This window comes from Liolophura sinensis, chromosome 1 (genome assembly GCF_032854445.1).
Source record: "Liolophura sinensis isolate JHLJ2023 chromosome 1, CUHK_Ljap_v2, whole genome shotgun sequence".
NCBI lineage: Eukaryota > Metazoa > Mollusca > Polyplacophora > Chitonida > Chitonidae > Liolophura > Liolophura sinensis.
The window spans coordinates 55,444,081-55,588,259 of NC_088295.1; the positions used below are offsets into that span (position 1 = coordinate 55,444,081).

At 38.6% G+C, this 144,179-nt stretch overlaps 7 protein-coding genes across 9 annotated transcripts in view; 3 read left to right on the plus strand and 4 right to left on the minus strand.

Annotated features, from left to right (window-relative positions):
• LOC135471549 (nucleolar and coiled-body phosphoprotein 1-like) overlaps positions 1–9,580 on the plus strand; it is a 15,692-nt gene extending 6,112 nt beyond the window's left edge. Inside the window, exons 4-6 of the mRNA XM_064750824.1 lie at positions 269–2,885; positions 5,699–5,779; positions 9,356–9,580. Coding sequence (XP_064606894.1) covers positions 269–2,885; positions 5,699–5,779; positions 9,356–9,517 — 2,860 coding nt within the window. The 3' untranslated portion in view covers positions 9,518–9,580. The remainder of the gene's footprint in view (positions 1–268; positions 2,886–5,698; positions 5,780–9,355) is intronic.
• Positions 9,581–12,856: 3,276 nt separating this feature from the next.
• On the minus strand, positions 12,857–64,164 carry LOC135481722 (cilia- and flagella-associated protein 47-like). The gene is given in 61 exon segments (XM_064761386.1): positions 12,857–13,996; positions 14,577–14,745; positions 15,425–15,586; positions 16,646–16,817; positions 17,260–17,534; positions 17,798–18,029; positions 18,820–18,976; positions 19,421–19,637; positions 20,325–20,432; positions 21,025–21,200; positions 22,007–22,151; positions 22,588–22,736; positions 23,430–23,484; positions 24,045–24,163; positions 24,592–24,735; positions 25,431–25,636; positions 27,241–27,373; positions 27,917–28,033; positions 28,663–28,802; positions 29,317–29,568; positions 29,972–30,254; positions 31,973–32,236; positions 32,924–33,058; positions 33,477–33,593; positions 34,290–34,387; positions 35,163–35,358; positions 35,923–36,133; positions 38,477–38,701; positions 38,834–39,071; positions 40,140–40,317; positions 40,717–40,816; positions 41,292–41,421; positions 42,064–42,155; positions 44,155–44,353; positions 44,838–45,027; positions 47,047–47,325; positions 47,854–47,951; positions 48,428–48,509; positions 48,764–48,832; positions 49,239–49,448; positions 50,098–50,220; positions 51,648–51,778; positions 52,428–52,538; positions 53,255–53,388; positions 53,852–53,919; positions 53,921–53,965; positions 54,679–54,782; positions 55,214–55,310; positions 55,756–55,838; positions 56,264–56,367; positions 57,416–57,568; positions 58,233–58,452; positions 59,030–59,188; positions 59,680–59,940; positions 60,365–60,510; positions 61,187–61,356; positions 61,786–62,017; positions 62,362–62,408; positions 62,709–62,916; positions 63,318–63,472; positions 63,904–64,164. Coding segments are annotated over 61 exon segments (9,642 nt in total). The 5' UTR covers positions 64,054–64,164; the 3' UTR covers positions 12,857–13,777.
• Positions 64,165–64,433: 269 nt separating this feature from the next.
• LOC135471557 (dnaJ homolog subfamily B member 13-like) lies at positions 64,434–68,903 on the plus strand. The gene is made up of 7 exons (XM_064750837.1): positions 64,434–64,577; positions 64,931–65,037; positions 65,284–65,445; positions 66,810–66,967; positions 67,212–67,344; positions 67,739–67,910; positions 68,474–68,903. The coding sequence occupies exons 1-7, from the start codon at positions 64,510–64,512 to the stop codon at positions 68,625–68,627; spliced, it is 954 nt and encodes a 317-aa protein (XP_064606907.1). The 5' UTR covers positions 64,434–64,509; the 3' UTR covers positions 68,628–68,903.
• Positions 68,904–70,913: 2,010 nt separating this feature from the next.
• Positions 70,914–73,877, minus strand: LOC135471565 (cytochrome c oxidase copper chaperone-like). The gene is made up of 3 exons (XM_064750849.1): positions 73,700–73,877; positions 72,216–72,325; positions 70,914–70,978 (listed from the first exon to the last, which is right to left on the minus strand). The coding sequence occupies exons 1-2, from the start codon at positions 73,780–73,782 to the stop codon at positions 72,241–72,243; spliced, it is 168 nt and encodes a 55-aa protein (XP_064606919.1). The 5' UTR covers positions 73,783–73,877; the 3' UTR covers positions 70,914–70,978; positions 72,216–72,240.
• A 47-nt stretch (positions 73,878–73,924) lies between these two features.
• On the plus strand, positions 73,925–80,342 carry LOC135468437 (transcription initiation factor TFIID subunit 13-like). Its single transcript, XM_064746702.1, has 4 exons — positions 73,925–73,971; positions 74,230–74,296; positions 75,734–75,831; positions 78,903–80,342. Exons 1-4 carry the CDS (start codon positions 73,948–73,950, stop codon positions 79,077–79,079), a joined length of 366 nt encoding a protein of 121 aa, XP_064602772.1. The 5' UTR covers positions 73,925–73,947; the 3' UTR covers positions 79,080–80,342.
• A 61-nt stretch (positions 80,343–80,403) lies between these two features.
• On the minus strand, positions 80,404–94,134 carry LOC135468428 (uncharacterized protein C6orf118-like). The gene is made up of 9 exons (XM_064746690.1): positions 94,009–94,134; positions 92,164–92,231; positions 90,301–91,008; positions 89,555–89,680; positions 85,945–86,129; positions 85,292–85,350; positions 83,969–84,159; positions 82,765–82,880; positions 80,404–82,172 (listed from the first exon to the last, which is right to left on the minus strand). Exons 3-9 carry the CDS (start codon positions 90,988–90,990, stop codon positions 82,022–82,024), a joined length of 1,518 nt encoding a protein of 505 aa, XP_064602760.1. The 5' UTR covers positions 90,991–91,008; positions 92,164–92,231; positions 94,009–94,134; the 3' UTR covers positions 80,404–82,021.
• A 7,970-nt stretch (positions 94,135–102,104) lies between these two features.
• Positions 102,105–123,785, minus strand: LOC135471344 (beta-1,4-N-acetylgalactosaminyltransferase bre-4-like). Of its 3 annotated transcripts, none has more exons than XM_064750550.1 (7): positions 123,537–123,785; positions 114,076–114,649; positions 110,402–110,643; positions 108,875–109,062; positions 107,972–108,094; positions 107,105–107,206; positions 102,105–106,667 (listed from the first exon to the last, which is right to left on the minus strand). In XM_064750550.1, exons 2-7 carry the CDS (start codon positions 114,425–114,427, stop codon positions 106,382–106,384), a joined length of 1,293 nt encoding a protein of 430 aa, XP_064606620.1. In that variant the 5' UTR covers positions 114,428–114,649; positions 123,537–123,785; the 3' UTR covers positions 102,105–106,381. The 3 variants fall into 3 exon arrangements, with proteins under 3 accessions (XP_064606620.1, XP_064606628.1, XP_064606636.1); XM_064750558.1 differs by lacking the exon at positions 123,537–123,785 and adding an exon at positions 121,409–121,449; XM_064750566.1 differs by lacking the exon at positions 123,537–123,785 and adding an exon at positions 120,489–120,570.
• Positions 123,786–144,179: the final 20,394 nt, after the last annotated feature.

A 144,179-nucleotide genomic window follows, 5' to 3' on the forward strand; every position in this document is an offset into this window, starting at 1 on the left:
ACGTCTGGAAATCTGTTTTGCAGGTTTTGAGTGAAAATTCTGTCACTTTTATTGGTAATGATAATACTTATACCAAGTACTAGTAACCCAGGTTTCAGTATAATGTTACTGGGTGGGGTATTTTGTCTGGTGTCATTGGCATGGTGATCCATTGAGGCAGCACTGTAATATGTCAGTGTTGAGTCCAACCTGCTGTTGAAAGCGATGTTAAACCCTGATCAAACATTTAAACAAATTCTGTTTTAATTGGTCTATGCTTTTATTCCAGTGAATCGGAAGAAGAAGGTCCAAAATCTTCCTCTAACATTCAACAAACGCCAACAGGCCGCCCAGCTACTAAACGCCAGCATTCATCAAGCAGTTCTGACTCTGACAGCTCAGACTCCAACACTGACAAGAAGGCATCTGCAAAGAAGCCACCTGCTAAAAAAAGTACTCCAGCACCTGTCACCAAACAACCCGCCAAGAAAGAGGACTCAAGCAGCTCAGATGACTCAGATTCTGAGTCGGAAGAAGATAAATCAAATGTGAAACTCAAGGCTAAAGTATTGTCAAAGAAACCTCAGACTCCAGCAACCAAAACAAAAGGTAAACCGGCAGAATCCAGTTCAGAATCAGACTCTGATTCAGATGATGACGATGCAAAGAAGCCGAACATAAAAACTAAAGTAAATGAAGGCAAGTCAACAGCAGTCAAATCATCGGCAGAAAAGTCATCTAAAGCTGCACAGAAGGCAGCCAGCTCTAGTTCGTCTGAATCCAGCTCTGAGGAAGATGAGAAAGTTAAGAAACTTCAATCGCCTGCAAAGAAGACCCCTGCAACATCTGCAAAGAAGTCCCCTGCAACAGCTACAAAGAAGTCCCCTGCAACAGCTACAAAGAAGTCCCCAGCGGTGAAGACTCCAGCCAAGAAGGCTGAAAGCTCCAGCTCTTCAGATTCCAGCTCCGAGGAAGATGATAAAGTCAAAAAACCAGCTACTTCACAGCAGATTAAGCCAGCTGCAGAGACGCCCAATAAAAAGGCTGAAAGCTCCAGTTCTTCAGAATCTAGCTCAGAAGATGAAACTGTAAAAAAATCAGCAACCCCAGCTCAGAAGAAACTAACAACACCAACTGGAGCAAAAGTAGCATCAAAGGCATCAAATAAGAAAGCGGAAAGCTCTAGTTCCGATTCTAGCTCTGAAGATGAAAAAAATGCGAAGAAATCTGGATCCTCAGCTCAGAAGAAACCAGCAGCAGCATCTGTGTCCAAACCAGGAACAAAGGCTACAGCAAAGAAAGCAGAAAGTTCTAGTTCTGAAGAATCCAGTTCTGAAGATGAAAAAGCCAAGAAACCAGCTACAACTCCTCAGAAGAAACTGACCACAAAGACTCCAGCAAAGAATGCTGAAGACTCCAGTTCCTCCGACTCTAGTTCAGATGATGATGATGATGCAGCAAAGAAGCCAGCAGTTGCTGTTCCAAAGAAAACAGCTACTCCAGCAAAACCACCAGCAAAGGGGCAAGCGAAAAAGGCTGAAAGTTCCAGTTCATCAGATTCCAGCTCAGAAGAAGATGAAAGTTCAAAGAAAACAAAAACTTCTGTTGTGCAGAAACCAGCAGTTAAGGTGGCAACAGCTAAAAAAGACAGCTCTAGTTCTTCAGATTCTAGCTCTGAAGATGAAGCTGAAACTAAAGCGAAGACAGTTGCTCAGAAGAAACCAGCAACTCCAGTGACAAAGCCAGTTGCAAATGCAACAGGAAAGAAAGCTGATAGCTCTAGTTCTTCAGATTCTAGCTCTGAAGATGAAGCTGAAACTAAAGCGAAGACAGTTGCTCAGAAGAAACCAGCAGCTCCAGTGACTAAACCAGTTGCAAATGCGACAGGAAAGAAAGCTGATAGTTCAAGTTCCTCAGATTCTAGCTCTGAAGATGAAGCTGAAAGTAAAGCAAAGGCAGTTGCTCAGAAAAAAACAGTAATTCCAGCATCTAAACCAGTGACAAAAGCGACGGGAAAGAAGGCTGATAGCTCTAGTTCTTCAGATTCTAGCTCTGAAGAGGAGGAAACTGCAAAGAAACCACAAACCGCTGCTCAGAAGAAACAAGCCTCCCAGGGTAAACCAGCAGCTGGAACTCCCGCAAAGAAAGTAGAGAGTTCAAGCTCTTCAGATTCTAGTTCTAAAGAAGAAACTGCCAAGAAAGTGGTAACACTTAATCAAAAGAAATCAGCGGCTCCTACACCGAAGAAAACACCGACAAATGTGACTTTAAAGAAAGATAAAACTTGTACTTCTCCTGCTGCCAAGAAAACTGAAAGCTCTAGTTCTTCTGAATCTAGTTCTGAAGAAGAGGAAAGCTCCAAGAAACCAGCCACACCTGTCCAGAAAAAAATGGCTACTCCTAGCAAGACAAAATCTGGACAAGGCTCTGATACGTCAGACTCGGACTCGGACTCTGATTCTTCCAGTGACGAGAAGACCAAAGCAGTAAGTCCAAAGAAGGGTGTTAAAGCTCAAACCCATGTGTCAAATAAAAACCCCAGTGCTGGCAAAACAACTCCAAACTCCAGTAAGATAAATTCAAAAGACAGTTCTAGTTCGGATTCAGATTCCAGTTCTGACGAGCCGTCTAAAGGTAGCAAGAAAAAGGTGGCCAATGGAACTCCAAAGACCACGCCAAAGTCAGCATTGTCTGCTAAGAGTGGTAGTAAAGACTCAGGCTCTTCTGATTCTGACTCTATCGCAGACGATGTGATAAAGACTGCTTTAGTGAATGGCACTGTGGGTGCATTGACGTCTACACCGTTAACGGGACCCAGTGGTAAATGTGATAGTGACTCTGGGTTACCAACGTCTTCTGAGGAAGAGAAAAACGGAAAGTCAAAGAAAAAGCTGAATCAGTCAAAGGTAAGCTTGCTGAGTAGGCCATATAAAAGAACATGTAACATTGATAGTAATCTAGTGTTGATCAGTTGCTAGCATGTGATGAGAACTGATGGCGTTATGAGTGTATTCCTCTCAAGGGATGGTTGAGAGGAAGGGACAGGGATGATGTCAGAAGTGGTGAAGGTACGGGGAGTGATTATCACAAAATTAATTTCGGTTTCACAAAGCATATCATTAAAATTCATAAACTTAACCGCACATAAGAAATGTTGAATAATATTCAGTTCTAGAAGTTCTGTATGAACTGTGCTGAACAAGTGGGCTCCTACCAGTATGTGGAGGCGAAAACTAATCCACACATTCTCAGGCAACAAGTCATAGTCCATCTGCTGTAGACTTGTGTTCAATATTGTGGTATAGAAATTATCCTCCTGGTTCTATCTTGTGTGAAGGCTCTTGTCTTCATGTGCAGAACTTGTTGGATACATTTGTGGTTACTGTTTGAGTGAGTGAAAGAAAAGTGTGTTATCAGAAGGTGCAAGAAGGAAGTGAGAAGGTGTGAGTGTTTGTGTCTGGTGATTAGACTTGTTAAGTTTCAGTTTCGGTACTGTTTTTCACAGGAAAAAGGGTTGAGTACTTGAAAAAAAAAAGTGTTCTGTTGTACAGTGTACTTGGAAAGTCGGAGCATAAGTCCATTATCTAGAAGTATGCAACTTCCCTATAGCCAGTCTCTACGTATCAGTACAGCCATGTATTTGGTTTTCTCTCTATTGCGCAGCAAACAAGTGAGAAATGGCGGGTGCAAGGTGGCTAAAAATGTTTCATTTGCTGTTGTGTTGAAATAGAAATAGAAAAAATTATGACAATGGAGAGTTTTGTAAAAGGACAGCAATGTTATTGATAATAGCTGTCTTCAGACTTTTATAGAATGCTCACAGCAAAAATAAATGAGTACCAGATCACTCCAGGGAAGTGAAATCTGATTCGTCCTCATTACAAAGCCAGTTAAGAGTTTTTTGTGAAGTTCGATGAATTTATTATTAAAAACAAACTTAGTGTTGGCATCAATGGTATTGTTGCAAAGCCATTTTGTGGTTCTAAGAGTGCAGTTTTACACGTTTTTCTTTACGTGAAATAATGTATATAGTATGTCTTATTGGGTTGCAGGGAGTGTAGAGCCAGGGGTAAAACACCAACCTTTTGTTAGTGACATTCCCACATTTGACATGTCTGTACAGACATGTACACAACAAGGGTGAATCATATGTGGTCAACAGGGCATGTTAGACTGCAGAAATGGCGGCACTAGCATCACCAACTGCTGATTGTGATGTTATTTGTAGTTTGTTGGGTGCAAGGTCAGAAGTACACGTATATGTTGAGAAGTGTACATTTTTGTATATTAACTTGTAAGCTGGTCATGTAAGCTTTTTATTTAGCGAATACTCGTATCCGTTCCGACAACTCAGGGTTTCAGGGAAAAAAAAAACCCACTTATGTGTTTATGTTGGGCATCTAGGAGACCAAAGTGTAAAGAACACCGATCAATCAATGTACAAAGTGACAATTATTGTCATGAATGAGGGAAAATCTGCACGAGTTTTATTTATTTCATTGGTATTTAATGCCATACTCTGAAAGAATATCACACTTATACATGTACCACGGTGGCCAGGAACCTAGTTGAAGAAGCATGTGGGTATACTGCCAGACTCTTGGGAAATCTAGAAAATGGCACACTCCACATGTTCTCAGGCAACAAATTCAGTCCATCTACTGGAGTCTTGTGTTCAGTGTTGTGGTACAGAAACATCCTTCTGGTTCCATTCTGTGTGGAGGCACTTTTCTTCCTGTGCAGAACTTGTTGGATACATTTGTGTTCACGTTTCCGTCCTAAAAGTGGAATTTCAGGGAAGGAAATTTTGAGGTGCATATTTTTTAATCTCATTCAGTCTTAAATTTTAACTTGAATAGACTGCATCTAAAATGAGGTAGCATTCTTTTGAGTACACTTCTTCGTTCGTTATATCACCAAGTCAAAGGTTTCAGTCATATGAGACATTTGCGTAAATATAGAGATCTGGATCCCTAACCTCCTCCGTTACCTAAATTTTAACTCATTTTCCTGGAAATTATTTAGTAATTTAGATATTATGATGAGGAAAAGATAAAACTTTTGAACGTCGTCTTCTCAGGAATGATCTATTGCTCATTTGTTTTTTGTGGTGACCATTCTTTAAAAGCCTGTAGGCAAATTGACCATTGTCTTAGAGATGTAAGGTGTCAGAATCAGTATTTTATCTTCCGTTTTTCAGGATAGACACATTAGAGATACCCATGAATATGATTTCATAAATGTGAAAATGAAAGTATTTTTGCTCGCATGTTTTCGGTGTTGTATGTTTCCTCACAATCTCTCAGTAATTAAATACACTGATTAATGAAATACGCTATGGAGGTTCTCGTTTTCATGTGCGGAACGTGATGGATACATTTGTGTATCAGTATGTCTGTTTTGTGTAGCTTGATATTGTTTAAGCTTTTGTATCAACTGGTTGAATAACTATTTGCTAGTTGACCATTTGCCAGTTGTTCCACTGTCCTTGGTTCTCTGGATTTAAACTTCATGCTATAGTCCTTTATTTTTGTTTTATGTATGTTTACCCAATATCCTTGTCAGTGTTTACTTTCCCTTCAAAGTTGGTAAAGACTAAAGGTATGTCTTAAGTATAAAAAAAAAGTGACGTAATATTCCCAGTATTTTGGCTGTATGGTTCACTTTGTAGCTTTTGTGTGATAGATGATGAAATGCTCTGCCTTTCTTTACCTTCCAGAATAGTACTCCATTCCGGAGAGTGAAAACTGAGGACATACCGGTTGACCCAAGGCTGAAGGACAACTCATTTGAAGCTAAGGTAAGTTAGTACATGTACTGTACAGTTGAGCAGAATCCAGTGAAATGCTATTATAAAATGCTAGGGTCATATACCGGCCTTTCTGGAGACCAGTAACAGGCCCTGAAATCAGAAGCTGAAAAAAATGAGAAATTAGAGAAAGATATACATGTATATGCAAAGAACAGGCAAAAATTGGATCGCAATATTTCCAATAGCATTTTGACATTTTGGCCCAGGTTATGAACCCAGATTGGCCTCAGAATGCAGAAGTTGTATATGGCCCTATAAACTATGTTTGTCGTCATCAAATTGCTGGTTACATGTACCTTGTATCAACAAATTTTGGTTACATGCACCGTGTGTCATCAAATTTTTGGTTACATGTACCTTGTGTCATCAAATTTTTGGTTACATGTGCCTTGTATTAACAAATTTTGGTCACATGTACCGTGTGTCATCAAATTTTTGGTTATATGTACCTTGTCATCAAATTTTTGTTTACACGTACCTTGTGTCAACAAATTTTTGGTTATATGTACCTTGTCATCAAATTTTTGTTTACACGTACCTTGTGTCAACAAATTTTTGGTTACATGTACCTTGTCATCAAATCTTTGGTTACATGTACCTTGTGTCAAGAAATCTCTGGTTACTTTTTCCTGAGTAATGTCGCCATAAAATAGATGACTTAGGCCACTTATAAAAAGTTATAGAAATTTGTTTGCAAGTTTTTTTTGAAAGGTGATCAGTGTATGTTGAATTACTATTAGCATATATTTAATTTTTTTTTTTGTATGAATGCATTTATGAAATGATAGAAATCTGGTTGTTATTATCCACATGTTCTCAGGCAACAAGTCACAGTCCATCTGCTGTAGACTTGTGTTCAATATTGTGGTACAGGAACGCTCTGGGAGTTCTGTGCAATCAAGTGGCATTGTCCCTTGTGTAAGGAGCTCCTTGTGCAACATGACACCTGAAAATAGCTTTTTCAGACATCTTGAAAACACCTGTGGAGAAAGTGGTAATACCCATATTGGCCTTGTTATATAATATTGGACAAGCAACATTGGTCCACTGTTATATACTGTGGAGACATGGATCATCCCACTTTCTGCAAAGGGGTGTTGAATTGACATATTTACATGTAGCTCCAAATCCTTAAAAAACAAATTGGTTTTCCTGACCCTCTCTTGTAGGAACTTTTTTATCATGAAGTTGATGGTCCTGGCTGGAAACTTAGTACAGTGAAGTTGATTGTCTTGACTGCAAATTATGTACAGTGAAGTTTGGGGGTTTTATGGCTGGAAAAAATGTATAGTCATGTAGTTGTCTTGTCTGGAAACTTAATACAATGAAGTTTTTTGTTTTGGCTGCAAACTTCTAACAATGAAGATGATTGTCTTGATTGGGAAACTTCAAACAGTGAAGATGAGTGTCTCGGCTGGGCAATTTCTAATAATGAAGATGATTGTCTTGATTGGGAAACTTCGAACAATGAAGATGATTGTTGTGGCTTAAAAATTTGTACAGTGAAGTTGATTGTGGTGGCTTGAAACATAAAAGAAAGTTGACTGTCTTCACTGGAATCCTTATGCATTGAAGTTGATTGTCTGGCTGGAAACTTTGTACAATGAAGTTGATTGATTTGGCTGGTATGGGATAAGAAAATTGTCTTGGCTGGAAATTGTTATGCATTGAAGTTGATTTTTCTTGGCTGGAAACCTTGTACAGTGAAGATGATTGTCTTGGCTGGAAACATAAAAAGTTGATTGTCTTGGCTGGAAACCTTATGAAATGATAGAAATCTGGTTGTTATTATCCACATGTTCTCAGGCAACAAGTCACAGTCCATCTGCTGTAGACTTGTGTTCAATATTGTGGTACAGGAACACTCTGGGAGTTCTGTGCAATCAAGTGGCATTGTGTAAGGTACTCCCAGTGGACACGGAAATACAGGTGTAGATGATCAACATCACACCTGAGAATAGTTGTTTCTGACAGTTTGAAAACACCTCTGTGGAGAAAGTGGTAATACCCATATTGGCCCATGTTATATAATATTGAACAAGCAACCTTGGTCCACTGTTATATAGCGTGGAGACAACATGGGTCATGTCACTTTCTGCAAAGGGGTGTTTTAGAAAATGTACATCAGCGGTTAAGAAACTAAAGTGTCAGCACTCGACAGTCCGAGATTTAAGAAACCATTTGCTACAAGTAGAACAGTACTGTGGCCTCCTGAGCGAAAACCTCTTGCATGAACTGGTCTCCTCCCGAGTGAGAACTTCTTACATGCTGTTGTCTCCTCCTGAGTGAGAACTTCTTACATGCTGTGGCCTCATTCTGAGTGAGAACTTCTTACGTGCAATGGTATCTTGAGTGAGGACTTCTTACATGTGTTCTCGTTCTGAGTGAGAACTTCTTACATACTGTGGTCTCATTCTGAGTGAGAACTTCTTACGTGCAGTGGTATCCTAAGTGAGAACTTCTTACATGCTGTGGTCTCCTCCTGAGTGAGAACTTTACATGCTGTGGTCTCCTCCCGAGTGAGAACTTTACATGCTGTGGTCTCCTCCCGAGTGAGAACTTTACATGCTGTGGTCTCCTCCTGAGTGAGAATTTTACATGCTGTGGTCTCCTCCCGAGTGAGAACTTTTTACATGCTGTGGTCTCCTCCCGAGTGAGAACTTTACATGCTGTGGTCTCCTCCCGAGTGAGAACTTTACATGCTGTGGTCTCCTCCTGAGTGAGAATTTTACATGCTGTGGTCTCCTCCCGAGTGAGAGCTTTACATGCTGTGGTCTCCTCCCGAGTGAGAACTTTTTACATGCTGTGGCCTCCTCCCAAGTGAGAACTTTACATGCTGTGGTCTCCTCCTGAGTGAGAACTTTACATGCTGTGGTCTCCTCCCGGGTGAGAACTTTACATGCTGTGGTCTCCTCCCGAGTGAGAACTTTACATGCTGTGGTCTCCTCCCGAGTGAGAATTTTACATGCTGTGGTCTCCTCCCGAGTGAGAGCTTTACATGCTGTGGTCTCCTCCCGAGTGAGAACTTTTTACATGCTGTGGTCTCCTGAGTGAGAACTTCTTAAATGCTGTGGTCTCCTCCCGAGTGAGAACATTTTACATGCTGTGGTCTCCTTCTGCCAGTTGGACTCACTGCTTGGTTATTGGAAATAAGGAACTTATTCTCTGAATTGTCAGTACAGGGTTTTCCAGTGGCTTCAGCAGAGTGGCGATCCTTTGAAGCATGATGTTGTAGCATTACGGTAGGGTTGTGTGTTAAACTGCCAAAATACCCAAACTTTTACTGCAGTTTCACTGAGATGCACCGATCATCATATTTTATGTAAACTTGATAGGTTCATGTAGCTCTATCTTTCCATATATACAGTGAGGTCACAGCACAAAGGGATTTCACAGTGTTGTTGTAACTTCACTACCCCGAAACCACTTCAGATTTCTCATTTTTCCAAACTAACGGTAAGTGATGCCACAGTGTGGCTGTTACAGTCTCAGTGTGACGTTAAAGCTGAATTATTTGTTAAAAATTAACCCAGTTGTTTGTTTCGTTCTGCCTGCTCTTTGCAGAAGGGTGCTAAAGGATCCTGGGGAGAGAAGGCCAACAAAGATCTGAAATTCACAAAAGGGAAGTCATTCCGACACGAAAAAACGAAGAAAAAGCGAGGGAGTTACAAGGGTGGCCCGATTGACTCAAACAGTGTACACTCGATCAGATTTGACAGTGACTAACGACTCAAGTGGGAATGGCACTCGAAGACTGAACAGTTCTGTGTCCAAGAGGTTCCCATGGTGAAGGAGAACAGTATTATGGATATATGTCGACAAAGTTGAATGTAATGGGTGTTGAGCATAAGGGGCATGATTATTCAACATTTCCCGCCTACACGAGTTGGTTTATAGCTGTGTAAAAACGCATCGTTCTCTGCTGCAAGACTGGTGAACTAATGCTTTGTTTATGTCACCACAATATGGCTGAAATACTGCCAATGTGGGGGCTCTAAGACTTCATTCGTTCTTTGCTTTACAAGAACAGTTATTCAGAAATGATGACTTAGAACCAAACAGAAAAGAACAAGAGCACATGGTTTGGAGCAACTTGCGTTCGGTGGACAACAATCCCCATTGATCTGCTCTAATTATGATATAATGAAAGTTGCACATGGTGTGATGCTCTGTTACACTACTGTAATTACCACCAGACTTAATTCTCAAAGTCTTACATCACCTGTCGTGATAAATTGTTGAAGTTAATAATCTGCTTTGCCTGATTTATTTAGGAAAATGTAAGAAAACCTAGTTTCATAGTAGAAGTATACAATGGCATTGAAGCATCATTGACTATAAAGCATCAATGACTATAAAACATCTTTGCAATATTTTGCTTTTATTCTCGGATGTTGGGAAGATAATTGCTGCTGGTGAAATGAGTGGGTTTCCCCCCTGACCTATATGGTTTCCCACTGACCTATATGGTTTCCTCCACCCATAAACCTGACCCATGTTTATACAAATGGAAAAGTACAGCCTATACACCAATCAAGTCAATTTTTGCTGTATGCTGGTTTGGCCATGATTGCATCTGGATAAGACATAATAGCAGAGGAGTCAGAGATGAGTATAAGCTTAGAAAACATGTAATAATAAATTTCAGAGATTGATTGATTTGTACATGGTTCATGACCTAACTTATTGTTTTGTATCATGTCAGAATTTTTGCATACATGCCAGTTTTTTTTTTTTTTTAATATGTTCAATACATTGACAAGACTTTTGTTTTGTTTTTTTTTTTCCACGTACTGATTTGTGAACAGGTTGAACTGGAAAATCCAGAATATTTAAGATTTTGATACACGAGTTTTCAATGTATCATTCAATAATGTTACGGTACCTGACCATTTAGTTCAGGACATTGTTTCTGGTAGAATTCACGGGTAAGTTAGATATTTTGTGCATCAATGATTCAATGTATTGTAAAGTAATCATGAAATGTTCACACTGATACTAGGCTTGATCCATGGATGGAAAGAAATTTTCCGAGTGTCCAAGAAATATGTATTTTTGGGCGAGTCGGGTATGGAATTGAAAAGGAATGAAATAAATATTTACAGGAACATGGTCAGGTGATTCTGAATTATTTGTCACGCTGTTTTTTTTTTTTGTTTCCCGTTTTGTCTTGTTTTTTACACATTATCATTAAGTCTCTCCTAATTTAAAACATTTGTGTTCAGTTTGGTATTTTTTGTCTTTTTAGTAGACATAATGTGTATGTATGGAGTAATTATTTTGTGCATTCATCTCCAAGTTTATACATTTCATTTTTCTGCCATTATGGTAGATGTACACAATATCGCGAGTTGTCCTAGACATTCCTGGGAAAAGAAATAATTCTTTTGTGAAAAATAATGAAATAAAATATATATCTATACAGTAAATCTAAGCTGATTTGTTGTTGGTTCAATTCTCAGTACTTTAAATGTAATGGCCACTGAATGTTAATCGTTGTTGAAGAGTTTTCTCAGTTGATGCATGTAGAAAGAGTAAAATAACTTGGATATGCCACAACCCCAAGCAAACTAGAAAGCATAAGAGCCTAAATTTCCACCACAGCACATGTGTTGCTCTCTACCTTTCGCTTAACATCACTGCCACCACTAGACAAACTTGACCTTTGAAGCCTGTGAGACGCACATAGGCTTTTTAGGCTTGGTCTCATCATGTGTGTCCTGCCATGGAACTATTTAATCTGCATTGATGACTGAAATTCTGCATTGATGACTGAGATTGTTTTAGGTTTTGGTTAGAATCACAGTGTACATACTCAAGATTAAGAGAATGCGCATGCATAATACATCGTTAAGTGACGGGGGTCTAAAGGGATTATTTGGACTTTCTGACATCACTTCCTGCCTCGTCACTGTGACCTCGGTGTTCAAGATTTCTGTACAAATTTACCAGTGGTGGCAGGGATGTGAAGCAAAAGATAGTGATACATGCGCTGTGAGGAGTATGGCACAATACCGCGCTACAGACCAAGGGACAGTACTCTGCATTTGTGCTTAGCTGGCTGTGGTGGAGAATCAAATCCTGAATCAACACCAAAATGTGATGTATTGCCACTTGTGCCAAGGCCAATCTGTGCACAAAATCTCGGCATAGCTGATATTTGATAACGAATCGTTAAAAAAATAACTACCTTTGCTGCAGAAAATAAGAAATATTTTGATGTTGCCGCTCTCATTATCAGACACGTTTCTTGATTTTAATGTTGTATGATTATCATGATTGCGATTGGCATGATGGTATCTCCAGGTTTGGTTGACTTGTCATGAAAGGAGTACAATTCACACTGGTATTGCGATATAATCGTCCACAACTACGATTCCACATTGCCTTCTGACTTAGGGGAAAAATTTTGACTTAGATGCTTTTTGTGGATTTAAGGAGTCAAAAATAGGAACATGAAGACTAATAGTGGCATGTTACAGCAAATCTTCCAGCATCAGGTTCTGAGCACTGTAATAAAGTTTTAAAGAACACAAGGAAATGACCTTGAGGAATTGCACTAAGGACAAGAACTAGAACGAAGGTATTTAACTAAATTAGTCGGACATTGTTTTGCATGCATGCGAGCATTTGAATGTAATACATTGTACATATTTCAAATGCAAGAAATCCAGTATGTAATAATTCCAGTTTGCTTGTTGGCACCACAGGATTAAAATGTAATAAATGCAGCTTGTAGAGCCATAGTAATGAAATCTGACAGGCCATTGTGTTGTTGTGTGAATTCTCATGGAAATATAAATTATTATTTTATTGATCATATTTTGATTTTTGATTGGTGTTTTATGTCATACTCAAGAATATTTTACTTATATGATGGCAGCTAGCATTATGGTGGAAGGAAACCAAGCAGTGTCCAGGGGACTGTTCCTAGTAAATCACCAAAGAAGCCAGCATGAACTGGACTTGAACTGAGAGGCTACTGATTATTATTCTGTGCTAACATGCAAACCACTCTGCCCCTCATCATACAATAAACAATGTCTCAAACTTTCAGTTGTTTGTGGAAAGTCATTTAATAGCTGACTGTGTACACACTCTGTAACACAAAATATAAACTTAACATATATATTCATTAAAAATTTTAAAATCCAAAAATCACTGCAGGATGTTGAATACTTGCATGAAAAGAGTTCTTAAAACCCTTGTAGGTAAACACTATCACAGTTGCATTATCACAACAGTTGGACGGTCACAGTCAGCACAAAGGCAAATAACAATATACTCAAATAGGACCTACCTATGTTTATATACAGTCTTATTTTACACCCTGGAATTTACGCTAAACATGGGCTGAAGTAAAATATTTAAATTTCATGAACATATTTTACAACAAAATATATTAACACTTGGGGGGGCACTATGAATACTTTAACGGTGAATACTGTTAATAGTGAGGATTTATGTTAATAATAATTTCATAAAATATAATTATATATATACGTAAATATAGCTGTACCATCGATCAGTCACACACGTACATGTTTTAATTATATACCCAGTAATTCAAATCTTCTGGATGTTATTTTCGGTACCTTTTGATATCATTTTCTTTTGTAACTTGCAAAGCTAGGCATGTGGGAAGCACTAATATTTGCCAATATTTTTTGGAAAGTGCTATTTATACAAAATACTCTTTGATTTGCTCAAGATAAAGGAATACTGTTACAAAATGGCATGGTTTTGGTACTTGTACTTCATCAGGTATTTTACATGTTCACATTTAGGCGCGATCCAAGTCAACTTATATGCAGACTGCACAGAAACTAACTTGTTCTATAGCTTTATACTTGTTGATGCAGCCAACATTTAATATAGAGACTTATGGTTTAGACAATTAAACTGTATACAAATCTTACATTACTTGAATAATTAGGAATCAAACTGTAATTAGGGGACAAAGGGACTTTGTGTCACAGAGCTGTTTCACATGATCTTCACCCTCTGAACGATTGGTGCACCTTTGATAGGGGAGGACACAGCTGTTGTGGTCAACTTCAAGTTACTACGGATATAGTTGACACGATTCTTCCTGGCCCGGGGGTCGGGATGTGGCCCTGCCATGGGGGCAGATGATCGTCCCTGGGGTGGGGAGTAGTCAGGTAACACGCCACGCACGTCATAGCTCCACTGCATCTCTGATGTCTGGAAAGGAAGGAAAATTGAAATGTACAGTTAGTATCGGCCACTAAACTTAACAAAACCTAGATCCGCACACGGGCCTCCACAGTCAATCATTTTGTAAGACTTTCTGAAATTCAGCTTTATTCTCTGTTAAAACACATTCTGATTGATGAAAGATTGATGTTGTATATCAGGCATTGAAGAAGTCTTACTTTTTTCACTGGCACCCTTTAAAAGTAGGGGCAACATTTAATGCTAAATGGTAAGTTTGTAAGAGAACACCCCAGATGTCTCAAGCAACTCTGTGCAAGTCAGGTAACCAAGAAACTGGCAACTAAAAGCTACATCAAGGGTATGCAGTTCTTCAGAATATTTCACTTGAAAGCAGTGTTCCATGTACTTCATGGAACATGACACAAAAATCCTCTTATGATACCCTTCTGCTAAAGCCGTAACAGGTGAAGAAGAACCCTGACTGCCAATTTTAATGACTTAGCCCTGATGCTGACTTGGGAATTAATTAATTAACATATTAATTCTTCAAAACGAATGCAGACATTGTTAACGACTTGTATGCCTATACTTTTGCTATAACCCCTACCTGTATGATCAGCTTTCCCTGGTACAGTTTCCCATAGACAGTGGGTAAGAAGTCAACCTGTATGAGAGAACCATTTGTCTCCCTTGGGAGGAGCTCTCCAGCCTGGGGAGTTACACAAAACTCTGGGTCGCTGTTAGCCAGGAAGTAGGCCTTGTATGGCTCAGGGTGGCTGAAAAGAAACAGTAAAATGCTTGTGATACATGTTCAGGTCATACATAAAACAATCTTTGCCAAAACCTGACCCCATCAGAACTAATTTTTCCCCCTGTAATTCTGGCCAATAAAAAAAGATTTAAGAAACAAACATTGAAAGTTCATTTCTTAAAAAAAAATCAGAGTAGGGCCCATTTTTGGAGGGTTGATTTTTTTATGCCATACAGACATATTTTTCAAGACAGCTGCGAAGTGCAAGACACGTGAAGTTTTGTACATATTACATCTGGTATTTCATGAATCAGATAAAATCAAAAACATGTACAATGCCACGCATAGAAATACCTGGTTAGAAAATGAGTGTAGCAACATGAGCAAACATACAAACTAAAAGAAAACAAGCATCTTCATAACCTTAGATAATGTTGGAAAATTTAACATTAAGAATTTAAAATAATTGCAAGTTGCTAGGCTTGAGTAACATCTACGAGATATCCCCATAAAGATACCAGGAAAATCATAGAGATGAATATTAAATCTAATTTAGTGATCTCGGGGCCAGAAACTTTTGTACTTCACATATGTCAGTCTGTTTTGGATTTATCACAATGGACAGACTGACATGACCAAGCTTATATGAGTCAATGGTTTCATAAGACTATGCTGGGTGCAGTCAAATACTCTTCAAATCTCACCTGGATTGACTGTACAACCTGAACGACACGCTCGACTGTCTGTTCAGACCGGTGGCCTCTATAGAGATGGTGTCATCCACTTCAGGCTCAGCAGCCACGAATCTCAGCGGGAACTTCCAAACTCCTCCTGTGGCTGCTCTCACATGCAGATGGACATTGTGACTGTGGAGAACAATGCAGTGATATGCCATTAGACAATTCATATGCACTATATTTTAGTTAAGCTCAGTATACACCAACCTGTGAGGACCAGATGTCTGCATCACTGGTTCATTTTAAGGCAAAATACAGCAAGACATACCATAAATCCTTCACACACTCAACCATGCAGTCAAATATAACTTTCAATGCATTTTGAAAACATAATTTGTAAAATTTTTATTTACTGATGATTTGATCTGTGTTCAATGCCATCATTCAAGATATAAGATTTTGAAGACATTATATTGTTCAGCAGCTAGGCCAGGGGCAATGAACTTCACCCCAAACATAACTGTCCAGTTCAAACAATATCCCGCTAATATGCCAATGTTTTATGTTTGTGGTTGAATCTGTGGATGACTTAAGGTATTTACTATCGATATCATACCGAAAGGCAAGACATATTTATCATCAATACCATGCATACAAGAAGATAAGATGTATTTATCATCAATACCATGCATACAAGAAGGCAAGACATATTTATCATCAATACCATGCATACAAGAAGATAAGATGTATTTATCATCAATACCATGCATACAAGAAGGCAAGATGTATTTATCATCAATACCATGCATACAAGAAGGCAAGACATATTTACCATCAATACCATGCATAAAAGAAGGCAAGACATATTTATCATCAATGCCATGCATACAAGAAGGCAAGACGTATTTATCATCAATACCATGCATACAAGAGGGCAAGACATATTTACCATCAACACCATGCATACAAGAAGGTAAAACGTATTTACCATCAATACCATGCATACAAGAAGGCAAGACGTATTTACCATCAATACCATGCATACAAGAAGCCAAAACACATTTATCATCAATACCATGCATACAAAAAGGTAAGACAAAGACCAACAGCAGGAAACTAGAAGTAATTAATGTCACAGCAACACATTTTTTTCTATGCTTAGAGGCAAAACAGACCAGGTCAAGTAAAGATAATACAATTTAAACCATACAAATACTACGGCAGGTTTTGGAATAAAGCTCCACTTACTTCATAGCCTTGAGGGGAGCATAGACGATGTTGAAAACCAGAGCCACCAGTCCTGACTGTTTGTCGCGGTGCTGGCGCACCAAGGAAATAGCCACAGAATTTTTCATGCTTTCTTCTGATTCTTTGGAATCAAACACAAGATGGTGTGTGAACTCCTCTGCCACTATGGGCGCTGCAAGTGAAGAGTTCGACAGTTAGTCTTAATACGAGATTTCTAAACAAATTAACAAAGCTGACCATTAGCAAAAGAAAGAAAGCTTGAGGTTTGCTCATCGAAAGTGTAAACAAACTTCCAATCACACTCCCATAACAAGGTAATAATTATCATGACATGGCTGAAAGAGTGCTGACTCTGCATTAAGCCATGATCATTCTTTCATTCACATAGGATTAAGACTATGAGGCTGTCTTGATTACTTGATGTACCACATACAGGTACCAGGAGATCAGATATTCTGTGATCTAATTTATATTTCTGGCAAATGATTCGAGAATAATGTTACCTCAATTCGAAAACATTTTGAACTGTTTTTGATAAAAGTCACATTCTTTCAGTTATTTGTCAGATAATGCAAATTGCTAACACCAATTTAAGACTTAAACTTCACCCCTACCTTCTGCCACAACGATACCCTCTGGGGGTTTGGGTGACTGGTTACTAGGGGTGACAGCACGTGTCCTCATAGCCTTGTGGGGGTACTGGCCAGATGCGGAGGCTGCCACGCCCGTCAAGACAACCTCCAGTCTCTCCTCAACACGCTCCCGGGCCCGACACTCCAGCACTGATGCATTTGAGTCCTTCACAGTCTGTGACTCAGGAATACCATGGATGGGGAAGCGCCAGCAGATTTCGGTCAGCCCGCTGGTGCCATTGCTTGACAACGGTTGTCTGTTGGAAAAAGTAAGATTTACTTTTCATGATATTTTCCTTGTTTCTGAGTACACTCCATTAAACTTGAAACTTTTCTAATGAAAGTTCATTGTAGAGCAAATAAGGTATTTATTTATTTATTTTGTTTATTTGATTAGTGTTTAAAGCCCCACTCAAGAATCCTTCCCTTATATGAAGGCAGTTAGGTTTATTGGCAGGAAAATAAGCATCAGGATCAGGACTGTTACAGGTGGACACCCAGTTGTCTCCTCTTGTCTCACCCTTTGTCATCTGTGGGCATGTAAGGCCAAGCCTGTTTGTCTTCCTTCCTCATCACCACAGTGCACAGGGCTTCAAACAGCACCATGCTAGGTGGGGCAAATGAGATGGGGATGTCCAGGGTGGACTTGGGGCCCACACGAATCTGGCTCCTATGTTTTAGCAGCAGGCAGAACGGAGACTCTTCCGTCGGCTCAGGGAAACACTTCTTATTCTCCAATGCCTTGTCCTTGTCTGCAAATTAGAGATTTATAGTCTATACCCCAATAACATGTATTTATAAACTGGTTTAAAAAAACATCCTGGGGAAACATTGCACACACTGAAGAAACCTCTTAACTAAAAAAACCAAGGCTGAACCATCCATGGGGTGTGACTTTCTAAATTTCTTTCCCCTTTTTTAAATTATTTTTCTATATATTTTTTTGATTTTTGTTTGACGTCATATTCTAAAGATTTTTCCATTATACAATAGCAGTTGCCATTATAAGTGGAGAACACCAGAGTGCCAGAGGTAAACCTTTGGTAAGTTACTGTTGAATTTTCCAATGTGTGACATACATGTGAGTATATATGGACACCATACTGTTGGAAGGTAAGTGGTACTCGAAGAACGTTAGACGATATAAAAAGGCAGCATGGATACAGCTGATTACTTACAGCAGTCATCAAAAACCCATGAACAGTGAAAACAGAGGAATGCACAAATTCCCTACCCAAGGGCTGGGACTAATGGGATTCTGACAGAATGTATTTGCCCCTTGGCCAGTCAGAATTGAAGGATTGACGGGATTATCCAAACTTTCACCCATGACAGTGTTGTACATTTTGACTAGTTCTGAGACTTGAGGTTTGTTAGGCAAGTGCATGTAGGGTGATATCTTCCTAGAAAAATGGATGTTTCAGGATCATAAGTAGGATTTTTTGTGACATTTATTTGCCTCCAAAAGAGCACTTTTTGGGCGAAATTTTGGGTCGTTTACTGTTTGTGCCATTGCTAACGCTGAAAACTCAGGATGCTTACCTCTGAGAAGAATATCAACGAACACGATGTGATCTGTGGGGTTTCTGAAGGGGATGATGAGGGTGGTGTTAGAGCCCACGGAGGTGTACACACACGAGGGAGGCTGAGGCTGAGGCAACAGGCCTGACCCACTCAATGTGAACACCCACTCTCCTAGCTGTGGGTGAGAAACACATAATGTTCAGTAATGATTCAAGCTGGTAAGGATCAACTTAATGAATTTATGTTCATCTACTAATACTATCTAATAATAACTTGTACAAGGCTGGTAAAATTGTACCATATGTGTTTGCATGTGTTCAAGTCTGTCTATATCCATTTATTCTTTTAATTATTTAAATTATTTGATTGGTGTTTTATCACCTACTCAAAAGTCTTTCACTTATACAATGGCTGCCACCATTATGGTGGGAGGAAACTGGGCACAGACGGGGGAAACCTGTGACCATTCGCAGGTTGCTTACAGACCTTGCATGACCAGTGTGGAGGCCAGAATTGGCTGGACATGAACTCACAGTGACTGCAGAGCTAAGCCGCTCCCAGAACCATTGTGGTGCACTGGCACACAAACCAGTGAGTATATTACAAGTTGCTGACTGACCTGATGAGTGAAGAAGGAGATCTTGGCCGTGTGATCGCCTGTTCCCAAAGTGGAGGGCATGAAGGTGACAGGAATCTCCAGCTGTGAATGTGCGGGCAACTCAATTGGCCTTTCGTTATCTCTCTCCAGGTCAAAGTTGTTCGTGTTACTGATGGAGGTGATCAACTGAAGGTTTTCATTGGTTGGATTCTTCAATACGATGTTTTGAGACGTCCACCTAAAAACAGGAAAGATTTACTAACTGACAGACAGACAGACAGACTGACTGGGACGTCTGAGGCCACGGACATCAACCTCCCAAACATGCATAGTGATTCTAGAAAATTGCACTAAATGACACAGCTCGTAATCAAGAATATTTCACGATGGTGGCCAGCATTATGGTGGATGGAAACCCGACAAAGCCTGGGGGAAACACACAAATATCCACAGGTTGCTGGCAGACCTTTCCTCATACGGCCCATAATATAACTAGGAAAATTAAGCAGTTGTAAACATTTTTTTTTCAGTATTGCCGTGATTAAACGCACGAAAATTAATTCCCACGAACCCACTTTAATAGGCCAGCTAGACTTGAGTTGGTCATCTATGACGTCACCAGCTGAGTTTTACCAGGTGGCTGGCCGGAGATTGGCTAGGGCAGTAAATCTACTGTTTTTTTGGTGCATTTAGAGTCATAATTATCTTTCTCAGAGGCCTGCATGGTAACATACTGTTAAACACATTATAATCTTTATAACCTAATGACAAGCAGCTAAATCTGGACACTAATCCTTTAATAATATCTTTATTTATCGAACGTAGCTTGAAACTGTTCTTCCCCAAGGTCATGTTTTAAATGTTTCATAAATCATACAAATATTACATTAATTATAAAAGTTGAGAACACAAACCAAACACCTACCTCCCCAATTCACATTCCATGTGAGGCAATACTGTAGGGGCTGGGGATTCCCCTATCAGAACAAGGTCGTACCAAAACTCACCCACAGCATCATTATAAAATATCAAGCTGAAAAATACACAGTTCATATTAAAGATATTTATTTTTATCATGAACAGAGTCCACTTCAAGCCTAAATTTTGGAACAATTGGTCTGCTCATTTTAGACACTACATATGTAATTCTAGCAGGAATATTGAGCTTCTTTCTTTCTCCTGGTTAGACCATCTAATGAACAACACTACTAATATCGGTCCCAAATTTTAGAAGAATTATGGTACTCCAATACACATAATCCATAATTTTTTGTCAGGCAGTTTATTGGTCCTTATTCTTCATGTGCCAATAATTAACTTGTGAATTCTTGTTTCACACTTAGAAATGGTTCAAAACAATTGATACCACACTGCTCAAGTTTGAATGACCACCAGGGATATATACAGCATTTAGAAGGTCCTATTATCATTCTTCAGAATTGTCTGACCATAATACATGTAAGAGTTACTATCTGAAGCAGTTCATAACCATGTATGCCAGCTAGGATTTTTACCTTATATGACAGCAGTCAGGTATATAGTTGGAGGAATTTCAATTCCAAAATTTTAGTAAGTCAGCGGTGATCAGGACTACACTAGCCCTCTTCCATATAACATGCACATACCTTCCTGAAAACTTGCCAATGATGGAGGGAAAATAAGTGAGGAGATAGACATCCTTAGTTCCTGCGGCCAAGGTTATGGAGGCAGGGCCAAAGAGGTCACGACCTTCTATATCCACGTCTAGCGTGATCTCTTCCGTGGTGGGATTCCTCACTAACACCTCCACTACCATACGTTTCTATAGTAACGAGAAAAAAGGTTTACAATTTAGCAAGAAAACATGACTTGTGCTCAGTCACAAGCTACAATGCATCTACATCTAGAGAATACAGTCACAATCAAAAACAAGAAGTGCACCAACAAGAACGAAAACAACAACGACAAAAAATGAGTGTGAATCCTCAAGGGTGCTGCTAGCATAAACTTGGTCCAGTTTCATAAAATGCATAATCTGCTTGGAAATATTGTTTATAATGAAAGTAGCTAGTGCAGATTTATTCTAATATGCCAGAACGTCATTCAACTTAGATACATACAACTTCCTCCAAACTTGTAATTTACAAACAAAGCAGATGATCACAGTTTGAAAATGGGGGTAAATGTGAAGTTCAATACAGTATGCTGTCCATACGTAATAAATGTTTAGAGATACAACATTATGACAACAGAGTGACTTCCCTTTGGGACATAACTTGATTTGATTGGTTTCCAGGGGAAAGCCACAACCATCTGCAACTTGATGACAGAAATTCCCACGTATGGCCAGCATGAGCTGGACTTGAACTCACAGCAACTGCATTGGTCAGAGGGCTCCTGGGTCGCAATGGCATTGGTCAGAGGCCCCCCTTTGGCGACATGAAGTTCGAGCTTTTTTCGTTAATACTGAAATTTTATCTGAACATAAATACTCCCATGTTAAAAGACAGGTGCCCCTACTGATCTAAAGTGAAAAAGACATTTTGCAATAGGTGTGTCTCTCTGTTGTCATGATTTCAAAACTGCATATTGCCCCAGCATTCTGGGAACAGGTATGTCAGTACTTACGTGACAGGCTGATCTGACCTCCAGTGACCTCTGAGGTGGGGGAGGGCTGACCTTGACAGTCAGGGAGTACCAGACCTGGTAACCATAGTAATCTGAGCCCTCACTGTCAGAGCCGGGCACTTCATCACCATCACTGTCCACTTCACTGTAACACACCAGAACACAAACCTATATACTAGCACTCATTCAGGCTCGCTCATTCCAACGCAATTTTTTTTCATTTCACACTTGGTAAAAATAGAGCAGTTCACCTTTAAGCCATTCTGAAGAGCTTTTCAGACAAAATGAGGCACACTGAAACCTTATCGCCAAAACTTCCCCTTCTCCCTTTCCTTCCACAATCCTCGTGAAGTAGATGACAAAGCAGTTTGAATTTGTATGGTCTTGGTGATTTCTTTTCTACTCTACAGTTTATTGTCTTGTTAATGCAAGCTAGATTCCAACTCAAATACTCACTGCTGCAAGGCTACAATGGCTGCAGGTACATATTCCTTGATCTTTAATAATCTAGCCAGCCAATCAAGACCTGACTGAATTGGAATAAATCCTCATCTGTATGGAATAACAAACTTCAGACTCACACAACTGGGTTTTTGCCGGCTGTGAAGGAGATGATACCCTTCTGTACTCCCCTCCTGGAGGGCATCACCTCCATGTTGTATATCCCGGATTTTCCTGGTAACACACTGATTGACACGTTCCCGCCCACACACTGCAGATCTGACTCGACCTGCAATAATGGAACAGAGAGGAAGTCAGGATTTTCAAAAAAACATCGCCTTCCTTCTTCTTTATACTGAGATGTTAGCTGTTGACTGTGATGTCATAATCTAACATCAGTGAATGAAATAAATTTGAGATGCAGCTAGTGATCAGATGTCATAGATGATGCGAACACAATGGAGCAATGACAAAGGGTGTAATCAATCAGATTACTCAGATATGTATTTTTATACATATACCCAGGTGTGTGATTGACAGAGTTGTGTATTTTCTGAATGATAAGGCCACATACAGGAATATCCTTTAAGTACACTAGAACAGCTTGAAAGATGTAATTTTCCAAATATTTTTCTAATCTAATCTAATTTTCTAATGAGAAGGTGTTGAAAATTTGACAAAAATCCCTCCTGCTCAAACCGTTCCACTACGATTCACACAGCAGAATTTATTACTATGATCTGTCATTACATAGACTAGCCAAATAAAAATTCTTCAAGTATTCCACAATTGTTCCCCAGAGTCACCCACACATAAGCCACTGTCAGGCTTGTGACTTGCTACTGGATTGCCAGTACTGAACTTTCCCCCTGGCTTTTACCATATTTAACCTCCAGACACAAGAGAGCTACTGATGACCATGGAACCTGTAGAACATTCCTGTAACTGACACAGACCTGTGGTAATTATAATCAAGACTTACAGTGAAGGTCAGTTTCTTCCTTGTATGGTTTGGAATCATCAAGGGCACAAGGACACTGAAACATACAAATAGCAAATTTACAAGATTAGCATAATCGGCACAAAAAGCACTACCACACTTTTAACTCACATATATAAATATTGATCAATTTCACGGCAAAATGGTGAATTTTTTCATTTTATTTAGTATTGACTGTTCCATAACATAAGATTGTTTCCTCTATATGCTTGCAAGCACCATGAGCAATTACAACAACACAAATCTGTCATGGATCTAGATCATGGAAACTGAAGATCATATCAGTGTCAACTCCACAGTAGATGCTCTGGCCCCTGTATCATGAAGCAATCTTAGACTTATGGCAAAATCTCAAAGTGCTTTAAAATTGTTATTTTTGATATAACAGGGTCAAAATATTATTCAACAACGTAAATTCTGTGTAAGTTATTGTACAACAAATTTTGGCTAAAATAATTGGGTTATTTTGGAACATACCAAAATTACTGATTAAAACTGAAGTCCAATATGGCTTTATGATTCAAGGGCCGGACATTTAGTACTGAATAGTTTTACTATAGTTCACAGCATCTGTGAATGGGTCCATTCTTCCCTTACCTCTTCTTGGCTTCACATTGTACAGTGATGTTGTCCAGGGCCAGTGGCTTCTCCGCCTGCCCGTGTAGCATGAAGACATGATCTGTCATGTCATCTGTGTTTGTCAGTATGGCCTTACCCTATATAAACAACCATGAAAGTCATGAATTATGCTGTGATTGGACGCTAATGGGTGCAGCATTTTATTCACTATATTCATGTGTTCTACACTATATTCAAGAATTTCTCATTTGTATAAGGGGGGCACAAATGGTGTCTCAAGTAAACCACTGACTATTGCCATGTATCTGACAACCCTTCTGATTTAAAGCCGCAGCCGGAACGACTAGAGCTGGATTTGAACACACAAGCTCACTGGCCAAGGGCCTGACACTTGCAGTGAACCAGTGCTTAGTATTAAACTTTAAAACTTTTTCCACTATGAAAAAACATATGCTAACATGTGACTGAATGTGTTGAGGTTTTAAGATATGTGCAGATTTATCTCATTCAAAGTTGCTTTAGTTTTCCTAAGGCTTTACAAATAAAGCAATCCACTTTTGCTTACAGTAATTTCTGCCTCGTAGGATGGTTTAAAGACGAGAGGGTAGTTGGTGGTCTGCCCTGCCTTAGCCAGCAGTTTGGCTGGCCCGGAGAATCCCTCTCCTTCTATGGTGGCCTGCATGTGCCAGTCATGCTTCGTTGAGTTTATCTGCAAGGTAACATAGCATACCAGGTCCATTTAAGACTGACTTTTAAACAGACAATTACAATCATGGATAGCTATTTGTGTGAAATAATACTCAGAGATGGGTTTATCTTTCTCATTAATCTTTATTTTATTTGATTGTTGTTTAACATCGAATACTTAAGAGGAAACCACCGACATTTGGCAAGTTAATGATGAGCTTTCCAAAGTGATGTACAGATGTACGTGATGTGCAGATATATTGACACCATACTTGTGGAAGACAAGTTGTACACACCAAATGTTAAGCTTCTTAAATGGCCACACAAGTGTCACAGACCCCACAAACAGTGAGAGCTGGAAATTCACATATTTGTCTTAGTTTTCCCATTAACAACATTATATACATATCTAAATAGACATCACATAAAGATCAAGAAATGCAACAAAAATGATACCAGAATTAATCTTTCCGAATTCTGCATTGTACCCTTTGTGATGCTAGATCAGAATCAAGGATAATGTTGCTGCATTATTCGAATTCCATTCTCTTACATAAACTTCATGTGCTATAGTCAAGGATAACTTAACAGGATTTACTAATCTGTACTAGTCATTATAAACAAAACCAAAACAAAAAATAATGCATATGTAACAGGTATCTCATATTTTGGTTTTTACTTCACAAAGAGAGACAAACTGTTACAGGATATACTTACAATAGGTAGGTTCTGTATGACGGAGTGATGGACAGGGGCAGAGAACTCTATCTCTGCTGTACTGCCCTCAGGGTTGACTGTACACTCCACTCTAACCACACGGATATCATCCTGGCACTTCAGCAGTATCTGACATGGATAGTGACCCGCCTGAGTGGCCTTGAACTTGATAGGCAGGATCATGACACCATCCTCAAGGTTAATACCTGGCCAATGAGCAACAAGTACTTCTAACTGGTGTCGTTTAAGGCACTTTTTAAAAACTTAAAATCATAATTCCAGGTTTATGCATTCATTGTTTACAAGATGTTTGTGAATTGTAGTCATTACATAAGGTAAAGAAATACATGCCACCTACAGGGTACACATGTTACCAGTGATTGCGATTTATGTGATTGGTGTTTTGGCCATACGCCATACTCAACAATGTTTCACTTATACGATGACGGACAGCAGAACCCGCGGGAAACCTGCAACCATTTGCAGGTTGCTGGCAGACCTTCACACGTGATGCTGGAGACGAAGCCATCATGAGCTGGACTTGAATTCACAGTGACCACATTGGTGAGAGGCTCCTGGGTCACTGCGCCGTGCTGGCGTGCTAACCCCCTTGATCACAGAGGCCGCCACCAGTCACTGCATGCAGCTTTATACATTTTACATTGTTATGCATTTTATCTGTATACTTTAATACTATGTCTAGTATGGTGCATATTAAAGACACAGCCATACATAAGGACCAAATTGGCTGTGTCAGATAGACAAGTCTAGAGGAAGATGAAATATTTATACAGTACCAATGAAACATTTATACAGCACCGGTAACAAACATTGGACTTGAAGTTTTGTAAGTTTAATCAATCTGTATTATGTATACTATCAGGCGATGAGCAACAATCCGGTTCCCGTTAAAACAACTGTGAACATAACATATATTACTTATATATATATGTATGGTCATAGCCACGTATAGGATGGAACCACGAATAAAGATTTGTCCTTTCTTACAATAAGCATACATTTTACGCTTTTCTTTTTTTTTTTTCTTTTGCCTATTAAAGCCGTAGACAAGATTAATATATTAATAAAATACAGTCACAGGTTGATGAGTGGAGAAAACTGTGCTGAGACCGAGGACCACTTTCACTCCTGAAGCCTGATTTCTTGTACAAAGTTTTCTCTTCAAATGCCACACTGTTAATGCCCAGATTTAGGCGTATGCAGAAAACCGTGAAGAGCCCAGTGAACTTGATGAATGTCTTGACACAAAGTCAGAGATAATACCTCTATTAGGCGAAGAACAAAAATTACTGTATAATATTGTGTTATCATAATATATAGAAAATATATAGATTTTACTCATCTCTTCAGAGGAGATCATGTTAAGCTATGTAAGTACTGTAATTCTTCAACCTTTTCGCATGTTTTCAAGGTGTTTTCTTTAAGAATATTCTGAAGACATGATTCTGAGCAGACTGATAAAATTATACTTTTTGTGAAATCAATCCAACTAAAGTAATTTTATCAATTTTATCAATTTAAATCAAATTAGAAATGTGCATAAATTGTGCTGAAAGTTGCTCTTTCATATGCGAAAACGTTGAGGAATTAGGGTATGTCACAACTTACATGCTATATTCATGTAGCAGACAGAGAAATGGATATGACCCACTCATGCACACATAGCATAACATAGTATTCTCCCCTGAATAGATAACTAAGGCCTATACCTGTGACACCATAACCATGCACGACAACAAAACACACTAAAAACCTGACAGAATGTATTCACACCACAACTGCTCCCTACCTGATGGCACTGAGTCCAGGTCAATGCCTTTGGGGAGGGCTGTCCCCGGGGCGGGGACAGCTACTGTGGCTGGGGTCGAGAAGTACTTAGAGTTTACCTCTACTGTAAATGAGGTGTTTGGTGCTTTTTTGACCTGATAAAAACAGTGATCAGAAATAAAAGCCTATAGTGAAGGAAGAAAATACAAGTACACAATGTTATAAATAGAAACAAAAAAGAGATTTGTTTCTTTTTTTAATTGATACCGCTACAATATTGGGGGGTTTTGCAGCGTTTTTAAAATTTAAAAAATATGCACATGTAAAATAGAAGTGGGGACAGTCTTAATAGTGAAGATAACACTTAGCAGAAATAATAAAGTCAACAAATTAAATTTCACAAAACAATATCCACCAAGTTTAAAAGTGACAAGAAATTAAAACCATTTTAATGACAGTGAAGAAATAGTGAACATCTAACAGTGACAACGAATGACAGGAAGTAAGGTAATTATTATTAATTTATTTATCGAGACCATGGTGTAATTAGAAACAAAATTTGTGGGGGCACTGGTCATACACCAGCAAATGTCATCTCCAATAGAACTGTGCTAATGCTAATGTGGCAGAAATGCATTATCTTTTATCATTTCCTGAGCAAATGTTTTAATCCTAGAAATCCACACTGTCTTAAATACCTGTTGTAGTACAGCAGCTGGGTTAGAGGTCAGAGCAGATATAGTCCGTGCTGTAACTGCTGAGCTGAACAAGGTACCAGTCACTCTCCGCCTCTCTATCTCTACATCAGACATCAGCTGTAAAGAGCAAATAGTGTTACTTTATAGAAGACACTTCTGTATTAACTACATAAAGTTAACTACATTAACTACATGAAGTTCCACAACTTTTCATATGAGAGCTACATGTAATATGGTGCCAACTACATGTAACATGGTGCCAACTACATGTAATATGGTGCAAACTACATGCAACATGGTGTCAGTAACATGTAATGTTGTCAGCGACGTGATATGGTGTTGGCAACATGTATTCATTACATATAACATGGTGTGAGTGACATGTAGTGTTATGTATATTTCATGTAATATGGTGTCAGCAACATTAAATATGGTGTCTGAAACATGTACATGTAAAGTTGTGATTGAGACATGTAGTGTGGTGTCAGCAACATGCATTATGGCTTCAGCAACATGTAATATGCTTTCAAGCTACATGTAATATTCGAATCTATCAAATAACAAGTCCCATCACTTGACTTACTCCACCTACCAAGTAGCATTTGTGTTCCACACAGAAAATGGGATTCGCACCTCTTCATGTAATTCCCCCTGGTAGTTGCAGAGGTAAACAGGACAAGTGATATGGTGTCCAGAGACATGTAAACAGTGTCCTCGTGTAACTACATATAAACATTGACACTGACCTGCTGTGAAGCCATCAGTAGGGCTTTCTCCCTGGTCAAGTTGATCACAGGGATAATCAGTGATTCGGTCAGTGTTTGGCCGACCTCACACTTCCAGTACACCACACGCTCATCTCCCCCGAACATGCCCTTACCATGACCTGAGGAATACACCATCACCAATCAGGCATACATATGTATATATACATGCATCTTCTCACAGCTCTGTGTGTAAAGATGGGCTCATTTATTAACATCACATTCAAATTATTATCACTGAGTGGTTTTCCTTTTGTTCAGTCATCAGCTGACAATTACACATCACTAAGGGGCCATTTCACGAAGCCAGTTTTTTACTTAAATGAAGCTTTAAAACTTCAACACAATGCCTAATTTTGGTACTGAAAGTTGAAATTTTGAAACATTCATCAAAAGATAACATTTGTGAGGTGGTAGCATTTGTGAGGTGGTGACATTTGTCAGCTCGAAAACTGTATTTCAAATTTTGATTTCAGTTAAAACTGGCTTTGTGGAATCCGCCTTAACTCAAAAATAGGTAATGAAATAGTGAAATGTAATGGAGTTAGCATTCCTATATCATCGCAGACAACTGCTTCACCAGTCTGTTTTGAAATGTTCTATTCCTGCTGGGTTTCTCACTAATGTTGTACTCACCAGCTGCTGCAGCACTGCTAATCCTGACGCTGTGTTTAGTGGGTTTAAATGGCAGTACACTGGCCAGAGGAAGAAGGGCAGTTGCCTCAACACTGTAAAACAGCTCTCCTATCTTATCATTGGTCAGAATAACTGAGCACTGGCGATCTCCAGTGTGGAAGGGGAGAAAGTTGACATGAACTGATGCTGTCCCATGTGGTCTCAGGTACACACTGCCATGTGGACTGAAGAAGGCATTCATATGAAGCGCCTCTGTTAAAAAAAAAAACGCACATGTTGTAAAACTATAAACTTCTATTTATAGCAGATTTCTGTTAATCCCTGAGGATACTCTTGTATATTGCACAAAAATTAACGCCTTATAAATCTTCATCTGAAGTGTACAAAATCATAAAATGTAGATGAAAGAATGAATGTGATTTCACATTTCTTGTAATATCCAAATGCACTTCAAGTTCAAAACATGACTACAAAAAAAAAAAAAAAAAAAAAACATACATAAACAACCTTAGTGCAACTAAATTTCATGGTGAAAATTGAAAAAATGCAGCAAAATGTTAAAGGCAGCTAGCCAGTCCAAAACAATCTTTTGTTTTTTTTCGGAATTACATTTTACATTCCTGTCAAATACATCAGAAGAACACAAGGTTCATACCTTCCTTGTTTGATGATGTGATCAGCTTCTCAGTTGAATCTATTGGCGCAGACAACAGTAACTCTGTCTTAGACTGTCCATGATCCACCTTAGATTTGATCACTTTCTTCTTCTTCTCCTTAGGTTTAATCAGGGCCAGAGACTGGCTGAGGTCTCCATTCTGGGGATTCCCCTTGTTCTCTATCAGCAGGATTCGGAATTCCCCTCCTTCACTGAATGGATTGGTCACGGGTATGACCACCTTCTCCATCTCATAGCAGGAGCTTTCAACTTTGACCACATTCTGCAGGAAAAGACACAGAGACATCAAGCTTATGGGGATTTTCATAACAGCATGGACAATATTTTGGCCTCATGAGGAATGCAATATCTTAGCGACTAGTTTTTTCCAGTCCTGTTCAAAATCAAGACGAACAATAAAGATGATACATACTGTAACTGAAGTTGAACAGTTATAATGAAGACGGTTACAATGATGATAATGTTCAAACAATTCCCATTATCTACACAAACAAAATATTTGTTAGAAAATAATTCTCAGTAGGAAAAAACAACAAATCATTAAGGTACATGCAAAATATGTACGAAAAATGAAATCATAAATTACGAGTTTGGGCTATCTGTAAAATCTCATGAAAACCTTCAGACAATGTAATTTCTTTCATTGTGACATAGTTAGTATGTTACAGTTACGAGAAAATACCTTAACATTCATTAAGAGGAATACAATTAACACCTGAAAGAGAAAAACACTGTTATCTACAACATAAATGTAGGGTTGAAAACATAACAAGGGTACAATCAGGGTGATGATTATAAACTGTTAAATAATGTACCTTTATATATGTATACATTTTATATAAAACATTTTCTTCCTTCATTTTATTATTATTTTTTTCTTAGATCATGCTATTTTGCAAAGACAACTCTGTCAGCCAAGAGGTGCATTGGAAAGAATTGTGACTCATCATTACTGGGTGCATCTTTATATTTTCAAGATGTCCAAAAACAAAAAGTATTGGTTAATAAAACTTTGTAACAACAGAACTATGTTATTTCACACAATGTGCGACAGTTATTATTCAACTGGTCCAATCTAATTGGTGCCATGGAAAACTGGGGCAGGGGTGAAATATGGTGAACTTTAGTCACCATCCACACACACACACGAATACAGAGAGTATTTAATCTCTACCTTATTCTTATCTGCTAGAGCCTGGAATACATACAGCAGAATGTTCATATTAGAGGCAGTCTTCAATCTATTTTGTCTTGAGAAATAACAATGAAGTCGAGGCATTACCACGTAAATATAAAGATCATTCCTCAACTTTATTATTATTACTACTGAACCCAAGTAAAGCTACGAGTCTTCAGCAGTGTGTATTTTGTCATTGTTTTCATATGCATTTGTAGCACTGGAGAATAATCACTTGTCCTCAGGAGTAAAACACCTGCAGCTTTTGAAATAAATTCCATGAAAGGAGCCAACTTACTCAACCTTTGTTCTTTTCACAGTGTAACGTTATATATCTTTAATTATTGAATTGATTCTTTTTAATACCATACTCAAGAATTTTTCACCTGCTAACTGAAGGTTGGTGTTACTGGTGGAGGAAACCGGAGTGCCTTGGTAAACCACTGACCTTTGGCACGTTACATAAGAAATGTGTGTGTGCCGTACATTTGTGCAAAGACAGATACATGAGCTTGTGAGACTGGGAAATCTACAAATTCTGTCGATCTTTTGTAATGTTCACAGGTGATGAGGGCACATTTCTTGTGAACATAATGTACACATATAACTGATAAACTGTAAAGCATGACAAAACATATCTTATAACTATTCAATTTGCTCTTTTCTCCAAAACAGGAGTAAATGTTCATCTATGTACACTTTAATGCACTGGAAAGAAAAAAAATCTTAATTGATTCATTCAGCAAACTTGCAAACTATGAAATCTCTCTCATCCCATATTATGTCACATGAGACAAACTCACCCTGGGTATAATGTTATCCACTTGAGTTCCAAGTTCAAAAACAAGTGTTGACCCAACAGCCGAGCCCTGACGTCGTCCAATCAGAACAAGCACAGCCTCCGCAGGCCGCAGGAAGCGGCTCTTGAACTCTATGGATAGAGGGTAGGTGGACTTGGGTGGCACTGTCACATATTCTCCCTTGGGCACCACAAAGTCCCGCGCGTCTCTGCCAGCCAACAGGATCTGATAGACTAAGGGTTTGCTGGACGGGTTACTCAGCTTCACCTGGGTAAACATTATACCAAGATTAATATCCATTATTTTGCATTCTTCTTTTTTGGGGCTCATTTACATGTATACAGCACCACTTTCATGCAGTATTCAAATGTAAGACAACAGACATGTAAGACATTCTTAAGGCTCTAGCTAACTGGACACAATAAACTACTGTTTCTTCAACAAGTTCATAATTACTAGTGCCGCGCTCGTTTGTCAAGCCATCTTTATATTTATTTATTTACTTGATTGGTGCTTCATGGCGAACTCAAGAATATTTCACTAATACAACGGCGGCCAGCATTGTGGTGGGAGGAAACTGGGTACAGCCCGGGGAAAATCCATGATTATCCACAGGTTGCTGATAGACCTTCTCACGTACGTCCGGAGAAAAAGCCAGCATGAGCTGGACTTGAACTCATAGCTACCGCATTGGTGAGAGGCTCCTGGGTTATTACGCTGCGCTAGCGCACTAACCAACTGAGCCACAGAGGCCCCCAGTCATCTTTATATAATCTGGAAATTATAATACGAAATTTAACACTGCACATCCTTGAATCTCCAGCAATCCACCTGGCTCAAACAGCTGTGGAAAAAACTGAAAGAGATTTCTTCCTTTATAGTTTACAAAAAAGTCTTAAACTGAAAATTTCACAGCAAACAGTACTGGCATAAGGGGAGATAACTGAAAGTCACCTGTCTGACAATTTGAGCATGGAGGGACCCTGTGAAATCCACAGTGGACTTGGGAATGTACTGAGGCAGTTTCTGGTAAAGATGGTATGACAACATCAACAGGGTGATGGGATTAGGGTCTGTGATGTCTATAGCCTGTGACAGACAAAACAAATGAAAAAAAAAATTACTTCACATATTCTGAACCGGTAAAAACAGGTTCAATTTGTCATGCCAAGAATGAATTGCTTAGAAATATTATTGCTACAACGGATTCTTCAACATATTTTAACTGAAAATTTACCACAAGTTATTTTCGATATTTGTCTACATTTCTATCCTTAGTTTTGTGAAAAAGACAGAGAACACATTGTACTGAGCTATGAGTATAGTAAAAGATAAGACAAAACTAATTATTGGTTAATATTTTTTTCATTTAACTGTGATTATAGTTTTAAGTCACAATATGGCAATAAGCATGTACATGTGGTCTCCTTGAAAGCTGCTAATACATGTACAACCATAAAACTGTGCAATTAAGGCCTGACCAACCATGGGGTGTGATTCTACATACCTGTATGTCATAGTTGATGCCTACATGCCTCATGGCATGGACCACCTTGAGAGCATTGTGAAGGCACTGCTCAGCTGAGCTAGGGTGAGTGTACATGTCATTGAGGTGGGATTTGATCTGAAATCAGCAGCAGTTAAAACCATATCAAAACTCTTTATACTCTACATACATGTAGTCAATGTGCTCAAGAAACGATTTACTTACATCTACATTGACAATAAACCAAGACAATCAACTCTCGAAAAATCGTGGGTAATCCTCTAAAATTTTGGATTAATTGTACAATGTCATGGGGGATGTTGGCGAATCTTTGATGAATCTGACGATATCCCCACCAATCGTGGGGCAGTCAGAGTGGTTGCGAGTGGTTATGTTAATTGGGGTAAATCGGCAGTGATTGATCACAATAAAAAAATAGCAACGAATCGCAAAAGTTGCAAGAAGTATCTCTGTGACTGGACTTATACTGGTGATAAGGTTTATGGCGTTATAGCAATGTGACAACTCTGCAAGTGCTTAACTTGAATTCTATAAAACCATGGTACCTGGATCAAAAGTCTATCTTAAATTATTCTTGATTTATTCCTAATTTTCTCCAATCAATAATGACTAAAATTTCAAATATAGGACACACTACCCTATTAAAGCCAAATTTACTTCCTCCCAGCCAACTGGTGGATTTTAGGCTAACTTAAAAACATGATAAAAAAACCTTAGATGATAGTCCAACTGAATTAGCTGTCTAAGCTTAGTATTTGAACTATTTGTGAAACAGGCCCCCAAACACGTCAAAGTTTCTGTCCTTCCACTCACCAGGAAAGGCATATGAGCCCCAAGAAGAGCTCCTAGAACCAGCCCGTCAAGTAGGTCAAAGTCAAAGTTAACCACCCAGCGAGACGGAGGCACCCCACCTGTAACAAACACAAGAAACTTGAATGTTTCAGCTTCACAACAAAGAGCTAAAGGAATCATTATTTATGCATAAGGTTGTTCAGAACACCCAGTTCAATCTCAAACTTGAAATGCTCTACTGATGTCTTTTATTTTTGTCTCACATGGGGATATATTTATTTATTTATTTATTTATTTGATTGGTGTTTTATGCCGTACTCAAGAATATTTCAACTTATACGACGGCGGCCAGCTTTATGGTGGGTGGAAACCGGGCAGAGCCCGGGGGAAACCCACGACCATCCACAGGTTGCTGACAGACCTTCCCACGTACGACCGGAGAGGAAGCCAGCAGTAGCTGGACTTGAACTCACAGCGACCCCATTGGTTAGAGACTCCTGGGTCATTATGCTGCGCTAGTGCGCTAACCAACTGAGCCACGGAGGCCCCTGGGGATTTATTTATAGGTTTCTCAAATTTTAGGGAGTGTGAGCAAGGTTAAGGCATAGCACAGCTCTCCTGCACATGGACAACTTTCTTTATATAAACTCTAGATTCAATTTGCTCAAGAAAATGTATAGCTATATGGATGCAGTTTTTCAAAGCATTCATGTACAATTTCACTTAATCTGTAAATATAGAAAAGTTTTGACTTAAAAGATATATTCTACTTTGATTCAACCCTAACCTCAATTCATGAATGGAAATCACGTTCATAAAATTTGCACAAACATGTCATTGTAACTGTATTTTTATACATGATTTAGTCTACGTTAAGACTGGATGTGGTAATACCTTTGGGACAGTTATCCCAGACCAGCAGCCTGTAGTGTTCATAGTGATGGTTGAGCCATGCTAACAGGATTCTCTCCCCTACACTGTAGACATTACTACACAAAGGGTCAACGTTGACAGCAGGCAAGCTCAGGCTCTTGTTAGGGAGTGCCAGGGTCTTCATGGTGCGTGGGGTAATCTTAGCCAGAACCAGACACTGAAATATGGTGAAAATAGTAATTACATTTTCAATCCTAGTAAATCATTAACAACGTCATGCAACGTTTCACCAAGTAATCTTAATCACCCTGGGTTTATAGTGCAAAGTCATTAGAACTAATATGTGATTTACAGCAAATGAGACATTTACAGCTACATGATTACAGTAAATGATCACAAATTTCATGAAAATAAACAGCAGGGGCCAAGTCCACAAAACTTTTTTGACTTAAGTCAAAATTTAAAAACTCTGTACGATGCTTAGCTTTTGGTACTGGAAGTTGAAATTTAGACACATTTGTCTTAAAATAACACTGATGAGGAGCGGCAAAATTTCAATTTTCAAAGCCCAAAAATAAGCTTTAAGATCTTACTTCAAATTCTGACTTCAGAAATGGTTTTGTGGAACTGGCCCCAGGTAATTTACTGCATTCCATCTTTAAGTTCCAAAATCACATATCAAGACTTACAAATAATGTTACTTGTATGAATTTCTGAAAGAAACTGCGAGCAATGTGAAGAAAGCCTGGTCGGGAATTCTAAATGTTTTAACCTCTCTTACCTTGAATATTTGCAGCAGTATGTCTGACCACGCCCTTTTGGAGACAGCTTCAAAAGCCTCCTCCTCTAGGGCCTCATCTTCCATGGTTGGGGTCATTTGGTTCGTTTCCACAGCTTGCCTCTCCATTTCCAATAAGGTTTTCCACAGTTTGAAGTCATGAGGCTCCATAAGGTACTGAGGTTTGATGGCTGCTACACATGCTCCCTGACACCTGGAAATATTAAACATTGACATGTGTGTTTTATTTATGCTATACCTGGGTCTTTTGTTGACTGTCTGACAGGCCATCCAATTCCATAACTTTGTTAGCTAAAGCAGCAACACCTGGATCTGAACACACAACCTCACTGGACGAAGGCTTGACAACAAGCCAGCAACTCCACTGTCTGAGCCACTGAGAGCTCCAAAACAGAAAGACAAAAATAACCCGCGAAAGGTTTACCATTGCAATGATGATACATAACTGTGTCCATCTCTTCTTGAGCTAATCTATGGTGAAATTACGCACATTTCACACGTGAGTTACTGTCGCTTTTTTTCGCACGATCTGAGTTGGCGGCAAGATGATAGAAGAGAGTGACTGGCCCCCTGCCAGTGTCACTATCCTGCATGGCACTTGGCAACTCCAGCTGCTAAAGTGGGGTCAAGTTACCGACAATGAGGTGTGCAGGACTTCCGACTAGTGGGCTTACATGTACATCTCTAAATATACCGATGTTCGATGTATGAAATCAAAAAGTATTAAGACAGGCAATGTCTATTACAAACCTTAAAAAATTCCAAACACTGTGTAAAAGCATGATCATGCCAAACAAGGAATGTACATACACAATATACATAGTCACTGCAGACGAACCATTTGGTGGTTAGGCCTACAAGGAAGTCACCTCACACCATTATCTGGTGAACTGCTGTCTGCTGAAAACTCACTATGAAACAATATTTGTGCAAATGTATTTCAGTTAAAAACGAATTTCACTAAGAAATATCTGTCCTCAGCTTCTCGTGTCCATGTAATTCCAATTTAGTACTGGTATGTCAGTCTACACGCATGATTTGTTTTGTTACAATTGGAACTGTCCTCCCATTGCAGAAGAGTTACCTTTCCCGCATTGTGAAACTGGGAACCCTCCATTAACGCAGAAAACGTAGCTTCCAAAAACAACCACAATTAACTTTGACCGTTGTGCACTGTGTGCGAGCCCGGCACACTGGGAGTCAGACAGGATTTGTCCATGTTGTTGACATACTAGAAGTTTGCACAACACTGATTGGCTATACATCAAAATAAAGTGCATGTTTTATGATAACTAGTATGCAAATATGCCCAGGTGCCGCCAGTGACAGGTAAGATTACTTTTTTGCCTTTCGTGTACAAAAATCATGCTGTCAACAAGTATGACAGACATGCAGAGATTTCGAGCCAGGTGACTGTAAGTTGTCGCATTAAACGCAGCCTGTGTCATCATCTGCTGGTAATGGGTAAGTAAGGATCTGTGGGGTGCTAAGTTCTGTAATAGCTTTGTACACGAAGAGCTCTGAATGCATATTAATGGATATCTGAAACTCCACATGTACAAAGGCACTGGCTGGTCACGCTTATCAACCTCCAGGGAGTTTTCTCCCATATTCCCCTTCATCATAAAATGGCGATTATAAAACAATCAAGGTGTACATTTTGTGAAGTAAACCTTTATGTAATAAATCCATTATGAAAACTTGAGGAAAACATGAACTGTTGGGGGCAGGAGCATGACTGATCAGTGAAGTGTGAGCTTGTTTATTACATTAGCGGACTGTCCATAAAATCCCCTGACCATCGCCGATGCTCTCCTGCGGTGCCCAGTCAGTAAGAACCACAATCAACGCAATGAATTCTGGGATACACGTTTCAAGTCCCAAGGCAAAACTTTAGGTCATTTACCATATGAGATAATGTAGAGAACTTAATTGCAAAAAATTAGTGTTTCTTACATTGTACTGACCATTCAGTGACCAAACTCATTATTTCAATTACATATTTCTTTGACTGGTATTTAACACAGTACTGGTACTGAAAATAATATGCTTTGTACATGTATATGTTAAGGGCAGAGGAAAATAGGCTGAGTATAAAAGAATATCAAAATATTTGTCAAGCACCTGCTGATTCATCTAGAGCTTGATTTGAACTCTTGAAATAAAGTAGTTACTTGCTGATTGTAAAGAGTGTTGACCCTTTAGCCATACGGCCAAGAAGGGGTCATTCCAATATTGTACGGCATTAGGCATGGAATGCAGACAGCTAATTGCATGTGGAAGCCTGAAAATAGGTGCCTCATATTTTTGAAAACACTCTTTTAAAGAAAGAGGTAAGACCCATATATGTTATATAATATCGAACCAAGGTTACTTGACCCAAGGACATTACATATAGAACAGAGACAATATGGGTCACCACTTGTTCAAAAGGGGTGTTTTCAAAATTATTAGGCACCTATTCTATGGTTTCAAATGAACAAAAATCTGAATTGGACATCTGACATGAAGCAATAATTCTTGCCGGATGAGATACCTGAGGAAGGTCAGCAGGGTGGAGTGCTGCCAGTACACCTGTTTGACCCTCTCTATCGGGTCTGCGGGCAGAGGCGTGTTGATGGGGATCCCAGGCATGGGGCGCCCACTCAGGTGGGAAATCATGTCGTAGATCGTCTTGTGCTCATTCTTAACTGAGCTCATGTGCCAGCCACCCTTGCCCTTCCCCCCAAAATCTTCATCAGGGTGCTTACGACTGATCCCACTGAAACATGAGGTACAGGTTATCAATTATCATACCTGAAGAAAAGTGTTAGACTTGTGTCCCTATGTCCATGCCATCATTTTGAAAGACAATTCATCCTACACGGACTACATGTACATCCCAAAAACTTACCTCCTGAGGGTCTGGGGGATGGTGATAGGGTAGGGTCCTGCCGGCCAACCTTGTGAGGAGAACCAACGCTGGGCCCCCATCAGGACCTCCATGTGGAAGGCCCCTTCCTCAGAATCCTCATCAGGGAACATGGCTGACCCCAGTGATCTGGACATCATGTCCTGATGGGTCCGGCTGTACTCTTCTGAGGCCGATTGAGGCTTATTCAATGCACCGGTACGTGGCATGGGAGTGCTACCTGTGGACTCTGATAGAAACAATTCACAGATCAAAAAGATGAAACCGGTTTAAAATAACAATAATAAAGTCAAGGCATCACCACGTAAATGTAAAAGATTTTACAAGCTTCTGATCCATATGCCAGGATAATTATCAAATCATATATCCAGTCTTAAGCAGTATATAAGGTTTAAAATACTTGATATAATGAAAAAATATGTAGACCTAGTATTCCAGTCAGTTACCAACAATGATCATTTATTTCCATACAAAATGTTCTTTAGTGCAGCACAAAGAGATATCACAACAGAAATATGAAAGTACACTGACACTGTCAGAAGAAAAACTATAATATCTATAACAAACTCATCTGACCCTGTTGAAAAAAATACTGGAAAAAAAAATGAGCGTCACAAGATCTATTACTTTATTACAGTGTAATTTCAAGACTTTTTTTACCTGATCATGCCCTCTGCATAAGCTTCAAACTCTTGATGTTAACGTAATGTAATTCACAGTTTTGAGAATGATAAAACAAAGTTCAATTAGCTGTAAGAATGAGGACTGAGATGCTGATCTTGTCACAGGAGGAGGAGACCATAAAGTTAGAGCAGGTGGCACTAGTGCTGGGAAGACTGCTGTGATACTGTGCTCATGACCTTCTGACTCACCTGAGATGCTGGTCTCCTAGCTAGAGGACGAGACCATGAAGTTAGAGCAGGTGGCACTACTGCTGGGAAGATTGTTGTGATACTGTGCTCATGACTTTCTGACTCACCTGAGATGCTGGTCTCCTAGCTAGAGGACCAGACCATGAAGTTAGAGCAGGTGGCACTAGTGCTGGGAAGACTGTTGTGATACTGTGCTCATGACTTTCTGACTCACCTGAGATGCTGGTCTCGTAGCTAGAGGAGGAGACCATGAAGTTAGAGCAGGTGGCACTACTGCGAGGACGACTGTTGTGATATTGTGCCCATGACTTTCTGACTCACCTGAGATGCTGGTCTCGTAGCTAGAGGAGGAGACCATGGAGTTAGAGCAGGTGGAACTAGTGCTGTGACGACTGTTGTGATATTGTGCCCATGACTTTCTGACTCACCTGAGATGCTGGTCTCGTAGCTAGAGGAGGAGACCATGAAGTTAGAGCTGGTGGCACTGGTACTGGGACGGCTGTTGTGGGTGGGCGAGGCACATGGCACAAATATGGCCTCTCCAGCGTTCACGCTCTCTTTAGACACAGTCTTTCTACCCTTCAGAGTCACACCCTGATAACACACAGCAAACAATGAAAATGTCACACATTTCATTCATGTACTCAATGGACGTAATACTTGATAAATTCTAACCTGTCACCATTGATCTGATTTTGACTGTCTGCTTATCCTACATCATCAGCAGTTTATAGTGCCATCACACAATGAAGTTGTTCATGTCTTTAGAAAACAAAATTTGGCCTCACTTTCATATTTTGTTCTACTGTTCTAACAAATATAATCAGTGCATATCACAAATTGATTTTCATGGATTTGTGAAAGTAAATACTTGTCACTATGGTAATAATGTCTCCATATGCATTTAAAAGGGATCCCAGAAGTGTATCAGAAAAGTTGCTTATCAGTTAAAAACTGCTATTTTGATTTTTGTGCATGCTCTTCTGCCATCACCTGTTCGCAGACAATCTGATGGTCAGTTCTGTGAACAGCCAGGAAGGGATAGCAGGTCAGCAAACAGTTGTCAGCTGTGGCAGTCACAGACAAACTGAAACTGAAAAAAAAAAAAGAAAAGGTAACAGCACAGAGAATTATAACATGCATATTACAGTTATCAAAGCTGATCCTTCATTCCAGAAAGTGTTGCACAGACACACATCCTATAACATAACATTTTATGAACGCTGGTATCTTGCCAAGACTTGCACCAATGATGGCATAGCAAAGTTGGACTCATAGCCAAGGTCGAAAAAGCATCTACTGTTGGTTGTTTACAACAAATTAACATTAGCCAAAGGCTGCTTATGCCGACAGGATAAAGAAAGAAAAATTACAATTGCCTCCTTCCACAATCTGGATTGGTTGGCCTACGTTCATGTTTATAGGGATAAAGCTTTTTTTTTTTTTTTTAAAGGAATTATTTGAAAGTGCCATCAATTATGTTGAAATCTTAAAGGGTAATTTTAAAGGGTATACAATACCCATACATGTCGATCATTAGATACAATGTGAATAGTCTGGAAGTATACCTCCTGTCCTCATCATCAGTAAACTTGATCTGGACTCTGCAGGACACAGGTTTAGGGCAGGAGAATATCACACGGCATGGCAGAGCGAATGGCTCAATCTGTGCTTCATTTCCACAGCACGGCTTGATCTCTGAATACAACACAATACACCATCAGTAACCAGACAAAAACACCTGCTCTCTTATGACTGAAGTCTCTCTCCAACGGAAATTTTAACGTTAAATGCATTTTCCAAGTATACGTTACTGTTAAAAAGTGATAAAGCAAAATCAAAAGATAAGTTACTAGAAAAAAGCTTAAAGTCTAAAGAGAACAAAAGCAAACAACATGCATAAAGTATGCCGAAAATATAATTGTACCATCCTGAATTTCACATTAGGCCCTGTATATCAGGAGCAGAAAATTATACCTAATTGGTCATTGTGTTAACAGACATCCCAAGTCCTATAGACAATGGCAAACTATTTGTTTGGTACATAAACTGTGCCTGTTTTCCTCCCACCATAAAGCTGGCCACCATAATAAAACTGAAATATCCTTGAGTACGGTGTATAACACCAATCAAATAAATAAATCATACACTGTGAATGAAATTTCTCATATCTACTGTCTACCAAACACTTAATTTCTTTTTGTTTTTCTTAGCCTTCAAGGGAATAAATTGCTTGAAGTCTAATTACAAGCTAATCAGTGAACAGTACATCCAGTCCCACAACTACAGATAACATGCAAATGAATGTTTGGGAACATAACATAAGATATGAACACTCACCATTTCCCTCTGGGAAGTAGATTTTGAATGGAGAAACAGAGCTGCCGTCAACAGATTCCACCTCTGACAGGGTCACGTTCAGTTTGGTTGCTCTGATAACAAACACAAAAACTCAGAATAAAATTTTGCTGACAATGATTTAATTAAAATAGTGTAAATGAAACAAAGGACAACAAGGCATTCAGAGAATCCCACCAGCTTGCCTGCTATGGCAATCAACTAGACAATGGAACAGGAATAAAGATAAAAGTTGTAAGGTGTTGTGGTGGTAAAGACGTCGTTGTGGGGAGTTTGTGCACAAAATTAGGGCAGTGGTCCTTGATATGCAAACTGTGAACTGCATGCAGTAATGCGTGAACTATTCCAACGCTGTGAATGGCTGAGCAAATGTTGAGCTATGGGAGTAAAAAAACTTCATTGTGGGGTGTTTGAGTACCAACTCACTGGAGTGGTCCCATGAATGGCTATCCCTGTACTATGGGTGGCAACTGCAGCCTCTGATTGGCAAATACTCAGCTGACAACAGTCAATGTCTGCATGGATGGTTTACCCATTCCATGGGAATAGTATAGGAAGGCACATGCATTGGCCAGTGTCATACAATGTAGGATCCTAGTACTACTGCAGATGTGCAAAGCTTTCTACAGATACTGTGTACGCCGGATAAATTGGTATACACCAAGGTAAATTCTTACCGTTTACAAATCTGGTCAAGTACCCTAATTCTTCTCAAATTTGTGACAGATATTAGTAGTGCTGTGAGCAGAATATTACATTTCTTTATATGATATGAGTGTGTTGTTCATCAGATGCCGTAACCATGTGAGAAGAAGGAATCTCAATATTCCTGCTAGAATTACAGATATATTGGCTAAAATGAGCAAACCAGGTGTCCCAAATTTTAGAACAAATTGGATAGCTAGAGCGGCAAATAGCTTATCTAGATAAGTGATTACATAGGAAACTATAGCCCTGCAAGAAAGACTGGTACAAATCTGTGTTTACAGGAGAACAGAATGAAGTCAATCTGAATATGTGTCCACAAAACAGGAAAATGGTGACAAATCTGGTAAAATTCCCAGAGGAACCCAATTTACTTCTTGTTCTCCTACATGTCATTAGACATGTGCATAAAATTTGTTGCCCTGCATGAAATATTTGTTAATTACAAAAAAAAAACGTAAATCTGGCAATGTTCATAAATCTCATAAGCAATAAAAAAGTGACAGAAATCCTGTATACAAGAAATTGTTGCCCTGCATGCAACTTTTTTTTTTCCAGAGAAGGTGTTTACTTCAGAAAACAAAGTTTATACAACATAAAGTTTATAAAAACATTCACAAAGCCTATAAAGCTAAAACCAATAAAACAGTTCAACCTTCCATCAGTAGGGCCTTTGTAGATGTACACCAGCGAAAAGAAATATATAAAAAAAAAAAACACAAACACAAAAAAAACTTTCTAGCACTGTTGGAGATCCACATATGATGGCCATTATACAGGAGATAAAAAAAGCTTAACCTGCCATCTCAGAATGTGCATTTACACACCATTCCTTAAACTAGGGAGCGAAAAAAAAAAGGTTAACATTCAATTAATGAATCAGAGCCCATTATACATGAACAGGAGCTAAAAGAAAAAGCTTAACCTTCAATCCATGTACGAGAGCTCATTATATAGGAGTTTAACCGAACGCTGACACAGTCGCCAACACTTTTCCCCCTTCTCGCCTTAGAAGGTACAGGCGAGCTAACGAAAATGGTATTACATGAAAAATATATGAACAAATCTTTTGCACTATTAACACACATGCCAAAAACCACAAATGTATATTTTCATTCTATACAAGAATAGTTTTTCACACTTTACATACATGTAATTAGATTTTACACATACTGGATGTTCCAGTAAATTTCAGGGCCCAACGGGTGATCAGGGCACAACACACCGAATGGGCTACCCTGTTAAACAAACAAGTTAAATGCTTAATTTTTTTATGATACAAATATCTGTACTCAGACAAGCTATTTTACTTTTGCCACCTTCAAAGATCACGTCAGAATTTTTTGCACAGTAGCTAAAAAAACTCACTTCCTATACTGAGCGGCCAAAATAGTGAAATCAGCAGACACTTCCGTGACTAATGGAGCTGGGGTGAGATTGATCACTGGCGGTTCAAACCAGACTCTGGGTGACTTGAGTATACCAATGACACGGATATACTGATATGGCTTTTCCCTGTCATCGTTCAGAATAACAGGCACCAAACACTCGTATACTCCTGGCTCATCTGGAAAAGAAAAAAGTTACACACCTCTTTTAACTCTGATGCACCATTACTTTTATTGTACGCTGCCTTTTTTTAAGTCTGAACATAGAGGATAGAGGACAGAACAGAGAACACTAAAGAAAACACAGAAAATTAAATCAACCCCCTGTTAAACGTGGACCTGTACGTTCTTAAAGTAATGTTAGGTCATGGCTCAGCTGGTTAATTCTAAACATGAAGTATCCAGCTGAATTCCTTTAAAATACAAAATTTAAACAATTTTCCATATTGCACAATACTTCTTCACATGTGTGACTGATAAGCGCAACACACGAAATAATACATGTATATCTCCAGTTTAATCAGTATTGGATTATCTGTCCTTTCATTCTTACCAAATTATCTCCCTTCAATTAATTCTTGCCAAATTATCTCCCTTCAATTCGTACCCAATTATCCCACCTTATTTGTGACAAAACAAACACAGAGTTAAGATGTAACTTACTGGGACAGAAGTTGACACAGACAGTTTCTGTCTGTCCGGGGTCCAATGACCCCTCCACCCCCTCCGAGCTGAAGGGGACCCCTGAAGTCTGTACAAAGCGGAATACTCCTTCATCCAACGCCTTGTTAGATTTGGACAGGTCAAAGGCCCACTTCAAGGTTTTGTCACTGTTGTTCACCAAGATAGTTCCCTGAGAACATCACAGAAAATTTTGTTTTTTGACTGAATCATTCAATTTAAGACTAGATTTAGTAAAATGTGTGTGTTTGGAGTACAGCCCAAGTTTACTTTACAGCTCCTCTCATTAATGTAATACAGTAATTTTAATATTTATGTTTGCAACCTGTATAATTTATGGAGAAAAAATAATTGTACCATCCTGAATTCCATATTAGACCCTTTATATCAGGAGCATTACATATAATCTGATCAAATGAGTACTCTGGAAAATGAATGGAAATTGTATTCTATAACGACACAAGTATGTGAGTTTTTTTAATTTTTTAAATAATTTGAGAACTGATTTAAAAATGTTAGTAACTTGAGTAAACATGAACAAGCTGAGTTCATAACGGAATACTTATTTCAAAGCTTTTTGGTCTATATGCAAATGAAGATGACTATATTATGAATGGGAGCAATCAGTACAAATGAACATAAGTGTTGTAAAGGCTGATTTTATGAAGTATACAACATGACTTTTTCTATTAAATATACTATGATGATTAGAATATAGATGGTATCATAAACTAAAAGCAGATTAAAGCAGAAATTAGAAGCATCCAATATAATATTTAATAGATGCTAGGTTATTTATTTATTTGATTGGTGTTCTACACCGTACAACGGCAGCCAGCTCTATAGTGGGAGGAAACCGGGCAGAGCAACCATCCGCAGGTTGTTGGCAGACGATGCCAGGTTAGAAAGCCTGGTGAAATTCATTATTAAAATGAAATTCAATTGCTAGCAACACTGAATTATAGGTCAAAAAGTCATCAGTATACAAGATTATACAAGCAGGAGGTGTTATTAGCCTAGTTCTACAAGTTACATCTGTAAATGCTACTGGAAATGAAAAATATACCTCAATGGTAAACTGAAATAAGATCATGAGAAAATTAAAATTGTAATAAAGCAAACATCTGTCCAACATAAACCTTGTACATGTAGTACAAGTGCAGGGTTGTCAAATAATTTGCAGTCAAATTCACTGAAAGCATTCTTCATATTGCAATGTACCACCATTCACAAATCTCATACCTTTTACAATGCATGTGCTAATAAATTGGAACACAAATACCACAGTTCTAAGTTTTACCAACATGTTAATTTTGAAATGCTAGAAGATAAGACTGCATAGCCATCATCAAACCACAAAAAATTGCAACTAAAGACAGCTTCTCTTATTTATTTTTGTGGAGTTCTTTTGAGCAGATTTAAAGGCATTTAAAGGAGAAGAAAATTTAAATATCAATCAAATACCATTGAAAAGAGTATGCATTTCCTTGCAGGTGCATGCTATCAAAAAAAATTCTAATATTTATCTCAAGTTGATAAATTATAAATAAAGTCACTGCCAACATCTGCTGTGGGTGACTCCATTTTGCATAAGAACTAGTTCTGAAGTCTTCTGTGTTAGGAGGAGAATTGCCGTCGGAACTGCCGAAGTGCAGTTCGTATATTTCCGGTAGAACTCTTCTTCCCAGAAGGTAACGAACAGTACAGTTTGTTTTCCGCTTGACGATCGGGAAACCAGAATGTTGGACGTAGGTTCCGAGTTTACACAAACAAGCTGGCAATTTTAATGACTCTCATTGGCAGAGAGGCAACACACCCCCAGCATAACTTACAGGGTGTTAAAGATGGAGGACGCGATGGACTCAGCGATTTCTGCGAGCTTTGAAGTTTTCAGGCTTTACTTGTATGGTGAGGAAAAATCGCAAAATTATGCAGCAGGCTCCACCAGAGAGAAAAAAAATGTGCTCTTTTTAGCCTATAATGTCATATTTTTAAGTTTTCTTCAAAATAATTTGAATTTTAAAGTGCACTTTTTGGAACATATTCATAGTGTTACACTGTTGATAACATCTGATATATTCCTCAGTGACTGGTGTGATGTGGACAACTTCATTTTTTTTCCTTATCAACATTAGAATGACTTGAAAAAAATTCATGAGTGGAGTGTAACAATAACTTGAAAAATTCATACCTTGGAGTGGGCAATTCCAGATGCTTTAGCCATTTCAAAGAAATCCCACGGAAGCGCAATCTCAATCTGATTGGTGGACAACTGTAATGGCTGCCTGAGTGCTGTGGCTATGACATGTCTCCTGGGGGTGACAATATGGGCCTTCTGGGGGCGGGGATTGACGATATGGATACCGCTCCTGCGGGAGAGGTTAGCGCTTGATGGGACAGGGGTGGAAGCAGGGGTGGGAGCTTTGGTCTGGTTGATAAGGATTGGCATGACAAAGTCATAGGCTGCTACCTGCAATGTACAAAACACAAAGGGCTGGTATGACTTTTCATCTCAAATGTGAACAGTGTTTTTCAGAAAAATTGAGTGTATAAACTCATACTTAACAATGTTTCAATCACATGATGACAGTCGGTCATTAGGTATGTGTACATAGAGTCTTTTTGTGGCAAGGCGAGTCCATGCTGCCCAAGTAATGCTTCCACTGAAAAATCCTTCCAAAGACACCAGGTAACACACCATTTATGAAGTTCTTGGAATTACCCGACCGGGGTTTGATCCCAAGTCTCCCAATTTCGAGGCTAAAGCTCTAATTATTAGACCACCAAAGGGCTTCCACAACTTGTTGCCAACAGTCTTCTAATGTTATTGTGTATTAGTGTATTAAGTTTGTTGAAGTCTTCTTTGGGGCAATAATTAATTACTTCTAAAACAAATATTTCCAATCGTCCAAGGTAATGTATGGAAACTGTGCATAGCTTAAACAACTCCTTTTGTTTTTACAATATTGTGATGTCACAGGTGGTCAGTGTCATTCACCTCAGTGGGCATGAAGATAAGTTCCCCCTGCACAACCTGCTCAGGTAACAACGTCACACTGAAGATGCCTGGGTTCAGCAGCTGATACATGTAATCCTCTGAAAACCATCAAAAACAGAAAAGTACAGACATATGCAAAATATCACAGGTCCTATAAACAAATACATTTACACTGCAAGAACGGTACACGAATCGTTTAAAAATGTAATAACATTTAAACTAATGTGTTTGCTCTAAAAATTTGCCCCAAAAAGACCATTGCTAGGGTCATGAAACATTTTTGTTGGTACTGAAACTTACATTTTTACATGCATGTACCTCAAAGCACCTTTGTAAGATCAATAGAATGTTCAGAATCATATAAAATAAGCCAGGATTAAATACAGTACACATACACTACAAACTTTTTCAAAAACTCACTAAACTGAGACAAAATTATACTTGACTTCTACGTTTCACATTTTAATACAAGAAGGCCTCTCACTAATGACTGCAGAGTTTTTACAAAATTTACTAATATTATCTTTTGACCTTGAAACAACATGAATTAAGGAGCAGAAATGAAGAATAGTACCTGCTGTTTGGTATCTAGGAAAGTTGAGACTGAAGTCTGTATATCTTGTCAGATCAATTTCTACTCTGGCTTTGGTGCACATCTGGTAAACAGGAATTAGATACAGAAATCAGATGCAGAAATAAATACACTGTACTACAGGATGATACATGGTGCACATAAACATCTTAGTCATTTGTAAAAGACCAAAGTATCCCAAATTAATTTGTTTTCACATACGGGAAAAAAAAAATAATAAATAACTAAATATCAGCAGAGAGAAATTGTTGAAAATATGACAGCTCTGGTATCATTTTTTGGTTAAGCCATTAATGGCAAATCTTCTCTCATGCTTACCTTATTAGTTAGACTGAAATTTATCACACTTCCTGACCCACAGAAAACACCTCCAAAACCAAACTCACTCTGCAAAACACAGAAGAGAAAAATAAATTCAGGGAAAAACAGAAAACTGATCCTGCTTCATAACTGCACATTCCTTTTGTAGTGCACAGCCATGTTTTAAAAAATAATGAGTATATTATTCAGTTTAAGCAACTTTTTCAGGGCAGCAGAAGACTTCGTTAAATCTCCAATATAACAAGATACTTTGGTCTATATAAATGAGATATTTCAGGTTTTCCAACAACGGCACGATGAAATGGGGAAATCCTATGAGGTGAAATTTGTGTGAAGTAGAATGTACAGGTGATACTATACACATTTCTACATTTGGCGATTATTGTAACTTGCATTTGGATCCTTTTTACATTTTAGCGATCTCAAATATTGAATATTTTACATAATTATTTTGTTGTTACCCCCCTCTTACCACATCAATATCGACACTAGGTGGCTCCACAGAGCCGCCCACCCTCAGCTCTATACTCTTCCAGCCCTTGATGGCTACCTCCAGACGGGTGTCAAATTTGAGGATGGCGTCAGGAGTAAGGCTGATTTGTAACTCAGCATGTCCCCCTACAGACACAACGCCATGGACTGGAGAGATCGTCAGGCCAGGGAAGGGGCAGGGGTCCATTACCTGGTTCAAAGCAGAGATTGATATATGTCAGTACAATATGTACCGCTCAGGCCAACAGTTCGAAAACCTGTACATAGTTTTTCACTTGATAACCTTGATGTACACACAGAAATCTTTTGAACTTGAACTGAAATACATTTGAATACATATCTGAATAAACCTGCAGTCTATGAATTCCCCTTTGTAAACAACTACTGAATACTTAACCCAAACAACTTGCCTAAAGCTTGTTTTTTGTTTACTAAACAATGTTTGCCACAGACAAGATTTCTTGATCAATGATTACTGCCCAGTTACCTGTAACTGATAACCAGTCTCTCAGTTCATAAGCATTAACACATTCCAATTTGCTAGACTGCCAATAATTCACTACAATCATACAGGTTTCAGCCTTGATATTTTGCCTTAAATATTAAGCATATAATCAAGCAATTTACATTTAAAATTCCATTTATCAGCATATCTTGAAAGCCTGGTATCTCTGTCGTGAAAGGGGAATGTGCTTGTTTGCAAAACAAAAATTGTACAGTATACTATACATAAATAGAATAAATGATGCTGATTGACAGATGACTGCAGCGCTGATTCCTCACAAAACAGGCATTATTCATGAACAGTCACACAGGTTTTCTTCATATTTGCTGCTCACTTGGAAGAAGGCATGGTTCTGTCCTAGATTTTGGAGGAGAGCCTTTTTGGTGGTAGTCAGGTGGACAGGTACCTGTCCAAACAGTATTCTGTGCTCAGTGAACTGCACCAGGGTGTCTCCCAGCTGAGGAAAAAAGAACGGTAAAATTACACATCATATTTCCCCTAAAACTTCATCCAAAATGTGCATTTTAGAGGCAAATAAATCATAAATATTATTTTTGGTACTGAAACTTACATTTAGATTTGAAACTTACATTTTTTCAGAAACCTCAAATCACATTTTTATTAAAGTGCAGTACATCTCTCAGAAAATCATGCAGTCATGGAAGAAATTGTCATGGATCAGTTACAGTATAGCCTTTTAATGAATACACTTGAAGGATTAGTGTCCAGAATTACCTACTAGCGCTAATTATAAAGATTATAACCTGTTAAAACTGTATATTACTGGGAGAGCTTCTGAGAAACTTAATAATGACTTTTAAATCCACAGAAAATAATGCATTTACTGCCTTAGCCAGTCTCCAGCCGGCCGCCTGGTATGGCTCAGCAAGTGACATTACAGATGGCCAATGCAAGTCTAGCTGGCCTAAATAACCTGGGAATTCGCATCAAAATGATGTTTCAGGATTGATTCTAGCTACACAGAAGTAAATCTACTGCTATCTACTATCACTTTTAACTCATCGTCAACAACGTTGAAGGTCCGATTTATGACACCTGACATCTCTGGCCAGATTTCAGATTTTGAGCCAAACATTTTGAATTTGATCTTTGTCCAGGCATTTCCAAAAGCATTGACAATATGGCCTGATAAGCTATAGCTTTATCATGTGCCACACTGTACACTTTGTGTGTTTATCTTTTCTTTCCAACGATTCACTTCACAATAAATATCATTCCATTCCCTGAGGAATTCTAAATTCATACATATGTTCGATGACAACGACCGGCACATGTTATTATTTTCGACATTCAGTACACGTGATTATTTTCGGCATTTTGAATAGCCTATGCCTATAGGGGCATGTAATCATGTACAATATAAATACATGTACGCAGTGGATGTTGGCTTTAGTGTACACAGATTTAGTATCTATCAGTTTTCATTTCAGTTAATAGTATTTTATAGCTACATGTACTGTGTGTTGGTGTTGTTGTGGAAATTCAGCTGTAAAGTGACGTGAGCAGATACGCCTGTTTTTGGTGGGTACATATCCTTCCATCTTGTGCAGTAAATGCTCGCCTCCCTGAGGGCCAAATTGTCTGGAAACTTGAAAAAACTGACTCCAGGGTTCTTTGACCACCTGTTTTACAACCGTGTGAAGAAATGCAATATGCTTGTTGTCACTCTTCTAGCACTTTCAACAATGAACTAAATGGCGTAAAACAGTCGTTCTCAATGTCAACACATTTTCAGTCCTGCCTCACCAAAAAAACATGCGGAGGACAACAATCACAATGCACATGTACCGACATCTATACACCAATGTGGAGTGTACCACAATGACCACTGCGTGTACCACTCACATCAATACCCTAACCTACCTCTGCTTTACACTGAAGCTGTAGAGGGTTACCCCCATGTACCATGAGAGAGAATGAGCCATCCTCTGGGGCCAGGTAGGATGGGTGCCACACCACTTCGCAGGCCAAGTCTTTATACGCATCAACAGTACCTGCCAGACCACAAAAATAAACTTACATTGAATTACAAAAGAATGCATATTTTCCTCTTTCCTCTTATTATCTCCGATGGAGAATTGGCACACCTAAAACAGACTTGGTGTGATCTATAGTTATGCCATTTCTTGGCAGTTTCTAATTTCTTAAAAAAAAAAAAAAAAAAAAAAAACAATCACAAGGATACATTGTTTACTCTTAACTTTGTATCACTAGCCTAATTTCACAAGGTTATTCTGGGCTGAACTCAAAAAAACAAAACATCCGAAGCTGAATGCTTTATAAACCTGGCTGAAAATTTAGTACCACAGCTTCGAATCGATGATTAAAAGTTCATTCACTTGATGGACATGTTTAAGAGTTTTATTTGGATTATAATTTTAGGCTAACGCCCAAAATCACTTTGTGAAGTGAGCCTCTGTTTGTTCCAGTCTGACAATGTTCTGCTTAAGTCAGCAAACAAATATTACCACTTTGCAGAAGATAGAGATATAAATATATGTAGTCGCACTTGAAGCCATGTTGTTCCAGTCTGGCAATGGTTGACAATGGTTAAGAAAAGATACCCACACAACTAATCCTAGTCAGAACTGCCAGAATTACAGTTTACACAATTTTGGTGTCTGGGTGAAAGTGTTGTATTACCTGTAGCTGGTCTAATTGAGAAAGCTGTCCCTTTGTCCCCCAGGTTTGGTGACCAGGTGAATTCTGCTGGGTAGTTGTATCTGTTATATAAGGTTACCACCCCACGGAAACCTGCAACACACAGATATTGAAGACATATATACATGTTTACTCAGAGATCATACCCTTTGCCGTTGGACAGGACTGAATGATTCATTTGATTTTTAATACGCTGTACTCAAGAATATTTCACTTACATGACAAGAATTATCGTGGGAGGAAACTGGGCAAAAATCAGAGAAAACCCACGACCATCCGCACGTTGCCTGCAGACTTTCTCTCATGCGACCAGAGAGGAGCAGCATGTCAAATATAAATTTATTTGGTTATGCCTGTGAACATGACATTTTAAGTCATTTACCTTAAAGTCATATGCACGAATTTTGATACGTAATACATATACATGCATTCCAGCAAAACTTGGTCCCTTGAAGTTCTGGCGGTTTAGCTGCAGCGCAAAAGTCTCAAAAATATTTGCACCCACTTACTAATACGGACTATTACTTGCCATATCATTTAATAGTGTATGAGTATACCTACCATCCAAGCTTAATATCACCAGAAGTTAAACAAGTTAGTACAACACTTTATATCACCTAAAATTTCACAAATTTTTTTCAACCTGAGCACAAAGAAGATGCAAATGTGAAAATTAAGAAAGTGTGCGGAGAAGTGTGCAAGTTCAACGTTGGAGAAAAATTTGAGGGGACACATTTATGACTGTGTTATATTGAATTGTGCACAGTACTGAATGCAGCTATAATGAGGTAGAGAGGTAGTTATCCTACCAGCGTCACCAGGTTGGCCTGGGGAGGGGTGGAGTACCAGATCATCTGTGGACAGTGACAGGCCTACAGAGACTACCTCTGCCAGAACAGTCACGTGATCCTTGTAAAAACCATTGATGGAGTATGACACAGACCTGGCACAAAACAAAAAACAAATATTCATGTATTTATTTATATAATTTGTGTTGCCATACTCGACAATTTTTCACATATATGAGGATAAAATTTATGGGTGGAGGAAACCTGAAGAAAATATTCCCGACACTCCTTAAAAATCAATGCAGGAATAAAAAAAAATAAAAAAAAAAACACTTCTAATACTTCTAATGCATTTGTAAATGCTGCCTTGTCTCCAGGAAATTATTCAGAGAATCTCAACAATATCAAGGAAAAACAAATGACATGTCCAGTTTTTAAACAGTTGAATAATATTTGTGCTGCTAAGGCCTAGGAATATGCATATTTCATAAATTCTACTGAATCTTTGGGGTAAAACTTCATGTTTATTGACCCTAAAGCTGGTGAATTTTCTTGATTTAAGATTCTTTCGGTACATCTTTCACTACATGTATCCTGATAGGAATATGAAATGCTTACCTCTGGAATGTACCCTTTGTGTTGGACTCAAAGATAAAGGGAAGACAGGCTCTGGAGTTTGGAGGGACCCACCTGGGATAAGGGACTGGTCTGACGGAGCTCACGACAGTCAACCTACATACAGGAGGTGGCAAAGATCAGGTTTTTAGTTTTACCTAACAGTCATAGTGTATTGGCACTATATTAGACACAGCACATAACATTCATAGTGTACTATATTAAACATAGCACAGAAGAAACTTAAGAAGTGTAAGCTAACACAAAAACTGTTTCTGAGAAGACAAAAAATGTTTCAAGGAAAAATAGTTTTGTACATGCTCATGTATAAGCAAAAGTGCATCAGACTTTCAGCAAAATGTATTATTATTCTAGTTGCTTATTTCAGGATTTGCTCATATAATGGATTAAGTTACCACACTAATTTTTAAAAAATACAATTCTATACAAAAACTAAAAGGTAGTGTGTAATACTTGTGAAGATGTTGTTTGATAACACTAGAAACTATTTATATATAATCACAAACACCTCATGCAGGTTTTTTTTTTTTTTTTTTCTTTCTCTCTCTTCTCTTTTCACTGTTTCGGCATGAACACTTTGCTTGTTTTACCTTTGTTTGAACAATTGCTTACATATGTATACAGTCACTGTATTGCCTAATAATAAAAAGTGAACAGACAATAAAGTTCTGCTGATGCCCCTATGTCCGTTGATGACATATCTCTGTGGAAAGTGGTTTAATGCACAAGAACCTTTGCTGTATTATTGCCTTCATATCAAAGGAAAACACTAAAGGGAAGACATGCTTGGAAATCATGTGTGCACCTACCACAGCTTGTACATGAATGTACTGATCCAGGTTATTGATGATGTTCAGATCTTTGGTTGACACAGACCTCAGACACACCTCGCCAAAGTCTACCACTGCTGGACCTGTCAAATGAAATGAGCATTTATTGATGACTTTAAAATGCAGCGTGTCAGGAAAGCTGAAACTGATCCATTCTTGTCCAGTGATGTTAACTGTACAAAACTCAAATAGCTGATCTCATATTCAAACTTAAAGGCACTTTGAGCATGCAAACCTCTGCTAGAGCTATGTGCAAATTGTCCACTACAAACCAAGGGACAATACTCTTCATCTGTGAAGAACTGTTTGACAAATTCCTAGTTTTGGATACAGACCACCAGCAAACATTAAGGGACTGGTGATTTGCATGAGGCAGGGCTGTGCACAAAACTTATCCAAATTGGTCCATAGCTTTTTTCTGTGAAATTTTGGACATAAAGAGAGACAAATAAATGCTGGTAAAAACATAACTTGCTTTCTGAGCAAACCACTGTTTAGTGGATGCCAAACTCACCTATAATAATACGATGTAACTCTTGTGGAGACAGAATTTTGGTGCAGTCAGCCTTCTCTAAGTTAGACACAGGAACTGCATTGAGGCCATCTTGAATCTGAAAGTTACAGGATAAAAAAGTCTGTAATTCTATACTTCCGTTGAAGTTTTCAACAACGGCTAGAAAGACTTTTTCTCAGATTTTTCTATCAAAGAAAATGATGCCAAGCATAAGTAAACACAGGACCACTGAGTGAGGTTACAGTCTCATTGCCCTAAGATCATAAATGGGCCAGGATGGATAACTGCAGTTATTAAAATTCAATGGTCCAGGGCTTTGATGTTTGCATAAATGTTCAAAAAAAACCCACAACTATGTTCTCCAAAAACCTTGGGAAAAAGTGTCAAAAAAAAGCATTGAAGAAAAAACACAAAGAAAAAACGTGCGGAAAATCAATGAAAACTGTTGAATTTTATGAAAATTCAGGCAGGATAAGTGCTAAGATTTCTGTACAGAGTCAGTAGATAATGTTGACATGGTGACCATGAATGTATGTACTTACCGGTTTGCTGACACAATCCAGCTCAGCATTGGCCAACTCCTTTCTGCTCAGGAGCTTCCAGAAGTCATTTGGTGGCCTGGGTGCTGAAATAAATTATATGTCTGTCAGTAATCCTAAGGAAGCAGTAATGAGTGAGTTATTACAAATATCTACATAGTAAAAATAAATAAATAAAATAAACACAGCTGTGGCCACTTAGATCATTTAAACACAAAATTAGGGCGATTCATAAAACTTTGATTACCACTGCAAATTATAGCTGGTATATGAGAGCTTGCGAATTTACATTCTATCTTACACATAACTCCCTCACAAAGAAACAGAAGTGTACGCGTTGAAAGCTTGTTCTTTTGCAGACGTGAAGATATTCTTAAACACAATATGACTTCACCTGCATATGGATGTAGTCACATGTGTTGTTCATCTCTAGCATACCATTACTAAAACCCCTTGATGTGTCTATCACACAGTTTCTGTAACACAACAGTGTGATATTTGAACCACTCACATCTTGGATCAGGTTTGATTTCCTCTTGGGTCAGTTTCTTGGGTCTCAGGCCAGCACCTGTCTTAATCCCAATATCCATCTCATTGTTTGTTTCTTTGAATTCCCTGTAATACAGACATAAAAATTGTGAAATTATAGAATTATTTTCAGTGTAAAATTTTGTTTCTTGTACATAAAAGAACTGCTCTGAGTTGATTCCAATTCTACTCTCCAATTGCTAAATCAGAGAATTATTTTCAACGCACATTATTTTTCAAAGTTTGATTTCAATTCCACTGGACACTTTACTTCACCAAAAGCAATGAACTGTGCAGAGAGAGAGAGCACGTACATGTACTCATTCAGGGGGTTATGTCCTGCATACATTCGGAGAGAAAAATGATAGTGGGGCCTCCGTGGCTCAGTCGGTTAGCGCGCTAGCGCAGCGTAATGACTCAGGAGCCTCTCACCAATGCGGTCGCTGTGAGTTCAAGTCCAGCTCATGCTGGCTTCCTCTCCGGCCGTAAGTGGGAAGGTCTGCCAGCAACCTGCGGATGGTCGTGGGTTTCCTCCAGGCTCTGCCCGGTTTCCACCCACCATAATGCTGGCCACCGTCGTATAAGTGAAATATTCTTGAGTACGGCGTAAAACACCAATCAAAAAAAAAAAAAAAAAAAATGATAGTATCACAACTGTTACATCACGCAGCAATTATAGCTGGCAATGAGAGATCTATTGTTTCACACTAGGTACACCACTCATAATAATTATTTTAATTTTTGTTTCACCATCAAGTGAAGTATATTTTTAATAAATAAGAGAAACTATACTTGAATCAGAAAAAGGTTGATTGATTGCTTCATACTTGAGGTTCAATTCACAACATCATGGAGAACTGAACGAAAAAGTTATTATGCTACAATAACAGGGCCATTTGTACAAAGCTTTGCAAGTCTATTTTCCACAACTTTTCTAGTGAACTGAGTTACATTAAAACCCATATAGAATCATTTATTGGAAAATTTACAAAAAAATGGAATTACGAAGCTCTGTGAAAGTGGTTCCTGACCTTCTGAGTTGTACAGACTGGAGTTTAACTATCGATATTGAAAAAAAAAAAGCAGGAACATTTTCCTTGAGTCATTTGCAGGTACGCCTCCTTCAATCACTCACCTATCCTTCAAGATGCCCAGTCTCGTTTGGCGCATGTTCCTTAGCATCTGTTTATAGTGATTTTTGTGGGACTGCTTTTCTACTTCTTCTTTGTCAGTATAAGCATAGTCTGGATCCACATAGTTGTGCCGGTCAACCTTTGTGAAAATTGTCCTACAATGAAAATTTATATCACAGAAATCTTGGTTGACATTTAAGCCCCTGATACCAAGCTGTACCAAGTTGGTGAAAAATCGATTGAATGTGAATGAAAATATAACCTGATACATATATGCATGCACTTGTCTTTTTTTTTTACCATAGATGATACATCCATTTGGATGTGACTTGTTTCTTTTAGAACAGTATGCTCATACATACGCTCAAGAAAGTTTCACTGATACGATCTCAGCCAAACGAATAAAAAATACCAGATACTTCCAAAGAAAGGAGAGCGTAGAATGAGACAAAATTGCTTTCATTAATTTACTCGTCTGGTAAATGATTTGTGTTTGGCTGAACTGTATCAAATACATGCGTACTTTTAAGCCTTCCCTTATTGTGAAGTTTTTTTCAACTACATGTACTTTATATGCGACATACATTCGCATAATATGAGCTGCATAGCATGATTCAAGTGTTCTTGGGGAAATTCTCAGTCCACTGAAAGCCAAACAAATGTGAATTTACTTGCACATGTTTTATTTATATGGTGGTGATCAGGTTATTGGGTGGAAGAATCCAGACTGCCCACAGTAAACCACCAATCTTCACCAGGTACCTGATCTTTTTTAAGAAGAACCAAGAGGAAAATCCACTGAAGCTGTATATATCTTACTTGTAGGCTTCCTTCCTATAGCTGGGCCTGATACTGTGCGCTCTATCATTAGGGAAGGTAACCAGAGGGTCCTCGTTACCAGGAGACTGGCCAGACTTGTGATCGTGAAGACTGCTTTTCACAGCATACGACACCGCATTCCTCGGGTTATTAGATTTCAGCTCCGACATTTTTGTGTGAACATACAGGCCCACCTCATTGGCTATCAGTGGTGTTATGCCTGCAATATATATAACATTGTCACATTAATACAGAATTGCAGACATTTAATTCTAACTAAACTGGATTAAATATTGTCTGTCAATGAAAATCTAGAAAACGCAAATCTCACAATGTGATCTGTCATATAACATTACTTCTGTCCACTGATGACAGTATCTTATTTGTAGCAGTTCTGAAAGCAGTATGGACGTATCTTGATACTGGCATATTTGAATGCTATGCCGGCGACACAAGACATAAAGCATTACACATTCACATTACACTAACAAGGGTCACCCTTCACTTGGCCAATCCCCTTGTGTTGAACAGTAAACAAGAAACTACCAACAACAACAATATTTAACATGGCATGGCCAGTCTTGCACAGAGAAAATATTCTTTCACTAAGGACACTAATTTCTACAGGCCACCAATACCCATTCAGAAGAAACCCTTTCTGTTTTTTTTTTCTCATGTCAAATTCATGACCTAACTTATGAGGCACAATTTGTCTTGCACAGCAAAAATATTCTTTCACTGAAGATATCAGGTACACTAGTTTCTAAAAACCAGCAGTATGTCTTTCTTTTTCTTACCTGGATTAAACTTCGGGTCCCTTTTGACAGTAATGGGATCACTGCGCCCCACTAGTTGGAGTGGGAAGGTTTGGATCACCTCCAGATGGTACATGATAGGATCTCTATCATCAGCTACCTCACCAACCACATCTAACATCTGTTGAGGTTTGAAGCTCCCTGAACAACGAACAGATCAGTATATAAATAAGTTTTTATCATTCTTTCATACCATACTTCAGCATCAATTATTATCCTAAAATATCACATCTTCTTAGATCAATTTGATCTTATTGCCATATTCTATCACAGTCAAACAATAATAAATGCTCAAAGTTGTTCCTTTCTAAAGTTGAATATTTAACATCTGAACAACTAACTGGATTTCCTGCCTTCCTTACTCAAGCTCATCTACTTACATAATATGTTATACAAGCATAATCTTCTTTCATGTTTAAAACCTTTGACAAGTCTAAAGATAATCCCTTCCAATACATCTAAACGATATATAATAATTGTAGCTTTACACAGACACAACCCTTAGTGATTTCAAGCATGTACACATAGGTAAATGTACCTTAGCTAAGGTTTGGTGAACAAAAAAAAACAATTGTTTTTTCCATGCATTTTTATGGTTTGCAAGAAAGATTAAAATACATCTCATCACATACCAGCTTGATTTGGCGCAAATGAAATGATGATGTCCTGCGAGCATCTGGGAGCTATTTTGCCCTTTGGCGGATGGACACTAAAGTGGGCAATCTTCCTGAACTCATAAGTAGCTGGTAGAACATTAGAGCTGTTGTTAAGAGAGCAGAGTAAATCCACGCGTTCCCCAACTGGACATTCTCCAAAGTCGTACTTCTGTTTGGGCTGTATCTCAAGTAGGACTGGCAGGGCTGTGCCGGTTAAAGCTACCTCAACAAACGTACCTGGGAGAATAAAAAAACATAAGTATAAAGTTGTAAGACAATACAAACTTGGAAAATATCAAAAAATACGATATTACTTTTGGTGCTAAAAAGACCTGTCCTACCCTCCAAAGAAACTTCAAAACACCTTTCCCAAATAAATAGAACTCTAAGAATCATTAAAGAGTAACTTAATCATCCACAAATGAATAGATCAAATTCAATAATCTAAATTCCTAAATGGTTGTATTTGAAATAACACCAAATTAGTGCTCTGGGTTAAAAAAAAATTTAATCAAGATCATGAATTAAAAATATTTCAACGTTTATAGATAAAAAAAAAAACTACATGCCAGAAACAAGGAAAGTTAACAGATTTTTGATTTATCAAAGTATTACTGTTGACACTTGAACGTGATTATGTTGAACACGGCATCATTTGTACCTTCCACAGTACTTTTCTCTACATTTTCAGGCTTGCTGATAAAACCGCTGTTTGCTCCAATCATCTGAATATGCATGAACAGGGCAAAGTCCTTCCTGGGAGCAGGTTCAGTCTGTGTCTTCCAGCCTTGACGTGAGGCATGCCATCTGAAAGTTAGTGAAGACCATGTTCACAAATAACTTTTCATATAAAGTATTTCATATGAAGTTGACATTATTTGTCTGTATTCTTAGCCTATAACTTACATACCCAATAAGTGCCCCTCCAGTCATCTGGGAAACCCATATGTCACTTTGTGTTATTAGATATAGTTGGATTCCGTCATTTAATTTGCTTCTGGTGCTGTAATTTCGGAGATACACAACAGGCCAGCATACAGCTGATCACGCCACATCTAAAAATCTACATTCACCATCACATCATACTTTTTGTCTCTTGCACTGTGTGAGATGTTTGGTTTTCATGACTTTCATTCAACAAGTCAGTGATCAACAGATAAAACCTATTTCTTCTAAATTATGGGACACCTGGTCTGCTCTTTTTAGCCAATACATATGTAAATGTAGCAGGAATATTTAATTTCTTTTTTGTCACTTGGTTAGACCGTCTAAAGAACAACATCTTTCGTATCTTTACTTTTCTAAAAGACTGGTGAAGAAATGTACTACTTTCAAAACTTCTAATATCTGTCCCAAAAATTCGAAGAATTAGGGTACACAGATTTAAGTCAAACAGGAATGTGGGACAAAGTAAGGTGTCCAGTAAATGCAGGATCTGACAGAATTCCAGAATGTAATTTCAGTCACGGATTGCAAACTATACCTGGGACTGAATCTGAAAACTACTGGAATCTTCTCCCAAGGTGCCAGAATACCCTGATTAGGTATAGCTGTTACGAGTGATGTTAGAACATTTGTTTTTCCTCTGCTCTTATCCACACCACTGCTCTGTTCTGCTAATGTAGCCTCTGTAGTCATGGTTAGATCTACACCCTGAACGAACAAAGAAGAGACTTGACAAGAACATTCAAAACTGGAAGGTGACTTGCACCATTGGCCATGTTGTATCCTTAGCAAAATAATCCTTAGCTTGAAAACATCAAAATATAAACATAAATGATACAAAATATGAGTGTGCCTTCTACTAAACCGCTTCAAAAACACATTATAGAAGCAAGCAGTGTTTTATTAGGTGCTCATTTACAGGAGACCACAAGATATGATTTTCAAAGCATGCAAATAAGACATGAAATTTTAATATTACCAGATCTTGTGATATATGCTGAACAGTTTGATAACACTACTGTACACCCTTCATCAAAAAAAAATGATCAAAATAATGATACATCAAAATACATATACTATAAACTTATATGATACAAAATATGATAAAAAATGATTAAATGTCACGTATAAACTTACAGCCTCTTGAGCAATGGCATCTTCATCCAAGATGGCAACAAAGCTGACTGGCTCCGGACCATTGTTATACAAAATGGCTGGATGAGCTTTGTCTGTACCATAGTATGTGGGTCCAAACTGTATACAGTCCATCTTCTCTTCTGTTTCCATGGACAGCAGCTCTAATGCTCGTTCCATAATGTTACCTCGTACACGAACAGTTTTGCTTTTCTCACATCCCTCAAGTTTAACTCTGAATAAAGAGAAAAAGAATATTATTGATACAAGAGATATGAGGTCTCAACTGCATATGATCAGTTATGTAAAGTTGTGTATTTCTTGTTCCAGTATATGATGCATCCTTACAAGATGGATATGACCAATTTGAGTTTACGTAAAACTTTGAATATCTCTTTCCAAAAATAACCTCATATTGTATAAATATAATCAGTTACTGACTTTTTTTATTCAACCGACAGACTGAATCCCAGCACATCCAAATGAACCCCTGAAGACGCTGAACCAAGTTTCAAACAGACATTTACCAAACATTCAACATTTAATTATTCATTTTAGAACATTTGACAATGCACTTACTTGAACTCTTCATCAATTCTGTCAGCTTTGTTTGTCACAAGTTCCACCTAAAAATGGTCAAATTAATATATTATTAAATTTGCATGTGAGTTGGAAAGAAGGAAAACAACAAAAACAAACATCAGAGTGACAGGTTCTATGAATTATTTTCAAGGATTAAAAAAACAGTCTTGCTGTTATAATACCCAGAAAATCTAGCATGACTTCACTAGGTCACAAATCAACAGCTAGAGTAATATAAGCAGTTATAACTCAGTTACAGTAATACTTTTGAATTCTTCTGGCATTTCAACATGGAGAACAGCGTTGTTCACAAATTTACAAATCAGGATCCACCACAAAATTACCTTGACAGACTGCACACTTTTGGCAGATACAATCCCTGTTGTTGGCACAATAGAGATGGGCTTATCTCCATTGTATTTGATTCGGAACTCTCCTGGCTTGGAACCATTGTTAACAATTTTCACGCTTTTGGACAAGACTTTACTGTTAGCCACAACGCTTCCAAAGTCAACTCCCCTGTCCACTTCTAGGGATGCTTGAGCAGGATATCTACAAGTAATAAAATTAAGTTCGGACAATAAAGTTAAACCAGTGCAATACAAAAGTTTTAAAACATGTTTCTTTCATTAGGATCTACATAAAGAACAAATGAAAAAAAAATTGTATTTCATTGTCAATGCTTTCATACACTTCCTAATGAACTATGGCATCGTGATCAATTACCAACAAGATCATGATAATAATACAGAACATTATCCTTGGTTTCATGCATATACCTAAGTCATTATATTATTGAGAAAGTATTTGAAAGTTTCAATATATTTTGACAAACAAGATATGTTTATACAGGACTAATGACAGTCAATGATAATGTTTGAAACTTTCAGCTGCATTCATTTTTAGAAGGATGATTCAAAATTAAATGATACTCTGAACAACTGGACACATACGCCTGTACTGGAACTTCCACAACATCTCCGTCCACTGTGATGACAAGTCGGTCCTGTGCTTTGGTTGATTCGGGTGTCTCATATTCCACCACAGCTGGAACACACAGGCCAGGAGCAACTGGATTTTCTGGGTTTTTCACTTTCAGCTTAAACTTCTGCAAACACAGATATGAATTAATCATTCTCTTAAGTGTTTTTCAGATGAACATGTAAATATTGTGGTGACAGCCAATGTCCAAAACATATAAAAACAATGAAGTTAAAATTAAAATTACTGACAATTATATAAACAGATCAGTAGTACGAGTATGATACCATATGCTGATGAAATGTGTCTAAATGTCCTTTACAAAGTTTACTTCAATTTACCTTGATCATAAAATTACTGCAGTTTACAGTGGTAAAGAAATCTACGACTAACTGACATTTGACAATAACAAATAGATGACAATCAAATAACAGACTGGAAAAAGGTCAATAAACATACATATCTTCAACACCAAAGAACTAACTGTACTTAGTTGAATGTTCCTTTTTCAAAACTTTTCATTTATTTACGGAATAACGTCCTCGGGAACTACCTTACCTTTGATTTTGGCCCATAGTAACGAATATTTTTGCTGGTTTTGCTAATGTTTTTAACAGTGACATGTACTTGGTAAAGAGTATTCGGTTCTGTGTCACAAAATTCTACGACAGATGGGGTGATGCGAATTCCGGCAGTATCGCCATCCATTTTCAATGATTAAAATGACTATGACCATCTGTAAGAAATCATTGCAAACTAAAGTCACTAACGAACTGTCATTTTGACATGTTCGATCGCGTTTCTCACCACCACCGCCATATTGTTTGGTGGTTGTTGCGCGCAGTAAGACCATATGATTCATAGCCGCCGTATCGTATCTATTAAAACCGTTTTTCAGAAATTTCTCTGATATATTTTTTAGATAATATCAAATTGCTTCTCAAACATGTTAAATATGTCCGCATTTATAGCAATTACTATACTAAAAGATAAATAAAAGCTGTAACTTATTATGAACTGATGGCTACCTGTAAGTTTCGACAGCTTTGGAGATCCTGGTTACCTAGCAATCCGCCATTAAACTTCAACAACACATCGGAAACTGCAAATAAATACAAAACTGGCAGTTTCTGTCGAGTGTTAGAAGTTTAAACAGTTATCAATATGGGAGTTGACTACTACAATATACTGGGGCTGACACGCAGTGCGGCTAGTGGAGACATTAAAAAAAAGTAAGTGTGCTTCATCCAAACAACCGCCACATTCGCCAGCTGACCTACAGTTTCACATTCGTGCATCGTTGGATGAGATTTTGTTTATGGTCTTAAAGGTTCCTTTTAATACAGAAATATTGTACAGTTTCCTTTCACATAATAGTACAGCATTTCAAACATGGCCATACCGTAATTTAAATTACATAATTTGAATGTGTAACAGTAATTTTTGTGTCCGAAGACCATGTGGTGTAGGAGCCCATCGATGAATGAAAATAGAAAACATTGTGTGGTAGAAATATCAGTTAATAAAATAATGTGATCTGTAAAGTTGTTCATGGTGACTTAATTACTTTTAATACTTTTTTCAGCTATCGAAAACTTGCCTTGAAATTTCACCCAGAGAAAAACCCTAATGACCAAGCAGCATATGACAAGTTCAAGCAGCTGGCAGAAGCATATGATGTGCTTAGTGACTGTAAGTTATGTTAATAGAATCATAGCTTTGGGTCAAAAATGGTTTTACTGTAATAAAAGAAAGTGCGTAAAGTTTGAATAAACATTATTAATGTGTGTACAATAGCCAGATGAAATTATTAAGTAGTGATTACAGAGAACAGTTATTGGTACATGTTATATTTGTGATGAAAATAAATCGCAGAAATTAATAATCTGTTACATTTTAATGGGAAAAAGTGTTTTCCTTTTTGTTGCTCTTTTACAGTGAGGAAAAGAGCTGTGTATGATCAGTTTGGAGAAGAAGGGTTAAAAAATGGAGTGCCAGAAGGCAGTGGGGAAACAGGTGCCTGGACCAAGGGTTACACATTTCATGGCAACCCTGACAAAGTCTTCCGAGATTTCTTTGGTGGAGATAACCCATTCCAAGGTATAACTGCTTAACACCTCAAAGATGTTGGATAATACTTTAACATTGAAAAGTGTAGATAGTGGGAAAATATTCTTCACTCGACTTAGAAACCTGCATTTGAATATGTGAAATATCCTGAAATATGGTGCTTAAAGACCAAATTAAAAAAAGAAAAGACCTGAAAGACCTGCATGAAAACTATCCAGAGGCCTCCATGGTTAGCATGCTAGCCAGGCGCAATGACCCTAGAGCCTCTCACTAATATGGTTCAAGCCCAGCCCATGCTGGCCTCCTCTCTGGCCGTGTGTGGGAAGGTTTGCTAGCAACCTGCAGATGGTAGTGAGTTACCCCCAGCTCTGCTCAGTTTCCTCCCATCATAATGCTGGTCGCAGTCATACAGATTAAATATTCTTGAGTATTATGTAAATAATTTGCCATTCACATGTTACATTTTAATATGACAGCTGAAGAGTTTCAAACCTGCATTGTGCAATTACCCTTTAGAAACACACCTGTACCCAATGATAGACAGAGTTATATTCATACAAAAAACATTTCCCACCCTTTCTCCTCCAAATTAGATGTTATGGTTCTCTTTTCCTTTTTCCACTGCAACCTATAAAATAAATGTTGATCAAGATTTGTCAGTTGATGCCTTGACTGTGGAGAAATTATTTAGATGATTTTAACCATCCATCTTACAATGCTATTGTATCCATTGAAGGCTTGTACAGTTTATGTCAGGCTTGAATAACATTGTAACAGTCATATTTATCTTCAGCTGCTTGTACATTACTGCGGACAGCTTGTACACCTTACTTCCAGTACCAGATAACCCTGTTCTGTTCTGGCTGATCTTCGTCTTGAGATGGCATTAACTATTTATCATTAAAGAGAGTAAATAGATCATTGAAGGGTTGGACAGATGTCTCTTCTCTGTAGTAATTACACACTAAATTATTAACAGCCTGCAATTCTTTGTCATCTGAGTTGGGGGTCTTCTACTGTTACTAAGAATGCATGAATGATTAATGGCTTAACACCAGTTGCTACTAAGAGAACTGTTTCTCATTGTAACTGCTTCCCAGTGATAGAACAGGAGGTGGGTAGTCTTCTGCTATTGAAAGTTGCATGTTGCTGGGATTGTACACTGTTGTACCTAGAAGAACATAACTGTATTGAGTGAATATTTAAATCTTTAACTTGTCTTCAGATTTACTCCCTGTTTTTTGGGCATCATGTGGGCATGAGACACTTACCAGAAAATCATCCTGATGAGCACTGCAAGGTTGATCCAAATCTAGAATATCTGTGCGTTATGCAGTAACTTTCTGTATGTCAGCACTCAGATTTACCAATGTTTTGTGGTGATGTTTGTGCAGAATTCTATGACCGCGTGGACGGCGACCTGAGTATGGGGTTTGGAGGGCTGGCAGGCAGAGGCAGGAAGAAGCAGGATCCACCCATAGAGAGAGATCTGGCTCTCTCACTGGAAGAAGTTTATCATGGCTGTACCAAAAAGATGAAAATTTCACGCAGGGTAAGAACTACGATATTGTTACGTTATAAACAACTAGTGAAGAAATTAGAAAGTCATTGTACAAGTCTGTTTGCTTAATACTTTTACATGTTAAAATTTCTTTCCAAATTTTTTTTTCTTTTATTTATGTTGATAACAGAACTCATGTTGATAGGTGTTGACTTCTGCCCATTGTTTTTCAACTTGTCCGTGTTTCAGGTGAGGTTACATACAACTAAAATCGTGTTAATGGTCTGATTTTCAGGTCATGAATGATGATGGTCATACATCGAGTATCAGGGACAAAATTTTAACAATAACTGTGAAGAAAGGGTGGAAGCCTGGAACAAAAATAACATTCCCACAAGAGGGAGATCAGGGGCCAAATAACGTACCAGGTTGGTGTATTTGTTATAATCAGTCTAAGGTGGAACTTGAAGAATTTACTTTTAAAACTGACTGCTCACATGCTCAGGCATATTGAGTACACACAAGTAAAAGCTGGTGGTCATTTGTCTAAGAATAAAGATTCAGTTTTGTGCTGCAGGAGGCTGATTTGAAAAGATGATCCCTAGTGAAACAGATCTATGGTTTACATTATGAATACATGCTCATCATACGTACATGCAGTGAAAGAAACATACGTACACACAGTGAAAGAAACATACGTACACACAGTGAAAGAAACATACGTACACACATTTGAAGAAACTTCAGCTTGACTGTCTTTCATACTGTTTTGCTCCAATACCACTGGTGTTCAGTAACAAATATGATTTTTTCTTTTCACAGCTGATATTGTGTTTATTGTGAAAGACAAATTACACCCGAACTTCCGGAGAGAGGGTGTCAATTTGATCTACACAGCCGATGTTCCCCTGGGCAAGGCTTTGACTGGCTGTACGGTGGACGTTCACACCTTGGATGACAGGACGCTTCATATCCCTATTAATGATATTGTCAAGTAAGTCACTTCTGCTCTTCATATATACTCACACACTGCTGTGCAACCTTTTTGTGAATAACATCACATCACATGCTCTGAAATATTTACTTGCTACTTTTGATGGGTGAATTTAAATTTACTTGCACTTGCAGGTAAAACTTGATTTGCTCATTTATTTGATTGGTGTGCTCGGGGAATTTTTCACTGACATGATTGCGGTGAAGTTTATAGGTGGGGGAAGCTGGAGTGCCATGAGTAAACAGCTGACCTTCGCCAAAAAACTCCTGACAGAGCTTCAGCCTAAACAGAGAGAACTGTTTGAAAATGCACCTTCACTGGTCAAAGGCCTGATTGTCACAGTGAGACAGCATTTTGTTAACCGGTCAGATCTGTACGACTTAATCCTTCAACAGTTCTGTACATAAATTATTAAAAAATTGAACCCACTGAAAAATTTACCTGGCCCTGGATCCACAGAGCGTTTTCCAACATTTTCAGTTTGAATATATGGAGAATTTCACTTTCTTCCATCCGACTATGGCCAGCAGAACACGTTTAACAACTTTTGTCTTTCATTTCAGGCCAGGTTATGTTAAGGTTGTTCCTGGTGAAGGCATGCCTATATCAACAAACCCAACAGAAAAAGGAGACTTGATCATTGAGTTCAACATCATGTTTCCAACTACATTATCACCAGAGAGGAAAGAAGTTGTTCGCAGTGCTCTTTTGTTGTAAACCAGTTAGGCTTGTAAACTGGAAGTGCACAGGGCCATTCAGTTTTGAAGAGACCATAAATGTTCCACATCATGACTGAAGTAAAATTTTTATTCTGTCATCTGTAAATCAACACTTTTAGAAGAATGCTGTTAAAATCTTTACCAACTTTTTAAAAAATGTTAATGCAAATCTTTAAAATTTTACATCATCGCTTTGGAAGTGATTCTTATACAATTGGAGAATTGTTCCATACTGTTTCATATTTATGTTTGTAAATAAATACAATATTAAAGTACCCATATGAACAGCCCGAGTTTTGAGTTTGATTCCCCTGTATCCATAGGAATAAAAGGTGTTGTCCACTTGTAACAAACTAGCATATGTCAAGTTAAGAGATCTCCAATATATTTTTTTGTGCAAAAGTCTAACATTTGGTACATAATTTATGTACAAGGAAAAGAATGCATATGCGAAGTTCAACACCTCTGTCTTCAGCCAAGTTGAAAGACATAAATCTGATTGGTGATTGAAGTCGTACTAAACATACTTACACTGAAAAGCAATCCATATGGTTCAGTACCTCTAAGTAAGAAGCATTCTGCCAGCCTATTTTCAGTAAATTTTCATCCCTATACTTAGCAGTTTATACATGTGCAGAAGGTTGATTTACTGTAGTACACTCGCTTGTGGGAAAGTTGTGGAAGGTCATGGATTTCCCCCAGGTTTTGCCCAGGTTCCTCCCATCATAATGCTTTGTATAAGCGAAATATTCTTGAATACTGCGTAAAAACCAATCAATAATAATACCAAATAAATACTTTAGTGCGCAAACCGGGATTGTTTGCTAAAATAGGAAGAGATTCTCTCAGTCTGCATTGTACACATGAAACTGACACATATATTACAACTTAGGTGACACAATTAAGTTACATAAACAATACTGATCATGCCCAGATTAAAATATGGCAAGTTATTATTTGGGTCCTTGATCGCTCTTATAATAACATTCGTCCTGTTACATAATAGAATGCAGCTCGTGCTGATTTCTCTGCGGCTTGAACTCTAGGCACTCCAGTTTCCTTTACCCATAAACCCGATCACTGTTATATGTGAAAAATTTTTGAGTATGAATTAAACACCAATCAAATACATAAACTGTCAGCTGGTGTTACCTATTCTGTCATTTGCTTATATAAATCATTTGATGTGATATGATGTGTAATGAAATAATTCAAATAAAATAAAATCTCCAATAAATGTTGCTGAAAAGGTGTAAGAAAATTCTCAAACTCAGCCAGAGTATTGAGCACATGTAGCACTGGAAAATCTCCACCTATGATATACCGTAACATGGTTTGTTCCCCTCGCTGACTATAAGGTGATGTTAGTGATTAAAACTCTCACTTTTAGCATTGAACATGCTTGTCACTGTGTGCTTGGATGCACCAGTTGGTTCAATGTCCGATCAAAGCAAGGTAACAATTAAAGGGAGATAACTCTGACACAATCATTTCCAGTTTCTATTTTCAGCTAAGGCTCTTTCCGTCTGCATAGCAATGTGTCAGTTTTCGCAGATATTTTACCTGTAGGCATCAATCAGAATGCTGCAATGATTCATTCTGACATTATGTTTTATATTACACTTATAAAACACATGTACTGACGATATGTGAACCCTTCAGTCACCCAAATACAGACGACTTCACAGAAATACTAAGGCTATAAAACATAATCTGGTTTATCCACACAATAAATCTCATCAGAGTACATAAATTCACTTATTGTTATTAATTTATTGATTTAATTGGTGTCTTACGCCGTACTCAAGAATATTTCACTTATCCGACAGCGGCCAGCATTATGGTGGGAGGAAACCGGTCAGAGCCCAGCGGAAACCCACGACCATCCATGAGCATGAGCTGGACTTGAATTCAAAGGGACTGCATTGGTGAAGGGTCTTTGGTCATTACGCTGCGCTAGTGCACTAACCAACTGAGCCACTTTTGTAAATTAAATAGACAGAGCAAATCCTTGTACATGAACTCTTGTTTATTTACAGTAAAAATCCATACACACATCATTCAGACAGGAGACAGCTGAAAATCACAGCACTGATTCATACAAAACCACGAGTCAATCTCCATTATCTCCCCTGTTCCCATGGCGACACACATTCTGCACTTGCCTCAAAACATTGTATATTGGCTCACTATAAAAAATGGTGAAAAGTAGGAATGCATGCTGAACTCCTTTCAGTGAACACACATTTGGCAATTAGCTGCACGAAAAGTTCCATTATGCACACATGTACACATTCCACACAGCAGAATTCTGTGGATTCTTCATGAAGTTCAACATGGGTATAAAATCTGAAACATCAATAAAAAGATGAATGTTAACAAAACATCAGTGTAACTTTTCAACATTTATTTACCAATAACATATTTCCAAATACAACCAAATATGTAATATTAAGATCCAATGATTAATTTGATCAGTGCTAAGCATATTTCCAATACACTTTCATCCGTAGGGTGAACATTTAAGCAATACTGATAAAAGGTAATTAAGTTTATTTATTATTTGGATTGGTGTTTTATACTATACTCAAGCATATTTCACTTACACAACGGTGGTGGGATTATGGTGGGAGAAAACCGAACAGAGCTTGAGGGAAAGATACTATCATCTGCAGGTTTCTTACAGACTTTTCCCCACATCCAATCAGAGAGGAAGCCAGCACGAGCTGGACTTGAACTCACAGCGACTTCACAGGCTCTAGAGTTATAGTGCTTCACTGGCTTGCTAACCACTCAGCCATGCTGATAAGGTAATAAGGTACTAATTTATTTGTTTCATTGGTGTTTTACCCTGTACTCAAGATTATTCTACTTATACAACTGCAGCCAGCATTATGGTGGGAGGAAAACAAGCAAAGCTCGGGGAAACCCATGATCACCCTCAGGTTGCTGTAAGACCTTTTCATGTATGACCGGAGAGGAAGTCAGCTTGAGCTTGAACTGACTGCAACCACATTGGTGAGAGGCTCCTGGGTCATTGCGTCATGCTGCCGAGATAATAAGTGATTAGGGATGTCTTTAGTTGCTAGGCAGTTTGCACTCCACATTGTATGGCTTATATGATGACTGTCAGCTTTAAAAAATGTTGTACAAGAAAATCACGAAAAGGGGCAAATTAGCAGAAGCCAGTCATATTCTTAGTGAATCCACTAGAGTATATGACCAGTGAATGAAGGCTCTTACCAGTGTCATAGCTTGTCGGAAAGCAGATATATCCCAATTTAGAGCAGGGCTCAAAATGTTATGTCATTCACTGATTCAAAACAACCTTAAATTACACCTATGTGTGATCTGAAAGATTTCATGGAAATATTAATAATTTCCCAACACAGATGATTCCATGTTTTTTAACAATGGTATAAATAGGATTGACCATTCACACCTCTAAAACACAATGCCATGACCTCAAGTTTCTCAAGGTCATCATTCTGAAGAGCATGAATTATTAAACATTTTGACCACTACAGTGACCCCCACAATGACCCCAACAGTGTGCTTAATTCATTTAATTTATACAAATACTCACCACGCATAAAATAAATACAAAAATGCTAGACTTTGAAGCCTAATTTCCTCATACATTCTTTGTGTGCCTCTATAAGATCTCCACATTCTTCCTGGCCTTTTTCTATGATGCTGAAACATAGCAGACAGACATAAATTACATGTTTAATTATTTGATTGATGTGTTACGCCATAGTCAACATTTCAATTATACGACAACCAGCATCATAGTGGAAATTACAGGAAAAACAGGATTTTCACTAAAACTGTTTAGGGGCAAGAAATTTACAAAAGAATCTATAATACAGGTCTCTGTCTGGAACTATGTTGATGTATACTTACAAAATTCTTAATACCACACAAAACTGAATAGTACAATTGAAATAATGTTTTTATTTATTAATTTATTTGATCGGTGATTTTCACACATATTACAGTGATCAGGCTTAAGGGTGGAGAAAATCAGAGCATGTGGAGTAAAATACCGACCTTTACCAAGGTATCTGACACTTATCCTGACTTAAGGCCACAGCCAAAGCAGCAAAAGTTAGACTAAGACACATGACCTCACTGATCCACAACCTGATAGGAAACCAGCACTTTACTCCCCTGAGCCAGCAAAAGCCCCTCATGCTATATTAAAAAGAGCATTTTTGCCATGCTGAACCTGTAACTTCTTGTCAGGGCCCAGAGGATTACATGATTTATATGACTGTTAGAAAACCAGATTTTTTGATACGATATGTACATTACCTTATGGCATAATCATAAACGGGATTCTTTGTTGTGCTTAAAAACTTAGACAGTGTAACAGTTTACAAGACATGTTATCACTATATGACTATGTACTTCTTAATTGGGCACAAAATTATGCCAAACCTAATGTGAGAGCTATCTTGGACTAGATGATCATTTTAAGTCTAATGCTGTCTAAGTTTTATCCTGCCCAACATTCTCTTAAGAACTGCATGCCCTTTAAACAGAGCAGTTGTGCAGGACAAAATTTTTGCGGCCCATCACCCTGCCCAAAGATGAAAAAAAATAGTTCCAAACATAGCAGACGTTGATTTGAGTTGTGAGATTCAAATGTTTACACCACTGGATTACTATTGAAAGATGGTTTACCAATGCTGTCTTTGTCATATTACATTTCAGGCGTTTTAGGGAATCGGTGGATAGCAAAAATAAGGTAAGGATCGAGCCGTTTTTGTTAATGAAACTGTCGGCGTGGAAGTGTTACGGCTGGAACGCCCAGCTTAGCTTTGGGCTATCTAAGTGCATAAAATCTGATAGGATACTCTCTCGCAGAAATCGCAGAAATAGTTATCTAACGTTAGAACCTTAAACCTATGGTATTTCAGCTATATCGTTTACAGGTAAATGTCAAAATGACGGAGAATATATAGGTCTCTATTATGCAAGTGAGATGATGAAATACTCCCCTTGAAATAGAAAGTGAGTTGTTGTTGTATAGTACGTGACGAAGCAAGCAGACGAGTAATTTACCATGCATCCCGAACTTTTTTGGTTTCCGGACAAGCACAGCAAGGCTTCAGCTTCTTCTCTTCTGTGGGTTTATCTTCTGGCATTTTGGATGTCGACTTTCAACAAGTACTTGAAAATATCTGCGTTAGGTAGCAATGACACCGGCTAAGCACGTTGTGATATAACGTGTCACTCTCCGTATATTAGGAATTTGCCCTTCATTCTCCTGACAGTCGGAGAAATCCGCAGTACAGGATAACAACAACAACATGGCAGAGAGTGAAAGGGAGCAGGTAAATTATTGTGGCAGCCCTTGTTCATTGGGAAAGTAAATGGGGATTAGATCGTTAAAATATTAACAGATAGACCATAAGTAATATTTGGTTGTGAGCAGAAAGTTATTTTATCTTGTACTGAACGGATTGTGAGTGTTCAGTTTATTTTGATGACGAAAATTGGTAGTTCGTTGATTCTTATCTAGCTTTTCGCAACTAACATAACCTGTACATGTTCTGTTATGTAACAAGTGGTATTCTTCTTGAATTTTGCAGTTTGAAGATGAAGATGTGGAAGAAGACACCCCTTTGGAGAAAAGGAAAAAGCTGTTCTCTAAAGAATGTAAGGAATATTTATCGATAGGCATAGCTAGCTGTCGACAAATCTCAACTGCCATTTAGCCCTGGATGACTGTTAGCTTTTTTATATGTGGCTGCCGCTCGCATATTCAGCCCTGTAGGGTGCATCTTAACGCTTAGGAAAGCAGCTGATTACCAATTAACCTTCCCGGCCTGTCCTGGCACTCAATCCTTTGCAATGATCATAGAGCACCAGACTGATAAAATCCCGAGCTGTCAATCATCCCTAAGGTAAATCCATACATCATGAATTTCGACTAAAATAGCTGCCCATTGTATACACCATTAGAGGTCCGGGATTCAGGATAAGCAGTATCCAGCATCATAACAGACAGAAGCGATGATCGACAGCTCAGGTTTTTATCTGTCCGGAGTTCTAGGACCCTAAGCATTGTAAAGGAGTAAATGGACAGGCCAGGGAGGTCAGTAATCTAATTTTGCTATTAAAAGTATCCTACATGGTTGAATGACAGTACTGTAAGCCATGACTGTGTGAGCAAAGTCCAGATGTAAAAAATAGAACATAGTCTTTGAGGGCTGACTGCCATTTGAGACTGCAGACATCTGGACATATGTTGTTTTGCTGACGTCAACAAGCTTTACACACGTAGACAAGGAAGTGACAATATTGTCTAAATAACATGTTAATAGAAGTCTTGCTTTAAACCAATGAAATTATGGTGAGGTCAGTATCCAGGGGCACATGTAGTTGTAGTTGACATTTGCGTAGGTTTCAGCCAGGCATTCCGAAATTTAAGTATGTGTCAAGTAATGAATTATAAGACTGAAAAACCAGTCTTGGAACATTCTGTGCACGGTGGACAATAGAAAGGAATATGCTATCAGTCCATGCTGTGTTTGGGTCGAGGCAGTTCTATAAACCTAGTATCATTCAGATTGGTCTGATTCGTGTAGAAACTATCATATCATGACCAAATAGTGTTCAAAGCAACATTGGATTCCAAGCAAACTAGCATAGTGGATGCCAAGTACACATTCAAAGTTGTTATCAGATATTCAGAAGTATAAAACTTAGCTGGCTTAATTTTATGTCGGGAGCAGCCTGTGGTCTAGCGTTTAAGGCACTTACGTTACTGTCACAAGGACACTTGAGGTGTGGGTTCAAACCTCAGCCTTGGACAGGGAATTTGTAGATTTTTCCGATTTCTAATATCTATAGTAGATATTAGTAAAAGCCATGTTGGTTAAGTGCTGATTTCTTAAGTCAGTTATCCAGTCATAGAGAACTGCTGTTTCGAATCACTAAAACTGCAACAAAGTCAATTTACTGTTGTGATTCGGCTGACAGATTAATTTCCAAGCAATCGAGCAAAGTGGATGCCACATTTACCTGTGATGAGGTATTCAGTAGAATTAAAAAACTCCCCAGGTTTATGCTGTAATTTATGCTGCGTTTCAGTACGATGTATGATGTATGGGTTTGGAGATGACCAGAATCCCTACACTGAATCGGTTGACCTACTGGAAGACCTAGTCATAGAGTACATCTCTGAGATGGTGAGTACACAACATTAAAAGTCTAATGCATTATAAAATGTAGTTACATAGTCCATGGGCCGGACATGATATTGGTACCACTTGAGGTGGCCAAACCTAATTGGTACTAACATGTTTATAGGATCGGTAGAAGTAAATTAAGACATGATAGCCATTCTGCAAAGGTAGCTTTATTACCTTTATTTTGATAAAGTGAAGAAATCACCTTGCGCAAATTACAAAAAGCAAGAGAAACGTCGATATGTCGTGGACTCTTAGTTAATAATATAATAACACCAATTTAAGAGCGTGGTTTGCATTGTTTATGAAGCAAAGAAAATTTAACGGTCCACATTTTGTCTGTGTTTCATGTATGCTACTAGCTGAATATTCAGTTGACCTCTACATTTACATGTAAGATTTGCAAGGTTTTCAGCTGGATTGATAACAGTTTATAAACAGTTTATAGCTGTGTACTTCTTTTATTTACTCCCATTATCTGTGATTTCCCTATCTGTGATCTATAAGTCTGAAAACAACAATGTCAGAGCAAACCTTTGATTAGATTTTTTGACTTTCCACCAAGAATACTGGTAATTGAAAGTCTCACCAAACACTAAGATTAAGGACTAAATTATTTAGTAATACTCTTTGCACAGTGTAAATGTCTACTTTGAAGTTAGACAAAAAAAAAGAGAAAAAAAAGACTATTATGAAGTGTATGTCAGACAAAATACTTTTTCTTTCAAATTTTTACAACATAGTAAATAGCCTTTAAAACACTGGATGCTTTATTGGCCTATTCAGACCATATTGTGAACAGTGAACAGTGACGTCACATAAGGTTTTTGCCACTTGATAAATGCAGGCTGCTAAACTACTACATTAAAATGCACAGACATACTTGTATAGAGCCATAAATCCATTAACTGAATAGACCCTGAAGCAAATTATTTCTTAATGGATATATTATTCGTTGATGAAGGCACTACTATGCAAATGAAGCAGCCAGGCATCATTCATTGTTTTGATGATGACTCTGAAGCCTTGATATCATGAAAGGTTAGGTTCATGGAACATTCTTCAATGAGCAGTGGATATCAGGCAACAGGACTTGAACACGGACGGATTTCAAAAAGGTAACATGACTGCTAGTCCAGTGGCATTTTCACTATTACAAAGACTTGACAGTACTATCCAAAGGTGCTTGTGATTAACCTGTAACTACCACGTGTAGTAGATTTTCCAGGGATACACCAACTACTTCCAGAGCATTTCACTGAAAACGTTGTTTGATATATCTTAAGATATTTGCTCTTTAGAGGTGAAATTGTGCACGCTCTCTCTCCCAGCAGAAAAGCAGACGAAGATGTTTTAAGGATTGTCATGCAGATGCAGTTGTTTTCTAATGGACAAAAACAAACAAGTGTCCTATGCAGTTTGCTTTGAATAGCTTCATGCAGAAGACAACAGACTTAGAATAGCAGTCCGAAAACTTGACCAACGAATCTTTGCCCTACACAAGATGGACCTCGATGCTGCAGTCGTGCGTTAGTAGCTCTAGATTTTCCATAAACAGGAGTCTTCCTCCAGAAATAGAGGTGTTAATTCATAATCATCCATTTATTACTATTGTGTTCTCTTTCTTAATCAAAAAGTGCTACACTTGACAGATTTAACATTTAAGATCAAAACGTCTACAAACAATGATGTTTCAGAGTGAGTTGGATGAATCACTTCACTTTGTTTTTTCGGAAGAGAAGAGATATCTTCTCGTTGATCCAGACAGCTTGACCGTTTAACGAACAAGTGACTGCCAACACCTATGGTTCTGTAATTAAGGCTACCATGTAATTAAGGTGTCATATTAATGAGCAAGATGTTGATTAAATATTCACAGCAACCCCCTGACAGATAAATAAGAGAGTGAATCTCCCTCTGAAAGTCTTGCAGTTTTCTTTGGTTTTTGGGGTCATGGAAAGACCCCTACAGTGTGCCATTTGGAATTTACCATTTGGATATTTAGACCTGGAGTCAACACTTAATTGTTAACACAACCATGCTAGAATGCCCTAAAATGTTAGAAAACATAAACTATATGTCTTCTGTCATTTTTTGGCTGCAAAGAAAACTGCTGATGCAATTCTTCTGTCCACTGTAGCCCACCACCCAACCTGGACAGGGCTAAAACGTCCTCTTAAATTTACAAACCTGCCATTATCTTTGAGAAGATTAGCTTGAATTAGTATTAAGGAAGTATCCCTAAAGGTAAACACTACGTTTCATAGTTGATTTGGGGTTCACATAGCGCTGTTGTTGTATGACTGTTAGCATTATTCGAGTGAGCACATTGGACAGTAAGTATGTTTATATAAAGCTTATATAAAGCTTTATATAACGCATACAAAGCTACCCATTTGCAAGGGCTGTCATATCAAAGCATGAACTAAAGACATGTACAAACTTAAAAATAGTAAGGAGATTTGGCCACCCTGAGTGGTACCAGTGTGAAATTTTGAACCTTGGCCCATTGACTAACATGTATGTGCCCTATAATCCACTGCCGTGACTGTTCATTAGGGCATTGGTGGGAAATAAAGTCTGTCATGCTCAGGTAACCATTTGCACAATCTATCATTGAAAACCACTTGTCTTCTAACAGTGTGAGAAAGTTTGTCATAAACATTGTAAAGGTCAGGGGTTTACACCAGGCTCTCCATCTCCTCTGCCCATAAAATTGACGTGGTGCAACAATGACTCCAATATGTTGGTCTTAATTTTTGGAATTAAATTTATACATTCTATGTCACGGTATTTTTATCTCATATTTTTTGTTTTAAATTACAGTAAATGACCTATAATTTCAGTGATTTGATTGATTTATTTATTTTGGTTGGTGTCTTACGCCATTTTCGAATATTTCACTTATGCTGTGGCGGCCAGCGTTATGTTGGGAGGAAACCGGGCGGAGCCTGGGGGAAACCCATGACCATCTGCAGGTTGCTGGAAGACCTCATTGTTTTGAGGTAGGATGATATCCTACTGTAAATCGTAAGTCTCAGCACCAGTTGTGTTGAATTGAAATGTTTCAGACGAAAAAAGCTCTGGAGACGGGCAGAACAGGTCGCATTGCTGTTGAAGACATTATCTTCCTGATCAGAAAGGATCCCAAAAAATACTCCAGAGTGAAAGAGTTATTGACCATGAATGAGGAACTGCGTAAGGCCAGGAAGGCTTTTGACGAGATCAAGTATGCCACAACAAAGTGAAGTGCTCCAGGAACATCACACAGGAAGTTCCTCATTTCTCAGACATCTGTCCGTGTTGTGGAGGAAATGTCTGGGTATTGATGAAGTCACCAAAATGGATTGTGTGAGAGATAGGCTGTTGAATTATTGTGGTTTGATCAGAGTGGAGATGCTCCCCACATGAATTATCATCTCAGAGAGGGAAATTCCTGATAAGATGATGTGGTACTGTGAACTATGGTCATCAGAGGAAAGACGTTTTGCCTTGTTGTCAAAAAATATTTTCTTTTTTTTTTCCACTGTTGTCTCACATGTGAACAGTACTGTACAGACTTAGATCTGTTGAACATATTTCCATAAGTCGGAGCACATGTAAACCTGGCCAGCCTTTTCTAGCATCATAATCTCCAATTATCTTGGCACGGAATGCCACGTTGACTTAAAAATTTTGACTCATGACAAAGTTAATCAGTTTGGCAGCGAAACCCGTCTTCACGCAGTATATAAGTATGTAATATTAAAAGTCATTTGGGAGGCCTAGCTGGTTCAGACTTTGTAAAGCGCTGTCACATTATATTTGGCCCGTGACCAATTAGGTGGCAAGCTCGAATCCAGGGCTGTTACTATGGTTGTGGCTTTAGGCCACAAGATTGTCTGGAACCTTGTGAAATCTGCTGGTTTACTCCAGACACTCCGATTTTCTCCACCATAAACCTGACCAACATCGTATAAATGAAAAATTCTTGAGTATGGTGTTGAAACTTTTCAACCATCAGGTGGACCAGTGTTCGGGTTACAGATTGTGAGTGTGATTTTGAGGTCAATGCCTGAAAAGAGGAGATTCTAAAAACTGATTTCCACACCGTAAGAATGTGTGTTATACAAATCACATACTGTATATCGTTAACTCTGCAAACCTCTGAAGTACTTCTTTTAGTGGAAGTTATGCATACACTGATTATGAAAATGATGCTAACAATGATTTGTTTGTATCATTAAAGTATCCGGCTTTATAAAACTGTGAAAATTATTTCGCTACACCCTGTAGTTCTCCCAGAATGTTTCAAAATATTGCTTGCAGAGATGGTTGAAAAAGGTGAAGAATTAAGGTATACATCTATTTGCACTACCATATTTTAGACTTTCTGTATGAGTAGAGCAACGTAGAAATAGCTGGTGAATGCCTGAAGTAGAATCACTCTTTTCCATCTTGATGTGCCAGAAATTTGAAAAGTAACTGTAAGTGTGTATCAGTTGGATAGCACAACAATGTCAGATCCAGTCATTTACCTCTTTTGTTAATCTCCACAACACTTCAGCAACATGCACATTAGTTTTTACTCTGTAGGGAAAAACATGTTGATATTTTAGTGAAATCATTCCATCTGAAAGAGTTGTTTGTTTTGATGCATGTTGAATTAAGTTATTTATATAAAAGTGAAATGTCAGGATTTCCTTCACTGATAAAAGTGATATTTCAGTCAGATTAATAACTTTTGTTATTACACACCCAGACGCCATGACTTAAAAAAAAAAACATTTTCTTTTCTGACGTTCCAATCTGAGCTCAGCGAAATGACGTCATAATACAAGTTTATTCAACTTTAACATTCCTACGTCACGTAATGAGACAAGACGTCTTGAGCGGGAGTCACGCTATGTACACAAGTCTGTGAAGGTCTACAGCTAAAAACACAGCGTAAACCTTTTCGTAAAACACAAAATCATGAGATTGTCAAAATATAAATAATAAACAGAATATTGAACAGTGAAGGTCGATTATCATAAATATTTTTCTCGTGAAAAGGTGGAAGTGATAAGCTTCAAGTCTCGTGGGTTAAAAATATTCAACCGTCACTGTGCAATGTCCTCTAGGTAGATTCATTTCTCACAAGTTTGGTGAGTGACTTTATTAACACAAATTTAGAAATTAAGGCATTGTAATATCTAACAACAAATAGTAAAGGGATTATTTATTAAAAATCATAAAAATTTTAAGTCATGGGACAAAAAAACACACACACACACACACACCATGGGTAGAAACACACTTCAACATCGCATAAATATCTGTTTCATTGAAACTACAATCAGAATACACAATGATGTACATATAAACCTGACAAAGTAAGCTTATTCTGGTGACAATGAAATGCTCATCTTTAATACATTCAAATGACAAGAACTGCATGTTATACATCAGCTATGATTCAATTTAATTTAAACATGTTAAATACAACATGATGTTTAACTGTTTCGGACAACTGACACACTAACGATGCGACTGAAGTAATTATATTACTTATCAATAAGCCTGTCTTGGTTATCATATGCTCTCTTACAAAGAGCTTTTCCCCCTCAAAGATGTGGTGTATTTTAGCTCAACTGAATAAAAGTAGACTGTAACAATATGTATATACACTATGTCAGAACAAATTATACTTTTGTGTAAATAATGTCATGGAAACATATTACCTATATATATATCTGGCCTAGTCGGATTAAAATAAATACAGAATAAAAATGTTGTTCAACTATCATTACATATATTGTATCACAGGTACTAATTTATAAGCACTTCTGGTAAGAAAATCTAACATCATATTCCAGTCCACCATTGGTAAAAAGAGCAAACATTCTTTGTTTGTCTCTTTACATGCATACTATTTATGATAAAAAATTATTATGAAAAATTTTTGCCACTATATTTCAATCACCGCTCTTATATAGCATATTGGCTTTCAAACATAACTGTTTGTAGATTTGACAAATACTGGAGAACAATACAATAATCTAGAACCATTCTTCCCCTGAAGGCTCCTACCTAGTTTAATTTTAGTTTCTGAAGTTAACTTCGTACTGATATTTCAGTCCGTCATTTGGATCAGGGTAGCTGGGTGACTTCACTATCAGACAAAACTAACCAATAAGACAATGTCAGCAGAAGAGGCTGTAAGATCTGACTAAGAGATGTACCAGTTCCATTTGCTCTCATCATCTTCATCTTCTTCAGACTCGTACTGCATCCCTGTGACAGACTTGGCTGTTGTGACTGTCTTGGTAGAACGAGCTGATCCCAGGGGTCGTGTAGAGTTCACTCTCCTCCAGATACGTCTGTAAGAGAGAAGAGTTTCACTATCTGTCTAATCTAGTCTAGCCTTGTCTTGTCTACCTGCACAGCATTTTTTTTTTCATCACAAGGTGTAGAACAGTGCTTCATATCTGGCTGCTGCAATTTTTCTTACCAGACAGGTTACCGTGAATAACTGACAGCAAATGACGCTATGTTTATGTACAATTTCATACTTTTGAGAGCTGAGTAATTATTATTGGATTCTTTGTTTCATGCCATACTCAGTAACACTTCATCTATAGGAGTGAAGGAAATCAGACAGAACCTACAGGAAACTACTGCACCTAACCAGGTACCTCAAAAACCTCCTGACATAAGGCTGTAGCTGACTAAAACGTTCAAATATAGTAAATGGCCTACACTTTAGCCCAAAAATTTTTTAAAAATGTCATACAATATTACTTTCGTTGCTGAGATATAATTCTTCCAGTAGGATAACATCCTATCATCCGAACAATCCTTAAAACATCTTTCTAAGATTAAAGCAACTCGCAGCATGAAGTAAACTGGGCACTGAGGGAAATGTTAGGTAACCGAAACTGACAAATTATCCACATATGAATGTGCATATACCTGGCATCTCTCTCACTAGTGTCAGCTGTCACTATGGCATCCTTCAGTTCTTCTTCCATGTCAGATATACTCTTCTCAAAGTATTCATTCTGTTTTAATAATTTCTGTACTTCAGTCTGTGAAGAAATGTAAACATTTAGTTTTTTGTAAATAAATGCGTCACGCAACACAGCATTACAGCTTTGCCATCAAAACTCGCATTTATTCATTTGATTGTTGTTCAATGCCATACTCCAGAAATTTTAACTTACATCGTCACCATGGCCCCACAAACAGTGTCAGATAGTGTGGGAATATCAGATGATCTAAGACGTATATGTACACATTTGCACATATCTTACATTTATACAGGTGCCAACACATGTACAATAGTTTTCACTTAATACTGGACCACTACGGTGGCCTAATGATTAGAGTATCCGCCTCGGTCAGGAGACCCTAGGATCAAACCCAGGTCGGATCATACCAAAGACTTTAAAAATGGTACTTGTTGCTGCCTCTCTTGGCGCATTGCACTGAGAGGTTAGAGCAAGGAAACAGGACTTGTTGGCCGGGTGTCAGTATAATGTGACTGGGTGGGGTGTCATGTATGGTGTCTTGGGGATGGTACTTTGAGCCCACTTTGGCGGCATGGATTCGTCCTGCCACAAGAAGGCACAGTATATGTACACGCACCTATTGAGTCGCCATCGTCACATGACATTAAATCCCAAGCATACATACTCGCATACATATACTAATTTGGGGTCTATACAATAGTTATCCCCATTGATCCTCATAACTCGCTTACTTCCAGATTCCAGATTCGTTGTCACATAAGGAATATTATCTCATCACATCAGGAAAATTTTGCTCTAACTGCTGAAGATTTTGTTTTTCAGGACTCTTCACTTATGTGGGTAAAATAGTGTTATTCTTTAGTACTCCTTTTAAACCGTAAAGTTACCTCTGTTTCATAGAGTATTCTTCGTATTATTTTAATTTTCCTGTCTGGTTTATCTTAGGACTGGAGTAGCACTTTAACTACCAATATCACTCAGTCGGATGGAGTGAAAACATACCTTCACATTCTCTGTCAATATGAAGACCCATAAACTGTTCAAAACAGTTGTAAATTCTTAGGTGACATTTGGGAGAGTAAAGAAGTTTTACAAATCATAATTGACAATCAAATATTTGGGCATATCAGCACTGGTCAGCTTACCTGTGACTCCTTGATACACTGCTCCAGATGGGTGCACACCGTGGAGGGGACAAACTCTGCCCTCAGTTTGCTCTTCAGCGAGGCTATCTCGTCCATTTTCTCCAGGATGACCGCCTTCACATGTTCTATTTCCTCGGCCAGCTCCATGGGTGGCTCATGATGGGATCGTCTCACAGTGGGCAGGGGAGATTCTGTGACAACAAATGTAATAACATACATTGCTTCAGACTATGTGTGGCTTCAATGATGATAATGAAATTACGTGATTGGTCACTTGACAAAAACACCTCAGCAAGCTTGTGAAACCTATATAATATTGTTCATTAGAAAAGTTTCAAGGTCCATATATTCAACACTGGTAGAAAGTCATTTTGGGACAGCTCAGGCTGCAATTTCATCTAAACCAGTCATTTTGTTCCCAATTGATGGATCTTGATTTGCACCTGTCTGTGTTTGGTGCAATCTTATCAGCATGATAACAGAAAAACTAATAACACAAGACTCTTCAAATTTGTAACACACTTTCCTACCACTACTGTAATGATTATTTTTTAAATTAATAATTTTTTAAGAACATATTTTCTTCTTCCATTTTTACCAGATATTACAAATTTTGGGTTTGGCTTGGTTTGAATGTTACACTGTAAGCAGATTTGAACTACAGAGTATATATGCATGGGTCAGCGGGGGCTCCATGGTTGAGGGGGTTAGCACACCAGCGTAGCGCAATGACCCACGAGCCTCTTGCCCATGTGGTCGCTGTGAGTTCAAGTCCAGCTGGCTTCTTCTACGGCTGTATGTTGGAAGGTCTTCCAGCAACCTGCGGATGGTCATGGGTTTCCCCTGGATCTGCCAAGTTTCCTCCAACCATAATGCTGGCCGCTGTCGTACAGGTGAAATATTCTTGAGTACGGTGTAAAACACCAATCAAATAAATACTGGTAAATAAATATATGGGTGCATTTCTCAGTATTCCCCACTTAGGGAAAGGAGGCAAGAAAGGAACAGAGGAAGCAATGTGCACTTTGTAAACATCTAGCACAGTAAGGCTACTAAATATCTAGTTTTTCTGAAATTATTTGATTTGACAACATACTCACGACTATTTCAACACCCTTCCCACATATACAATAGCTATGATTTCACTACTGGAGGAAACCATACATGCTTAGCGTCTTGTGTGTTATCTATCCACCTTTCACTAGAACAAATATTTATGGTATTCAAACTTCACCCTCCATCTATACATCAGTTGAGGATGTCAGCCTGGAAATCAGAAGACAGAGTTGTACAAGGCTGATTGAGACAAAACATTGCAAGTACCTGGTTCAGTAGTCGCCGTCTCCTGGAGCCTCATCTCATAATCAAGCTCACTTCTCAGCCTGAAAATAATTTGTATTACATACAACAAACAAAACAAGTATCAAATACTGTAGTTGATTTGAAAATTCATCAAAAAAAAAGAGTGTATTTTGTGGGTGCAAATCAGACAGATTGATCCAGAGTCATGGATGAAAATTTTATATCTTATAATCTATGTCACCAAACTGACACCTTGAACAGTTCATAGGTGTAAACTGAAACATATTAATCATCACAGGTTTTCTCTTGTAGGCTATTATCGGCCTAACAGTTGACAAACAATGATAGAGGTAATCAATATTACTGTCTTCAAACATTACACATTTATAGAGGGTGGCCTTAACGTGAATTCTGTTCACACTTAACTTACACCTTGCCTTGTGTACTTTCATTCTCAGTTTCAATGTTTAAATGCAAAGGCTTCAACTCCATCCCTTATAAATGTCTCATTCATAATGTCTCACTCTCTCTGAGAAATCAAGGTCTTGAATCCCTGGATTCAAGAACCAAAACTTCAGTCAAGTTGGAAATTTGATCTGATTTTATGATTATATTTTTGAAGCTTGGTCAGCTTGAAAAAAAACTCAAATAACAAACATTTGTACATTCTTTACCTTTGATTCTCCTCCAGTGCTATCTTGGCCTTTTCCTCCAGCCCTAACAGCTTCCCCTTGGCCATTTCTAGCTCTAGTGGGCGTGACAAGCCCCTGAGAGTCATTTTCTCCACTTGCTCTTGTAGTAAGTGATGCTGAGAAGTCTGCTTGTCCAGCAAGTGGCTGATGTAGCTGTCATACTCAGCCTAGAAAATGACACAACCGTCAAGGCTATTTGAACATATCATGGTGAATGTAATTAATAACTGATGAGTTTCTCGCTATAAACAATCCTGACAAAGAACCCGTTTAAAATGTTGAAAGTTGAATGTTAGTCTATTCCATGTTTTGAACCAGAGACTTAAGAATTAGGCATCTAACATGCTTTAATATGGTACACGTACAGTCATGGAAAAAATTATTAGACCACTCATATTTTCTTTGGTTTCTTGTTCATTTTAATGCCTGGCAACCCTAAAGGTGTATTAACCGAAGATTACAATGAATACGATAAAAATCCAGCTGATTCCATAATACTTTGTCGTATTTGATATGCTTTAAGGTCAGTTGTATTCCTAGGGTGTATGCCAGGCAATGTCATGCTTTCCATTTACATGCAGACTTACATAAAGAGTGGTTTCCTGTTTACATGTAGGCTTACATAAATAGGGGTCTCTTGTTTATATATTAAGACGCAGCACAACTCGGTAGTTGTCAGCTCTCATAATGCCTAAAACGAAAGAATTATGTGGAGCCAGAAAGGCAGCCATCTTGGCATAGCTGGATACTGGATTGAGCGAGCGACAAGTGGCCAAAAAACTGAAGATCTCTAAGACAGCAGTTCATTACACCAAGAAAAAGCAAGCCGAACATGGTACTACAAAACTGCTAGCTGGTCGAGGCAGGAAACGTCTTTCTACCCCACGAGATGACCGAGCACTCATCCGGTCCTGTATCAAGAATCGTCGTCAGACCTCCAGAGACCTTAGAAATGAGTGGGCATTGTCAACAAATGTGACTTGTTCAGCAAGAACAGTTCGAAACCGACTTCTTGAAGCTGGTCTAAAGTCGCACAAGGCACGGAAGAAGCCCTTCATCAACGAGAGGCAGCGGAAGGCCCGCTTGCGTTTTGCGAGGGATCACAAGAATTGGACTGTTGATGATTGGGCTAAAGTTCTCTTCAGTGATGAATCCAATTTTGAGTTGATGCCTACTCCAGCCAACTTACTGGTTAGGAGGAAGCCTGGGGAAGCCTACAAACGAGACTGCCTTGCTCCTACTGTAAAGCATGGGGGTGGATCAGTGATGATCTGGGGTTGTTTCAGTATGGGTGGAACAGGACAGATGCAGTTGTGTGAAGGGAGAATGAACCAAGTCACATACAGAGCTACTCTTGAAAACAGTCTTCTTCCATCAGCTGCTAAACTCTTTCCTGGCTCGAATGACTGGATTTTCCAACAAGACAATGCCCCTTGCCACACGGCAAGGTCAGTTAAAACCTGGATAGAGAACCGGAACATTCGAACCATGAATTGGCCTGCTCAGTCACCTGAATCCAATTGAAAACCTGTGGAATATTATCAAGTTCAAAATGGAGAACCACAAGCCCAAAAACAAAGCAAATTTGTTCGAATTTTTGCAACAGGAATGGGCTGCTGTGACCGCAGGGCAATGTAACAAACTGGTGAAGAGCATGCCAAGGCGCATGGCTGCAGTCATCAAAAACAATGGGCATGCAATCAAGTACTAACTCCCGTGTGAGACTGAGAGTCATGTGACTACGTGACTAGGAGACAGGAGAAAAAATGAAATGCCAAAATGTTTTTGAGAATACAGTTGCCACATCTACAGATGTATGAACTTAAGTGATTTTGGTCATTGTCAAGAAAGTCATAGAGAACTGATAGATATCACCTCTTAAATAAAACCCTTATGAACTATTTCTGTTTTCATCACTTGCTTTGCCCAAACAAATGTTCCTTCAGTTGTGCAAGGTTTTAAAATGAACAAGAAATGGGAGAAAGCAAGGGTGGTCTAATAATTTTTTCCATGACTGTATATATCAACCATCTGGATCATAAAAGTCCCGCCAAAATACATGTGGGAGGTAGCTGACTGGTTGGCTTTATGGCAAACATGCTTTAAAAGAAAAACAACAACTAAAATATGAACCTTAGTTATTTCAGAAGTGAGGTTGAAACAGATCTAACTGATTTGCCATAGCCACATTTTTGTGAAGTCCTTGGTAACTATATTAATCAATTTTTCATCTGCAATTTTTTTGAGGCCATGGGATACGCCATGTTAAAGAAACCAGAAACATAATGTTGTATCACTCGTAATTTCATAACATGGCAACACTTTCAATTTTCTTGATGTGGGTGATTTTGTTGGCTTTGAAATGTGAAATCTCAGTTATGGTACATTACAAAAATACTTATCTACTTATTTCTAGTACTGTCTTTGTTTTATTAGCGCTCTGATAATCTGAAGCAACACAGCAATTTCAGATCTGTGGATATCATTCACATATGATTCAGAGGGGTTTAAATAACAGTATAAATCCTTGTTAGGTGTTACACTTTCTGCGTATAGTACAGATCTGAAATATGGCTGAAATTATTCCATGTCTTGAAGAGTCAAGCATCTACTGCAATTCTTCCACCTCTTTGCAAGGTGTTTATTCAACAATATTCTGATAAAAGTATAGGCCTACTTTTTGTGAAGCCCTGAAACTGGACAATCCAAACATTTAGTTTAGTTTCCAAAATCAAATTAAAACGCGCCTAAATTGAATTGAAATTTGCTCTTTCATACGTGAAGTGGTTGAGGATTAGGGTAGACACCTAAGCTGTATACAAGTGAATAGTGATAATCCTGTTAGTGGGTTAAATAACAGGATTATCATGATATTCATTAATTTGATATGTTGTTTCATTGTCATAATCTTTATTATTATACCTCATTGGGTAACATGATATTCCGCAAAACATTATGTACAACGATCTCTCGCGCCAAGGAATGTAACGTCACACTCACAAAGTATTATCCCAGGTTCACGAGGCAATGTCCAACAATCTCGTGCTAATATCCAACGATTGCGTGGGTATAGTCCACAGCAGTTATCTCCCTTGGAGAGCTCTCTGGTGTCTGATTGTTCGTAAAGTAATCAACCGGACGGTAATAGCTCCCTTATCGACGCACAAATTCAGCAATTTAAAGCACAACTCCAAAAGGCACTGTTTTTTTTTCAGTATAATGAAACATGTGGTGCATGCTGTGAGGTGGGTCATCAGGAATTGTTAGATCTCGACGAAAACCTCGACCTGACAATTCCTGATGTCACACCTCACAGCATGCACTGTCTGTATAACTCAGTAAATCCATGCATTCCTTCAAGTTAACTTTTGTATAAAAATGCACACATGCCATATGTATAATGCATTCGCAAGTTTTGTTTTCATATCATATGTTACCTGATCATGTTTGAAAACAAAACACTTGCTTTGTTCAAAATATGAAGGAAAGAAAAACATCAATAGCATATTAAATTTGAAAGATATACATATGTTTTGACTGATGTAAAGTAAATGCAGGTATATTTCTGCGAGTTTCGCCTGATGGTACTTACCTTAATACTTTTGAGAATGTATTTAAATGTCTGAGAACTTTCTGCCAACGCTTCCAGCGCATTACTAAAAACTTGTAATTTATGAAAATTAGGGCCGACTCCATCAAACTGTAACCTAGATAATTCCTAAACAGAAACACAAATTTAGGAAATGAAATGAAGAACCTCAAACAGTGTATTAGTAGTTTTTTTCTACCTGTAGTCTGAAAAAATATGCAAGGCACATGGCTAGGATATATTTTGATCATGCAGTACTTCAATGGATTACCGTAATTTTATGGTTTAATTCCTTCTGCCCAATATGACAAGAAAAGAAATCATCCAAAAGCTGTTAAACAACAATTATTAAGACTATTGCCAATGATAACCAGCTAACACTACTAAAATTATGAGTTTTAATAATTAACAATAAGTGGAATAAGCAAATTCAGAGAATTTCTATCCCATGCTAAATGTCCAATAATTATAAATATGCATGGAGAAAGCTGGGTTTCAAACTTGATCTATTATGAATCTGCACTGAAAATGTTATCAAAATTGGACGATAAGTGGAGGAGTTACAGCGCGGAAACAAGGGCATGAGTGTGATGAGAGACAGATGGATGAACAGACAGATGAATGAACAGACAGATGGACAGGCGCATATTCATATCTATTATTTTTACATTTAGCAAAACAGGATATATAGGTGTATAGATGTTCACATAAATGTAGATGACAGTTGGATGAGTGCTCTTCTAGCCTACCTGTTCCAGTTGTTCTTGTATATGTTCCACTGCCTTCACTCCAGACAACACACTCTTCTCTGAGGAGTCCTGGGTTCTTAGAATACTACTCTGGAAGTCCTTCAATTTGTGGTACTGGTCTCTCTTTGTGGGACCACAGTAATGGCTCAGGATAGCAATGTGCTCCGAGCTTGGAATGTGCCTCATGGAGTTACTGGCCTGGGGGGTGGGGGAGAGGCGTTTCTCCCTTCCTCCCCAAGGTGTAACAGTGCTTCTCTGAGACCTAGGGGTGGGCAGTAAGAGCTCCTGGGGTCTCAGCTCCTCTATGTATACCCCATCATCTTCAAAGTGTACTGAGTTATACGCGGAGCTGCGGCTCTCCTTCTGCCGGAAAGGGGTGGTTGTGAGGGTGGGGGATTGTCGCCCCACCTCTGGAAGCACACCCGAAGTCCCCATTGTGAAGTCATATAGCACGTCATTCATCTTTTTTTCCTTACCACGTCTCTTGGTAGTTTTCACAAAGTTATGTCTTTCTAGCATGACGATTGGTTTCTTGGCAGCTGCGGACCAAGGCTTTCTGTTTGTCAGCTGGATTTTCTGCAGCATTCTTGACTCATTGAGATGACCAGAAGTATAATCCTGGACATCTTGCTTGTTGCACAGCTCCATAGTGTTGAGCAGATTATGAAGTTGCTCTTTGCTCATCGCCATGGTTGTTTTATTGGCTATCTATGGAAATACAGAAATTATCTACAAAATGTATCATTCTGACGCTTTTCTTCAATGATGACCCCAGGCATATGCAATCACTCTATGATAAATTATAAATGTTATTTTTTGATACGCAATACTGGTGCAATATATCTATAGCTATATTTCTGACATAAGTTTTAGGGTAAAGCTGAATAAATTCAGAGCAATGCATGCTTTCAAAATATGAATATACATGTACATGTACATGCATACGATTCCTGGTTAGGAGGTGACACTCACATAAAGTATAAGTCGTAAGACAGACCATTACACACCGTCCAGGAAAATACAATGTAGTTTGTTTTATTTTTTTCTTTACCAAGTAAGCCGACATCAATTTCATTTTGTGTTTTTCAGATGAACCAACATTAAAAAGCCAAACTGGAACAAAAATAAAATTGAAAATCCACCGTTTCATTTTGTTTGACATAGACATTATTTTGAATTTCCTGTTTTTCTTTAGGTTTTGGGATCAATTCAACATGACTTTAAGTGAAAAAATTGCTGGGATACTCCATATTTCCCATAAATTTGATGATTATGTCAGTTTTTCAGGTGATTCATAGAGTGCATTTGAAACTTAAATTCTACTATGATCACACTGTGACCAGTTACATCAGGTTTTGGAACCTTACATACTGCTAGACTTGCGCATTTAAAATTGCTTAAACATATGGAGCAGTAAAGGCATTTGTTAAATGAAACTTGAAATAAACTTCAGTATGTCAAGCAAAAAATATAGATGTAATGTCATCAACTGACACCCCCTGAGTCACAACTGATCACTGCAGATTATGATGATTCACACACAATTTACTTGGCAATTAACTATTTTCCTTGACAGTGTTTATTATAAATGATCTTTTATCTGACATATACCTGACATAAGTGTTTTCTTTACATTGGTCACTGATATTTATTACTGTCCATTCTTTTTTTTTCCTTTTGGTTATTTAATTTTCTATTTCATTATTTATGATCATAAAACAGTTGATCTCGGACACCATCTGTCCATGTTACCAAAACTGTCAACAATATAATTATTAATATGTGGACTAGCAATTAACTTCCTGTGATTATTAATAAGACAGATTTACAATATTTATATTTTTGCACATGGTTTACACTCACCACTTAACTCATCCAACCAATATGAAGCCCCAGCCCCAGAGGCACAGCATTCGTCAGGTCTAAACGGTCTGCAACAACAATCATGGCACATCTGTTTAATAAGCATTATTGATTTCTATACAAACAAAGTCAAGTGATTTACAGTAGATCAGAAGAATCAGTGCAAGAGCAATGTCCATTTACAGCACCCACTCTGGTCCACCTGCATTATGTGAGATGGTTCACAAACCGTTCACCCAAAATCAATAGGTCACAATAGCATGCGTTTATAGTTGAACAATAACACTCATCCAGTGACTCAAATTATGGCATAAATTACTATATGTACCATATGAATACAGGGAAGAGCTCTAGGCTACGTTTTGATACAGGTACCTGCAACTACCAACACCTACAGGCTTTTAAAATTTAATATCTGACTGTATATTTCCAACTGTTATAAATGTTTCAAGTACGATCATGTGCATTGACATAGCTAGACATGAGAAAAGTACTCTACTTCTTAAATACCAGGATCTAAGATAGCCATATCTCAAGTCTGCCATTGTCACTATAACTGAATGGTGTGTCATGTCTGGTGTCTTTGGCTTTATGTTTCAATGAAACAGCACTATTAATATACCTGCCTTAGGACTTCTCTGCTGCAAAGAGATGCTGTTATGATAAAACTGAAATAATGTTTAAAGTGATGGAAAATCCTGGACAACATCCAGCTGGCAATTCAGAGAATGTATATCTGTCTATACCACAACAGATATGCAAAAAACAATGCATAGGTTAGGTGGATTTTCAAGCTTGATGTGCGGTTCCATAAAGCAAACCTGCAAAGTTACCGCAAAGAAACTGAAGAGCAACATATGGGCTGGCATATTAACATTCTTGCGTTTTGCAGAAGCATGGGGCTACAACAAACAGATTACAGAGGAATGCAAAGAGGATATATTAGAGAAAAAACATCCCAAGACAGCTGGCCTGAAGTATTGTATGTAAATTTGTGGCTGTTATACCAACAGCTTCTGGTTGATATCTGGTTGTTGCAGTTTTGAGGAGGCATGTGTAGGTAAATGCCTCGCTTTGTGCTGTCTGTAATTCAATGAGCTAGGTGCACTATCTGCTTTTCACACATTATCACGCGGGATTTGTAATATTGGAGCACTGCTGTAATTGGGAATTTGCGAGCCACATGGTCTATCTGGCCGAGAAAAGCCAAGAGTTCAACTTAATGAGTTTGACCTTATTGGCTTCATCAAATTTTTTAAATTCACTATACAACACACACAAGGTTTAAATGCATGTAGGCATTATGCACAATATGACTACAATTCGGAACAAAATGTTGCCACAGGCTTTTTATAAATGATAGGCCTGACTCAGACATAAGAATTTAAAGACATATGCCTGCCAGTAACATTTAAGTGATACCTGGGTACCAGTATCAGTACTTCAGTTCATGCCATTTTTTAAAATTTCTGAAACTTGATTAATGAGCTTTAATCTCTCCTATAATTATTTTCACTGTTCACTTCCATCCTATACGTACTTTGGTATCAGAATTTTTAAAATACTATCAGCTGAAAAAAACTGAAACACTGGCTAATAGACTGTGTATACATATATATCTGCCTCAATATTTGTTAAATTAAACATTAGTCAGTTTCATTAGTCAGAAGGAGGAAAAGAGAAACAGTTTTGTAACTTATGACCTTAGGTGCTTAACCTTGGGTGAAAAATGATCTGGGTAATGGTTACATTATAACTAAAAAGAAGATCACGGAATATGATCACCCAATGATCCCCAGCATACAAATACATTTGATATAACAACTCTTTGCCTTTAAAGTTTACCTCTTTATAACGATCGTGGGTTTGTCCGATTAGACATTTTATGATATTTCACGGCAGCGTAGAGCTGGACCAAAGGACAGAAGGAATTACACGAAATGGGTTGTTTTCTTGTCCCTCCATTCTTCGCTATGAAGCCGCCATTTTGAACGCCTGTTTCTGTCGTCATGTCAACCAGCGCACTCCCGATGGCTGGAGAGTTTCACTTTGACAGTATGTGTGTGTGTAAGGCCTACATCACACAGAACTTTCTGGCCAATTACGTCGTACCTTGAACATCTCTGTACTTCCCTTGCTAGCTTTAATATACTACTGCTGGGCACCAAATAATTTGTATGTCCGTGGTCATAGTCGTCTCAGCCATCAATTTCAGGTAGGTGTTCCCATGTGTCTTCACTGATAAATCCACACAAGCATGAAACCGGAAATTGGATAAATTCTCCAACCTTTTTTTTCTTTCATGAATAGAAACAAGTAAAACTTACTTGAATATGAAGTACAATTACTGAAGAACGTGTGTGAAAAATTGGAGAGATGCGTTTTATCAAAAGACAAAAGTAAGGTCAGAAGCAGATTTTGCTATTTTAAGGCGTTTTCCTGCGGGAATTCCCTTCATAATAAAAATATGAGTACGTAAACCAAAATCATTTCCACACATTTGGTGTCTAGCTATGACGTAGTAAGGTATAATAAAGTATCATGTTGGTTCACGCAATTTATAAATAAAAAAAAAACAACAACCAAAAAATAAAGGAATAATTTGGAAGTTTAGAGGAACTCTACATTCACCATAGTATTTCACAGCTTTTAACGCATTGTCCGCATTGGTTCAGTTGTAACATGCATGTCTTGAAACTGTTGTGTCAAAGAGGATAAGGAGTTCGATTTCCATAATGGCATATTTTTTTCTAATGAGGTAATGGAGGGGAGGAATTTATTTGAACCACACAAGAATAATATTTGTCTTTTTTGTATTTTTCTTCATATATTGTCAAGCTATATTAGGTAAGTTTAAATACATTATTGTCAATCTACACAGATTATAGACAGTGTTCTTTCAATGAAAGCTCAACGCTATTTACTTGAGCTAACAGCATATCGCACAAGGTACACTGAAAAAGGGGCAGCTGTTTATCAGTTTAGCTTCGTAATAAATGTCTATTAAAGACACTGTCATATATTCATTATGTTATTCGAAAAACAAATTTTTTTTCAAATACCAACATTAGACGGAAAAGGATATTATCCTATGCATTTGACGGCATACAGAAACTAATGGTTAGCAACGAATATCCACACCTGTTACATAACAACTTTAACCGCATACCGGGGAAACTCTAGCGTCATTTCGCAGATGATCCGTCATTGTTAGGAGGTTGGCAATCAATCTGAGCGACAGGTAGACAATTTCCCATCTAGTTCCAAGGGGTTCTTTTATTGAACCTTTAGAGGACATATTTTCGAGCTTTTGTCTGTCACGCGGGTCATGTGGATATCTTGTTACATGTAAAAACCTATACAAGACCACATATGTATATGCTTGGGGTTTCACGTCGCACTTAACAATCTTCCAGTCATATGACAACGAAGAGTCATTAAGTGTGTGTATATTTACTGTGTCTTCTTGTGGCAGGGCATGCCGCCAAAGTGCTGCCGACGCTGAAGTGTCATGCCGAAGGTACCAGACATGACACCCCACCCAGTCGCATTATGCTGACATTGGGTCAACCAGTCCTGTTCCCTTGCTCTAAACTCTCAGCGCTGAGCGCCATTTTTTAAAGTCTTTGGTATGACCCAACTTGGGTTTGATCCCATCAGGTCTCCGCACTTAAAGGCGGACACTATGGATGTCGGTATGACACAAGGTCATAAGAGTAAGAAACACGCACTATGAGTTTGTAAAATTTTACGCCCACTGTTACACTCTTTCCTCCCTCCTCTTACTGTTCGGGCTTATTGACGGTCCTAGTATATTGGGCCGTTTGTACAGTCTTAAGTTCGTTGAAGACCACTAGTCTTCCACAAATATGGTGTGCATATCTATGCGCAAGATGCATGTGGTTTGGCGAGTATAACTTGATTACCAAAGACCGGTGGGTTATGCCGGTCACTCTGGTTTACTCCACGCATAAAGCTGATCATCATTGTATATAAGTGAACAACTCTTGAGTGAGGCGTCAGCAATCTGAGGATGGTTGTAGGTTTCCCCTGGGCTCAGCCCGGTTTCCTCCCTCCAAAAAACACCAATCAGATAAGTAAATAATTAAATCGAGTGTTGGGTTAAACGGAAATAAAGCAATCAATAAATCAACCAATCCTTCCGGTTAAACTGCATGCTAAATTTCGTGGATTACGGGAAATTGATAGTGTTAGTATCACATTACATGGACTTGGTGTCCTTCCACCATTATGCTGGCTGCCGTCGAATAAGTGAAATACTCTTTAGTACTCCAGTCAAATCAATCAATAAATAAATTTTACGTTTTGGTATAAATTCTTGACGATTGGTACAGTGTATTGTTTGGACTCATACAATATTTATAGTGCTGCCCAACTGGAACACCATGATGCATGGAGACACCAGACACGACACTCTACACACACTGCGTACGGAAACTTGGAAGAGCGCGCTCTTACACGCATGGACCAACTCACAGGATTGAACCAGACCATCCCTCTAAGGAATTAAATGCTTAGACTTTCACATTACGCAATTCAGCTACAGTATATCTCTCTATAAGAAAAAAGATTTCTTTTCATATTTTTACACACGTTTGTTTTATGTTACTACTTAGATTAGCACTAGTGCTGCGGTGGCTCGGATCGACAGCAGATAGACAGTGGTGGTTCCGACCGTCTGCGGGCAATGCTCAAGGGATCGCATGTAGCCAGTGAGGGACCATTGGGCACAAACTATATGCATAAAACAGTTGACCTTACACTTTATACATAAATTAATTTAACAGCAATAACTTCCATTCTGCAGAGTCACTATCAACAGCGCGATGACCGCTGTGGAACGGATCCCATAGTGAGTGAAATGTGACAGTAGGCCTATGCATGATTGCAATCATGTACAAAGCCGAATGTGACTGTATTCTTTATTATGGGTATATACCATTGCTTTGTGAGAAGATGAGATGTCCGATTATACTTCCGGTTGATACAGCTGTGATTGTGAATCGTCAGATTTACCATCCATGTAAACGACCTGATTGGTAACCTTAATATTGTAATAATGATGATCTACGATGTCCGCTTGTGAGGGTTCCCAAGTATAGAGAGCCAAGAAAGATAAATATGAGAGCTAAGAAGAAAACTTTGCAAAAAAAAATGGTGTAAACGGGAGAAGGTAGAACCTTCAATCCTTGAGAAAGGTACTTGATGACCTTTAGAGAAGTATATACAGGGAGAATATATTTGTCTGCAACAATTATTACTAACCAGGTTCTTGTAGAAGAGCTTAATACCACTACAACAACGGCCGCAACATCAACATATTCTGGAACGACCAAACAGAGGAGTGTATCCGTACCTTCCCGTCACACCGACATATCCAAAAAATGCATAAATCCCCATACAAAGCTCACTTTATTACGGGATCGCGGAGCTGTACAACCAAACTTGTATCTACTCTCTTACTCAAGGCGCTTGAGTTTCTCCTTAACAATATCTATGTGAAATTCGGAGAGTGAGTGAGTGCTTGGGGTTTAATCGTTTAACGTTTTACTCAACAATTTTTCAGTCATATGACGAACGAAAGAATCCTTAGGGTGTATGTAACGTGCCTCCTTGTTGCAGGACGGGTCTCCACTGCTCTTTTATCTAGTGCTGCTTCACTGAGACGACTTACCGAGGGCAAGTGGGTCGCCACGCCCGAGCCATTATACCATTATACTGATACCGGTCAACCAGTGGTTGCACTATCCCCCTTCAAGCTGAACGCCAAGCGAGGAAGTTACAACTTCCTCTTTTTAAAGTCTTAGGTGTGACTCAACCCAGGATTGATCCTGGATCTACCGCTCCTGAAGCGGACGCTCTACCAACTGAAATTCGGGGATTGTGTATTGATATTCCGATGGGTACCAAATGTGCCCTCTTTTTGGCAGACCTATACCTGTTCTCGTGTGAATACCACTATATGCCGAAACTATTAAGGAGTAATCTTCACCAAACCCTACCTTTCTCTTTCACTAAACGGTGTATTGATCATCTGCTAACTTGAAACAACCCGTATATAGCAAAGGCTGTCTTATCTGCACCTATATCTGTACAAAGACCAAAACGGTTTCTTCTGTCGCAGACTGTACCACAAGAAGGATAGTTTCAATTTTGAAATTGGAAATCATATACTTGGACCGCAGTATACGGGTACGGAATGGCGTGTACACATCTCGCTCTGTAGCATTTATTAGATCTTGTGTGTTATGGGACGATTTCAATCAATGTCACAAGTTATTACTGGAAAAACTTGTGTGTCAAGGTAATTCCATCAAACGCTTTCACTGTAAGTTACTTAAGTTTTATAATGAGTATAATTGTCTTGTTGGTGAATATGGGCAGAGCGTCCAGAATCTCTGGCATTGCTTCATAATGGTATATAATTCCACTTAACCCGGAACTAGGGGCAGTATATTCATCGTGTTGAAATAGATCGCCACTTTGGATATATGAACAATTGCAATCAAAACGCAACTGAGATATATATTTTATCATTGACAACTTATATTCTAGCTTGGTACACGGTTTGAAGACTGATTTCACTCAGTCGCCTAGAACATACTTTGCGTCTTTTCTACATCATTGAAAACTGTTGAGTGCGTTTTGGGAATAGGCCTTGCGATTATTGACCCGGAACGTCCTAATTACTTGACGACTAGTATACGAATGTCTGTTTCGACGCATAGATTCAACTATCAGGCCCTTGACCAATAAGGTCGCGTGTTTGAATCCAACGCAGTGCTCTTGCATGTCGCTTCGGAGGTTTGTCAGGTACCTAACGATGGTGGCAGTCTACTCCGGTTTTCTCAAACCCACAAATCTGATTGTTGCGGTATGGGTGAAAAAGTCGAGAGCACTGCGTTAAGTACGCCAAATAAGTAAATACATGTACTATAAGGTCGCTAGACCTTGTTGGTTTATTATAACAACCCGTATCTTATCGACAAAATACCCTTGTTCATTTCTTTCCTTTTATATATGCTTTCACCTATCCCGTGTATGCAGCAGTGTTGGGTGCTGGATTCCTAGACTAAAAAGCTCCTTTCAATGAATTTACCACGAACAACAGTTCGCAAAGAAATAGGAATTGTTCGATGTTGTCTGGGATTGCGAAAGCGTCCGTATATAGCAGTTTCGAAACAAATGAACTTGGGACAGGGGAAGCAGCGCTTTATATGCCCTCTTTTACATAGATATACGAACGAATGAACAAGGGAACAGGAAGATAAGAAACACACGTATAGCAGATATTCAGTGATACACAGGGCAATGACAGAAGAGAGGCAACACACAAAACGAACCCTATGACGTACATTGTTCAGTATAAGAGTGGTACTGGATTTTCGGGTAGCAAACAATAGATATTTGAACTAGTTGTTTAACCTGATAAACATGAGCGTAAGTATTTTTCACTTAGACGACCATAGTTAGTTATTGGATGGAGGAATCTTTAGTCATCCCCAGGATAAATCCCAAAACTTTGGCAAGTCACTGATGAAATTTGCCGCGTATATTTGTGGCATGTACTTGTGAGATATACATATAGGCCTACGTCGTACTATATATATATCAAACGATAGGACGATGACGCATCCTGCCATCGCATGGAACACTCGTTCAATCACATTGCACCACAGTGTTATCGCTTCGTGTCATCGTCCTATCGCTCCTATCTCATCGCACCAGCAGTCTTTTTGACCATCATGCTGTGAATGGTACAGTATAGTCCCACTTCCTTATGTTCTCCAAAACATAAGAAGAAATACAGGCCAAAATTTCAGGAGTTATGGCGCTGGTGGTATACTACAAAGCGATGGCACGATACTACGGTCAGGAGATACCACAATCCATGGACGGTAATATGGTGACCTTTATACAGTTTCCATACACTATTATGTGGGTTAGAGACATGGTGTAAACTCCACTGCGTATCCTTAAAATAAATAACATGCACGAGACCACATCGATAAGGTATCCCACAGAAAGTCGAAAAAGCATGTCGGTATCTTTTCAATTTTGAGATGTTATGTATAACCGTTTAAAGGAAGTAAATTAGCACAAACAAGATACCACGAGTCATAAAATGAGGCAAAGGCAAATTTTACGAAACACCCTTTTATTGAGCAGTTCAACGTGGAATTCTTTCCGTACGTAAATACATACACAAATACACACCATTCAGACTACAAGGATATAATATATCAGGCACACATACCCATATACCCCACATACATACACACACGTACAGAAATTTTCTGCAATGAAAGTGGTACCTTAACAGCAAAACTAATTTCCTGATAAGGAGTTTAGCTCAGATTGTCATTAAAATTAGCTAGGCATTGTATATATCCATTTATTCATTTCTTAACCAAAGCGATTGATACTGAGCATTTCATTTCGTTGGATCTTACGTTCAGCTTTCTAAACATAACAGCATTGTGTAGATCACTACGACTCTGTTCGACAGAAACAATCTTCAAGTTCATCTTCAATACCTTAAGCGCCATCTTGAAAGCTATATACTGCATAATGCCCGCATATAAGAAGGTTTAACCTAATATTTATACTGGAATCTCAAGAAAAAGAGCTATAAAAAGATAAGATAAGATATAAAATTGGGCACGCGCCTGAATGGGTGCCGTTTCATACGGAGTAAGTTGTCCAAGCAATAAAGATATCTAATCAAATATATTGTACAAGAAAGCAGCAAATGCAGAAATGGCAGCAAGTGTATCACAGATCCGAAGTAATTCCTACCGTTGTACAGCTGTAATCTGGAATAGTGGTTAACGACACATAATCACCGACAAATAGGCCTTAAAAGCATAAATGTTCCGTTAAAACTTCTGCTGTATCAGCATTATCTAAAACATTAACGTTTACACACCAGAATTCCTGACCTACAACAATCTCGCGACATGAATGCCATCTTAAAACCACCAAGTAGAACGTTGTTTTACATGGAACATTTCGCTGGAAAAATTTATTTGCTAATCTAAAACAATCATGTCACACAAACGTCATACTGAAATCGTCGTAAAACTAAAACGATCTTGGTTACTAATTTGTCACTGAAATCCTGAGGCAATGTAATTTTTTTATCATTCAGACATTTCGTCAGATATGCCTGAATTAGAGATGACCAGTAAAAATTAAGGTGGCTTGTTCCCCTTAAAATGAATACAACCAGATGACAATAAAGGTAAATGACTTTTCCATCATAACAATTTATGCCACAAGATATACGTCCGCTAAGGTAAGAGAGAAAGATTCTATGCAATTATTCCAAGCCAACTTTTAAGAAAAAATTCACAAATTAAATCTGTTTTCGTAGATTTATTGATTTATTATTTGATTAGTGTTTTACGCCGTACTCAAGAATACTACACTTATACGACGGCGGCCAGTATTATGATTCATTGATTGTTTGGGGTATAACATCGTACTTAGCAATTTTTCAGTGAAATAACGACGAGGCAGTATTATGGATATTTTCGTAGATAACCTATATACCAATCCATGGAGCCTTTTATAACAATGAACGCCATTATGCCCTCTGCGAACTACTGCTGTTTGTGGCAAGGCTCCTCGGCACTAAAATAGGTTTGTAACGCTTGCGTAAATAACATAACAATGAAATCTTTCATGCCAAAAACAAAAACCACTGTGCCTGTTGCGAATTTGAAATAGTTTGTGACAAGGCTTTCCGACACTAACAATATCTGTTGACGTCAGAGCTTCGTAATCCAGTTATTGCATCAGCCAGAATTGTGACTCTGAAAAACACTGTCAATCGTAAGCTGCGAGGTTTCAAAACACATGACCGAATTTTTTACTCTCGAGCTCAAAAAAAAAAAAAAAAAAAACAATTTGGCGAATCCAACTCTAACTGGATTGGAAATACGACTACGACTGAATTCATTAATTACTAGGGAAGAAAAGGTACTTTCAAAACTACTAACAATGGTCACGCTTTGTGCTAAAGAAAAATTAAAGGCCACAAATGTGCAGTGACTGATGACTGGATCTGCTGTTTTATATATCCATAATAAGGATGGAGTGTGTTCCATATTGTCACCCATGCCGTGATATATATTACGTTTAGAAATACGATTTCAAGTCAGTGTAGTATTCTGTGGCTGACTCCACAAAGCCAATTCTGTCTTAAGTCAAAATCAAAAAGCACGTCAGAATGCTTGAGTCAAGGTGAGAGATGGATTTATGGAAGGTGCCCCAGAGCAATCTGCATAACAGCGCGGGCATGGCATACTTTTAAGGACAAGTGTGACTTTGGATTTTCGCACAGGCCTTGTTCTGCATTTAAAGTTATATGTATAATTTGTTGACATGAATCAAATCCGGCTTCGTTTAATTTAACCATTAAACAAACTTCCTCATTCCAGCTTGTTCAGTGACTTTCTTTCAAACTTCAAGTTACGTCAGTAATATGGCACCATAGCAACATCACTGAACCAATCAAGATAGATAATAGGGTTGTTCCCAATTTCACTGCTACCTCAAGAAAGAAACACGTCCCTGATTGGCTGAAAGAATAAATTCACTTACACTGCTCAGGGTCATACACGTTTCTCTCTTATGAATACATGTTTATATATGTAAAACATATTGCAATAAAACATTACACTCATGATAGCTGTACTTGTCCTTTGTTTATAATGAGATTTTTTGTAATTCACGTCACTGGCAGGTGCTCAGCACAGAGGCGTTAAAAAAATTGGCCATAGTTAAAACACATGAAGTACACATTGTCATATTACCCGAACAGGCAGTCATTAAGCAAACCTTAACATAACTTTTGAGCATAAATATACATGAATGTTTAACAACGTTTATGATGTCCATATGTGATAAAATGAGCATAAAAACCACCTATGGGATCTTTTATAAAAAATAATAATTGCATTCACATGTCATTTACCGTTCCTCAGCCTACCACCCAAAATTGGAATTAACGATCGGTTAATCCCAAACCCGACTGTATCTCACTGGCTTCATCTGGAAACTGTCTGAGGAGCCACTTCCGCAAACCTTCCCTAATCAGATTTCAGGTACCATTTTCCCTCAATCAAATTGTCTTTTGTTATAATGGCGATCTACGACAAAATGTTTCTGAAAATTGATTCATGACGTTTTCGGGAAAGTGGACCCAGACTGGTGCGTGGCATGTCCACACATCGGCGATTGGGTCATTTATAACATGATCAAATGTCCTTGATGACTGACCTATCTCCCAGCAGTTACATACCAGTATATGTATAAACATACACTGCACACTGAACACCACGGTCATAAATCAACAGACGATATATGCCTATTCCCAACACATAATCTTAGAAACATAAGGCTTATTTTAGCTCTTGTGGAATGCCCCTATTTGAGATAAATATAACTAATATGACAAGCTTGTCTGTTATATACTACATGTAATTGCAGAAAATAATTAACAACGTCAATCTGATGGTCAGTCAGATATTCAGTGGTAACAGGAGCCTAGGGGAGACCGGGTTAAGATGAGACACTTCTTTACAAAATGTAATTAGAAATACACAACATTCCATTTTATCAAATACAATACTTTTATATTAGATGCGAAATAAAAAAAATGTTGACTTTGTGGATCAAATACCCCGAGAATGGGGTATGTTGATCCATAGCGTGGGGTAAGTTGAGTCGCCACATAAAGAAGCAAGTATCCCTTATCTATTATTAAATAAGTTGTTTTATTCCAGCATTGTTACAAGTTCTACAAAGATTGGATAATGCGCATGCAATTAAACGTGCCTATTTTACTAGTATATTGTAGCTTTGTAAGTAACACGGGAATTTGAGTAGGGTAGATCTGTGGGCAGATCTCCCAAGTGTTGCAGGCTCAGCGATATTTTGAACAATGCTTTCATTTATAAAACAGATTTCCTGTTGACAAATTCATTTGTTCATTTGCTCAATTGAACATTCATAAGCACCTTTTCCCTCTGCTTATCTATCGCTTATTCTAATCTGGGTTGATCTGAAATCAAATGAATTAAATCTAAACTCAAGGATATTTGTAGGTTTATATGACTGACATGAGAAATGTGTGACTGCAGAAGATAAAAATGAAGCTGTAAGAACAACTAAATATGTCAACAACAGCCTATGGGGTAAGTTGGTTCATAGCTCACCTTATATGCCTCATCATACACAGCCTAGCCGCACTACTTTTTTTCTTGGAAGTTAAAAAGCTAGTAATGCTAAAACTAATTTTACATCACAAACCAAATGATTAAAGTATAATGTTTTAGATGTGAAATTCGTTCCAAGCTCACTCTCATTTATCTGTTTAAGAGAAGAACACATACCTGTTTCAACAGTATTCACTTTTTGTCAAAACTGATTTTGTTGTTTATTTCCCGTGGTGTTGCTACTATGTAACTAGGTGAAAAAGGTCAGCACATGTTTGTGACAATATATATCGTGCTTTTGTTTTACGTTGTACATCCTGAAACTTTTTAACGGAGGTGGTTCATCTTAGCTCTTTGCTCAACTTACCTCGGTCTCCCCTATATAGTCAAATGGCTGTATGAGAACGCTACATCAATTTGGGCAATCACGCGAGACTTGAAATGGTATTTAAATGATTGATCACAATAAAAACATACACACCGTCGTGCATGCTTTGGCAATTCAGGGTTCCCTTCAGGTCCATAAAAAAAAAATAAATAAATAACGGAGGAACTGTTTTTCCTTTTTCACCCCATTTGTGATTCCACGAAATAAGCGCTTGGAATCTCTAAAACAAAGCCATCCGGCTCTGCGCCTATACACAATAATATGTACATATATATCTCCATATCACTCACCAGAAAGTCTGTCATCTGTCACTTGATACACAAGTCAACCACGTATCACTATACGACTGAATCTTGTTGCGACATCAAGTCTGTTCTGGCGTGAGATCTTCATAGACATAACCTGGGGCAGAATCTAGAAATCTTTGGGAATGATCTGACAGTATCACTGGGATCATATTTATGATCCGCATAAGCCATGTCTCCACAGACGTGCGATTAAGTTTGGGTTTCTTCATACGATTACTTGACGTTTTCTTCGTGCGATTACCTGACGTATTACTTCTTACAATGTTTCCATACGTTGACAGCTGCGATTCTATACATCACACTGTCAATCCACCTCAGTTATAAATCTTCATCCGAAGCGTAAAAAAAAATCGTAAATGTTCCATTTGCTCTGCGTTAATGCGCATACTTTAGAGAATTCCGTGGAAACACTCCAGCGTATTTTTATAATTCCGATTTTCGGAAGAATTTTCGCAAACGCAACCGCATGTCTGTGGAAACAGAGCAATGCCAAAATATTCTTCATGGCGCACTCACAATGCAAAATGCCAAATGAAAACAACAAAACACGCATAACAGGTACTAAAATAGGTTCGGGATATGTTGGCAAGAGGAAAAGTTATGTGTCAACAACAACATGAGAGCACTTGGGGCAGAATATTGAGATGCTTTCAACTCTACCCATCCTTTCATTTTCGCCACAGATCTATTTGTCCCAAAAATAGTTGAGGCTTTCGTCCGTTTGAGGTAGAAAATGAGCTCCCCAGGCTTTGTATGGAGATTCGTCTACAAGTGAAACCTCGGTCTACCTACACAGGACTATCACAGTTATCTTCTGGAGCTCTTATGGGACGGAATACTTGACCTCCCAGGCGCAACGCCACCGGTAAGAGTTCAGCCAGTGGTGAAGAAGCACATACCACACGAAGACCAAGGCACAGTTGACACACATTGTCGACATATGAGCAGTTGCCATGCGTGGGCAAATGAGGAGTTCTTAAGCATCGACAAATGAACAGTTGCTACCCATTGACAAATGAAAGTTGCCATGCACTGACAACTGAGGGGTTCCTAGGCATGGGCAAATGGGTAGTTGCTACCCATCGACAATTGAGCAGTTTCAATGCATTGGCAAATGAGGAGCTCTTAAGCATCGACAAATGAGTAGTTGTCCTGCATTGACAAATAAGGAGTTTCTAAGCATCGGCAAATGGGTAGTTGCTTCGTGTCAGTAAATTTGCACTTGTCATCTGATGACCGGATTTACTTGATACAACATATGATCAGGTTTCCCGATATCAGCTCCTTCCACTGCCTTCCTTCTCTGGTGTGGTGTCGCTTTTTGTCCACTGCTCATTGTTTTTGTCAGTTTGTTTCACTTCTGGCAAATCACTCTTCTCTGAAGCAGTGTCTGGTGCGCTTTTTGTCTCCTGTGTAGTATTTTTCTTGTAATCGGGAGGCAGACCTACGTCTATCCATATATGAGTGTAAAGCTTTTTGAAGTGAATTCCTTTTAGGCTGTATTGGATACTGTTCAGTCCGTCTGTTAAAATTCGCTTTGGTACAGTATCCAGAAGCTTGTGCCTATGAAATAACAAAAAAAAAAAAATCCCGCAATCAACGCCAAACTGTAAAGCAAATAACAAAATAAAAATACAGGAACTGAATTTGACTTATTACTAACCTCACAGTAAAATAAAATGATTGAGGCTGAACAAATAGTATAAGTTTCAGTTCTCCATGTCAACCTAGAGTGCAACTTCTCCAAACTACATGTATAATTTTGTTTTTTGTGTTGGCGTAGGCTGGAGGAAACCCCAGTACAAGGAGTCAACCACCTCCCTGTGCATGGTACCTGACAAAACCTCCTGACTAAAAGCTGCAGCCGAAACAGGGAGAGCTGGATTCGAACATGCGACCTCATCAATCAATAGCACAATGTTGGCACGAGCCAGCGCCTAAATCCTCTGAGTCTCCGAGGGCTTCACTAAACATTTAGAAGGTACATATTGTGAACTCACACTCCATCATAATGATCAGCGGGACTTTTCTTATGGATTATCATCTTGTATCTAGCGATGTTTGCAGGTGGTCTTTGAATTCTTGCTCCAATTTCATAGATTCTGCAATGGAATGACATCATAACAATTTACCTTTTATTGAACTACGTTTCGTGTACATCTTAATAACCCCTTTGAGAGAATAAATCTGCAAGGGTCGCACGGTAGTCTATGCTTTATTATTAAAGTGTTAAATGAGCGGGAACAAAGAATGCTAAAAACCCTTCATCAACCTTATTGCTTGATTAGAGCTTGGAGGTATAAGCTTATATCAGAATTATCTTGTTAACAATGAGTAATACATCAAGCATTAGCCAAACACTGGTAAAATAACTAATTATGCTCAGTCTGACTTAAAATCAAACCTATTGTATTGCTCTTTGTTTTTCTATCAACATAACTCAAGATCATCGGTAAATCTGACTTCAGCTCATGCAGTCTTCATCGCCATCTTTATAGTGCTTGACAAGTTTTATTAAAATTTAGTCTACCAACTGTTTTAATATACAAAAATCAAACAATATTACAAGAAAAGGGCAAAATGCTATTTTTAGGTGTTGAAATGATATGACCAGTTAAGTGAAAGTGCAAACATTTTATAATCTTACAGCACCTAATCACCTTTTACAAGTTGTACCTACCAGCAGATTAGAAGATTTTTAACATTCATAAGTCATGCCGAACACAACATTTTAAGGTATTTCTAAGCGCTTTGAAAAGTATTAAACCAATATTAAAATGATTTCCCTCATCCGCCACTACCAGGCTGTTGGATTTTGGACATTATTAAAATTGCACACAACGTTTGAGTTTTAAGTGTGTACAAACCTTTCGCCCATCTCGTCGTCCTCTCCTCCCCATCCCCAAAACATGTTTGAGTATCCATTAACTGCGATGAAAGAGTCCACGGGCATGTTTAGAACCCCTCCTACAAGCTTATCGTAGGGCAACCTGCGTACAAGAAAGCGAAGAGGTCAAATATAATTTCGTCATACACAGAGTTATTCAATTTTCATAATTTGAATTTGCTTCATAATTCGGCTACAATAACTTTCGTGTGCATAAAAAAAGAAACTATCCCATATTTTTAAATCTGACGTTGTTACGAAATTATTTTTTTTTCACCCATGCATTATAATTCTACTTCTACTGCACAATGAGGATGGTATATCTATATACAAAGACCGTCAATTCCATCTGAGAATATCAGAAAAGTGATCAGCAAAATCATCAATGTTGTGATATGTATTGGTTTACTTTTAGTTCAGAAGTCAATCAAGAGGTTTACAAAATGTGTCAAGAACTTTAAGCTAATGCCTTTCAGAACGTCAACAAATGGTATACTATAGTACCTTTCCCGAGCAATGGTGACTGGATCGGTTCTAAGCTGAAGTATTCTTTCAGTAAATTAGTACTTAGTTACCAGTTTGCCCACTAAAGGTCATCGCAAAAGCAGGATCGCACAGTAGACTGCACAACTTTGGTTAGGCTAGCCGGGAAGGATTCTCCATTGGGACACACAGACTTTCACTTTATCAACAGTTGTGAGAAAAATTAGGCAGACGACATTCAGCTGGTCACGTGATAACCATGGAGCCAACCATACAGAGGTAATTGATTGTAGTTGTACACGTATACTTCACTAGACTGGGCAAAAGTCATACTACCGCATTGTAACTTTCCCACCTCAACGTGCGGTGAGACAAAGTTGACAACTGGTCTGACACTTACTTGTAGTCAAGAGTGTCCACAGCCACTGAGAGGTGTCGAGGGGTTCGTGGACACCTGTACAGGATCCGGTCATCTTCAGGGATCAGGTCGACGTCGTGAAATATGAAACAGTGGAAGTCACCGAAATATATAGCCTCTAGGAAACCCGCGTTCATCAGCTTGCCCTTGTTAAACGTTGTGTTGCCAATCTGTTTGCAAAAAAAGACGTAGTTACGAGGTTATTTGTGTTACGGAAGATTGTCAGCAAAATACTGTGAATATATATCTAGGTATATACAAAATGTTGTATTAACTTTATACCGAGGGGGAACAACATGTTTACAAAACTGCATTTCGCGATTTTGTAAATCCTTTTTTTTTATTTTGATTTTAGTCAGAACGTTTAATGGTAAACGTTATATAAATGTTATATTGCTGATTTATAGATTATCCATGTATATAATAGCCATGCGCATATCCTTGAACCGCAAACCAGATATTTTTATTAAAAAATACAAGAGATTATATTGTACTACTCAAGCGCTGATAAACAGCAGATGTGTCTGTTTTCGCTTCCTTGTTTTATACTGTTGCAATAATCCACAACTTGAGCCTTCCCTGCCTTAATCAGGAATGATACAGGTAATGCACATATGTCCTATCCCCGTTACCCATGGTAATAATGTATGCAATCGGTGTGGTGATTAGCTTATGAGTTAGCATAGTCTCTTGTCAGGAAACAGGAGAGTTGGGTGAGCTATATATACACGTTGATCTTAACATTATAACGCCAAGGTTATACATATATACAGTCATAGTGCCGCAATCGATTTAACAGCGTTTCACAATATAGGCATTACAAATGAACCACGTCAAGGTTATAAAAATATATATAGTTATAGTGCGGCAATCGATTTAATAGCGTTTCATAATATAGGATCAAGCTTTATGTAGCTATATTCCCTCACTCTGGATACATAATAATCATATCAAATCAATCGCCGCAGATGAATTGACAGTGAGACGGACATACATATCAGCAATGTAATTTTACAACACTAGCTGAAACTCAAGCCACAATATCAAAAAATCTTGAAATTATTATCATTACACAAACACTGGAAATGCTTTATACACATCTTACACGTAAAATACATGCAAAATACACGTAAGTACGTGACGCCACCATACCCGTGGGACCACTTAATTTTCATCAGCACATTCTTACATAAACCCCATTTTTAGGCAGTCAGGATGTAACCAATGCTGGGTAACGTTTGTGATGTAATACAGAAATGGATCACATTAAACAGTAAGCCGCAAATCTGATTACAGGATGTCAGCTTACTGCTTAAAATTCCGTCACTGACAGTTGACTGGCGACTAAACTAATTACAGCGTATTCAGACGCTTCCTTATCTCTATACGAACGAAGGTATGTCGGCGCATGAGAGCTCAATTAATAAATCTAACTATTCAGACGGATTAATAATAAATGAGGAAGACTCAAATCGATAATGATATCTGCCAGATCAAGACAGCACGCACCTGTTCGACAACAAAAATCTGGAAGTCTAGAAGCTGACGTTTAAGCAGGGGCAGCAGATGATAGAGTAGAATCCTGAGGTGTTGTTCTCGGTTACGAAATGGAATCACAATTCCAACTCTGCGAGGAGATCGACAGTGGCTAGGCCGCCATAATCCTCCCTTCTTAACGTCTCTGTTAATGTTGATCACATCCTCCATCGTCACATTCAGAGTTTTGTTAATGTTAACCTCTATTGGACCGACTAGAAGAAAAAAGAAAACACATTTAGACTGGTTGATTAACTGGTTGATTGACTGACTCACTGATGGATTGAGTGTTGTTTAACGCCATACGCAAAAATGTATCAAATTTATACATTCTCATGTATAAGAATTATATCTGAAGAAACGTGGTCTTCAACTCACGTTAGGCTTAACAAACACAGTCGCTTATTGTTACCAGTAGTAATAGTGAGACAGATTCTGGTGGGAAAAAAAATTCAAGCAAAACGGGTCATTTTGATAAATTGTATAATTTTGTGATAAAGAAAACCTTCACTGCCAAGGAGGAATACAACATAGGGCACAAAGGAGAGGGTATCAAATATTGAGCAAGACGAATCCTATAAGAGTAAAAGCAATCTGATTGTGTGATAGGAAGAGTGTAAGAGATTTCTGGGTTTTGTCCGATGTTTTACGCTGTATTCGCCTGTATGACTATAATATTCAGATGTACTGATGAGGCCGACTCTCCTACGACGACGCATTCCAGTCGAGGAAACCACGCCACAACGCGGAAAAAGAGACTGCTAAAGACTGTTATATAAAACCGAAAAAAAGTGTAGCTGTAAGATAAACCAGCACGGTCTTGTGGTTTAATAGCTTCATTATTAGTGGATTCTATTACATAGCAAACCCCAAGCTATCTTTCAGATGTTACAACAAATATGAGTACACAATGCTGATGGACAGAATGCAAACATCAGCGTAAAATATATGAAAGGATAATTAAGGTACCTAACTTGCTCTATTTAAATTATGTGTCAGGAGATTTTGTGTTTGTAAACATTCATTACCGTAAAAGAGGAGTTTTCACAACAGCGATGCTTCCCCTGTGAAACGGAATTCTTCGGTGCTTTCAGCAAAGCGTTATGCCGTTATCGATCACTTTGACCTCTAAGTGCATGTTTGTTTCGCACATATGCAGCGCAGATTGCCACAGGTGTCAGCCTGATGACGTCACCGCCTCGGTGTTTGCCACTCGCAGGTCATCCTGGCACCATGACCATGCCAATCTATACACGTACTGCATATTTATGCATAAATATAGCCGTTGGTGTAAACAGCATGCTTACTTCTGAAAGCTCTCCAACATACGACTCTTTTTTAGACAAACATTGACAAATGACAGTCTATAAGTGGTAGCAGTTTATCATGCCCATCAAGTTGCTACAGTCTTGAACCGCATTTGGTCATCATATGGCGTGGAAGTGTTCTCCACTCGGATTTGAAATGCGTGCCAACCATTTCGCCATTGCTGGATCAATGCAGATAATCATTTCCATATAGCCTACTCATAATCCATTAATAACCCAAAATAAATCCACACCATGGAGACCCTTTCACCTTAAGCATTTGCATGGCATCACATGTATGTAGTTTGATGTTTAACAAATACTGGGTTTTTGCAATCCGTACGCACACTTGTCTCTAGTAATTGTCTTACTCTTGCTATGAAAATATGTGTAGGCGTTTTCTCGTATTATTGTTTTTATATGTATGGAATATCGGGGGACGATATTTATACATCTCTGTCTGACATCATTACTTCAAAGCGTCCGGCTGTGATACGTTTATTAAGTATCTATAAGGGCATTTTGGTGACATATTAAATCACCAGCGTAATTTAATTTCATTATGCGCTCGTATGTAAGGGTTCTGAGATGTCATTACACAAAAAGTTTCGGACAACTTGCCGCATTTGACAGTTATTAATTCAGCGGGTTTATCTATTTATGCCAAATTTACTCTACACATGGAAGCTATTACACCGTCATGTTTTTGTCCAACATTTAACGTGAAACTGATACTCAAACGGTTTTAACGTCTGTTAGCTATGTGATACGGTATTTGGAATCGATTTATGTATACATAGATCCCGCAATTTGATGAAATTATGAAATCTGTATAATAAGCAAAAATGGCGATTAAAGAATGTGTAGTCGGAGCAAATTTTTGATGCTTGCGATATGCATTAGATAAAAGTACATACATAAATGCACGTGCCTGATGTCAAGAATTGATGTTATTTGATATGAAGATTTATGTTAATGACGCAAAGTGCTCCTATCTTGCAACAATACCGATTGAGCGCCTTTTATGAACGGGGTAGAAATATTAGCGTTCGATCAAGATCAATAAAGTTAGAATCGCCGATCAAGACAGAAATCTGACTTTGGATTGCGATTTAACTGAGTAGGAAGCTTAAAATATTCCCACAGCAATCTGATTAAGTTAAAATAGAGACAGATATACGACCCGACGAAACCGCACAGGCTTGGGGGAATTTCACTTATGGTTTTCCGGACTAACTGCTCATAGGGAAACCAGAGGGTGTTTGTTCATGAGGAAGCCATGGCCCAGTTTCACAAAGATGTCGTACATGTACGATATACGAACATATAGGAAAATGGTACAATAATAGAGTAAAAAATATCGTACGACAAATGTACGATAAAAGATAATGTCGCACGCCGTTCTATGAAACTGAGCCCAGGTTATTTCCTCCCGAGGAAACAAGGCTGCTTGCTTAAGAGGAAGCCTGGCTATTTGCTCAAGAAGAAACCAGGCTATTTGCCGAAGAGGAGGCTTCTAGTAGAAGAAACCCGGCGGTTTGCTCAGGAGGAAACCTGACTCAAAAGGATAACAGCCAATTTGCTGAAGAAAAAACCAGACTGTTTGGCCAAGAGGAAAACTAACTATTTGCTCAACAGAAATCAGACTCTAAGTGGAAAATATTTGTACTCTGGGTACCAATGGACTACTTGAGTCAGTTGTAGAGGAAACCAGGCAGTTTGCTCAAGAGGAAAACTGACTATTTTTTCAAGTTATAACCATACTACTTTGCTCAGGTAGAAACCAGACTAGTTTCTCAAGGGGAAACATATGTACTCTGAGAATAAATGGGTTATTTGTCGCAGAGGAGACCAGTCCAATTGTTGTAGAAAAAAACCTGGCCGTTTGATCGATAGGAAACCAGACAGGTGGAGGCCAATCTACTGAATGGACAAACGCATATACTCTGGGTATAAGTGACTATTTCCTCAAGAGGAAACACGACTTTTTGCTGAAAGAGAAAACACATGTATATTTGGGGGAAATGGACAAATGCTTCTCTAGATCTTCATGACAAGCTATTCATTAAATAATGCTGTACTCATTAGCAATGTACATGCACCTGTTTGAAACACAAAGCTTGAGTTACTGACCCAAGCCGCTTGATGCGAGAAGACAAATTTTGATCAATCAGTAAAAATATACATGTTGCCTGTGTACTTTCGTAGTTACGCATTTAAACTCCAATTACTTTTCATGTCCATGCATATTTCTTACAGGTGATCGTTCAATAAAGGTGGTTAAAGCAGGCCTCAGAAGATGCAGTTATTTTATGTAAAGTCTTGTACATGTATACTTACAGAGTGGGTGATCCGTGGGGCAGTTGGGTATGTCACGATACACCCTGGCGCTGCCCATCTGTTTGATATTCCTGCCGATGTCCTTCACCGGCGATTCGTCCGTCAGGCGATAGCCGTTAGTCTCCCGTTCGATCAACGCTCTAATCCGCCGGGAAGCAATCCTATTTTGCAGCTGCACCACGAATGGGTTCTCCTTCAAAAACCGGGCCATAGCCTCTCGTCGTACCTCCTTGTTGTGGTGGGCGATGCGCTCAGTGATCTCTCGCATGCTCAGTCCTAGCAGGCAGACGAAGGGGATAACAAGCATGGTGATTGTCTGTCTACAGCGCCTGCTACAGCGCAGTTTCGCCATGCTTGCCTGCTGAACGTGTCCCCAGCTTCCTTGCCTACCCCCAGCTCATTAAATTTCACTGACCGCGCCACACTGTCCAGGGGATATAAACGTCTGTATGAAAGTCCGTCCGTACCTCCACCGTGCCGTGAATATCTAGTGCGTATGTGTGTATACGCAACACTGGTAATTCGACAATCCCTTTTCCTTCTTCACGGAATCATCGAACCTTGTCTAACTTCCCTAGAAATGAGAGACAAAATTTACAGGTGGTCAATTCAGCGTGAGGGATTTCACGAGGATCGCCCGCGTGCCGCTGACATCCTCTCTTACAGCATCGATAAACAATGTGGCGTAGTCAGCCATATTACATACAGGCCTCCGTAGTTGCGCGAGCCGGCTAAGCTATGGCGAACGCACAAACCAGCCAAATCTAGGGAATTTTGTACACGACAGACGGCCCTAGAAACAGTTACCACAACCTAACACGACTGGGTCAAACATCTACTCTACTGGCTGCCCAACCAGAACGGGTGTATAATCACTCGAATTCCAGTCTATCGGCTCTCTTTGATACGCTTGACGTGACGTATAGTGCCACACAGAATTACACGGCGCCCCCTGTTTTCTGCACAAGCTGGATTATAGTGCAAAGACTCGGCCTGAATGGGTTTTCGGCTGACAACGTTGTCTCTCGATGCCCACTGAGCCTGATTGTTATACACCTTCATGTGTATATCGACCCGCGGATACAGCACAATAACATATTGTAATGTTCAGCTTCCGTCAGAAGTCTTACGTAGCAATAACAGCATACAATTAGCCAAATATCGGAGCATATATGCAAGCTCACTCACAGTACTACATAATGGCACATCTCCTTACACATGGGTTACATATTTTACCTAATGCTCCCTGAATTCCTCATTGGTTTAAAAGGGCGCTATATAGGTTTAAGAAAAACGATCTGGTGTTTTCCGAACAATTCTTGTGGGAACATCCAGGGAACCAGATTAAAGAAAGGTTGGCACTATCCTGCAGGGACACACATCCAAGTCTTTCAGAAGCTTACGAGGTAAGAATTGTTTATTACCAACTTAACCGCATGTATATATATATATATATATATATATATATATATATATATATATATATATGATCAGTTCATAATTCTAATTCTAATTAGATTCCATCACTTCATCCATGCAAATATACAGGCATTGTCAGCTGGAGTGAGTGCTTGAGGTTTAACGTCGTACTTAACAATTTTTCAGTCATATGACGACGATTGCCAGCTGGACATGCCACCAATATGCATGCTGCATACTGGGCATCCATATAAATCGATATATACACATGTATAGTATGACTTTAGTCTGCGGTAACAGAATTGGTCTTGCTCTGATTGCTAATCGGTAAGATCGGCTTAATGAACAGCAAACGTGCGTGGCTTTTGGTTTTTGTGAGCAAACCGTAATGGTCTATAAAAGGCTTAACACTCCACGTCACTCTGAGGCGGTTATATAGGATTTAACTTAGGCTATTGTAAAAAAAATTGAGTTTGAGTGAGTGAGTGAGTGCTTGGGGTTTAACGTCGTACTCAACAATTTTTCAGTCATATGACGACGAAGGAATCATTAGGGTGCATGCACGTGTAATGTGCCTCCTTTGTTGCAGGACGGATTTCCACCGCTCTTTAATTTAGTGCTGCATCACTGAGACGACTTACCGAAGGCAAGTAAGCTGCCCCGCCCGAGCCATTATACTGATACGGGTCAACCAGTCGTTGCACTATCCCCTTCATGCTGAACAACTTCCTCTTTTAAAGTCTTAGGTGTGACTCGACTAAGGATTGATCCTGGATCTACCGGTCCCGAAGCGGACGCTCTACCAACTGTGCTATCCGGGCCGGTCAAATTGAGTTTGAAGTATATGTGTGTGATATTGTGATAAATGTACATGTCCTCGTCACTACAAAATAAAAGCAATGCGTCTGAAATATATAAATGTCACCTTTATGTGAGTTACAAAAGATGGATCGACTATTCATTTATTTGATTTACTTGAATGCTGAACACGCCGTATTCAACATTACTTCCCGTGTACAGCCCCGGCCAGCATTATGATTGGAGGAAAGAGGGCGGACTGCGTATAAGTTGAACTGCCCAGAATTATGCTTATTTAGGGTTTGGTAATACTTAGCTTAAACTTAAGAAACTCAACTGCTCGTAAATGAAGAGCCTCGTTCTTACACAAAAGGTAAACTAAATACGGGTGCTGATACAGGGACAGTCTTAGTGTAGACTTGTCATCGAGTGTTGAATAATATCCATGGGAAATTTTCTAATAATAAACTGCCAGGAAATTCTTATACGTATACCACTGATATACACGATCATTCCTGGTTATCTTTACTGTCAACACTATCCATAATTGCCCACAGAGAAATATCGGATAAATAAACGGACGAAGAATTCATAACTGCCACTGATATACTCTCTTAGTCTCAGAATAAGGACTGTCTGGTATCAACAGTGTCCAGTATCGATCATAATCAATTTTCAGATAGCAAACAGTCAAGGAATTCCTAAGTACAAATGAACAGTACACCCTCAGTCTTATAACCGTCTAGCGCCAACAATGCTCATTCGTTATTGTCCATAGCCATTATTCAATATCGCTGGTATATGCCAAACCAATACGTCGTTGTAAACAGCTATATTTTAAGCCTCTGTTACACTAAACAATTAAAAAGAAGAGAGGTGTGCCGATGTGTGACCGATTAGCCTCTACATGAATCAAACGCTGATATGTGGAAAGACTGAAAATTCATTAAATTTACCTTTGATTCGCCATAAGGTGTGTGTAACCCAAGGATACCGAGAGTTACCACCTCTATACACATTTGATTGTTCTACGGGAACAGAACACGGTATATAACAAGTCAATTTAGCCTCTCAAATATTAGAACACTTGATCTATATATGTACGGATATCTCGGCGCAGTCGTGCTGGCCAGTCTATCAATAGATTTCCTGAAAACATAAGCCTATAAAGTAGAGTTAAAGCTTGTATTATCCAGGTGACTTTAGCATGTGTACCCCTAGGCTTGTCTTTTTATACTTATTTTGTCCTCAGGTAAAGGATAAGGTGAGTGAGGACCAATGCACCCCACAGGTAGACAGGCCTAATATAAAGACTTTTAAATCATTGTAGATGGACGCCATGCTGGTCATATTCTTCACAAAACAAAAATTGTTCGATGTTATATCGACGGTTGTAGAGTAATGTTACTCTGGTATGTTGTATTAAAAAAAATAAGCAAACAACTGAACATAAATACCTGAGTTGATGTTATTAACATTTTTAAAACGTGGGAATATAAAGCTGCCTTGTAAAATCGTAAAGCCGTCCCTTATGAAAGAATATGACAGCACATGGCAGTAAGTAATATATGTATGTTTGGATTTTTACGTCTTACTTAACAATCCACATGACAGTAACTGATACACGCAAAAACACACAAAAAGATGAAAACACCGATATCGAATCAAATATATGGAATAACCTTATGCGTATAACACAGTGCAAGTCAGACGTATAATGTATATCTTATGATTTGTAACGTCTTGTGTTTTACCCATAGGTTTGTGCCCTGCAGTATATATATGCCTGCGTTAGAAGGCGTGACACTAGCTACAAATATATAATTTGCACCGATTTTAACGTGAGACAGATGCACTTAGTAGTTTAGTTTAGTGCAACACATATAAATGTTCACAGAAATTAATCTATAACTTTCTTTAAAATGCTCCAGGAAGCTTTTCTGAGGAATTAAACAGAGCTGATATATAAACAGCGCGAAGGATGATCCACTTTAGACTAATACAAAAATCGTATCTTTTACTATCAGTTTTAAATTTGTATCAGATACAGCGATTATTACATGCGCAATTTGGAATCTCAGTTGCAACTTCCTGTTTTTTTTTTTTTTTTTTTTTTTTTTTTAAGGAAGGCTTACATATCCACAAACCTACAATTCCCTATTAGTCGTTTATATTTAAGCTTAACTGAATTCCCGACAACAAACAGGGTATAAAAAAAAAACTATTTGGATAATGCAACACACAAACAGTTACATGTAGATTCGTGCAGTATACTTTTACACCAGATGTCTGGAATTATATTTAGCTTATCAGATAGCTGTACAAAAGGCCTCGCGTATATACATGTATATTGCTATGAACGACACATCGTGTATAAGCCCAGTTCTTTGTTCTTAACTGAACAAACTTCACGGGGATTGAGTTTCGGGGTCGAAAGGTCAGGTTGCGCGAGTCAAACTCTAAACCATAAGCTTTACAGTTAAGTGCAATACAGATGGGCGTAATATATCGGACCATATTTCGTATATTGCACCAGACAGCTTTCATTGTCTTTGTATATGTAGTTATATATATGTATATCTATTACTATATACTTAAACACTTTAAAGGTGCAAAACATACTTTGGATGTTATGACGTCACATTCAACCAGTGGAACTATACAGAATGTGAAGTAAGGTTACATTCCTGGATACTTATTACTGCAGCAGCCTGGGGATGGCCGTGCGTTTCCCCCGGGGCTCTGTCCGGTTTCCTCCCACCATTATACTGGCCGCCATCGTATAAGTGAAATATTCTTGAGTACGGCTTAAAACGTCTTTTCAAATAAAATAAATAACTCTTCACTGGCCTTCTTCCCTATGAACAGATAGTGAATTCATCAACTTAATACGTGCAGTACCATCAGTTTCTATCAAAGATTTAGGCATCTCTTGAAACGCAGCATCATTTTGGAATTTCCATGAAATTCTGTATAGAAATATACAGAAGTTATTATGTACATTTATATTCGGAAACTGACATTTCGCGGACTACTTTTAACCCAGCTGCACATGTTTAAGTCGAGAGGAGATAAGCTGTGCGCTCATTCCGGAGTTTTAAACATTGCCTGTCTGTGACCAACTTTGCGGAAAACATTATTCAGGGATTTGAATTAAATTGTGTGCACAGGTGAACATTGATTGAAATATAGGATATATGTTGTCCCTTTCTCTTTAGTGTAGGAAGCGTATTTATCTGCTCTAGCGTAAACTTGCGCTCTCGGGCTGCCTTTTACTTTGCAATGGTGAAGGCTCCCCCCCCCCCCCCCTCCACTTCCTGAAACTACGTGGAGATAAACCACGCTATACAAAGCTATACAACCAGTATGGGTAAGACATAGAGCCCCTGTGTTAACCGATAGACTAAGATAATGAAACAGGCCTTCAGAACGCCACAGGAGGCAAAACCATATACACACAGCAGTGTAATAGTCCGTTATATTGGCTCGAACTTTATTAAGGTAGGCAAATAAAGATTCCCACTGGCACAAAAATTATGTTTCGTGTCTTTCTCCTTGTCTCTCGCACTCACTTTTTCTATCTTCCTCTTGTTACTATATTGCGCAACTATATATATATATGCGTCACTATATTGCGGCTTTCTTGTCCTTCCCACATACCTTGTCCTTCCCACACACCTTGCCCGTCCCCCATATACAGTTAATCTTAAAGGCCATACTTCTCCCGCAATAGAAAACGTTTTGACAGGACAAACCATTATCACATGTGTCATGTTAACCCAGCCCCCCACTTCCCCGCTCCACCGCCACAGCAAACCTACTGAGAATTTTCTCAACAGATTGCTTTTCTATTCTCTAAAGTATATCACTCAACCAGCCCCCATTTTCTCGTATTCCGACTCCCCTATTCACGCCATTTCTTCGTGCTTTCCAGACCAGACATGTTATATACTTCAGATAAGTAGATCACCTACAATTTCACGGAATCTCGGGTGAAATTTTGGGATTTATAGTAAAGAAACATATAAAATATTATGTGGTTCACAGTAAAGAAACATAAAATATTATATGATTTACAGTAAAGAAACATACAATATTGTGATTTATAGTAAGGAAACTGATCGCCCTTCTGTATATACTAAAGTTCGTACAGATTGAAAAATCCTAGGAAATTATAGGGGATTTACCGTACGTACGTGCGATTGTCCATCCCAAAAGGTTAGCTCCTGTCCCAGACAGTATCAGCTTACCATATCCAACCGATCCGTTATACCAGTCCTCTCTATCGAATGCACTTTCCTCATTAATGTACACTTTTCTAACTTATGCAAACTTTCCTCAAATGTATATCTTTTTCTTAAATATATACTCTTCCCTCACATATATAAACCTAATTTTTCCCAGAGAAATACATATTTTCCTGAGATATATACCCTTCCCTCAATATTTACTCTTTCTTCAAATATGTACGCTTTCCTCACATATGTAAACCTTCTTCACATATATGCACCAAACTTTCTCACATATGTTCTCTTTCCTCACATGTGTACACATCCCTCAATATATACACTCTCCTCACACATACATGTATAGCCGGCTCTTCCGCCACATATCCAAAATTTCTCACATAGCACTCACATAGGTTTTAACATTTACTTATACTTCACACACACACACAAAACACCTGTGGCACTGACACAGATCAACAATATTTTCGAGAAGCTTCACATTTTGTTTGCACACAAGATCACAATCTACTTCCGTGAACATAAATACTTTTACATTCTCGACAGTCACAGACAAAAACTTCGAGGCACACTTCCTGATATTATCTTGTCGCCCAGTACATAAACGAAAGACTGGATCCCCATAATATAGGCGGGACACATGGCTGTTTTTTCGACAGTACGATCTATATATTTAGATCTATATTTATATTTTTGATCTATAGCTCCTCAGGGCTAATCCGAAGTAACATCGGTGGAATTCATAACACGAAACATCTAAATTTATGTACATTTTACTTTTACAGATACGTGTAAGTGGTAGACTCATACTTGTGTCTGTTTCACTGTTGTCAATTGTGAATCTGAAATGTTCAGAAAAACTGGCTTACCGTCTCACACAGCTAGACCTTGAGATTGTTAATCCTGTCGAAATCTGCGCAAGTCACTTGCCGAAAATGTCGTACCTGTCAATAATATTACTGTACATACTCAACCCAACGATAGGACTTCAGAATAGATTTATAACACACATCAGGAGTGCGATGTTTGTTATTACTAATATACCGCTCCTTTTATGCCAGGCTGCGGATACAGCGAATGACCTAGTTGTGAGACACGCTGCCATATGCGCCCCTGAGGGTGTACACAAACATACACGTCACGACTGACAGATGCACCAGGTATGAAAGGGACATAATCCAGAAGATTAAACCAGGTAGATTGTAATTGAACAATAATAAAGGAACAGGGTAGTTAAAACAAATGACAGCTCTGTGCCACTCCGATTCCAGCTTTGTAAAGGTGACAAAAGGCATTTCAATCAGCCATGCATGTATGGGCAGGTCTGATCGAATATGACAAATAAGCTGTTCTGATTTGAGGTGCATTCACTAATTACACAGGGGAGGTGTTCCTGGAGAAGGGGAGAGAGGTGTTCCTGGAGAAGGGGAAAGAGGTGTTCCTGAAGAAGGGGAGGGAGGAGGTGGTGGGTAGCGGAGGGAGGTGGTGGGTAGTGGACGGGATGAAAGAGGTACAGGATGGGATTAATTAACTGATCTTTGACAGCTTCGTGCAGCATAACCATACGTGACCCTATAGGCATATAACGTGTCCAAGATGCGTGTCAGCCGATTTTGTTGGGTAACCAAATTTTTATTGCAGAGCCTTGATATGGTGAGTTATTGACAGGATTAAATAACCCTGGCGATCTGAACGCTGCAATAAAGCTAGGAAGGAGGAGGGGGTGAAGGTAAGGCGGCCCTATATCTAGTGCTCAATTCGGCATCTGCACACACAGATCTATATAGCTTTAACACCACAGTCGCCTTAGAAGGTCGATTTACTTTAGTGGTACGGGTACCAAGACATACAACCCCTTGTGCGAAAACAGTTATTATATAGCCTTTCTCTCCCTCCCTCTCTACTGGATACCACCCAGCTGACACGAATCAAGTTAGATTCAGTTTGATAAATACTATAGGGACGTTTCAATTTACAATACGTCATAATTGCAGTGAATTGCTTTACGCTGGTAATATGAGTTAGTTACAAATTAGAAATATCTTATTTCACAAATATGTTTTTTTTTTATTTAGTAATAATATATAGTTGTCGTATTTGTTTTGTACATGTTTTTTTAAATCTCACTTAAACATTGACAATTTTGTCAAACTGATAGCCCATGAGTTTTAAACAAGGACTTTTATTCACTCATGTGCACTTTGACCCCTATTGTGCGCATGCGCTGTATAAGTCCAGCTTCTACTCGGCCCTCGTGGCACTTTATAAAAATCGCTAGACAGACTTCAAACGTCAATGTTTCACGTGCTAATATATGCATGTATTCAGTAACATATGGTAAAGTATTCAGCGACTTCTCCTTATAACTGAATCACAAGCGAAACCATGCATCGTTTCCTACCTTTGAAAAGGCATATGTATTACATGTGAACAAAAGGTGACATTAAGCAATATTCATTCATTCTATGTGAATATATGACATGTCAGAACGTGCACGACCAAGTGATGTAAAATAGCAATCACCGAAGTGGTACTAGAACATGTAGCCGTTACATTCATTCATACTTGTATATATTATATTACTTTAGTTAAGTCTTAGCATGTCAGCAGGCAAACACATTTCCCCTTGAAATCAGTTCACCCAACTAAATGCATACTTCCCCGTCATATTTTATAATTCATGGTTCAGATATTTATACCCTGGCATTTATCATATATAAACGGATCAGATATGCAATACAGTACAAATACAGTTAAATTAATCTGGAAACTGAAATATTGTTTTGTTGCCTCATTTTACTACAGAGCGGCGAATGTTGCATAGAAATGTACAAATAGGCCACGTATATATTACACGCTTGTTGACATGTTGTATCGCAACTTGTGTAGGCCTACCTTTTCTACTGGGGTCAGTATGTACTTCAATACCACCTGGGTATTTATTTGTTCACGGTATAAGCACCTTGGATGAACGATCAGTAAACACAAATAACTTACCGTGTACTTGTCAAGTTGTCGATTCAGAGGCGTCTCTAGCAGTGGTTCGTGAATGTTGGAACACAATAAAGCACAGATAAAATCCACTTGAAATCAACATACACGTCTCGGATGTAAATTTTCCCGTGGTACGTATTGCCTGTTGCCTGCTGCATATAGTCAAACGTAGATTCTCACGGGTAGTCCCTTGCCCACGGGATTATGCACACCCTACCAGACCTGTGAGCAGGACTTGACTGTGCGTCTCCTTTAGTTCCCCACGCTTTACAAGTTACCTGTAGCTTAGAGAGGCAAGCTGTGACCGGATAATGCAGTGACCGCCCCTACACCTTGTAGTGTCACCGTCAACCATATACAGATTGACTATTATAAGCCTGAGCAGCTGTGCGTAGCCAATACGGACGTAACCCTGCGTGGATACCTGAATAAACAGATTGTGGCCTATTTACATAGTTTATTAACCAGTTTGACCATGCTGTAACAGGACTGGTTACAACACGCCAGGCACCAACCAACGCAGGAGCCTGCAGTCCCTGTAGATACAGCATCAGCTATATCATGTTCACGCAATATATCAGTGATTGACAGATGTTTAACTAGCTTTGACATGGCGTTGATCAAACTGCATGTGTATGCTGCGTATCACGTGGCCAGACACCTCCAGACGTTGCATAAATAGAAGGGGACAAGAGTTATCTTCACCCAATTCACCACTGACTGACCGATGTTTTACAAGTCATACACGTGGCGCTGAGCCGTTTTCGTATAATGTGGTCAGATACCAGCATTGCTCATTTCTACATATCCATTTCTATATATTTCTACATATCCATTTCTATATACATATCTAATACATGCAGACTATATTCGCAAACGAGGCTCAACCAGTACACGTAGGATAAGTACATACCCCAGGTGTGTTACATGTAGTGGGTAGTGTACAGACATATTGACACAACACGCCCATTTCCATATCCTAATGGACCACTTCAGGTTTGCTTATTTGACGTAGGCACAGCACTGTAGCTCTCCTGTGAATAATATGCGGATGGACAGAAAGCTACAGAATGAGTGCCAGCCAAACTTTACGAGCGCTATTCTAGCCTTGACGTTGTTTTTAATATTTTGGATCAAACCATAACGACGACGTTTAATTACATAGCAAATATAGCCCTATAATGTAAATATATTTATATGCTGCTGCCTCACTGGAACGCCATGCAGAAGACATGGTATTTCTTTAGGGTTGCTTACTGGAACATCGCTTCTAACATCATTTGGGTAACATAATGGTGATGAATCCTTGCAGAAAATTTGTCGTAATGCATTGATGTGATTACAATGTGCCACACTAGAACGCCCTGATAAAGGCACCAGCCATAAAATTTCCTAATGTATACTTAAAGGAAAACCCCAACGTCTTTATTTTCAAACTAAATGTTTCCTAAAGACAATATTAATGCTATGTTAATCTGTAAATTACAATTAAAAATATTATGTTGACTAGTTCCATTTAAAAAAAACAACAACAAAAACATGCCTATCTTGTCGACCGCGGAGCCCTGTCAGTGTAACGTAAATACCCCCGGGATTGTGTATTGAAAAGTCCTGTAAAGCATAGTCAAATCCATGTATTAGACCTACCCACTGTGTGCTTATCCAGAAGCTATCCAGTGACTTAATCTATAATTACGCCTACATGTACACGTCTTAATTAGCACCCCTGAAAAGTAAAACAGTTTTACAACAAATATTTTGAAGGATACTGGAGTTGTATTAAATCCGGGAAAAAAACTTTTACAGCATATCGACTGGTGATACGATGGCCGACAACGACTGGCAACACATAGACATGCCAATTTAAAATTTGTCTGCGTTCCCATTACAGGCTTCAAGGTACGGCATGTTGTGGTATCTCACGCGCCGTTTAAACTTCGAATTGGACAACTCAAATCAACGTCTACCATGTTTGGAATTTCTTTTTCTTCTTCGGTCAGGGTGATCGGCCGAGAAAATTTTATCCCACCCAACATTCTGTTTACAGGACATGCAATTCTTAAAGAACATATGTTGAGTAGGTTAAATTTCGTGACCCATCACCTTGCCCGAAGTTGAAAAAAAAAACATGGTAGACATTGATTTGAGTTGTTCGATTCGAAAGTTTAAACGGCTGGATTACTGTTGAAAGATGGTTTACCAATGCTGACTTTGACATATCACATTTCGGCTGCTTTAGGGAATCGGTGGACAGTAAAAATAAGGTGGGGCTCGAGCATTTTTTTTTTGAGAAGCTGGGCGATACAGTAAGAGCAAAGAACACAAGAATACACCGCTTGGATCACCATTTTAGGCGATTTATAGGTGTTTATTTAGGCGTATATTCCTTTACATTGAAAACAAAATTCTACTGCTGATAATTTGGGAATTTGCGTCCTAAAACAAAGATTTTTAAAATTATTTCATGCCTTAATTTGTTTGAGATTTGTGTTGAACTCCGTTTGGGAAATGGCCCCGGGAGATATGGTATAGGGAATGGGACTTATACCCAATGACTGCATGACCACAGTTGGGATGTATGGACGTAAACAGGTTTAATTCCTATTCTAACGTAGACCTAGGCCTATACTGAGCGAAACCATTGACGCGTGTCGCCGTCATGTCTGATTATGTATTGGCCGTGTTGAAATAAGTGTTAGACGCTGGTCAAAACACGTTGTACTGAAGAGAAAGCAGTGTATACACGGAATCACACAGTCGGATACACTTCACGCATTTGTATACAGGCCAGCAGTGAAAAGAACGGTCAAACCGGCAACGTCAGCGTAAAACCTACCTCTAAATCTTCCATAAATTCAATCAGGAAAGAGTTACTTTAAATGGAATTTGAATGGCATCTGAAAAAAAAAAATCATAAAATTTTGAAGAACAAACTGTAATGTCCATGTATTATAGGGGCACACTTTTTTAAAAACGTCTTCAGATAACATTCTGCTTGTTTAGGTATATAAACATGCATGTGGCTGTGGTTGAATTTGTTGAGGTTTTAACTCAACAACTATACGCCAAAATAGGCGTTGTTCTTTACTGTATAGACCTATAGAGACACTTCATCAACCGTATGCTTAACTGTATTAATTTTCTTATTTGTGTCAATAATACATTAAGGGCCACTTTATGATTAAAATGCAGTTTACAATGCGTCTATGGAAAGTCGGTTCATGTTTATGCATGATGCATGGTGCTTACTGAGATCATAAAACCTGAATATAGGCTTTATATATGTATACCTGTGTGGATAATGAATCTTTTCTCAGTACATGTTAATATACTTCCCATACAACGTGATAGATGAATACCCGAGCAGTCAAGTTTTGAGTGATATTTACGTCTCACGCCCTTGTTTACTGACACGGTGCCAGAGTTCGGCGAACGATGTCAGCTATGAGCATGCGTATCGAACTTGAAGCTATTTGATCATTGGCGATAGGGAGCTTGAACCCAATTAAAGGGCTTAAGCTTTATTCGCCAACACTTATACCATTTAATGGCATATATCATACAAATCGTGCATGGCATGTTTATCTTAATAAGCTTTTACGTTATAAATTGTATTCGTCTTCTATTTAACACCCAATATGCAGGCAGTAGTCCCTTACCAACTGAAGAAGAGAACAAGAGTTAACAGTAATATATGCATGTGTATTTTATGTCTCGTGGAATACTCCTGTGGAACACTTATCGCTGAAATATTTATCGGAGAGAGCGGAGGCATAAAATTGACGCGATAGTCCGAATGCCAATGAATAATAAATATGGAATGTTGAGTTAGGGTGTGCGGTTTGGTGCAGGACCTCAGCGGTACACGGGTGAGTCAGTATGAAATCACTGGCTCGTAAGACACATTCTGGCCTTGGCCAGCACCTGTCATGAACACAAAGATATAATGGTACTGATTAACACAAAACTATACCTAACAAATATGACGCATACAATATTGCTGGAAAAGTTTTCCCGTGCACTCCTCAGTAATAATTTACGCGGAATGTTATTATCTTAGTCCATTCTGAACAAAACCGGGCGATAATTGCGAGACCAGTTTCCAAATCAATGTTGAACATAAACCACCAAAGAACTAAACAGGATATAAAGTAAGAATTTAACACGGAGTCATGCAAAGAAAGGCATTCAACAGTTTCGAGAATGACGGAAAGATACAAGGAATTTTCTTGGCGAATGAATTAAATGAGTATCCCTAGTTGTCGATAATTTCATCTGCGCTTTGATTGCAACTACTCACATAGCTATTCCACAGGTGGTCTTTTTCAGCACCGTAATGCTGGCCGCCGTCGTATACGTGAAATATTCTTCAATACGGCGTAAAACATCAATCAATCAATCAATCAATAATTAAAAAACAAGTATTTCTAACATTCGGAATGAAGACAAACCTCAGTGCCTAAGGCGGTCATTAAATCGGTTTGAACTGTAGCGTACATGAAAGATTTCTTTTCGAAGTGCACGAATATTTCACAGTGTCTTGTTGTTGTTGAGTGAAGCTCACGTACAATACACAAAGTTTTTCACATGACCACGTCACTATAAAAGATTTATAGAGCATATCGCTGATCCTTGTAACGGAATTCCTGTATAAATGAGACTAAAGCCGTATAGGCCTATGCACCATACACACACTCTGCTTGACAACGCGATCAACAAATACTAATACAACGACAGAGCTATGAGATTGCGGATACCCCGAGCTGCATAACCTGTCTTCTTTCTATTTCAATTCATCCCATAATCGGAAAACATGCAAAATGTTACTTCAGGCGGGTCGGAAGCAAATTGAAAGTGGTACTGCCATCGGTAGACTATCCCACCATAAAAGACGAGTGTCCAGGGGTCGCCTACAGCCTCGGAAGCTTTGGGATGGTAGTCGACTGGAGATGAAATCATTTTACGGAATTCTTATTCTCCACATGGATCCATTGTAGTTTTATGTGCTTAACAGGCTACAGTTCACATGTGCCTAAATGGTAATAATATAATTAAAGGCGTACAACACACAGAGTAAAAGCGGAGCAGCGACGACAGTGTGATAGCTGGCAAATGGTCACAAGTAACGGGTGAAAAACGGACTCTTGTCAGTTTACCTCAGTTAGAGTTTTACTCTAACTGTTCATGTAAATGCATAAATAGTAGCAATATATACCCCGCCCCCTGCACCATGGGCTTAAACGGTGGAAAAAATACGGTTATATTAATTGCAATTTATAAGGCGTCACTGGTGTAAAATTCCTCAAAATGCCGTGTTGTCATCAAATTTAACATATAATCACATTAAAACAATGCAAAAGGGACCAGACGGTGCAATGCAAAGGGATAAGACACATGGAGAAGAGAATTTGTTCGCACTTTGCACTACACAATAACCCACATCATGCATGTTCTGACAACACAGGTCAAACGCACATAGTCCGCATTTACTCTGTACCATGGAGATATAAATATTTACAACCGTAACTGTGTTATCTTTGGGATCGAAAGGGTTGGGTGATTGATACATAGCTGAAGGATTAATCCTACATAGAGCTATGCTGTAGTAGTAGCTAAAGAATTGCTCCTTAGTGGTGTTTGGTGATTCACGCCGTAGACCAACTCAAGAGTATTTCATTTACACAATGACAGCCAGCATTATACGGTAGGAGCAGAGTCTGATGGAAACCCACAACCACATGATGGTTTTTGCCACACCACGTATGTATTGGCTGGATAAAGAATAAATAAAAGTCAATCAATAGACAGATGATGTCCGAATACCGCTTGACAGAAGTTAAATATTTCAAGAAGATAGCTAGCCGAAAATTGGGATGCTTGCTTAGCAGTGGATAAATAATGTCTAAAGCTTAAAATTAAATAATGGCTGAGCAGTGGCTAAATGATAGCAAATAATGTCTAGATATATGTAGTGGTTAGATGATTAAATGGTGGCTAAATAATGCGAAAAAATTAAAAAATTAAATAATGACTGAGCAGTGGCTAAATGATAGCAAGATAATGTCTAGATATATGTAGTGGTTAGATGGTTAAATGGTGGCTAAATAATGCTTACATAAAGGCTGAATGGTGGCTGAATAATGTGTGAATAATGCTTAGATAATGGTAAAGCAATGGCTAATCCTACAACGGGTGGGATGTAATGTTCTGGTGAGAGATGTCCTAATGAGAAATACACTGGTTGGGGTATAATGCTCTGGTGAGAAATGTCCTAATGGAAAATACTCCTGTTGGGGTATAATGTTAAGGTGGGAGATGTCCTAATGTGAAATACACCAGTTGGGTTATAATGTTCTGGTGAGAAATGTCCTAATGAGAAATACACTGGTTGGGGTATAATGTTCTGGTGAGAAATGTCCTAATAAGAAATACACTGGTCGGGGTATAATGTTTTGGTGAGAAATGTCCTGATGAGAAATACACTGTTTGGGGGTGATGGTCTGGTGAGAAATGTCCTAATGGGAAATACTCCGGTTGGGGTATAATGTTCTAGTGAGAAATGTCCTAATGGAAAATGCTCCTGTTGGGGTATAATGTTCTGGTGGGAGATATCCTGATGTGAAATACACCAGTTGGGTTATAATGTTCTGGTGAGAAATGTCCTGATGTGAAATACACCGGTTGGGTTATAATGCTCTGGTGAGAAATATCCTAATAAGAAATGTTTTGGTGAGAAATGGCATTATGAGAAATGTACCGGTTGGGTGTAAAGATCTGGTGAGAAATGTCATAATGGGAAATGTACAGTTTGGGGGTACTGATCTGGTGAGAAATGTCCTAATGGGAAATGTACCGGTTGTGGGTAGTGATCTGACGAGAAGTGTCCTAATGGGAAATGTACCGGTTAGGAATAATGATCTGATGAGAAATGTCCTACTGGGAAATGTCCTGGTTGGAGGAAATGTCTTGATAAGAAATATTTTCATATAAGAAATGCGCCGTTGAGTTTTAAGGGGTTTAATCGAGCGGTTTAAACGTTTTATATTCAAAGTAAACAGCTTGGCCTATTTACCTCTAAAAGAGCCGGATCTTAATCCAGCCTGCGGACTCAACATATCCATGGTTTATTTGCTAACCTTTGACCACAAATAAATCCATTAAGTTGCGGTCAGGGGTTTCAGTCGGGTCCGCGATTGGACATTGACCTTGTGGTATCTCTTATAGAGGACTTTCTCAGGGCATTGTTAATTAATTAACTAATTAATTAATTAATTTATTTATTTATTATTTATTAATTAATTAACTTGATTTTTGTTCTACCAAATACTTTAGCGAGGGAAACAAGAGTGTATGGGGTAAACCACTGAAATTTGGCGACCTGCTGACGAACTTTTTTACATTACAGATTTTCACGCCGGCGAACCTAAAACGCCCAGTGGCGCTGTCGACTGCTTGTTGTCACTAATGCCCTGAGAACAGTCAGTGGAGAGCTTGTATGGAGAAATTCATTGTCCAAGACCGCTGTCGTGACTGTGAAAACAACTGAGCCTTATATATCACAAGATTTTCTGTTATGCTGAGGAGAATAATGTGCCTACAAAGGGCCGTATGCCGGTGTCGGGTGTCTCCACGAAGACCGAGGTTCGCAGATGTGAAACATTATCTGTTCCCAAGATACTGATTTGCACGCTCAGATGTCCGGCCTCTCGCGTTGATTATCTAATATGTGTTGATGTATGATGGTTGTGACCTGTGTAATGTTAGAAGACCTGTACAATAGCGTCTTCACAACGGGCCCTTTTCTTAGGCATTTACCAGGGTATTTTATAACGAACTTAAAGTTCATACTAAAAATCCGTTCTCGACGTTAAAACTGGAATCACAGCAATCCAAAAACGTAACATACAAGAAAGCAATACATGTAGAGAAGACCATAGATTTATAATTAATGTATAGGCTAATTTACTGTTCACAGGCAGCTATATAACGATAAATACTGTTATTTGCCATTCACCTATTACATATACGACAATGCGCTTATTTTTAGTCCATCATTCAGCGTATTTCCGCTTTATAAGGACCAAACTGAAAATCAACTTTCGATAGACGTAAAGGAAGTTTTATAAAAATAATACAAACCCGATATAAATTTATTTATTTATTTGATTGGTGTTTCACGCCGTACTCAAGAATATTTCTCTCCAAAATATTTCTTTCATGTTGATAATAGGTGAATGAACTGACGGAATTATTTATTTATTTATTTATTTGATTGATGTTTTACGCCGTATTCAAGAATATTTCACTTAAAGATCGGGGAGATCGGCAGATAACCCACGGCCATCCGCTGGTTTTTGGCAGACCTTCCCACATACCTGATCAAATTACATAGCATGTAAGCAGACCAAGTGTTGAGCAGATTGTTTATCTGAAAAAGCTAGACAGGAAAACGGTTATGAAATTGTCAGTAAAACTGTTGTGAAATACGGTCTCCACTTCCGGTCTGACCCACAGCAGGTAATAACAAATTACCCAGCCCAACTTCCGACAAATTGCGTGCACTGTAATAATTTGCAGTGATTATATGCGACTGAGTTATTTATTTATTCGACTCTTGTTTTAGTGTTTAGTAGACGTGCTCTGGAACCTTTCTCTTATATACATGAAGATTACTAAACGGCGGTTTGTGTTCTGGGTTGATGAAACGCAAAAGAGCGGAAACAGTTCTGTCTTTCTAAAGCTCGGCGTGCACGAGAGCATAAGACTGGACCTGGCTCAACAACCCAGTACCCTAACTTCCATTTTTCGCTAATGTAATTCTGTGTATTTTAGGCTATAAAGTCTTTTTTGCTCCCAGGTGTCCATTTTGGGTGTACATGTGGACGCCTGGCATTAAATTACAGGAACTTGTCTAAACTTTGAGATGGTATGAACTTTATTGATGAAAGTTTGAAATTGTTGGCGAGAGGAAAGTGGCGTCAGATAGTGAAGGGACTGCGAGTGGTGTCCCCTTGACCTTGCCAGATGTTGACGGTCAGTCTGTATCAAGATTTTATGGCTGCTTTTTTTTTGGAGGCTTGGCAGTGTAAGCGTTAACATTGTCGCTTATGGAAAATTAAATAGGGTTATGTGGCCTGATGGTCATACGATTGGATAGAACCGGTACATATGTAACGATTGGAGTTGTTGTTTGGCGTTGTTTCACACACGAGCGCTTGAGACCCAACGCAACGGGTTGAGTTTGATATTAAGCACTCGTGTGAGACGAGCCTTTTTTCACGGATGTGAAATATGAGAAATTAGTAATATGATCGTAGCGGTGCTGGAATGTTTATGAAACTATACACGGTACTATTGATATGATAATAATTAATAATAAGTAATAATTTGATTACTTTTTGATCATTGTTACCAGGAGCCTCTCATCAATGCGGTCATTGTGAGTTCAAGTCCAGCTTATGCTGGCTTCCTCTCCGGCCGTACGTGGGAAGGTCTTCCAGCAACCTCCGGATGGTCGTGGGTTTCACCGGCTTTGCCTGGTTTCCTCCCACCACATTGCTGGCTGCCTTCGCATAAGTGAAATGTTCTTGAGTGCGGCGTAAAAACAAGCAATCAGATAAATAAATATTTGATCATTGTTTAACGCCATGCTCAAGATTTCTCACTTGAAGATGGAGAAAATATAAAAATAAAAATGCATGAAGTTCAGATGAATGAGTGCGAATGTGGTGTTCAATATTTTTTTAAAGAGAAAAAGAAACTTTAAAATACTTTTACCATGCTGGGTATTTGGGACCACTTTCTGGTACAAGTCTTTGTGTAATAATGTTGTAAATAAGGATGTAACACAAGTTTAAGAAATATATTTGCACTAGAATTTGGTCTTTTCAGCTAACAAATGTGTTCAACCTTGTTTTCAATCATAATTATATTTTTAATATATTCATAAATATAATCATAATTCAGATTAAATGCATAGGTTTGAATATAAAGAACAAATTTACATTCAAATAAATTCATTAGACATGCATCACATCCTTATTCACAACAATAAATGCCAAAAGGTGGTCCAAAATACCCACCGTACCCTTTTCTCCTGCAAAAAAAAAAAGAAAAAATATGAAAGACCATATTTGCAGAAAAGTTTTGATGATCTTTCATCTGATTTTGACATCATTTTTATGTTTTCTTCTCCTTTAAAGAATGACAGCCATTAACATGGATGGAGGAATCCGCGGGTACCCTTGTGTTGTCACTGATGAACACTCCCACATGTAAGGTATAGATTTATGCGCACCATAATGGTGGGCGACAAGTGGCCCTTAGCAAACGGTAGACTCTGTAGACGGGCACATGTGCGTCGTCAACAGTTTATTATCACGAGGGCTTCAGTACAGCAGTGAGAGTGAAGCAATGTACACTTTCACTGTCCAAGGATGGATTTGCACTACATGTGCGGCCTACCTGTTAGGCTCAAGATGTAACGCGTAACATCAATCTAGAATTTGCGGAACTTCTAATGAAATGTCCCTGATTAAAGCTTCCCTAATTAATTCCTTGGGGAATACTACATTTAAAACTAGTAAAATATGTAATCTCTTGTATAGAATATTATTGCTCAATTCGTTCTTGTTCAGCAATCGGATCACCATAACCATCACGACACAGACATGGGCTTAGACTGGTAAGTAACACGAATCGCGAACACTTCCTTCCGCTGTTCTGGCCGTGAATTGGGAAACTGTTCAGTTTCGTCCTCACATGTTGTGGACACTTTATATTTCACAAGGTAATAGGTAAATGTCCCCTCAGTGTGCAATATAATCCATTGCTACTTTACCGCGCACGGTCTGCTGGTTTGGTCTCTCGGCACTGTTTATTCCAATGCTATGCAGATCGCAATGCCCATGTGCCATGGCATCAAAACTACCCAGATGGAAGAGAGATAACCTAATGTGCCACGTTCAAGACTTCAAGGGGCTGGAGTAGTCTCCCATCCTGTAGTTCCTGTAGGTCTTGTAACATTCAAATTACCCCCCAAAAATGTTTTTTTTCTTCATGCCACTATCTTTAAATCAGCACCAATATACATCAAAATATAGTTGATAACATCAACAGGCTCGTCAGATCTCAATAACGTTATGAAATAATTTATTTACCATCGTTTTCCCAGTCTACTGATATCCACCAGTTGTGACAGGACCACCGCCTTCTCTTGTGAATGTGGGCCTTGTAGCCTATAGTATATTTCTTCTAGCGAGTTGCCTATGTGCAGCTGTCTGTAAAATCAGTCATACTCGCTACCAAAATTGCCTTTCTTGGCTGACACGTAACAACAAAAGCTCTACACAATGGTATGTTATACGTCTATATTATTGCACGGAAAATGCAGTTATAATACTTTTTCTGATTCATCATGTTAAACTCCGTAAGCCTGGTTTCAACACGAAGAATTCATTGCCTCGGGTAATGTTATAATTATTAAAAAAAAAAGAAACAGTGACATACTGGACAGTGTGAATGAAGAGTAATTTCATTTATAGCCGCTGCACCAACATGCGGTTGGAACAAACTCCATGCAGTAACAACCTTTACTACTGTCTCAGCGATGGGACTACAATGTTCTGTTTTTATAACAGAATTTCCTAGCATGCAACTCTAAAACCATATTGCTGTGAGATCATATACTACAAGAGATAAAATAAAATTATTTAAGTTTAAGTCAATAGCTGTTTTGGTAACCGGTGTCGCCGGTTAAAACATATTGAACTCCGCCCAATATCCAGCATGCCACTGGTTTTTGAATAATTAGACGTCACCAAAAAGACGTCACCAAAGGCAATGACATCTTTGTGAGGAAACAAGGCGGATGGAGTTTAACAGTATAAATTAGAAAAGTATTCTAACTTTATTTTTTAGCAAAAATATGGACTTCAAACATACCAATGTGTAGAGCTTGTACTGTTACGTGTCATTGACTGAAGGCAATTTTGGTTGCGAACATTACGATTTTAGGGACAGCTGAATATAGGCGACTGGTTAAAAGAAATAGACTACATGTGGTCTTCTGGCACTATAACCTACTAGACAACGTCTTTTATGAAAAAAGGTACGAGAAATATGACTTCCGAAGTTTTATGAAAATGGCCACAACCTATATGTGGTCTTATATGAAGTTCGTGGGTGAATATGTGGTAAAGCTCGTCACGCAGTGCTAACCAATAAGTGGAATATTCTGGTACATGGAGTCAAATAAATAGGCAAATCTACTCAATAATCTACGTAATAATGTATGTAAGGCCATGTACATGTAACTGTATTGCCCTGTGTTTGGCATCCTAACTCATAGACGAGGCCTCCCTACTATTGGCTGACCGACAAGAATACATTTTCCCACTAGAGTCGATCATCTCCTAAACAAAGTAACCATTTCCAAAAGCGAATAACCTCTTCCAATTCTTAACAAACATTTCAGAAAACGGAATACACATTTTAAACACAACCGAATAAACATCTCCCAAACTAAATAACCATTTCCCAAATCGAAAAAGATTATTCCGAAGAAATCTTGTGAAAGAAATAACTTTCACCGAAGAAACATTTGTACAAGAAGAAGAGGAAGAAAAAGACATTTTTTCGACGTACTCCCTGTACGCATAACTACATCCACTATTTAAGTTGTACAAAAGTAAAATCGGTTCCTTTGACAAAAGCGTCTTATTTTTGTTGAGGAAGATACATACTAGGTTTGGAACATGTTTGTTTGCAGACCTTATTTGGGATTGGGAGAAACTGGTTTGGCTTTATTCCGTTTGGGAGATGTTAATAGAGCTCGGGAGATGTTTATTGGGCTTAGCAGATTGTTAGTCTGAATTAGATACACTCAGATAGTCGTTGCCAGCCAGTCAGAATATTCAGTTGAACTCTGAGAGCCATTAGCATACGGGTATAGAAAACCGTAGTGTTAAAACTTCAATCAAAACTACTATTCAATCGTGTGTCAATTCTAGGTCGGGTCACGCCCATAAGACCTTAATAGAGGAGCAACAAGGAGGAACATTACCTGCACTTGAATTACTCCTTCGTTGATCTGCGACTGAAAAATTGTTAAGTACGACGTTAAACCCCAAGCACTCACTCACGTACCCTCGGATTGTCATGACATAGTGTTAACATTTGAATGTGTATTCTCCTTGGTAATACTTTACTTTTATTTGTCGACCAGCATAAGAGGATTAGACTCTTAGACCCAGGATTACAGGGTTAGAGTACTTGCCGACGCGGTGTCAGTATAATGTGAATGAGTGGTGTGTCGTTTCTGGTGTCTTCGGCCTGGCGTACCACAGGCAGCACTATAAATATACCGGCGTTGGGTCTGGTCAGCCACAAGGAGACACCGTCGTGATATGACTGGACTATTGCTGAATGCGACGATAAACTCAAAACAGAAATCAATGAGTATGTTAATGCGTTGATCATCATTGTACAATATAATGGTGAATATGTTCACTTTTGACTGGTTACACCAAGTAAGGTGTAAAGCGAGAGCACGTAGCGCACGCTTTACGTGTAGGCCTACATTCATAGAAGCAAGAATGGACACGCCGCCGCAGATTTAAACAATTATACTATATGAACCCAATGACGGTATAGCTATGTTTATCTCAACCTCTGGTCGCACCTTGTCACCTATTAAATCTAACCCATTATATTTCCTTACCTAAACACCTCTTATTATGATTATATTTCTAACGTGTTGTATTTCACACAATGCAAGACTCGTGGGAAAACTAGACTGACGACATTCTCCATGCACATTAGCCATTATGTTTTCTCTCCATGTTGCCCAAACAAGAAGTTACCTGAGCCAACTGTGACGAATCCTTTGCGCACCAGAAGAGAAAATCATCTGGCTCCAAAACAATTCGAGTGTTGTCTACCTAGAACAAGGCATGGATCATATTCCTTGTAGCCAAAAGGTTCCGAAAAGCCGCTGGAAAGCCAAGTAAGTTCTGTTTTCTGCACGGATGCTATCTATTAAAGCAATATTAAATTATTAAGAGTTGCCAGTTACCTGGCAAATGGCCGTGGTTGACGATAGAGTTTGTCCGGTTTGAAATTTTCTTGGGCACAACACAAATCCCAACTAAATAAATAAGCCTCCATCTATCTTACTGGATTCTCTGTTTATAGTGTATTTAGTTTTGGCTGGTAAAACGGCAATATGGTTTGCCATGTTCTTCTTAAATGATGTTTTCAAACATAGTATAGCTATTTCACTGCTAGGGTTCACGTTTGATTTGTTACACCGAGTAAGGTGTAAAGCGAGAACACGTAAAGTTGTTAAAGCCACAACGTTGTTTTCGTTGTTGTTGTATGGTATGCTATTCTTCTTGATCTTCATCGTGGGGTGCATTTTTCTAGTGCGATGCGTTGCACCTTACGACTTGAAAGTCGTCAATTTTTCTAGTTCACCTGACTGTGTTGAGCACTATTTATTCAAGTGGCGCATAACGGCTTTTAATGGAGAACAATTTTGAATAGGTTGATAAAATAGATGTTTTGGCTTTTATTTTTTTTTTTTTTTTTTTGATTGGTGTTTTTACGCCGTACTCAAGAATATTTCACTTATACGACGGCGTTTTGGCTTTTAAGATTGTCGTTGTAAATTAGCATCTCAAGTGAGGAAGTATGTACGTTTGGGAAACTGAATTTGCAAACAGCTGTTAGCTTTAGGATTTTATCACTATCCATCCGTTAGCTGGAAATGGCCAAAGAAAAATTGCTGAAAAGTGCTGAAAATGTTAAATTTGGTATAATCATAATTATTTTACCTTGAAGTTTTGCGTTTTGAGGTACATTCTTAAAACACTTGCTTTGCAGGAAAGAATCCAACCTAAATAGTGTGAACTTCAAAAGCAAGTACTATCTGGATTCATCGGACCTCCGGTTACCTCCCCCTGTTCTATGTATGAGTGATTTCGAGAGGCATGCGCAGAGGAAGAACCGAGTCATTCAAGCGAACTACGATGACGAATTAATCAAGATAGGGATCGACTGTAAAGTCTCCAGTAAATTTCTGACGTCTGATGCCAGACGTTTCTATCATCGCGTGTCGTCCAGTCAAAAGTCGCTACCAGGGGCGTACGCTAAACAAACAGATCATACAGGTGATTCCAGGAAAACTGGTTTAAAGACTGGGAACAGGGGCACCAAGTTACCAGCCGTAAAGCGCGAGGGAATTTCACAGAGCAGAGGAAGTTCTAAGGAAGCTTGGGTGGTGGGATCAGAAAACTCAGATAGGACGGGGAAAAAAGACGTCAACCGTTTGGTCGTCAGCAAGAATTCAGCTGATAGTGAACCGAGCATTTTCCTTACAGATACGGGATTGTCGAATCCTGCCGACAACACACATAGGAGAATAACGCTCCAGTCCGCGAAGGTGTCCCGCAAAAAACTTGACGAGGGCGAAACTACACGCAGACCAAAGACAACAACATTCATCAGACGTCGCGTGACTTTTTGGGACATGGTGGATGCGGACGAAGAAAATAGTTCCATGAAAACTGGAAACGAAAGTGACGTAGAGGAGTCCAAAAACTCCAAACAGATTTCTCAAACTGGATTTGTGTCCTCCGTACCAAATACATGTAGTATGAAACAGCTGGCAGACATTTCCACGAAAACTGCAAAGAGATGTGTCACGGACAACAAAAAGGACCTTGTTAAGCATCCACAAACTGCGTCGTCTAGGAAACCATTAACGAGTTTCTTACATTTTGACAAATTGCAAGCCAGTCACGAGCTAAGACGAGAGTTGAGAAGTAACGCGGAGAGCAGGAAAGTTGAGAGGCGTAGACGAAGACTTTCGGAAATGCTGAATTTAGAGCGGACATCTTACATGGAATCCCTTTCGAAAATGGCAAGTCGTCTGCGAGACGAGAAACTTCTGGAATTCTGTCGTGAATCGTGTCGAGGATTGCACAATGTGTTCAATTATAACTTATAAAGTTCAGTTTAATGTGTGATTCTTATGTATACGATCAAAAAGTCCTGGAAACACAGGTGTGTAAACTACAGTCAGAAAAGTAATTGTTATGTCAGATATACAGAGAAATGAAATGTGTGTTTAAATGTGATTGTGTCTATTTATTATGTCGCTAAAATTTTGTAAAACTTTGGTTTTATCTCTGTAAGTCATTATAAAGAATTCACGTCTCACGATAAAATGCTCTATTAAAGCCTGGACAGTATAAACACTTTTTAGTTTGGATATAACAACATTTGTGGTCTTTGGACATTTTTATGTACGGTCGAAACCGAGGACGTAGAGAACTTGAAGATCGCTTTTTGTCGATAGGAAGTTTTTCCTTTAGAGCACGATGCTGTAGTCTTAATATTGTATTCCTGTATAAACGAGGATTCTGCTGCTGGACTAAATATCCCAGAGGCCCTGGTCCCCATTGCATTGTGTTAATCTGCTTGTATATTAAATGTGATGAGAACACAGCATTTTGAGTAACTCTAAACCAGTCAAGAGAAGTGGACTGCAACTAACATTCTTTTTCTTGTCTACCTTGAAGTCCACAAGAGCTTTAAGATAGATTTAACATGTTAAATATTGTTTTAAATTCAGATCTAGACTGGATGCCTGAAAATCCCCAGCCTATCGCCTCTCACTTATAGTGAAAGTCGAACTCCATCTGTTTCAGACTAATCAATTGTTATTACACTTCAGTATCACAGTCGAAATCTGAAAATGTAGATCGGTGTTAAAGATTAAACAGTCATTGCTCATTCTGACTTTGTCATAAAAAAACTCTACAAGTTTTGCTTTTTACTCTTTCAAATCTCTAACATATCCAAAGGAGTGATAACAAGGGTGTTTTCGAGAAAACCTCTCTTTTTGTGTCAGGATAGCACAGTTGAGTTTAACTCTTAAATTCGTTGTTTTTCATTTGGGGAACAAAGATCGTTTAATAAACACCCAGTCTTACTATTCCTGGGGCTACTGCTATATCACTAAGCGGCCAAGGGTGCGCGTAGCGCTGTGTGTACAGTCTTAGTTGAAAACTATTTAATTGTGTTCCACCAAAATGACGGGCAACTCTGTAAGTCACACGTGCGAAAATTAGTCAGTAACTTGCCATGGTGCGGTGGTTCGTCCCGAATACTCAGATCTCTTCCACCCGTAAAACACCCGGCAATTGCATAATTGATAAGTCATTCAGTATGCATTTAAACAATATCAATCATCGTTTAAGAAACTGCAAACATTAGATAGTTTTAATAACACCATCCTCTCTGTACATACATGAACTTTCACTAGCAGCTTGGATGACATTGTTCATCTCTATCGGCAGTTGCTTGCTTTGGGATAGACATTACTACGCTAGAAAACTGAAGCTTGTTATACGCGAACATGGTTATGGACTATATAAAAGATTTGACGCCGAGGACAACGGATGCTACGTGTATACTACTTCGTGGTGATTGTTTTGTTGCACTGTAATAAATAATACGACAGTGGATAACGTCTAGGGTGGTATGTTGGAATAAACCACCGACTTTTGGTGAGGAACCAGACAAACTATCCCACGTTTTTCGCTCACACAACAAACTCAAAGTGGGTGCCCTAATCTTTGAAGGAAAGCGATCTCCAACGAACAAGGGCAATAAACAGCCGACCTTTGGTGAGTAAACGACAAAACTCTCCCACATTTTTCGCCCGCACAACGAGCTCAAGGTGGGAGCTATAGCGTTGGAAGGTAAGCAATCTCCAACGAACAGCTTATTGCTTATTGTCACAGAGGCCCGCAGAACTGTATACATGCGTTATTTTCAAAACTTTCCTGTCCAGGCTTGAATTGACAATATTCAGTTTCATTCGTAAATTCTTTTACATTTCACATAACAATACTATTCAGCGAGACACGGCACTTCTGTTGACGAGCGAGAAAAAACTTCCACTTTCGTAACAAAGCTCTTTACTTTGGAATCCAGTATTGTCTGTTGGAAGTTGTTTCTTACGCGCTGTCTCCTGGTGATCTGATTTTCTCGAACTAACCTTTCCAGAGCTTTGACGCGAGCTGGTTTAGCAAATACCATGCGCGGAAAGGACGATCCCCGCTGTGCGTAGTCCTGATGGCGCTGTACTTTTGTCAACAACTGACCTGACCATTCCACGTGCAATGGGTCCACTCTGTGTCTTTCTTGGGGTTTTATATAGCCATGTATCTTACACCCACGGTGATAGACAAAGTGGCTTTCCGATTTGTCACTGGATATTCTGTCATCAAACATTTTGTCTTGGGCTCTCTGCGCACTGTTTTCAACGTTTAGCTCTTGTTCTGTCTTCCACGAGAGTGAAGAGGTGTCGTCCCTAGCCGCACACAAGACACTTTTTGGCGTCACCCTCTTCTGTTTAAGCCTGATCCACGTATTTCCGGTTGTGGAGAGTTTGATTTGTCGATCATGTGTCTGAAAATTTAACCTGTTTTCTGCAGATTCACGGAACAAAAGTTTTAACCCGTAGTCGCTCCAGTCGTCTTCTTGAAGACGATCGCCATTCGTCTTTTTTTCTGATATTTTTGAGTTAGAATCTTTTACGACATCATCTATCGGCGTTTGAATAAAAATGTTATCTTCTGTTGGCTGTAATAGCTCTTCTTTTGTTTCTATTTTCCCATCAATTCTTTTGTCTACAGGCTTCTTTGACCCTGGGGTTGTTTTGAATTTCTCTCCAATACCGTCCCTGTTAACTACTTTTCTAGAAACAAGTCCCAGAATTTCTGTGGTCATTTTACTAGTCTTAAGCACACTGGACTGTTGAGAGCAAGAAACACTAGAATGCTTAGAGCAATCGTTGTGTTTTACGTCTTTTGAAGGAATTTTGTTTGGGTCAATCCATCTTCTATGTTTTCCTGAAGCTGTCCGCAGAGAACGGTCGGGCAGATGTCCTTTGTCTGTCCGCAGAGAACGGTCGGGCAGATGTCCTTTGTCTCTACCACGAAATGTTTTCGTTTGGTTCGTAAGTGCGGGTGCACTATTACATCTCCTTGATTCCCACATTACCCACAATCTGTTCTGACGAATCTGATGAAAATTCAACTGTTCCTGCTGTGGAAGACTTTGTGACGAATCATTCACAAACAGAATCCACCTGGAGAAATAATTCATTTGTCTGCCGTTGCCCATTTCTCGCCATTGGTGATGGGTAGTCTCCTCCGACAAACTGCTTCCGGTCGATGACTCGTATATTGTTCGCTGACGTTTTAGACAGGTTTTTTGCCTGAAAATGTCATCTAAAACTGAGATCTTTTCCTTCTGCAACTGTTGTAATTTCTTGAAAAGTGCTTTTTGTTCATTTCTGTTTTTCATTCTTGCAAAAGTCTCATTAGTGGTGCACTTCCTGTTCATTTTGTCATTTGCCGCCCTCCTCAACTGAAATGTAAAAGTTGATAAAATGCCATTGATAAAACAGAATAGGTGAGTTTTGAGATCGAACTCTCTTGTTGCCAGAGGTAACAAGAGGTAACCCTACTCTTTCATGTGACTTGTCAAAAAGATTTGGCATGAATTTACCGATCTCCTGTGTCGCCGTGATCAGGAGGGATAAATGACTCCCATTTCCTTTAGGAAAATCCCAAGTTCGCAAACGAGTATCTCCTGAATTTTCCTCATTGTTGGCCTACTCTATAAAAAACTTTTTGTGAGCAATCTTTTAGACGCCAATGTTGCGGTTAATGTAATCAAAAATAGTTGGTCAACTTTTCTGATAGGTCAAATGGTACAATAGGACTTCTTTACCTTTAGCGATGAAAAGGTTCGAACTTCAATCTGGCCAGTTGTCCATTATTATACAGAGTTGGGTGGGGGTGGGTGGGGGGGGGGGGGGGTGGCACATAAATATACATAACTATCTCATAATATGTCCTCCCCTGAAAGCTAAAACTTCATAACGATGTTTACAATCCGGTATCAAACTTAAATGCTTGATACACCCATCGCTATGAAGTCTCTCACGTCTCCTTAAGTCGTAAGTGTCAATGTCACTGATTAAATATCAGTTCATTGCAATTGTAGACAGTGGCTTAAGAATGAAACAAAAGGGTTTCCTACCTATTTCTTAACCTTCACGTGCGTCTTGTATCGTCCACAGATATATGCTTCAAGTCAGCTGCTGTGAAGACAGCGTTGAAGCAGATCAGTGGAAACGCCTTCAAAGATCTGTCAGGATCCAAAGTCCCTACACTCTCTCCGACTAGTCCCTGATTTCGGCTGTGCATATCGTGTCATTATCTATACTGAGCAGCCATTAAAATTGCCCAATCCTGCTCTCCGAGCAGCGTTGTGAGGAATTTTATCCGCCGTTTGTTTCTTCAGATCGATACTAGGACTGTCTTACTAATCCTCGCGGGTTTTGTGTTATATATATATATATACAGGTCAAATGCCACTGTCCAGGATAGATTTCCGTTAATTCTATGTGAACACGCCGTGTATCCAATGCTGCATATTTGCGTATGACTTTACTGTGACTGTTGTTGGTACGGTTCTTGCTCTGTTTACACGGTCGTGCTCGCTGTGGGATCGTGTATTGGTCTTCCCGGCAATGACAAACTTTGGGAACAATACAACAGTGAC

Excerpts from the sequence above, each read along its gene's own strand:
- LOC135468437 (XM_064746702.1), top strand. The coding sequence starts at position 73,948 with ATGGCAGAGAGTGAAAGGGAGCAG. Across the intron at positions 73,972-74,229 it reads CAGAGAGTGAAAGGGAGCAG|TTTGAAGATGAAGATGTGGA; the intron begins GTAAATTATTGT and ends TGAATTTTGCAG. Across the intron at positions 75,832-78,902 it reads TAGAGTACATCTCTGAGATG|ACGAAAAAAGCTCTGGAGAC; the intron begins GTGAGTACACAA and ends GAAATGTTTCAG.
- LOC135471344 (XM_064750550.1), bottom strand. The coding sequence starts at position 114,427 with ATGGCGAAACTGCGCTGTAGCAGGCGCTGTAGACAGACAATCACCATG. Across the intron at positions 110,644-114,075 it reads CCCCACGGATCACCCACTCT|TCGGTCCAATAGAGGTTAAC; the intron begins GTAAGTATACAT and ends TTTTTCTTCTAG. Across the intron at positions 107,207-107,971 it reads GACGACGAGATGGGCGAAAG|AATCTATGAAATTGGAGCAA; the intron begins GTTTGTACACAC and ends ATTCCATTGCAG.
- LOC135471557 (XM_064750837.1), top strand. The coding sequence starts at position 64,510 with ATGGGAGTTGACTACTACAATATACTGGGGCTGACACGCAGTGCGGCT. Across the intron at positions 65,446-66,809 it reads TGGAGATAACCCATTCCAAG|AATTCTATGACCGCGTGGAC; the intron begins GTATAACTGCTT and ends ATGTTTGTGCAG. Across the intron at positions 67,345-67,738 it reads GGGGCCAAATAACGTACCAG|CTGATATTGTGTTTATTGTG; the intron begins GTTGGTGTATTT and ends TTCTTTTCACAG.
- LOC135468428 (XM_064746690.1), bottom strand. The coding sequence starts at position 90,990 with ATGGCGATGAGCAAAGAGCAACTTCATAATCTGCTCAACACTATGGAG. Across the intron at positions 85,351-85,944 it reads GCACTGGAGGAGAATCAAAG|GCTGAGAAGTGAGCTTGATT; the intron begins GTAAAGAATGTA and ends AATTATTTTCAG. Across the intron at positions 82,173-82,764 it reads ACTAGTGAGAGAGATGCCAG|ACGTATCTGGAGGAGAGTGA; the intron begins GTATATGCACAT and ends TCTCTCTTACAG.
- LOC135471565 (XM_064750849.1), bottom strand. The coding sequence starts at position 73,782 with ATGCCAGAAGATAAACCCACAGAAGAGAAGAAGCTGAAGCCTTGCTGT. Across the intron at positions 72,326-73,699 it reads AAAAAAGTTCGGGATGCATG|CATCATAGAAAAAGGCCAGG; the intron begins GTAAATTACTCG and ends GCTATGTTTCAG.